Raw genomic sequence first — 144,179 nt, forward strand, 5'->3', positions numbered from 1 at the left:
ATGCCATCAAGTGCAATTTTAGCCGCTTTTACATCACTCATTTTAGCGAGCTTGGCTTTAAGGAATACTTGGATGAAATTCTCCATCCATTTGAAAGATCTTTATATTTGCGCTTGAGAATGGGCATCTTTCCAGTTGGTGTGTGGACCCAGGTTTAGTGTCCCAAAGCATCTGAAATTTTCCCTATGTGCTGCAGCACAAGAGAAACTGTGCCACACTTGTTTTTATTTTGCGAAAAAAACAAAGAGGCTTTGACTCCTACACTTAAAAGTGGCCCTTAAAATTGCTGGAGTTCATACAGTTCGCCAGGCTCTACCTTCAAGGTATTAACTGACCCAGGTGGTAGCTTCCGGAAAGACGTTAGCAGAGGCCTTAAGTTGGTGACATAGTATTTGTTGATCAACCAGGTCAGAATCCGCCAGGAGGTACAGGAGTGGGGGCAGGGCTGGCTTACCATCATTTCTGAGCTCATCCAGCTGGTTTTTTAAATCAGCTGGGTTGATTCAGTGCCATGTCCTGGCTGGAAGCCGGATTGATGCATTCATAAAATGTGATTAGATTCCAGGAAGTGCTGTATTTGGTTGTAGGCAGCCCTGTTGAGGATCTTTAAGAGGAAATGGACTGCTGTTATAGGATGATAGTTGTTGAGATTTGTTGAATGTACAATGTTAATTTTAGCAAGGGGAGGGCCCATGCTTCTTTTAGGCTGGGTGGAACAAGGTACAAGGCAAAAGAGGCATTTATGAATCTGGTGATAAATGGGACAGTGGCTTCTGTGCAGTCTTTGGTGATTGTGGCTGGGCATATGTCCCCTTTGCATCTGGATGGTTTAAGGCTTTTGATGATATTAGCAGTTTCTTTTTATGTCACTTCTCTTTAGTGGAATGCTGTGGTGTTGAGGCTAGTGGTGGTGGGCGGCAAGAGGTGATGACAAAGGCAAGTCCTCACTCCTCCTACTCTTGGATCTCTAGGCGGCCTTTGACTTGGTTGACCACACGATCCTGTGTAAACATCTCGCTGGCACAGCTCACTTCTCCCAAGAAACCACTGCTTGGATCAACTTCTTACTGGATGGTCGAGCTATGAGAATCTTTTCTGATCAAGCATCGGCCTCTCCATCACCCATTGGATGTGAAATCCCACAAGGTTCTTGTACCTCCCCCACTCTCTATAATCTATTCACTTCCCCCTCTTCAGCGACCTAGAAGATTTCGGCATAGCCTTTTCTAACTATACCGATGACACACAAATTCTTCTCCCTCTAACAGGTAACTATGAGCAAGACTTCAACACCCTCCTGGAGACATACGCACACATGCAGGCTTGGATGGCTGCCAATGGCCTATGTCTAAACGGGGGAAAAAACAGAAATACCACCGGTGGGCCCCAAAGAATCCCTAAAAAAAACTAGACGACAAATACAGCTCCTTCAGCATTGAGAACACTATTATTATAACCTCTGCTGTAGTGAAAACCCTTGGTGTATACCTGGACTCCACCGTATAAATGGATAGGCAAGTTAGCGCCATATCCTCACCAGCAGCACTTACCTCTAAAATTATAAATGCTGTTAAACCCTATCTATCACCAAAGAACAGCCTCAACATTGCCAGAGCCACAATTGGTGCAAAGTTGGATTACTGTAACATCCTACTCCTAGACACTTCTGCAAAAAACATAAACACACTGCATATTGTACAAAACAGCGCCCTCAGAGCTGCACTCAGCATCCCCAGGAGAGAGCACATCTCCCAGGCAAGAAAAGATGCCCACTGGCTCCCAATCAAAGAACGCATTACATTCAAGGTCCTCACAATCACACACAGATGCCTTGCCCCGACCTCCCCAGCCTACCTAGCTGAAAGAATACACCAGGCTCCTGCACACAGAGGAAAACAGGACCAGTACGCATACCTACTCTCAGTCCATACATTCAACAGAGCTAAAGCTGGCGGCACTAGCTTTGAAGTACTAGCCCCTAAAGCTTGGAACTCGCTTCTGCTCAGTTTAAGAATGGAAGAATCTCTCACAACGTTGAGAAAAGTACTAAAAGGATAGCTTTTTAACTGAACCATGACCTACTGCACTGCTTCTAACATTGTTCCTCTGTAACCTCGGAACACCCTCAACACTGCCATTTAATGTTGATAATTACTTCTGTAACAAATGTCATAACATGCATTTAGTGAATATTCTGTAACAGTGCCTCGATGGCTACGGGCCGATGGGTGATTTATAAATCCAAATAAATAAATAAATAAATAAATTGTGAGATGATTTGATAGACGTTTGTTTTTGGGCAATTTTCAGATGCAGGGAGGCTAGTTTACCTAGCATGGCATTTTGTGTGTTGGTACACCAAGTCTTGTCTTTAGTGAAGGTTATTGGCGGAGAGGACAGGGTTTCCAGTTTCCTGAGTATTTTGAAGATTTCTTCGTGTTGGAATTGGCATGGGAAAATCCTGGTGTTATAGGCTGCAGATTTGGCTGCAAGGATAGCCTGTTTGTATTGTTTGGAAATATTTAACTGTATTTTAAGGGCCGCCGATGGTGATTTTTTTCAAGGTGGTTTTAGCCAGGTGTTTCTTTGAGCGCAGCTCCTGGAGGTCAGGGGTAAACCAAGAGTTGATATGTGTAATGGATTTGGTCTTGCAGGTAGCTAAAGGTTCTTTCATATCAACTGCTGTGGCCAATATGTTCAAGTACATATCAGTCAGCACACTAGGGTCATTGGAGTGAAGGTACTCAGGTTGAAGCAGTGAGAGTAGGGGCATGATATTTTCTTTAGTCATCTTGTGTGAGCTCCAGGACCAAGTAGATGGCAGGGGAGATGGGGCAGGTGGGGGCTGCTTGGTTGGTGGGAAAGAAAAGGTCACAATATGATGGTCTGACCTGGGGCAAGGAGAGTTGGAGGAGATGGTGACCTGGCTATTAAGGTCTGTAATCCAGTCTAGGGTGCAGCCTTTGTTATGGGTGGGGGTTGTCACAGAATGTCTGAAGCCGAGAGGGCACAGAGTATGTTTGCCACAAAAGTGGCATTATGATCCATAGAGTCATTAAGGCCTAGGTTTAGGTCCCCTAACAGAATGGTTCTGGAGGTCAGCTTGATATTATCTCCTAGGGTGTGGAGGAGATCCTCCTCAAAGGAAGCAGGAGGGCCTGGAGCGTGTTAGATAATATGGATGTTTAGGGGAGTCCATGGGAGAGGTGGCTAGTTTGACTGAAAGCAAATTACAGTTACCCCAGATTAAAGTATTAGCTGGTCTTATTTGGAGAGAGTCTTTGTAGATGAGGGTGACACCGCCTCATTTAGAGTCAAGCCTTTCACTTCTGAGGATGGAGTACCCTTCAGGTATGGCTAGGGACACGGTTGGCCCAGATCCTGAGTATAGCCAAGATTCAGAAATGGCTAGTATGTCAAGGTCTTGTGACATGATTAGGTCATATATGTCCAAGGCATGTGCTGGACTGGACCTTGCGTTTATAAGGGCTCCTTTTAGCAGAGGTTGTGCTGGAGTCTGGGCTGCTGAGGGGATGATTTTTGACAGTGAGGAGGTCAGTGGCTGGAGCTTGGTGAATGGACTGACTGAGGGTGTCTTGACATGGGTAACCCAGTTTGGAGAATGGTTAGGAGTTGGAGTCTCTGGTAAGGTGTATTTGGGCTGATTAGAAATAAGATGGACACTGGTGGGCTTGGAGGCCACTCGGGGCAAGTGACTCTTTTGAATCCCTCTAAAAGTGGAGTCAGTGCGTTCCCTTAACTTGCAATTCCTTAGTGTGGTGCTGATAGGACGGGAGGGTGGCGGTACCCTGACAAGTCTCAATCTTAGTCTATAGATTCTATCCTCGGTGGGGGCCGGATGCATGGGTTATCACTCCCCGGAGCTGGTTTCTGGTGGTGTGGGAGGTTAAGCCCTGAGTGAGCAAGTGGTGCTGCAGGGTGTCTGTGCCATAATCCACTTTCTGTCAGAGCAGTCATGAGGCAAGATGATCGGTGGACAGGCAGTACACCATAGAGGTTTGGAGAGCAGTTCTGGCATTCTCAGAGCAGAGCGGGTTGCGGGCAGTGGGATGTGGGGGAGGGACATAGGAAAAGGGTGAGGGGGGACATGGTGTGAGCACATTGGAGTCCGTAGGGCTTGCGGTCAAGTCGGCAGCTGTGAGAGGGGGTTCCCGTCCGAAAGAATCATGCTGAGTCTTAACAAAAAGTCCAAGGGTGTTTATTACAAAACAAATTATCAGAATGGCTGGTGATCTCAAGTTCATTCTGCTTTATGCGTCCTTTAGGTTTGGTGCTAGGGTTAGCCCTTTCTCTCTCATCTTCCCTGTGCCTGGTTCCCACCTCTCAACCCCAGTTGTCCCTACCAGGTTGTTAGTAACTCAACGATTGCTAAACCCTATATGTCTTTCACTTCTCTAGCCTTCAGGCGTTTACCCTAAGACGTTGTCTGTCTGACTCCCTGTCTGACTAGCTTGCCCTCTACTATTCCCGCTTAGTAGTCTCAGGTAATGGGGAATGGTACCTTTTATTTTATTGAGCATTTGTAAGGCGCTTTGTACAACAGAATTGTGTTCCAAAGCGCCACAAGGTAAAATGGGAATGAAACAGGGGATATAATCATAGTGTCACTCTGGCTTCTTTCAGACTTTCTCGCTCCTGACCCATTGCTATACTGCTCCTTTATGCTGTTCTCCTCCCACCACGTCACTGTCCCTCCAAACTCTCACTCCACCTTATACCTCCACCCTTCGATCTTAATTCCTTTCTCGCTCCTATTCCTATTACTACTTGTAACTATACCTCGGTCCCTCCTTCACCCTCCTCCCTCTCACTCTACTCCACCGCCTCCTGTTGTGCCCTCAGCTCTATCTCTCTTACTCTGCTACTACCACCACCTCTCTACTACCACTTCCCTCCTTACGGGATATGGTGCCCTGCTCACCCCTCTATTACTGACTACGACTCTAACAGTTCTGTCCTTCTCTTACTACTCCCATCACCTTCTATCTTTACTCCCAACTACTACTAGCTCCGCCAGTGCCTCTGCTCCACTCCACTACTCCTACTCTTCTCTCTCTCACACACAAACACTTCACAGACCCCCTCTCACCAATAATTTCTGCACTGCTTTCTGCTTTCGCCTCCTTTGGTCTCTTGGACTTTCTTCTCCACTTACTGTCCTCACCCAACTAACCCACACTTTCACACACCCCTCCTTACATACCCCACCTCATCCGGGGATTGGCTACTCGTCCTGACAGATCACTTACCTGGCTCAAGGGGGTGTGGCAGGGGAGTGCTTGGGGAGGCTTCAAAAAGGGAGTGCAATCCCCACTCACTGTTCTGGAAGTATCTCTGGCAAGGAAATGGAAAGAATTTCTGAGGAACTGGAGCCCCTGTTTAATACAACCTTCTAATGGGCCTTTCAATCTTAATGTATCTGGTAAGGTGGTGGTAGCCTCATTAATAAGGCCTCCTTTTCTGAATGGCATGTAGATCCTTGGAGACTTGGCTGCAACCCTCTCTGGCGTGGCCGGTGTTAGGCTGCTGGCTCTCTGCTGCGACGCAGTGCGTATTTCTGCTGTGTGTTGGCTTCCCTCTGCTTCCCACTGCTGCCTTCCCCTGTCACTGTTTACCGTCATGATTATCCTGGGTACCGTCCGGAGAGGGGAGGATCTGTACACACTTGCGTGACCACCTGGCGATGTTTGGGGCGACTCCCCCACTTCCCTGACATGGCCTGTAAGCACCTTTGCTTAGATTGATGTTAACAGAGAAGTTTGATGGCAAACCAATTTGAAGGATGGATAGCTAGCTCCATGGCAAAATCACTGCTTAAGCTAAGGGAGCGATAGAAAGGGACCTAGGGCCCCTAGACGACAGGGACTGGGAATGTGCTAGATAGCTATAGACATTAGGCTTAGGACAATCCAGTATAAGGTGTTCCATAGAGTGTACTACACCATTTGGAGGTTGTTAAAAAAGGGGAGGAGGGAGAACGATATTTACCACAAATGTAGGCTAGAGACTGGAATATATTACCCATGTGGTTTGTACCTGCCTGAGGATAAAGGTGGATTCAGAGGAAGTGCTAGAGGTGCTTAACACCATTGTAGAGGAATAGTTGGGCACAGACCTGGCAATGTGCCTGCTGGGAAGTTGTGGGGGACACATCCTATACATCAGCAGAAAAGAACCCGTTAGGGATGGCCTTGGCTGCAACAAAAAGGAGTATCACAATGAAATGGGTGAGTACCCTTACCATGCATGTGGGAGGAGGGAATGGATAGGTGTATGGGTCTTGAAAGGTTGGTATACAAGAAAAGGAGTTCTTCCAACAAACATGGGAAGATATGGGTGAAATGGGTTGGTCAGAATGGAGGTACATGATGCCAGGTTGGGGGAGGGTTAGAGCATGGGGAATAGCTCAATGGTCTGCTATCAGATGTGTGGGGAGGAAATGATAACAGGAAAATGAGGATAGGATGGGGGATAGGGTATGTTGAGGTCATTGTGGGGAATTCTTTTTTATAATGTTTTGTGACTGATTTAGGCTTTGTATCCTGTCAAACTGAGGCATTTGCCAATGCAAGACCATTTTTTATTTGTTAAAAATCAAATAAAGTTTATTTATATAAATAAAAAGTTACCTTGAAATTACCGTGCAGATCATAAACAATTTACCATTTATTATTCCACACTTATGAAATAATACCAATAAAATAAGATCATTCTCCCAAACTCAGACTCCACCATTAAGCAATCTCAAGATCATATGTTGCACAACACAATTATGTAATTCTATTTATACTTTCAATGGAATATTTCCAAAAGTGTGGGTAATAAAATATAACTAAGCTATAGGTACTTTGCTGCTTACAGTAGCAATTATTGACCAACCTATCACATGTCAAACTGCATGCCTCAGAAAACCCTGTTCAACAGGAAAGAGAAACACAAGAATAGCCTCCCGTCTTACACTGGCCAAATGCATCAGACCCACGTGCACACCATCTATTGTGAGAAGAAATTATTGCCTCAGCATCAAAACCACAACTCCTATAACTCCTACAGGGATCTCCTCCTGGCACAGATCACAACCACTAACCAAGGTACCCCACCTTGCTAAGACCCCATCCACCCATGACACTATCAGCATAAAACCCAAAAACACATCAGGCAAACCACCTGCCAATTGCCCAACCTTGTGTCCAAAAATATTGTCCAAGGTCAAAACCTGCAAGATCATGACACCGGTCTCTCTGACACCGAAGAAAACCAATTGAAAGGAGCCCTCATCAATGCCAGATAACTCCTAGCTCATGCTCCTGACATTGTGAATACCATCTACACCAATAACCTTGATTTTTTAGCAATCACGGAAACTTAGCTTCACCCTGCAGCAGGGCCTGCCCTACCCCTTGCCATCCCAGATAGATAGACCAAAAGGAGGTGGAGTAGCCTTCATCATCAAAGACAACCTCTCCTGCAGAACTACATCTAACACTGACATTCACTCATGCAAGATAATATCGCTCAAGATCTCACCTTTTCCCAACTCCACCCTTACAATACACCTCATCTACCACCCCCCAGGACCTCTACACTCATTTGATGAGGACATTGAACAACTCTTCTCGACCAATACCAAAGTCTAATCTAAAATCATTATCTTGGGAGATTTCAATCTTGGCCTTAACGACCCAAAAGACGCCCAAGCATTATCAACTGCCAGCTTGGTAGAAGCGCAAGGCTTTAGCCAAACGAATAGCCAACCCAACACACGACAAAGGTTGCACCCTCGACTGGTTAGCAGACTGCAACTGCACTACGACTGTCACAGCCAACACCCCGTGCCTGTGGTCAGAGCACAATCTCTCTTCACCATTAACGACATCCTCCAAGGGAACAACCCACTCCAACACACCCATACAACCCTCTACAGGAACCCACACAACATCACCCAGACAACATTTTCCCACTCATCTCACCACTAACTACAATCCCTCAAGCACACCTCAACCCCATGGATATGGTAGTGGTATACAACCCCACCATCCTGGACACATCAATAAAATTGCCCCAGTAGGCATCTGCAAACCCAAACCTACCGCTCACCAACATTCCTGGTACACCCTCTCTCTCAAAGCACTACGCCTAGGAAAAAGAACAGCTGAAAATACCTGGAAAAAAAACTCCTATTGAAACAAGCAGCAATTTAACACCATGGCCACAGATTACAAACTAGCAATCCTCCAAGCAAAAGAAAAATCCTACAAAGAATTCTGCAAGCTAAATCTGGAACCAGAGAACTCTTCTTGATCCTACGGGAGCTAGAATCCCCTGCACCTCTACCTGAATACTGCAACAAAAACTCACTATGGTGTAACAACATCCAAAAGGCACTCCTTGGCAAAGTCTCCTCACCCTCACTCCAAGACAAAATCATTGACAATAAAGCTAAATTTGCTCTACCCCCTCAGACCCGTGACACACAACCCACCCCTCCTACATCTCTATCCAGATTCGAATTCACCCCTGTAGCCATCGCTGAAACCTTTAGCACCATCTTGGGCCTTAAACCATCCAAATGGCAAGGAGACATTTGCCCAGCTGTCCACATAAAAGAATCTGCCAAAGAACTAGCCCCCTTCATCACATCCCTGATCAATAATTTGTTTGCCTCGAGCGATGTACCAACTAATTTGAAAGAGGCCTGGGTCCTCCCTAAACTCAAAAAACCCACCCTAGACCCAAACATCCCTACAAACGACTGTCCAGTCACCACTGTACCATTCCTCCTTAAAATACTGGACAGAATAGCTTATGTACAGATACAGAAATTTCTGGAAACACATAACCTTCTTGGCCTCAGGCAATCAGGCTTCTGCCATGTCCGCCCAGGCCATGGCACTAAAACTGCCCTCTTGGGCTTAAAACACCAAATGGACAACATAAATCACAAAGGCAATCTGGATTCACGCCTGCTGCTGGATGTCTCAGCAGCAATTGTCTTGGTAATCATATAGTACTGTGCAGACACCTATCCTCTGACGCCCACTTCTTGGATCACTTCATAAAATGGGTTGAATCCTTTTTATCCAAATGTACTATGAGCGTTTTCTCAACCACAGCATCTGCCCCGCCCTGCCCCAATCACCTGCAGTGTCCCCAAAGGTTCCTGCATCTCCCCCACCCTCTACAATGTATTCGCCAACCCATTGTTCGACCTACTAGTCAAATTGGGATTCATCTATAAAAGAAATTTCAGTACAGAAGCATCATTTAAATCAAACATCGAAAAAACAATATACAATTATTATTTTTTAATTGTTTTGGTTTATTGGAAAAAAAACCTTTACAATTCTTTTTCGTAGAAAAGTAGAAAATTACATTAAAAAGTAAGTTTAAAATATGCAAATTTAAACAAAGAGGATACAAAGAAAAAAGTGTAAAAGAATCATTCAATAAAGCGGAAAAAATAACAAGGGAATATCTATTACAAGACAAACCTAAAAAAGGAACATTAACAACAAAAACTAAATGCATCACCACCTATGGATCAGATGCTCCAATTCTAAGGAAAATTCTTTAAAAACATTGGGATATGTTGAAATTGGATACAACACTTCTGAAATATATTGACGATAAGTCAGGGATCTGTTATAGAAAGGCACCAACCCTGCAAAACAAAATAAATCCTAACCACTTAAAATCAATAACCAAACAAGATTTTGGGAGTATGTTCAGACATCCACCAATTTATGGAACTATAGAGCTGTAAACTCTGTCCACAAATGGTTAACGGCATAAAGAAAATCAAACTGCCGAATGGAAAACAGAAAATGGTGAATCATCTAATTAACTACAACAGCAAATATGTCATCTATGCAATACAATGCATATGCAAGAAGACATATACAGGAAGCACTATCAGAGGTCTTAAGATTAGAGTATTTGAGCATTTGCTAGCGATAAGGAATCATGATCTGAAGTATCCTAAAGTACTGCATTGTATGATGGAACGCCAAGGACTAAATGTTGATGAATTGAAAATATTTCGTTTGGACAAAATTGAAGACCAGCCCAGAGGTGGAAATAAAGAACATATCCTACAACAAAGAGATTATGGATACGTGTGAAACCGGATTAAACACAACCAATGAATTTTTCAACTGGCTGTAATAACGCACCCAATATAAATGGAGAAATGTGAAGTAATCCGTAGAAAAAAAGAACGTGTAAATTTTGAAAATGATTTTTGAGAACAATGTATCATTTCAATGCTCCTGTACAAAAATCTACTTTTCATTTTTATAGAAAGCTTTTTCTTTCCTTTCCTTTCTTCTTTTTCTTCCCCTTTTCAAACTCTTTAGGGGATAAACAATACAGTAGCCCACAATTCTAGTAAATATGACAAAAACACCTTTTGTCCCAGAAAATAAGAAACTTTCACTTTAAAAATAATGTTCAAACTTATTTTAGTGTGAACAACTTCTATATAAGAAAATTTGAAATATAACCTCTCAAGAAATATTTTTTAAAAATAATGCGCGAAATTGGCAAAATGACCGACCACGCGCTCAACGAGATGACGTATCACGCATGCTAAAGGAAGCATGTGGACGTCACTCGCGCAATAAGAAAGCGAATTTAGGGCATTGCCTGCAAAAGGTAATAAAAGATCTAGAAACCAGCGTGAAATCGGAAAGCAAGATGTCCGAAAGCACGCAAAACGTAATGACGTCATTGCGCACACTAAAACGTGAGCGTGATGATGTCAAAACGCACAATTAGAAGGCATATTTAAACGCTTTAAAAGCACAAAAGACTGTGCATCAATTGAAGGTGCCATCAGAGGGACAAGCGTATCCTTCCAATGCTAGTCCTGTTCTAAGGAACAAAAAAGAGCTAAAGTAAGCGTACTAAACCTTTGGATCCTCCCTAAAAATAGTCCTCTATTTGCTAAATTCAAGTACTTTAACTAGATTCAAAATACAAGCCCAAATGTTTGTTTTTGTCTTTACCACTACGCTGAAATAATATCTAAAACTGGAATCCCTTTTGAAACTTTGAACAAATAGGGATAAATATAAGCAATTGCAAAGTCAGAAAAATAAAGACACTGGTGAGTGAGTGCCACCTAGATTTATGTTACAAATTTTGAGATGAAAAATGTAAGTGTCTCGCCTTTCCACTCTTCTGTCTATACACTACTTATGTTTTGAGTTCATGTATATAGAACTAACCATCTGGAAAGCTACAATGTTTTTCCATAATGTATGATACTTTGTTTTCTAGAAAAACTCTCCTGATAATCCCTTTTGAATGGCATAAAAAGGGTGAAACACGTGTAGAGGGACTAAAAACCTAAAAAGTCACAAACCCTGTGCAAAACTGAAAATAAAAGAACACATTTAAGCAAACTTTGAAAAGTGTGGAAACTATCATTCTGGCTCTCACAAAAGAAAATTGAAGACTGTTTTTAGATGTCGCAAGTGGAAATGTATAACTAACCATAAACTTTTAAATTCTATCTTTGGCAATCAAGATAAAGATACAACACCACACCTGACAACCAAACCCAAAAATTACAAGCTAAAAATCATAATTCGCCCAAAGAATTAAGTCCTGTTAAGATTGTCAAAATTGTGTTTTCATCTATACCAACTATGGAGATAACACCCAAAACTCCTGCCCATCACCGGCAACCATGACATAGACGCCAATGCCCTCAATGAAACCTCCATAACCATACAGGCCTGGATGGCACACATCGAGCTTTGTCTGAACGATGATAAAACCGAGATACTACTCATCGGCAATCACTCGCAGGTTAACAACCTATCCAATGACTACAAAGCCTTCACCATTGATGGCAACATGATACCACCTCCAAAGAGGTAAAAACACTAGGGGCCTCATTACAATCTTGGCGGAATGGGTTAATGGGTGCCTCTAATGGATGCAGATCCATTAAACCCATTCCGCCTGATTACGAGGTCCCCCGTAATCAGGCGGAATGGTCGTCCTTACCAGGTCGTCCTTACCAGGCGACCCCGTAAGGACGCCTGGTAAAACCAGGCGTCCTTACCGGGTCCCGTGAGAGGACCAGGGAGCTAACAACGGGCCGGTCGTAATCGGCCCGTTGTTAGCTCCCTGCACCCATTCCCATTGAGCCCTATGGGGAAGGTCCGAGACCGGGTTCCCTGAGGGAGGAATTACCGGCCCCTCCAAACTCGGAATGGCCCGGTAATTCCCCATTCAGGGAACCCAGACCCGGACCCGGTTTTGGAGGCAGCCATGCCGCCAATAGCGGCATGGCTACTGCCAAAGCTGAAAAGAGGCCCTAGTTGTATACCTCGATTCATCACTCACCCTGCCTGAGCAAGTCAATGCTATTGCATCGGCAGCGGCCTACACCTGTAAATTGATCACGGCCAGCAGACCTTTCCTGACCACGGAAAACCGTGTCACACTTGTTGGAGCGCTGATACTATAAAGGATTGACTACTGCAACCCCCTCTTTGCAGGCTCCAATTCTAAAAACATCAAAAAACTCCAGATCATTCAGAATAATGCAGTCATAGCAGCACTAAACATTCCTAAAAAAGACCCCATTTCAGCGGGCAGACACAAAATCCACTGGCCCTCAATCCGGGAGTGTATAACTTAAAAACTACTTTCCCTGACTCCATGAGTGCTTATCCAAGAATGCCCGAGATACCTCTCCAATCAATTCTCTAAAACTCAATCCGCCCAACCCACTCGAGCGGCGTACGCCTTCCAACTGGACATCCCCCGCTTCAAGTGCCAAAAAGCGGTGGGCTGCAGCTTCCCAGTGGTCGCAGCTAAACTATGTAACACTATGCCCATAACACTGACATCAGCCCCTTCCCTTTGGTCCTTCCAGAAAGAACTCAAAACATGGCTCTTCAATCAAGGGAACTCGTTCCCCCATCTCCCGACCAGCAGAATTCTTAACTAAACCGTACCTGTATTCTGTATTATATAATATGTAACCATTTGACAAATGCAACCTTGAGCTACCAGCGTTGACGTAACCTATGCACCCATGAAAAACCTTTGTAACCATGACAATTTGACTGTAACACTTGTAACCCATTAAACCATGGTAACCATTATGATTATGTAACCAGCACCTAGATGCCCCCAGGCCAAGTGTGCTTAACAAATGTCACAATAAATAAATACATTCTCCTGTGCCATGCTCTTTTTAAATAGAGACAAGTAATACTACATAAAGTCTATCTGTTGTGTGCCATAAATTCTCTGTGTCTTAGAACTTCCCACCTCATAAGTCCTTAGTTATTGTTTCAGATTCTTGAGTAGAAGGGTATAGTTTAGATGGCGGGTAAACAAAAACAATTGTATTGTTTCTTTAGTATTTTGACACTATGGGCATATTGTGTAAAATGGATTCATCCGAGATTTAGTGGCTACTGCATGTTGCGTGTGGCAATAGGTTGCAGCATCATTTCAAAACAGGCTGTGTGCAACGGAAAGTTAAATGATGTTGGTGTAAGGGCCTCATTATGAGTCCGGCGGTAACCGAGGCGGTAAAACCACCTGGTTACCGCCGGACTCGTATTACCATTCCGCCTCCGTGATTCCCGGAATTACCAGGGCATTACAACCCCGGTTTTCCGGGAATCACGAAGGCGGAATGGCGTTAATTCCCATTCCCATTGAGTCCTATGGGACTCAATGGGAATGGGGATCATGGAAACACCGGCAGCATCTCGTAATGCTGCCGGTGTTTCCTCGTCCGCTTGCAGGCGGGCAGTGTTAAACCCGCCAGGTCAAACCTGGAGGGAACATCACCTCCCACCTGCAGGAGTCGGGATCAGGTGGTCCGGAAACAACGGTGGTGGCGGGTTTACCGCCACCGTTATTTCGGACTGCCTGATTTGTAGTGAGGCCCTAATTCTCATAACCTATTGTTTCTTTGAGTAGTTACCAAGAGGGTACTATTCACACAGCTATTTCAGTCTTACTCCAGCAGTCATGATTTATTAAATGTGTTAACATATTTAGAAGAATTACTATTTAAGCAATATGACCCGAGCGGTGGGGGCATTACTGACTCAGGTAATGCCCTGGGGCCCATAGTTATAGACCCGAGTGAAGCGAGTACCATAACGAAGGCCCCGGGGCATTACCTGAGTCAGTAATGTCCCCGCCATCAAGGTCATATTGCTTTTAGTACCCCGGCCCGCATGAGCTGCGTAACCGGTGTACTAAAAGCATTTTTTCTGTCCCGAAACACTGCGATAAAAAAAAAAAAACAAGAAAATTGCCACCGGGAAAGCGAAAACTGAATCCATTTTCCCTTTCCATGGCAGCCATCGGGAGGGGAGCGCTGGGAACAGAAGTGTTTCCAGCGCGTCCGCTCCCGAAAAATAAGGAGAAGAAGGTAAGTGGGGTTGGGAGGCCGAAAAGGAGGGAAAAGAAAAAAAAAGAAAAAAGTTAAAACCTACCTGCGTCCCCTGCAGGGGACGATGGAAGCCTCCAGCCGTGTGGAGGAGTGGAGCGGGGATGGCACCGCTCCGAGTCTCCACACGGCTGGAGGCTGCCATCGTCTCCCACCGCAGACAACGGAGCAAGAAGGTAAGTGGGGTAGGGAGGAGGGAGAAAAGGGGGTGGAACCTTACCTAAGTTCCCAGCGGGGGTGAAGGCAGCCTATCGGCCGTGTGGAGGCTCGGAGCGGGGATGACCCCGCTTCGAGCCTCCTCACTGGCTGAGGGGCTGCCACGCCCCCCGCCGTGGACAAGGAGGCTAGAATCCCGGCCGAGAATCGCAGGATTCTCGGCCGGGTAACGACCCGGCAAGAGCCAATCAAAATGCGTGTTGCATTCTGCTTGACTCTCGCCGGGTACTAATATTTATTGCAACTGGCATGCCCCTATAGATAGACAACCCAATGGTCTCAAGAATACCTTTCACATGATTTACCCAATTCAAAGTATAACTTCTCTACAATGAAAGTATATCTACAGAGGCAATGTGTACTTAATTAAACAAGGGTTACTCTCTTACTTCAACTACAGATACAAATTCAGGACAGACTTAAGACTGATCAATGTATGATTCCTGTCCAATCAATTTCTAAATGGACCACTTTGTTCTCAATTCTGCAATCCTAAAGTTACCTTTTAAATCAGTTCACCTATTCCGCTTGAACCCCACTTTTCTTCCGCATAGAGGGTAGCCTGCTTAGCTTACATTTAATATAGTTATAAAGTCGGGTTAACTGCCCTGTTATCAAAGACCCCAGCAAGATATGCAACTTCTGTATTGCACCAGAATACAGAGAAGTTACTCTTTTCAAAATGATTATGCCAGCCCTTGTTACGGGCAAAACCTAATCATACATGATCATACAAGCTGTTGGGGATTTATTTCACCAACGCATACTTACTGCAGGTAATCACCTTGGTTCTAGATTGGTTAATTTCAAAACCTCTTTCAGCATATAACACAAAATATCTCACTTGCTTTTTGAAGCTACTGGGAGTTTTCAATACTAAAACAGCACAATTATGACACACAAAAAGGAGTCTGCTTCATCCACCAAATTTCTCTAGGCACCACACCCAAAAACGTTTTAAAATCGCTGAATTGCAATACAGGTTTCTGTTTATTTAATGAAAAGTATTTCTGAGCAGTAGCTTTAACCCGAAGGTGGGTAATCACATTTCATCATCATTAAAATGTATTCATACATATTTCCATTCAACTGTACAAAGATAACATTAACAACAATATATGATATGATATGGCATTTATAACGCGCCTATACACAGGTGTTTCAAGGCGTGATGAGGCAAGGGAGGGGAAACAGAGGGAAGACAGAGACAGCAATTCTACTGGGCCAGGTGACATTGAGATTGCGCAAGTGCAGGGGAGAGGGGTGCCGAAAAGTGCGGAAGGAAGAGGGGGGTGGCAGTGCAGGGCATGGGATAACAGTACAATAAATAAGACACAAAATAATATATATAAAGTGCGGCCAGCTGGTGGCAAGTGCAAGGGTAAGTGCAGACATCAGGTGTCAAGTGTTAGTAGGGGCTGTAGGGATACAGAAACAGCCCCGAGTGCATGGGATTCCAGGGGGGCAGTGCAGGTGTGCAGCTGGCGGGGAGGAGACCTGGGCCCGAGATCAGAGGGTAGCCAGGTAAACAAACCAGTGCAGTTTCAGATTCATCCAGGAGAGGAGCAGAGAAAGCAGAAGTAAAGAGGAAGGTATTGAGGTGCTTCCGGAACCGGAGATGGTTCTCCTCAAGTTTCAGGGAGGCTGTTCCAGAGGGAGGCCCAGACAGAAGAAAGTGATCTACCACTAACTCGCTGCTTGGAGAAGCGACTAACCCTGAGGGAGTAGGAGGCGGATGAGCAAAGAGCCCGAGAAGGAAGATATTTAGGAAGAGAGAGTTGAAGGCATTGAGGCCCCAGGCCCCAGAAGGCCTTGTGGACAATGTAGAGGATTTTGAATTTAATCCTCGCTGCCACTGGGAGCCAGTGCAGAGATTTCAGTCCTGGAGAGATACGATGCATGGGCTTGTGGCCAAGGACAAGTCTCGCAGTCCTGTTTTGGATGAGTTTCAGAGGGCAGAGAGTAGAGGCATGCATATTTAGAAAGAGGCTGTTGCAGTAGTCCAGCCTAGAGAGAACCAGAGCTCTGGAGAGAGTGAGCTTCTGCGGGAAGGAGAGGAAAGGAAATAATACCTCAGAGGATCTGGTAATGTGACTTCTTAGAGATGTCAGAAATGTGATGTGAGAAGGAAAGTGTGTAGTCAAAGATGACCCCAAGGTTTTTAACCTCATAGGTGGGAGCAGGAAGTGGACCAAGAGAGGACGGCCAAAGAGTGACAGGAAAGGAGGGCGCAGATGTGCCGATGAGGAGAATCTCGGTCTTACTGGCATTAAGGCAGAGATCGTTGGCAGCACACCACTCCTAGATGGTGGACAGACAGTCAGAGATTAGAGAGGGAGAAGAAGTGGCAGAAGGGAGCCTGAAAATGAGTTGAGTGTCATCCGCATAGCACTGAAAGTTGGGGCAGAGAGTGGCAATGCGGTGGGCAAGAAGTGCCAGGTATTGGTTGAACAGCCAGGGATAGAGGATAGACCCCTAGGGAACACCACAGGCAGAGATAGAGATAGAGGAGAGGAAGGACTCAAGTTGGATGTGGGAGGGTCGGTCAGAAAGGAAGGAGGTCAGCCAAGCCAGGGCCTGATCGGTGATACCTAGGTTTCCACGGAGATGGTTGAGCAGGATGGCATGGTTGACCGTGTCAAAGGCAGAAGAGAGATCAAGTAGGATGAGGACACAGAGGGTGTTGGAATCAAAGTTAGAGAGCAGGTCTTCACGGATGTTCAGGAGACCAGTTTCCATGCTTCTGGCAGCTCTGAAGCCAGATGGATGGTCATGGAGACAACCAACAGATTCAGAGTGACGATTGAGCTGGGAGATGGCCAGCTTTTCCAGGAGTTTGCCTAGGAAAGGAGTGATGGCGATAGGACGATTGTTAGCCTGGCAGAACGGTTTGGCAGAGGGTTTCTTAAGAAGATGGTCCACAAGGGAATGCTTCAGGGGGAGGGGAAGACTCCAGTGGTGAAGGAGTGGTTGCAGAAATCAGCCAAAGCAGGAGCCAGGGTGTCAGTATATGTAGAGAACTCCCCAAAACACATCATGAAACAAAAAACCATAATATAGATCATAAAACAATTGCCTTTCATTCTTCCAGCCAATCCTCCAGACGGAGTTGCAGTACTTTCATACATAATTTTCCAGCTTAATCCAACACAGACTCTGGTCCGTAGTTACCAGGGCATTCTCTATCTCCCGTTTTATGTTTGGGCACAAAATCTGCTGAGAACCAAGATCTAGGGACTTAATCAAGTTTACAAATAATGTTAAGCATGTCGACCCATGTATACCCCAGCTGGCACCCCGTCTGGGCCAGATGCATTGCCAAGTGCCTTGGATTTAATAGCAAGCTCATCCACATGCACAGTAACATTTAAGATGTCGTCCCTTTTTATTTACTATGGGAACAATTGTTGATGCGACTAAAAAGTGACCTTCAACAATCTTTTTTCCTCAAATAAATGACTAAATTAGTTAAAGCCCTATTGCCCAGGAATACAAGATGGAAGCAGGTTGTTCATTGATCATACATCTTAACTATTGGCCAAAATATTCTTGAATTATTACTTCAAGTTGCTGTTACAACAAATCTCACTTTCTCTTCGTACATAATTCCATTTTCAAAGTAGCTATATTCTTATATTAATAGCAATCACTCAGAGTGTCTTCTCTTGAGGACCCCTCTGTTTTTTTTTACCCGTTCCTAGGAAATTATTTGTACATCGCCTGCAAACTTTGTCTTACATAGTATGTCTTTCGAGGGTAAAAAAACTGGCATTCCTGCTTGGTTTAGTCACAAAAGTAGTCATGATTTTTAAAAGTCTCTTCAAAAGTATCCCACATTTTGAGTTCTCCCATGCACACATTATTGAAAGCCTTCTCCAGGATTGGTAATAATCATTAATAGATCTTAACTGCTTTTGGTTATGGGTACGACCCTGTCAAGATGGGTTATGGACTCCTCTTAGTCTTGGTTGAGAGGACTTCTATGGGGTTTCCCATAATGAGCCTGCTCCAAATGCATGGTGTGAGAGAAGTGAGGGCCTTCTTTATTTACCACTGTTGAACACCCCATACCTTCACTACCAACTTCTAGCAAGTTTCTTTCTATGTTTGCCCTAGGTCATCAAGTGCCAACAGTCCTAGCGGTGGAACCACTAGCAAGGTATCCGACCTGGTGAGAGCCAGCAAAAGTATATAGGACACAGAGCAACAGACAGGAGAGCCTAATGAAACCAAGCCGCTATGTAACCCACACCAGCACAGCACAAATGAGTGCACAGAGCACTTCAGCATTGATCACATGCTCACCAACAGAGACATTGTACTCACCTGCGAGGGGGTCATGGAATAGCTACCTCCTAAAGCCGGCATCTCCAACCCGCCGGAAAGCCCTCACACAAACTGGGACATTAATGGGCCTCATTCCAAGTGTGGCAGTCTGGAAATAAGGTTGTCGGTCGCACTGTATTAGCTCCCTTTCTGGACCAGCAAAAACTCGGAATGAGGCCCATTGAATTCAGTGGATCGCCATTGCCTGAAAGCAGTGTATGTGGTTATGAGAAAGGGGTGTGGCTTAAGAGAATTTTTGTATGTTTTCTTGCCTGTAACACTTCCCGTGGGAAAAGGAAAGACAGCAGTTGGTGCAGGCAACCAGGTGAGCGAGACAGGCGATGCAGGGGGAAGAAGGAGGATAAAAAGGGGCAGGTGTTATTCAGGTGGTTTCAAGGGAGGATAAGGAGGAGCAAGAGACCAGGCAGAGGAAGGGCAGTGTAGGGAAGTGTGAAGGAGAATTTTGTGCAAGGTGAGATATTAGCTGGTGGGAGAAAGGGATATTGGGTCTGTGTGTGCTTTCAAGATGAGCGAGAGAAACTAATAGAGAGGGAGTAGGGGGTGAATAAGAGGGTGACTGGGGAAGTGAAAGAAGGCATCTGTGGGAGTTTCGGGTGGACTGAAAGGAGTAGTAGTGTGTTGATGGGAGAGTAGTAATAGTGTGGAGAAGGGAGAGCAGTAGAGTTGTCGAGAGGGAACGTAGTAGTAGTATTATTAGTGGTAGTGTAGAGAGGTGTGGAGTAGTAGTGATGTGCTGGAGAGAGTGAGTAGCATGGAGTAACATTGATGGGTGGAGGTAGGTAGTAGAGAGAGGAACATCAGAGTGATAGAAGAGGAAATGAGACAGGGAAACATGAAAGATGTTTGGTGGAGTGGCAGGGAGGATAGTAGGAAAAAGAAATAACCAAGTGAGGGATGGTTGTCTAGAAGGCATGAACCCTCGCATTATACTTGATTGGGAACTTGGGTCAAGGACCGCCTAGATTGTTCCCAGAGGGAGTTTAGATAGAGAAGGCATTTACCTTTAAGCCATCACCACCAGATAGATAACCTATGTGAAGAATCCTTGGATGTCGTCACTTCTCCCTGAGGGAGAGCCCCTTCTCATGAGGCTAGGGACGGCAACGCAAAAACAAAGAGGTGATGCTGGAAGGTTTAGAATGAATCTTAACCACTGGCATTGCTCTGGGCAACCCTCCAGACCATCCTTCTTTGCATGCCAAGCCATTACAGAAGGGGAAAGACCATATGCAAATCAGGCTTGGCCCCACCCCAAAAGGGGGTGTCCAGCCCGAACTGCTAGGTCACATCCCTTTTGCACGAGACCACAAGCATCCCCAAACATGTTTCGCCCTTGTTGGGCCTCATCAGTGAGGAGAAGCTTGGGTCTCTAGGCCCAGCAGGCACGGGACCCACGTCTGGGCATACCCATCCCACTCGGAGTGACAAAGCAAAAACAAAGAGGTGATGGCTGGAAAGTTTAGAATGAATCTTAACCACTGGCATTGCTCTGGGCAACCCTCCAGACCATTGTTCTTCGCCTGCCAAGCCATTACAGAAGGGGAAAGACCATATGCAAATCAGTCTTGGTCCCACCCCAAAAGGGACAGTCCAGCACGAATTGCAAGGTCACATCCCTTCTGCACGAGACCACAAGCATCTCCAAACATGTTTGGGCCTTGTTGGGCCTCATCAGTGAGGAGTAGCTTGGGTCTCTAGGCCCAGCAGGCACGGGACCCACGTCTGGGCATACCCATCCCACTCGGGGTGACAATGCAAAAACAAAGAGGTGATGGCTGGAAGGTTTAGAATTAATCTTAACCACTGGCATTGCTCTGGGCAACCCTCCAGACCAACATTCTTCGCCTGCCAAGCCAGGGATGGCAACAGCATCCAACACAGAGACCTGTCGAACAAGATGGGCGGAGGCCTCAAAGTCATCCACTAGACCTTGTGGCCCCACATCTGACTTGACGTAGACAACATTTACATAGACATGAAGTAGATAACATTGGCTCCTTCGAAGTCCTCTCCTGCCACTTCCAACTCTTCCCAACGGACACAGTCACCTTCCATCTCATCTACAGACCACCCAAACTGCCTTAATCAGAGACTTTACCGACTTGGTCACCATCATGTCCCTCACGCATGCCAACTTCAACCTCCCAGGCAACAAGGCTACCAAACCAATGAAGGAACCTCTCCTCTGCCTTCCCGACATCCTCAGCCTCACACAGCACATGAAAGACTCAACACACGAGAAAGGTAACATCCTCAACCTAATCATCACTGACCTGTCTTCCCTCCACTAAAGCTCTCATCACTCGCTTGACTGGTCTGACCACCTAGCCATGCCTTTCAACATCCTGCATACCACCACTGTCAAGCACTCCCAGCAGAAACCTATCAGACAAGCTTTCAGGTCCTACAAGAACTTCCCAGTGGAAGCCATCACAGAAGACCTTGCCAACCTACACCTTACATGGACCAAACACCCCCAACCAAACTGCGACTCTCTACTGGAAGCTCTAAACGCCACCCTCTCAGCCTTCATCGACCACCACGCGCCTCTGAATAACACACCTGCAAACCAAAACCGTCAGCACCCTGGTACAATCAAGAACTCAATCTCAACAATCCAGTGTTCAGGAAACAAGAGAAAACCTAGCACCTCTCCAGCACTGCATCTGACCAGGTGGTCCTCAAGGAACTCAGTGCAACTCGCTGACAACTAATCCACACAGGCAAGGCCTCCTACTACCAGAACACCATAGCAGAAGCTAACAACAAAAGCAAAGCCCTCTGCAAAGGGGTCAAGCACTGCGTCTACCCGTTACCCAAACCTGCCATGCAACACTGCATCAAAAAATCCACCACCATCACACCTTCTTCATCAACAAAATCAGTAATATTATCCAGCACATAGATGCCAGCTCTGCATCCACAGACCCATCTCACATCTATCCTCGTGTAATCTCCACACACTGTACATCATTCAAGACACTCTCAACAGAGGACCTTGTAGAAACCCTGGCCACCCTCTAAGCTACATCATATACAACAACATCCTCCCAGCATCCATCCTCAAGACGCTCCCCACAGAAGCTCTCTTTTCCTACCTGGAGATCATCAACAGCTCCCTAACTTAAGGCACCTTCCCATCGACCATAAAGACTGGACAAATCCACCCTCTACTAAAGAAATCCACTCAGTTTCCTGACAACCAAGGTAACTAACACCCCATCACCCATCTTCCCTTCCTAGGTAAGTATATCAAAAAAGTGGTAGCCAAACAACCGCAGTAAAACATTGACACCAACAATCTGCTCCAAAAGTACCAATCCGGGTTCAGACCCAGATGCAGCACAGAGACAGCAACGATACAGGTGGTCGACGACGCTCTCAACATTCTTGACGATGGCCATCCCTGCCTACTCTGTCTACTCGACCTCTCGGATGATTTCGACAAAAGTAGAGCACCAGGTACTTACGGATACCCTACATTGGCGCAGTGGAATCAGCAACCTTCTCCTACACTGGTTCAAGTCCGACCTCGCCAACCGCCAGCAGTTTGTCCAGATGGACTCCTCTAGATTGCCAATGCTATCCATCACCTGTGGAGTCCCGCAAGGTTCCATCCTCTCCTCCGTGATCTTCAATCTATACATGGAGCCGCTATGAGCCCTCCTAGCCACACAAAACATCCACATCCACCAATACACTGACAACACAATCCTATACCTCAAGATAATTTCCATCAAGGACATCCTAGGCTCAAAACCTGCCTCCCACAGATCCAGTCTTGGATGTCCAGTGCTTATTTGAAGCTCTATCCCTCCAAGACCAAATTCCTACTCCTCACCAACAATACTGAATACCCAGATATATTGACCTGGCTATCAACCATGAAGTCTGAGGGCTTTACACCCGAGTTCACCTCCTGCGGGTTCTAAATCGACAAACACCTCTCCTTAAAGAAACACATAGCTAAGAGACTCAGATAGCTTGATATCAGCTCTAATTCCTGCAGAGAGTAAAGTCCTTCGTCCAGACATTTTTTGATCCACCAATGAAGCACTAGTCCTATCCCACCTGGATGGGGCCAATGCACTCTCAAAGGTATCCCGTCACCCTCCCTTGAGAAGTGTCCTACATGCCTCAACAACGGTCTACTCAGTTACAACTACATCACCCCGGCCCTAATCGATCTTCACTGGCTCCCACTGCATGCACAAATCACCTTCAAGTCTTGCTGCACCATCTATAAGGCAGTCGCCCTCAAATCACCCAGCTACCTCATTGTGAAACTCAGCATCTCTTGTGATCAGTGCACCACTAGAAGCCAGGACACGTGCAGACTTGAAATCTGCTGCTACAAAAAGGAAAGGACCAGAAAATAATCCTTCTCTGCCTACACTCTAAGACTATAGAACCTCCTCCCGTCAGCATCAGACTCGCCCCCACGCTCCTACAATTCAGAAAATAACTCTCAAGACCCACCTCTTGAAGGAGTCTCTCCTCCTCAACACCTAGGGCATCACATTGCCGCTCGTACCACCTGACTCGCTAGACACTGCCTACCCCTTTCCTGCCTGCCAACCGATACAGCTGTACCCCTCCTCTGTGCCTCTCTTTACCTGTATATCTGTTCTGTTGTTACCTCTGGAAAACGCTCCATTATGCATATGTCCTGTTGTATACCCCTGTAAAGTGCTCCATTATGTAGATGCATTTTTCTATACCTCTGTAAAGCACTCCGTTGCTTCTCGAAGATAGATCAGCGCTCAATAAGCACAATAATAATACTAATGATAGTAATAATCACCCCATGTACTTGGGCCATGTGGCCAAAATGATAAGGACTGGGATGAGGAATAATATAGTCAACTCAAGGGAGAAGGATAGTATAAGCACTGGGACGAGGAACAGTCTAGTCTACCTAAGGGAGGACTATAAGCCAGTTACTGAGAGGAGGCATTGCGGAAGCACAAAGAGCACTTCTGGTACCACCAGTGAACATTCTAGTGTTTCCCACATTCCTATTGGTCAAGTCACATTCAAAATAGAAGAGGGAAAACAGCAAAGGAAGTTCAGCCCTCCCTGGAGGAGCTGCAAGCAGATCAGCGGTGTGGCGAAGAGAAACAAGGTGGATCGGGTCACGAAAAGGCAAAGCATCTCTCGAGGGTAAGAAGGGGAAGACCCTTCTCCCTACTGGAAAACAGCTGACTTACCTGATGGAGCAAGAAGGACTGCATGGCCCTGTTCGGTATAGCAGCCTAGAGTGAACCCGCAGCTGCAGAGTCACCGTAGCTGGACCGAAGTCGGTGGAAGGCATGCAAGAACACCCTAGGACGAAGGGCTGAGAAAATAGCCTGGGAAAAAGACTGTGGGAAAGTAGTATGTGAAGCAGTACCTGGCAGGTTAGTGAACCAGGTCTGCCATGCTAGCAGCAGTGAATCCTACGGGTCTGGGACCCACAACCACAAGACTGGAAGCCAAGTCTACAGTGGGGAGAAGTCTACAAAGCCTGAGAAAAGGCCTGCGGAAGGGAGACACTCTCCACTGGTGTTGTGTTCCTTGAAGTAAGTCTGAGTAAATGTCAGGGGAAAGTAAAAGCGAGGAGAGTGTGAGAATAAAAACAAGGGAGGCCAGGGGAAGGGAGCCATTCCACTGGAATTGTGAAAACATTGAGAGCAAGATACTTGGAGAAGGGAGGCATTCTTGAGGAACCCAATAGCAAAGAAACAAGTGTGGGCAATAAGGAATGTTGCTATTTGAACTGGAACTTTACCTTTTCAGTTGGAACTGAGAACTTTACTGCTTTTTAGCATTACAACCTGGAACTTTGTTTTACGCCTTGGAAAGGGATTGAGACCTGTGGAGGGGAGTAATTCCCTCAGGTAAAGATCACACCTAACAATTGGAACTGTGGTCCATTGTCCAGAAGAAGGGGGCCATTCTTCCAGACGAAGAAGATCCATTGCTTGTTTAGATGTCTAAATGTAAGGGACAGAAGTGGGTTTTTGACACAGGATGGTGGACTCTTCATTTACATGGACATCCTGACCGAATATTTAGTATTTTAGTTGAGGTAGGTTTTCTCTTTATTTCTCGTATAATAAATGTTTATGGCAACAACCATGCCACTTGTGTGTGAGTCTCCTACTTCTGCACCCTTACACCCCTTAGATAGTAGGGGTAACAAATCTCTTGACAATACTGGGGCTGAGGGACACCTTGGTTAGGGAATGGATGGCACACACTAGGATATAGAGAGATGGACATCTTTGAGCAAGCCGCTTGGCTATTCTAAAAATTCAAACCCATGAAGTATCTTCAAGAGTTGGTGTGTTATTGAAGTCAGTGTCACACCACTCAAAGCACTCTGTATCCCATCTTTATTGTGTTAAGTCTACAGTTAGTGTAACATGTACATGATGTAACATTGGTTCAGCAAAAGAAGAAATCCAACATCATAGAGGTCCTCTTGGTCACTCTACCTGAGACTGTGGTATACTGTAATTATTTTGTAGGAACTATCAGGTCATTTGTGCATTTTAAGAAAACACCAGAGGAACATTGGAGCAGTTTCCGACTTTGCAGTCCAGCACAAGATGTTGACACCTGTGTTTGGAGGAGGCATGTTACATTTGCATAAGGCTACAGTAAATATATTGAAAGGTGTGCCTAGCTCTTATTCTTGAAATGTGTACTTAAGAACTGTATACGTATTTATCACGCTAAAGCTGCCCCGTGGACAGGGCCGGTGCTACCACTAGGCAAGGTTAGGCGCTTGCCCATACGTGGAAATGTTAGAGCGGCAAAATCCTGCTTTAAAACCTCCACACTAATTGTATAATACAAACTGCCTTGCCTGTTAAAGCACCGGCCCTGACTGTCTATAGGTTGGTTAAGGGTCATGAGTGTGGGCATGGGCGTGGCAGCACTCGCTCAAGCACTGGCACCTGCGCATTAGCAATGCGTAACACAAATGGAACACTGCACGTGCCACTGCCCCTAGACTGTCCTGACTCTGTCGGAGTCAAATGTGAATGAAGCAGTCGGCTGCCTGCAGAGGTAACTTCTACTTCTTTGGCCCTGGGCAGGCCCAGGGCCGTGACACATAGTCGTCAGGTGAGGTGCTCTAATAACATTCAATGTAACTCTCTTTGATAGTGGAAGGTTGCGTGTACAGCTGTGAGGTGCTGCAGACTTTACACCGTAATTTGCAATTCAGTGTGTGTGTTTACTTTCAAATACTGGCCTGCCTTGCTTGCACACCATCTGTGCTGCAATTCAAGGTTCAGCGAGCACTTCTCCAGTGTGTTTACAATTTCAGGCACTTGGCGTCTGACCTACCTTTATTGATCCCCTCCCCTGAGCCGCTTTGTTGGAGGGGGGGTAGTCTCTGAATGGGTCCTGACTGCTGCCTGTTGGGAGAGGGGCTCAAGGGCTGCATGAGCCCCTCCCTCGAGTGTTCCTGTGTTGGAAGCCTAATTGTTTGTTTTCTGCAAAGCCCTTAAGTTCATTGATATGCAGTTCCTGTAATGATAGAGATGCCTGGTTCTTGACACCCCCCGCACCCAACAGCGCTCTATCAATGACCCTCAGAAGGATGAGCATCTAAAATATACTCTGGTCTTCTTTGGGGGGAGTGCATTAACCCGGGGAGCTGCCACACCAGTTTTGCCGGTTTCTAGTTGATCATCACACACAAACAGAGATTGCCTTTGCAGATAAAGTGTCCCAACAGTGCATACACCGCAAGCGGCCTTGTGCCAGATGTGGGCAGGGCCTGCAGGCATGGCCTTTTGCTATGCATTCTGGTACTTATAGGCCCTCTGATGTGTAACATCGTGATTTCTGGCCAAACATGCGAGCTTGCAATAGATGACCTATAGGCTCGTGGCAGGGGTCCATCTGGGGCAACCTGGAATACCACACCAGTGCCCAGGAACAGAAGAAGGGCAGAGGGCCCATAGAGCAGCCCGTTTTGCTTAAGTGCACCACCTTCACGAACTCAGGGTGGACGTAATTCCGGGCGTATGTTCATAACACAGTTTGAGTTTCTGCTCTTCATAACTCAACTTGCCCTGGCATGGGACAGTCAAGTATGTATCATCGGTGCAGACGTGGTGGGATTCGTAAGGGGTTTGAAATTGTGCGGCAACACTTTCAGTGCGTTAACGTTGTAGTAGGTGACAGAAGGCTTATTTCCCCCCACCCCACTCCCACATTGTACCTCCCTCCCTCCCTTCCTTCCTTCCGGCTACCAGAAGGCTGGGTAGTTCCCGCTCTGTGCTCATCTGACATCCCTCCACAAGCAGTTCATTTATTGGAAGGAACGCAGAAGCACGTAACTACTGCTCAGCGCAACCAGTCAAATTGCATGAGAACAAATGACAATGCAAGAGATGAAAGCCCACCCAGGGTGAAGTGGACAGGCCAGAGTCATAGAGTGCCTTGTATGACCATGTACTGTCTGTCATCATATACATAGGTGCAGACACAGCCTCATGACCAGCTGCAGGTATCAGAGGGTTACTGTATGGCGCATGTCCTCACGGAATGCACTGCAGTGCTATCATGGGCTTGGGGTCCTGACCGCCATCAAATGGGCATTTATCACCACAACATGCCAGGCCTTTACATCCTATGTAAGCAACTTATTCAGTGTGTGCGGCTGGAGCATCAAATCTTGATCTGCGCAGTCAAGCTCATGGCTCGAGTCTCATGGGCGCATCTTACTGAAGGGCAGCATTTTAAAAAGCCAGTAACTTTCAAAATAACCTAATATTAGCACCTGTTGTTAAAGTGCTTAGACGTTGGTGGAGTCTGGCATGAAGACCTATATGAGAACACAATATTTTTATTAAATGCTTTGGATACTTTTGATGACACAAAGGTTAAAACGAAAATCAAAGGTACCCTCTAAAACATGCTGTGAAAACTTTTGACACCTTTTCCCACCCTATAACAACCATTTATATGAAATCCTTCATTTTTAGTCTCTCTGCTGTTGCTTTTAATCGGGATGAATCTATACCAATTCTTCTACAATTTGAAACTAGCAAAAATCAAAAGCTATCTATACCGATTGGTAGCTCAGTGAGTTAAGCGCTCACCTCGGACATCTGAGTTTAGCGTGTGGGACAGAGGTTTGAAGAATCATGAAAGGGCTGACTTAGCCCTTCATCTGCCTGAGAATGATCAGTTGAGGGGTTGTAACACCTATTTTTTCAGCGCTTAGAAAACCTGATACTATTGCAACCACTGACATTGTAGCTTCATTACAGCAAAAAACACCTCTGTTCACCTTCTAATGCTCCACGATTCAACTGGCCTGTGTTTAATAGCAGCTTGATGGCATTGGGAGAGGGGTACAGATATCTAAGTGTGGGAATACAGTAGAATTGCATATTGCAGGCCAGGAAAATAGTGACTTGTGAGAGGTCCTGGAATTCCTAAGCACTGGGATACATGTGAATACTGTTAATGTTAAAGGATATTTGTACCGCTCACTATCACCACTGGAGTGGTCCCCTGGCACTATGGCGTATCTGAAAAGGAAAGGGGGTCGGGGGGTGAGTTGGGAACGAGTGAGATATTCTATGGATGTATTACTTATTAGTGGGATACCAGCTGCTGTATGGAGATTCCATTAGAGGAACACATTGAATACTTCTCAGGAATACAGTACTTCGAGGGAGCCTGTTTAGATGTGTCAGTATGAGTACACCAGTACATTTATGCAAGTCTACATAGAATTGCATTATGAGACTTCTGCTGCTCCACAGATATTTTGTACTATGACTCCCATGATCCTCACCATTGACTATGATGGCTAGGGCTGATGGGAGTTATAGTCCAAAACATTTGGAAAGCCAAAGGATGTATCCCCCTACACTAATGGGGAGCAGACGATGGTGCAAGCAGGTGAATGGTAAGTGGTAAGAGATGTCTCAGTACGGGCAGAGCAGTGAATTGTGCAGATCAGAATAGGAAAAACAAAAGATTTGATAGCTGGAAGGTTTAGAATTAATCTTAGCCAGTGCTTAATTTGTAAGAAAATAAGTGCCAGGGGCACATTTTCTCTTGTTTGGGGAGGCGCAGTTCCCGTATACTGTTGACACCACCCACTGTTGCTCCATACAGTGCCACATGGCTGCTCCATATGGTGTGAGCATACTTGGGGTTAAAGCCCCAACTACCACTGGTTAATGAGGGTGAAATCAAAATAACATAACACATGTTTAAGTGTTTCTGTAAAACACATCTTGACATTTTGCTCTAATCGTATTGGTTTCAAGTGGAACATGTTAACCATCTAACCGCAGGAATACAGAGCAAAAATGCTTTCCTCCTGTGGTAAATTGATGGACGAATGTAGGCAGAATGTTACTGAACAGATGATTTGCTTGTCAAACACTGCAGCAATATCGTCTTGCTTAGGTTGCCACTCATGACTGGCTCTCCAGTTCGATATGTGTCTTTTCACTCACTTTGCTCCTGTGTTGGGGCCTTTAGGTTTGTGACTGTCCTGTTGTTGTCAACCCACTCTGCTGGTTATTACAATAGGGAATGTACAGCAGTTTCATGCAGGCTGAGTGAAGCAGTGTGTGGACATGGCCAGCATCAGTGTCCAGGATTGTCATCTTGCATCTCATTGTTTTTCATGAACATGGATAAAAAGTCCTTCCCAGCCAACCTAGGGCATCAGGTTTGTTTATAACAATGAGCCAGCCCAGGACGCAGAGACCATGGCCAGGGCACACTTTTGTTCGTTGATATCTTACTATGACTGACTGACAGTTAAAATAATAATGTTGCCAGAACACCACAAAATAATCACGCTGGGATTACAAATAAGTGCCATTGCTCAGAAATAAGTGGCGGGGATGAGCCCTGGCAAGCACCACCCCAGCCCCCTGAAATTAAGCACTGATCGTAATCTCTGGCATAGCTCTGGGCAAACCTCCAGATCATTGTTCTTCCCCTGCCGAGCTATTACAGAAAGGGGAAAACATATGCACATCATTCTTGGTCACACCCCAAAAAGCAGCCTGAACTTCTTGGTCGCATCCCTTCTGCATGAGACCACAAGCAAATGCAGACATGTTTTGGCCTAATTGGGCCTTATCAGTGAGGTGTAACTTGGTTCTCTTGATCCAGTAGAATCGGGACCCACTCTGGGCCTGCTCTATTGTATTTTAGCTTCCCCCAAACCTGCCGTTTTCTGCTTTGTGGGATCCTCACCATACTGAGTGACTTCTAATGCAGACATATTTATTGTAAGCTGCCGGGCACGTCAACACTTCAATGTGCAGCACATATGTATTACAGCTGAGCGCTCAGGCATCGTCCAGGAGTGGGGGGCCCCAATCTGACAGTTTGCCTAGGGTGGCACAATTCCTTCAACAGCCCTGCCTGTGGAAATCTTGTTCAAGACAAATTATTGGTGAAGGTTTTGTGGGAGCTGCTTTTGGATTGTATTGTGTAAGAAATGTAATGCCCAAATCTTCAATAGTGTTCGGAAAAAAGTTTGCAGTTACAAACATAGGCATATTGGTTAGTGAAGACCAACAGATTCATGTTCTTAGGGTGGATGTAGCATTGGTAGAGTTTCACTGTCCTTCATATTTTCGTGCAGATCATGTGTTTGGTACAGTTATCAACCAGTATTAAGGGAGATTTATGAAGGTGGGATTCCTCTCCAGAACTCCAGTCTGTCTTTTCTGCCGTACACCATTAGAATAGCCTGTCTACTGGACGCGTATGACAAATGCATCACTGCACACTACCCATTCCACACCCTGTTGCTGCACATTCAAAGCCAACAACTGCATTGTGTCAAGTGTTCACAAAAGGTAAACATTCAAGGTTTCCTGGTTAGTGTTTCTCTACATCAATTCTCAGCATAAAATTCGCTTTGTATATATTTTTGTCTATGTTTCCGTCCCGAAAAATGTTTTGACATATACCACATTCTACGTCGACATTTTGATGAATGCACAGCACATGTACAGCCTTTTTATTGTGGCCTTTTGGTAGCCATCCCAGTTGCAATCCCTTTACTTTTAAATGGCATGTCTTAGAAATGTGATTCCAAGAAGCGGAACCTTGGCATTTCAAAAACGCTTTATCCATTTCTAAAGGGGGATTTTGGATTTTCAATTGGATCCAAATTAGTCAGAGAGATTTATCTCCTGGACTACTGAAAACAATTACACTCTCACGCTGACATGCCGAATAATGGAAAATATTCCAATTACATTTCTAGAAGCGGCTCCCCAATATATGCAAAAGGATTATTCAAGTTTTCAAGAGGATTGCAATAAATGACCGGGAAGGATGTAGAAAAAGAAAGGGAAGTTCAATCGTATAAATCCTCACAGTTAAATGTATGTTTTGGCTACAGCACCAGTGCTAGAGATAAGAATGAAAGCTCTGCCCTCATAAACTGTAAACCTCTTAAATATTCCCAAATGTCATCGGATACTCTAACACGAGCCTTTAGAGGATGCGCTATCACCCCATTATTATCAGAATGTAAGCCTAATTACTGCCTGATGTTCCCAGGCATGAGGGGGAGCACGAGAAGAAACCCCTCCTGTGGACTGTCATGCTGCCTGTAAGACCAAATGACTGGCCCACATTTACACACAGATAATCTGCACATGGGTATAGGGACGTCCGCATGAGGTAATGAAAATCCTCTGGAATTAGGACCACCAGAAAGCTCAATGCAAATCAGGGACATGCGGTGCCGCAAGGCAGTACATCGACAGCAACAGCTAGGGAAAATACCTCCTAAACTGGGCACCACCTCAACTGGCTACACATGAAGGGAGGGCTATGATACAATCACGAGACATTCCCTGCAACACCACAACATGGAGGTCGCAGCCCACTTCATTGCACTGTGGCGAATTGCAGTATTGAATGTTGCTGCCCTGTTCCTGGAGCTGTAAGCAGCCACACTGGCAGCCCATCAGCCTGGCCAGCAGCCACCCATCAACCACCCCAACATGCAACATCCCAGAGGAGGATTGTGCCAAAGGTTTCATGATCCAGGTTGCTGCCCTATAGATGTGAGTGACCAGTAGGAGCGTGCCACCTTCTGGCTTCACATGGCAAACATTCACCTGGACTAGGGGTACTTGCAGGATGACTTCAAACCCAACTGAGATGTTAGAATGGCAATACCTCTGCTTCTGAAGCTGCTGATTGTCGTTGAACTTCCGGAAAGAGGATCACAAGGCAGCATAGCACTTGCACATGGCATTGCTAATGCTTGCTTTTCTAAATGTTTCCGGTTTTCTTTTGGAAAAGAGGCAGTGAAGGAAGTATAATCACTACCGGTTGGCCAAAAATTGAGTTCACAATTCAAATGTAAACCTCGGGTAGATTGTTGAGAATGCCGGCTTCAAAATTAACACTCACCGGTGCTCCCAACATGGAATAATTATCTCACACGACATTAGTAAGAAATCATTCCAGATATGATTTTTGAAGTCTATGGGCCTCATTACAAGGATGGTGGTAAGGGTTTACCGGTACCGGTATTTTAGTGGTACTGGTAAATCCTTACCGCCTTACTACGAGGTCCCTTTGCGGGTTGGGGAATTTAACGCCTGCTTTTTGCAGGCGTTAAAAACCAACCCGCAAAGGAACCAGGGAGCTAATTACGGTACCGCAATTTGTGGTACCGTAATTAGCGCCTTCCCCATTCCCATAGAGCCCTATGGGGCAAAAATGGGAATGGGGAAGGGCAATGGTGGAAGGGGGAATTACCGCCCCGCCAAACTTGGAATAGGGCAGTAATTCCCCTTTCCACCAAGGCGGTGCCGGTATTTTACCGGCATGAACCATGGCGCTAATAGCGCCATGGTTCACCGCCATCCGTGTAATGAGGCCCTATCTCTTTTATACCGTAGGGAAAAATTACTTTGATGAATTGAAATGTTAAAAAGTAGGGATCGAAGGTAGGTCACATTTAAATTGAGAAGAGCTCTTTTGTAAAACAGGTGAAAGGTGGCTCAACATTATGCTCTCATTTAGTGGGCATGTGTTTTTTTCCGACCTATGGCTGGCACCTTCCGTGCATCCTCTGAGAACTGACAAGTTATCAGGCATGTGTTCAGGTATGGATTCATATCTATGGTAAAGATATGAAAGGAAGGTTTAATATTATGCATATACATTGTTGCAGATAGTTGAATTGCCCTGACGAAAGACAAGACGTCACCAATGAATCGATATAGGTTATTTGTCAAAACCTGTAATTACTAGTAAGGAAAACATACAGAGATACAAGCATATAAAATGAATTTATTATAAAAATGATGAAGCTATCGCATATAGCCAGAAATATGATGAATTGTGTTGGGTTTTGTATTCCTATGGTACATTTGATGTATTAGATATGAAATATGTGAATTCTTGTACTGTAATGTAAATTAGTACTTGGCGAGGGGTGTGTGTCGGGCTCCCAGCCAATGAGGAGGCTGAGAACAGGGTCATTACCAGATGGCAAAATTCCCGCTTCCTGCCTCCACTGAGGAGGGGGTCGCCATCTTCACCTGCCGGGGCTGAGGTAAATTCGCCACTGTGCATCCTTTGACCCCATCCTCTTCCTCAAGCCCCATTTTCCACATATTTAGCTCCCCCAGCCTGCCCCACTTACCTGGCTCTCCCTTGCCCCTCGATGGCGTTACTGGCGCATCCCAGACACGGTAATGGCCACCATGGAAAGGGAGAAGAGACTACGCAGAGTTCCCTTCTCCTCATCCATGCCAGCTGTCTTGTTTTGTAGGGTTTTTTTTCAAATTGAGAAACAGCAAACACCCCATTTCTCAACTTGAAAAAGAAATATTAGCATTACAGTGATGAGACACTATTAGTAATAAACTCCTCTTGGTGGGTACATTAACGGGACAGGTAATACCCTGAGCTACACGGCCTGGTAATGCCCCCGCCATCTGTGTTTATTGCTTAAATGGTGTCTATTTGTTTGCACTTAAAATATGGACTTTAAGAGTTTCTGAATACAAGCCTCATAAAACATAGACTAATGTAGTACTGATTACCCTGTGAAATGTGTTGAATTATACAGATTTGATCTGAATTTTAAAAAAATGCAATTCATTTCAAAGAAAGTGTTCACTCTGACATTTGGCTGTTGTATGATTTCCAAAATCCTATTGCATCTCTTGGATGACATAATGCATGCATAATGTCTGGACAGTATTTTCCAAAGGGTGGAAAATGCTCTGAGTGCCATGAAAGTCAAATTCTGTGGCTTTGATGCAGAGGCGTTGCTGGGGGTGTGGGGGTCTTAGAGGATTATAGCCCTGGGTCTTTTGGTTGTAGACCCGCATTGAAGCTCAGGGGCTACAACCAAAAGGATATAGCTAACCACGAATCCCGCCAGACCCAACATTAGCTTAGCCCTTGATCTTTTCCAGACCTAGCAACGCCCCTGCTTTGATGGCTTTCTGAGCATGGTCCGGTTCCTGGACTGAACACATCTGGCAATAAACCACCTAACGCCAGACAGCTTGCCTTCCTGAACAGACCTGAGCACCACCGAATCCATGTGCCAATAGTTTGTCATGCAGTCCTGCTTTCCAGGGACAATCCGCGACTACAGAATCGTGTTGACAACGTGTCTGCCCTGCATCATGGAGGGAAAACAGGAATGCCTTCTCAAGCCAAAGGTGTGCATCACGATACGTATATTATAGCAGGTCAGGTTAAAATTATCACAGCTGATTCAGTGCCCAGAAATCTTGCTGAGTGGACACACAGAGGCATAACCTGCACAACATATCACTGGAGGAAATCACTTAAAACTACAAGTAGTATAGGGCTCATTCTGAGTTGGGCGGTGTGGTAAAAAGTGGTGTTCATTCTGTTACCACTTCTACTGCATCGCCAAATTACAAGAACATAAAAACTGCATTGATTCTGCCGGCGCTTATTCAGTCAAATGAAATAGCAGCAGCAGAATCACTGCCAAGATTGCCAGTGGTAATTATGCCAGTGCTAATACAGCCAGTGGAATTACTGCTGGAAAAAGCACCAGTCATTTCACCAAATTACAAGGTGAAATACTGCTGAAATACTGCCAAAAAACAGGTGGTAATTCCTCTAAAAATGAATTTTGGTTACCTCCACCGTAGAGGTGGAACTAAATGCATGCAGGTGATGGAAATAAGCCACAGATGCATCCAATTGCATCCCAAAGAGTATTTAAGACTCACATCTTCTGCCAAACCCACTTTGAAGCAACATGCAACCCCTAGCAGACATGGATCATGGGCTCCACAAATTGATGTTTTATACAAACCTGCAGAGCTATGCCTTGTGGCAGCTGCTACGAAGACTGCATCTGCCACAAAAGACGTGCCATGAGGAGATCACTCATAGCCCGGGTCAGACCCTCACCCTGGTCAATGAAGGATGACCAGATAATCACACTCCACCGGCTGATTAAGGACACCATTTCTGAGCTGCTTAGCCTCATACAGCTAGACCTCCAGACTGTGATCAGAATCAGGACAGCAAACCCACCCCTGCTGAAGCTGGTGACTGTCCTGCACTTTATATATACAAGAACATTTCAGAACACTGTTGGAACGCTACGTGGTATATTGCAGCTCATTTTTTCAAAGGTATTGGCAAGGTGCTTGACACACGAATGCAACATGCACCAAATCACATTGCTATGCCCACAACCCTAAACCAGGTGCATTCCACCAAGGGAGGGTTCTATGCTATTGCACGCTTCCCCAACATGATTGGCACAAAAGACTGCACACATGTGTCATTGGTACCACCCCAAGCACAGGATCAATGTATCAAAACATAAAGCAGTACCACTCAATGAATGTACATATAACATGCAATGTTGATCTGACAGTGAGCCACTGCTGCACCTGTTTCCCGGGTTCAACCCATGATGCCATGGTCCTGAGGAACAGCACCCTGCCAGTGTATATGGATTACAACAGGGACCATAATACGTGAATGTTGGATAAGTAGCAAGGTTGAAAATGCTTTGCAAAATGTGTCCAGGTGCATGGAAAAGAGTGAATGGGGGGGGGCACAGGAGTACTGCCATACACATGAAACAATGCAAGCCAACATGGGACAAAAAGCTCTATACTCCAGAGTGAACTGCCCATAGGAACAGTGACATGAGTGGCGGTGGTAGTAGGATGCACTGATATATGTCACTCAACCCCTAACAACAACCACATTAACAAACAGAAAAGCATACAGTTGACAAATCTGTCTATGCCCAGGTAATTCCAAATCCAAAGTAGCAGTAGACCAGTGAAATAGAAGGGCCGCATTGCACTTGTGAAAAGGAGGCAGCAGAGCAAGCCCATTCAGCATGCAGCTGAATCAACAGTACTCCTTCGCTATCAGCCATTGGGCCTCATTACACGGTAGGCGGTAAGGGTTTACCGGTACCGGTAAGGGCACCGGGACCGGTAAACCCTTGCCGCCTTATTACAAGTTCCCTTTGCGGGACCCGACCTTAACGGCTGGTTTAAAGTAGGGTGCCGCAAAGGGACCTCGGTGCTAATTATGGTACAGCAATTTGCAGTACCGTAATTAGCTCCTTCCCCATTCCCATTATGCCCTATGGGGGCAAAAATGGGAATGGGGAAGTGCCTTGGTGAATGGGGAATTACCACCCCCGCTCACCTTGGAGTAGGGCGGTAATTCCGCCATCCACCAAGGCGGACATGGTAAAATACCGGCAGCAACCATGGCGCTAATAGCGCCATGGTTACCGCCTACCGTGTAATGAGGCCCATTGTAAGGTCCAGACCCCCCTAATGTCATGCAGAGAGAGGCTTCTTGTATTCCCAAAGAAGAACCCTATGTAATTATTACACATGATGCAATGTACAATGAGGCTTGTGTACACAACACCACTTTTTCATTAATCATGACACTTCCCTATTGCAAGTGACTCAGGCTATCCACTGCTGCTATGGATGATGCCACCCATTAGAATGCCTGTGACTCCAACAGAGATGGCGCACAACAAGGAACATGCAGAGACACCGGTGGGCATTGAGCGCACACTTTGACTGCTCAAGGGAAGATTTTGGTGCTTCCACCAGAGAGGCGGGGCCCTCATGTGAATACCTGAGAAGGTGGGGAAGATGGTCATGGTCTGTGCAATGCAGCACAAAATGTGCATTTCAAAGAGTCTAAGACTTTGGCCACGCAGAATCGGACTCAGACTCTGATGATGCAGGAAATCAGACGCCACCTCGAGGTGGACGTGAGGATACAAGGGATGGATGCATCATTCATCATGAGCTATTTCAGAACTTTTTATGGTTACACCTATGGATTTACATTGCACTATAATATAACACCACTACAATTAAAAATATGTGTTACTCTACTGTACTCATTTGCTGGAGTGATGTTTATCATTGTATGTGAACAGTCCCTTGGCCTCCCAAGAACCGCATCATCAGCAGTCCCTTGCCCACCCAACATCCCCATCCCCAACAGTCCCTTGCCCATCTACCACCCACCTGCCCAACAGTCCCTTGCCCACCCACCACCCACATTCCCAAAACAATGCCTGTGTCATGGTCCCTCCTACTTCTTTTGGCTCTTGCCACGTTCATGTGTCACAGGTGGTGAGGGGGGAGTGTCTCCTCCGTGAGCGTCTCAATGGGGTGCTGGGCAGGGCTCCCTAAGTGGGCATGGCCAATATGGAACTAGCCGGGTCACCCCCAGAATGTGCTGGAGAGTCAGAGTGATTTCCCTCAGCAAGGTCTCATTGCCAGAGGGAATGGACTCAGCCAACTCCTGCACCCTTTGGCCCACTAGTGTCACTGCTGCTGTGGCATCTGCAACCCTCCTACTCTACTACTCCACAGTGGAGGCCATCCTTCTCAAGGCCCGCTGAATGGCATCACACATTGGCCTGAAAATGCCCAATTGCTTCTGAACCATGCCCTGCATGTGCTCCTGCCTCTGCTCCATTTGACTCAGTCTTTGCCAGATGACATGCAGTTTGGTCCTGGTGACTGGTGATGGTGGGTCATGGGGCATATCCCCCCCAGATACACGTGGCCTGCCATCTGCAATATCATTATCATCAGGATTGAATCACTCTCCTGATCATGATGCCACTGCAGAGTCTGTCCAGTACACATGGGCGATGATGTGGTAGTGAGAGGCGAAAGTGAGGGAAGTGGTGGAGAGTGAAGCTAATGGGGCACACTCCTTCTGATGGCATCAGTGTGGGGAGTATTTACTGGGTGTCCACTGCCACCCTTGTTGAAGAGATTTGGATTAGCACACTTGTGGTCTGAGGCAAAGAGACACATGCAACTGTGCTGGTGGTCATCATGTTTGCCTGTCATGGAGACACATATGACTGTGGTTATGGTAGTGGTGGTGATGGCCATATAATCAAAGCTGCTGGAGGGGGGTGGCACTGGTGTCACAGTGCTCGCAGTGGCAGCTAGTTTTGCTATCATGGCATCAGACACTGTGGTGGCTGATGCAGACTTTCTATATTTTTTTTATCTCTGCCAGTACTCTGTCTTCCATCCCTGGAGGTGTGGCGGGAGGACAGTGTTGAGGTTGCAGTTGTGGTGCCTCCTGTGCCTCATGTGCGGCTACCTTGCTGCTCCTCTAGGCTGCCATGGTTACCATTGATGAGATAAGTGACATGAAACTAAATCCTATTTGCAAAAGGGATTGTTTGTGCATTGCATTACAACAGTGATCGTGGGTGTTTCACATGAGACATCAGTTCTTGATAGCTTTGTACCATGCAACTGGTGAATGTGTCTTTCTTGCTTAAATGCAGTAGGTGGCGTGGCCCTAAAGAAATTGTGTAGTGGCCGCAGGAGGTGGGCATAACAGTGAGGATTGGTGCAGTGTTTGATTATGTAGGCCCTCACTAATGTGTGCAGCATCCCTAAAGCCCTTCACAAGGCTTGGTGGTGGTGGCATATGCCCCATATATGCTTTTCTGGGCCATTGCATTACATATTTGGCTATGTATCTGTGTGTGAGGGTGATGGGTAAGGCTGCATGTACATGCACCGGAGAGTTGTTGGTCCATTCAGGGTACACATGGCAACTTATATGTTACACATATGGTACTTTTTTGTCCTCTCACTGTACTTCAAGTGTTCTTGGGTGTGAGCTGCCAGGCGGCATGCTCATTGATTCGCACCATTGTGCATTTTATTGCCATCCCCATTGTCAGCAGGTTGACGAGCAGGGGGGGCCTTGTACTCTGTGTTGTGGTCTAGATGTTTCACATTGCGCTTACCAGACTTAAATTGGTGGCCAGCTCCACACTTGGCTGTTCCTACACCCTCCAGCCCTGCCAGGTGCAGGATGGTGCTGACCATCTCCTCCCAGGTGGTCAGGACCAGTGGTGCCACACTGCATTCTCCTGTGGCATCTGTATCCCTGTGATGTTGTGCATGGAGACTGCACACCCTGGCCTGCAATTCATTCCATCTTGGTGACACCATGGGCATCTGATAGCCAGGGTTATTAGATAGATGTGAGTGAGTGGATGGTGGTAGCATTGTTACCACTGGTGGGAGTAGTGGTGAAAGTAGGAAAAGGCCAAGAGTAGCCATTCCTCACAATTGCTGATTTTGAACAATGATGATGCCAGTGACATATTATGAAACCCTGCATGCCTTTCAGTGTTATGCAGATGACACCCACCTCTTTTTAAGGCTACCCTCTGCCCCCTCCTCGTTCATCCCTGACTGTCTCTTCGGCATTCAGGACTGGTGCGCCTCTTATGATCTATGCATTAATGCCAGCAAAGAGAGATCCTTCTCATTTGGACCCCTGCTCCTGCTTTTACCCTCTCATTCTGGCCAGCCGTACTTGGCCCTGTGCCTTCACCCTCTTATGAGTCAAAAAACCTTGGGGTCATCTTTTACTCCACTCTATCCTTCTCTCCACACATCACCGACATTGCCAAAAAGTCAAATTTCAAACTGCATCTCCTGAGAGGTATTCTACCTTTTCACACCTTTGCCCAGAAGCTCACTGTCTCCAGAACCCTGGTTCTCTCTAGGCTGGACTACTGCAACGGCCTCTTTCTCAATCAAATTATAATCTCCATGCGGGCTTAAACTCCACTGCGCTGACCACCTGTACCAATACTTGTTCCAGTTGTTCTCAGTTCATTTAAATGCTGGCACTTTAGGCTGCAGAAGAACAGTTAGCTTCAAGCCCAAAGAAACCTACAAAATACACTACTGTCTATTGAATTCTGACCTCTATGCCAGTACCCACTAAATAAATACAAAATCAGATTATTAAAGTCAATTTTTTGTCCAAGAAATATTATTTAATTGCAGATTAGCATATAGACATTGCCAAATTCTAATTGGCATATGGACATCGCCGACGCTCATTTCGATCTTAAATACACTGGTCTTCTTCAGGGCTTTAGCCACCATATAAAAATCATAATTTAAAGTACATACAATATAAAGTTCAAAATTAAATACAGACCAATGGCAAGCCAGCGATGTGTCACACTGTAGGGAAGCATTGGAACAGTAAATGTATAATACATGAAAAAGAAAGACAAGAAAGAATACAATTTCGCTATTAGTCCACAGCTCTTCAGATTTTTACATTTCATATCTGCATCTGGGTCAATAATGGTATATCAGACTCATTAATGGTATATCTTAGTTTAAGTATACTTATTTGCTATCATCGCGTAATGTTATATCCATGTCCACACCAATGTGTAATATCAATATGGTCTTGGATTGCCACAATTCCTTGAGACCTATTGAGACAAATTTGAAACACCTGAAAAGACAGCCTCCCTGATGATTGTTAGAGACATGAAAGCGCTTGGAGGAGAACAGCAACTTGAAATGAAGCAGGTCTCTAACACTGGGAACCAGAGTGCGCGCCTCAACCATCCTCTGTTTTTCTACAAAATTGGTTCAGAAGTCCCAGGCTTAAGAGGCAGCGGTTAGAAACAGCAGCACCGGGGTCACCATGCCCTACCTAAGAGAGACACATCATTGGTTTTCCCCCCTCCCCACACCAGGAAAAAATTGTGCTTTTGGGGGGGAGTTGGTTCCTGGTTACCTTAAACAGACTACAGCTACCACAATTCCTTGAGACCTATTGAGACAAATTTGAAACACCTGAAAAGACAGCCTCCCAGATGATTGTTAGAGACATGAAAGCGCTTGGAGGAGAACAGCAACTTGAAATGAAGCAGGATTCTAACACTGGGAACCAGATTGCGCGCCTCACCCACCCTCTGTTTTTCTACAAAATTGGTTCAGAAGTCCCAGGCTTTAGAAGCAGCGGTTAGAAGCAGCGGCACCTGGGTCACCATGCCCTACCTAGGAGAGCCACGTCATTGGTTTTCCCCCCTCCCCACACCAGGAAAAAATTGTGCTTTTGGAGGGGAGATGGTTCCTGGTTACCTTAAACAGACTATAGCTACCACAATTCCTTGAGACCTATTGAGACAAATTTGAAACACCTGAAAAGACAGCCTCCCTGATGATTCATAGAGACATGAAAGCGCTTGGAGGAGAACAGCAACTTGAAATGCAGCAGGTATCATACTGGGAACCAGAGTGCGTGCCTCACCCACTCTCTGTTTTTCTACAAAATTGATTCAGAAGTCCCAGGCTTTAGAGGCAGCGGATAGAAGCAGCGGCACCGGGGTCACCATGCCCTACCTAAGAGAGCCACATCATTGGTTTTCCCCCCTTCCCACACCAGGAAAAAATTGAGTTTTTGGAGGGGAGTTGGTTCCTGGTTACCTTAAACAGACTACAGCTACCACAATTCCTTGAGACCTATTGAGACAAATTTGAAACACCTGAAAAGACTCCCTCCCTGATGATTGTTAGAGACATGAAAACGCTTGGAGGAGAACAGCAACTTGAAATGCAGCAGGTATCTAATACTGGGAACCAGAGTGCGCGCCTCACCCACCCTCTGTTTTTCTACAAAATTGGTTCAGAAGTCCCGGGCTTTAGAGGCAGTGGTTAGAAGCAGCGGCACCGGGGTCACCATGCCCTACCTAGGAGAGCCACATCATTGGTTTTCCCCCCTCCCCACAACAGGAAAAAATTGTGCTTTTGGAGGAGAGTTGGTTCCTGGTTACCTTAAACAGACTACAGCTACCACAATTCCTTGAGACCTATTGAGACAAATTTGAAACACCTGAAAAGACAGCCTCCCTGATGATTGTTAGAGACATGAAAGCGCTTGGAGGAGAACAGCAACTTGAAATGCAGCAGGTATCTAACACTGGGAACCAGAGTGCGTGCCTCACCCACCTTCTGTTTTTCTACAAAAATGGTCTTGGATTGCACCCTGCTGGGCGAACACCCAATGTTATGCTGGACTATTAGTCATTAAGTACCATTTCAGTATCTTTCCTAGTATCTCTCCAGTTTGTTCTTACATGATTTGTTTCCTTAATCTTCCTAAATCGCGGGGTTTCAGATTTTCATTTAATCAAAAATGAAATACAATAAGCATCTGATATGGATATTTCCAGTGTAAAAATAAATTTTGAGGCATGGAGATTTTTTCAAAAGGAGTTTCAATTTCGTTATAGGGGATTTTCTTACCTAATATTTCCCAATCAATGACACAGTTGTGTGCATGCAACATTCTTCTTAATCGTTTCCCCTTTCTATCTAATCACATAACATATTGATTCCCAAAATCACCATTCTGATTGTTTCACTAAGTTACATTTTTTATCAACCAAAAAGATATCCCAATCCTTACCCTCTGGCTCAGCACCTCAGTGATGAATTCAATGTTCAATAGTTTTGGTTAAATTTCGAAGGTATTATTCTTTCTCGCCAATCCTAAAATGGAATTCCTCTAAATCAGTCCATTTAATGATTGACACTATTCATATCTACCACATTGGTCTTCACAACACAACTGAGTTTTAGGTTTAGCCTTAAAAGAAACATTTGCTAATGGCAACTTGGCCACAATATTTTCATCGTCTAACAACCCTTCCCTTACAACTTTCTACCTATTATTTCTACCTGTTTTGTTCCTTGAACTTCATTAAGCATCGTTCCATATGGCGCGAGGGCGCCCTTTTGATTTTTTCTCATTTTAAAGGCTAGGGTGTCGTTGTGCGACCGCTACCATAATTAGCATTTGTCAACAATTTCCTTAAAGGAGCTTCTAGTTCTTGCCTTAGTACCAACATTTCCAATGAATTCAAGATCACACATCTGTATTGTTATAATCTAACTAACGGCGGGACATTACCCTAATTAGCATATGTCAATAGCCTCCTTAAAGGAGCTTCCTTTCAAACCTCATACACCTACTTCCATTAGCTTTAACGCATGCATGTGTATTATTGCAAGATTTCTCCATGTTCATGTCCCACAGTTTTGACCATACTGATTATATTAGAATCTCTGGTTCCCCCAGTAGAAGGCTGCAACAAGGACTCAAACTGGTGTTCAAACATTCAGAATGCTCTCCTAGACAAAATCAAATTACTTCAGTCAAAAATTGAAGCAAAAAAATCCTTAGTCCTACCCACTTTACCTTCCAGAGAGCACTCAAACACCCTATCCAATGGTGGAGTGCCACAATTTGAATTTGAAAAGGTCACCAACTCAAAAGTCCTCCAAATTACCTCAAGCCTAGACCCCTCAATGTGCCAAGGTGACCCATGCCCGGGTCCCTCAACTCACCCTTTTCATCACAAGTCTTATCAATGCCTCGTTTAAATACAACTGCGTCCCGAATTACCTCAAAAACGCATGGGCGTTACCTCTACTAAAAAACATACGCTTGACCCAAACATACCCACCAACTACTGCCCAATAACAACTGTGCCCTTCTTGCTGAAAATACCAGACAGGTTAGAATACCTTCAAATACAAAACTATTTGGAAACCAATAACCTCCTTGGGTTACGACAGTCTGGATTCCTCCCTAGACATGGTACTGAAACAGCCCTCTTGGACTTAAAAATCCAAATGGACAAACTAAAAGACAAAAGGAAATTAGCCTTACTTACTGGTAACTCCATCAAAGTCTCCAAAGAGGTAAAAACCAATGGATTCGTAGCTCACACTATTGAAACATGTAAATGCCACTTCATCAGCAACAACTTACACTTGCAAACTCATCAATGCCTGTAGACCATTCTTGTCGTCTGCCAGCTGCATTAATCTGCAAGAGCCCTCATCCTAACTCGACTGGACTATTGCATTACCCTCTATGCCGGCACTGAGATCCACAACATCAGAAAACTCCAGGTACTGTAAAACAACACCCTAAGAGCCGCACTTAACATCCCTAGAACCACACACATATCCTCAACTAGATAGAATGTCCATTGGCTACAGGTTCAAGAACAGATCATGTTCAAAACACTCACCTTGACACATAAATGTCTTCACCTGTCGGCCCCCTCATACCTGTCTGACAAAATATCAAGGCCCCATATCGAAAGGCCCACGAGAGCAGCCTACATGCACCTCTCACCACGCCGAGATTCAAACTGCAGAAAGCTGGTGGCAGCAGCTTCCCCACAATTGCCAGTAAATAGTGGAACACCCTGTCATCAAACATCGGAACAAAGACTCCTTCTGGACTCCTTCTGGATTGTCATCAAACAACTGAAACCCAACTCTTTAACAACGCTCGGTTAACTAACCTATACTCTTATGTATTTGTATATAATGCACTGTCACAAGTCCCTAGGGCATGCCCCAATGAAACTTTGTAAATAATGTAGTACCTGTAAAACAACTGTATCAATGTGTCCATGATTTTGTACATACGTAACCATGTAAACAATTGTATCATCACATGTAAGAAAAGAACCCAGATGCCCCTGGGTTAGGTGCGCTATATAAATAACAAAATAAATAAATGATTCCTCGGTTTGCTAAATAGCAAGTTATCATACATCCAATAATATGTCACTCATTAGTGAACACCCTATATACATTCAGCCAGATATATTTGAGCAAATGCACTTAAATATTTCTAACTTGACAAACTAACTCATTAGAAGTTTGTTTGTTGAGTTTTATGTGGTGTTAGTTCAAACAGCCAAAAATATTCCCAGTCAAGTACTTATTACATACACCTTTATTATTGCATGGTGTCTCCACAGTCTTTTACCAAACCTTTGACACAACTTGTTATATTAGTGCTCAATTTGCTAAATAGCAAGTTAACATCCTTCCAGTAATATATCACTCATTAATGACATCCTATATAATGTCAGCAGTTTCTTTAATTGAATGTGCTTAATTGTTTCTATCTCTTCTGAGATTTATATGTTAGGTTATATGGGGTTAGTTCAATCAACCAAAAGTATTTTCATTCAAATATTAATTCCAGTATTGTTGGATAAATAGGCCACAAATGTAATGTTGTAAAAAATAAATGAGTCTTGTTGGTGGACATTTGAAGTTCATCAACCATGTCTTTCATCTGGGTTCTTCTCAACCTTCAGTTTCCTTACCTAGCACCAGAGGTCGAAGTGGCCGGGAGCGGTCAGGAGCGGTGCTCCTATACTTTTTATTTTTAAGTTTCACTGTTCCTATATGTTTATTTGAAAAATATACCGTTCTGGAATGGTTTAGTTTTAAAATAAAAGTGTAGGAAGAAGTTGAAGCTTGCACTTCAGTGCACCACACTGAACATTCCCTTAAATAGCAGGTGTGGTTGTTTGTGGTTTGTATTCTGTGTGGCAAGGGGTGCAGTGATGGTGTTTGTGGAGAGTGGGCACAGGACAGTAGGGAACATAGTTCCACTACTTCTTTTCATACACTTTGACCAATGGCTAGCACATACAAATGTTCAGGTTAATCACCCCTTGAAACATGTATTACTGACAGACACATTTTTCACACACTCAATTGCCAACCTACTACCTTTACAGAAATACTCCCATCTCCTGGTCCGAGTTAAGGCCTTTTTAGTACAGTTCTATATTTGCAAATCATTTGTGCTTCCATTCTCCTGATCTCTTTCTGTCTATCAACAACCCATGGGTTTCTTTTTAGTATCTTAATGCCTAGAAACCTCATTCCTACCTTATCGTCTATCTGATGGCACTCTTTTCAGTGTTCTGCTAATGGCAGTCTCACATCTTCTTATACAATGTAGTCATATGCTCTCTAATCCATATATATATATATATATATATATATATATATATATATATATATATATATATATATATATATATATATATATGAGACCACATAGACACACTATTGCATGTACTACAAATTTAGTTTTGCAATTAATACATCCTGTAATTTTCACTTGCTCATTAATATTGATTTTCAAACTACTACATTCTAATGTATGTTGACACATATTGCAAGTTCTACATTTGAAGAAAACCAACACATTTTGATGTAACCAAGTCCTGGTGTGTTGTAGTGGTTGCATAAATGATGGACTTAGTATATTTTTCAAAGTCAGTGCTTTGGTTTATATTACACTCGGTCTGTCTTCTATTTAATTTGCTAGATAAGGATCTAGCATCAATATTTTCCAATGCTTGTTAAAAATCTTGTAAAGTCTATTCCCATCTGTCAAGAACTGGGTTATCATTCTTACTTTTTCAAATGTATCTTTTTTAACCTTATCTTTTGGTCTGAGTAAATCATCACAATTCATTAGTGAACCTTTCACTCTAGCCCTTGATACAGTATCAAGTGCATAGCCCTTTTCCCTGACTCTTTTATCCAGCATCATGCATTCCTTCTCAAATTCTGGAGGCTCTTTACAGTTTCTCCTACCCCTAATGTATTCTCTGGTTGGAATATTCCTAATCACACTCAATTTATGGCAACTGGTAGCCAACAAGACAGAAATGACATACGTCAATTTTCTATACGTTTTTGACATAATCCTATTTCCTTTGATGTACAGGCTAGTGTCTAGAAATCTATAACTGTTGCATGAACATTCGAAGTAAATTGAATACCAAAATCATTTACATTTCATGAGTAAGCTCAAACTAAAAATAAAAAGATGTCACAACCAACAAATGACTTATACAAAACCACAAAGACTTGGAGCAGATAGCGAATTAACAGTCACTGACATAAACAATACACAAGTACTAAAGTCATTACATGAAAGTAATGAAGAAATAGACAGCATAGGTATCCTTAGAGAAATGGAGATTGACCCCAAACTTCTAACCAGGGGAGTTGCTAGGTCTGGAAAAGACCTGGGGCTAAGCTGATGTCAGAACTGTTGGGACTGGGGGCTAGCTAGTTTTTTGGCTGTAGCTCCTGAGATTCTACCCAGGGCTACAACCAAAAGATCAGGGGCTACAGACCCCTTAGCCCCCCCCTAGCAATGCCCTTGCATCTAACCAAACAAGTGTTAGAATAGAAGTCGGAATTCACTTTGTTTTTTGGGACAGAAAAGGCCATTGATCTGTTCCAAAAGGCAGTCACTCGAGATATACGTAGAATTATTGATCAAAAGGAGAAAACTAGAAAATGTTGTCAAAATCTCACCCAAATGGAAAGACAAGCATTAGACAAATTAAAAGATGATACCCAGATAATTAAGCAGGCCGATAAAGGTGGCAATATTATGATAATGAATAGGGAAGAATATCTAATGAAGGCCAATACACATCTGGAGTTAACGGGTTGTTATGGGAAATTGGAAACCACGTTGATTAAAGGAAGAGCCAAAGAGGCGGAAGACCTGGTGGGCAGATGGATGACTGAAATGCTTATTTTATTATCTATATTGGTTCAATATTTTGGGTAATATACTACTCTTATCACACCCCTTCTCAAATATCCCGGGTCACGATGGACCAGGAATCAGGCTGGTTGGTAAAGGTAATATTTATTTATTTAAAATTCAAATCAAACATATAGTTTTAATAGGGAGCAGCAATCACCAATGTGGTGACAATAACAGATAGGAAGGTATGTAATGCACTTAAGTTCACTCTTTTAGCAGCACAAACTATAAAACACCAGAGAAAAGAACACTTTGGGCTTGTTTGGAAAGATAGCAACTAAGCTAGGATTTCTCCCTGCAATATTCCTCAACCCACAAATAAGTAATTCTAAATTGATATAAGGAAGCAGCAGGTAATCAGGAATAAGGAATAGAAAACAGAATTTGAATTTAACTTTCTCCCCCCAAACAAGAGAGAAAAACGGATTTGAAATCTTACACTTTAAAATGACATTTCGGAAATGGCTCGATAAAACAATGAATGTGTGCAAAAATGCTTAAATGGGTACAAATCTCTATGGGAGCAACAATGGAAAGATACTAACAATCATGAGCTATAGTTTGAGCAAAGGTAAACGCTTTGAATCTGAATGGAAGGTTGAACATAATTTAAAATAAAAATCAGGCATGTAAAACTTTGCAAAATTGTGGATTCCCGCCTAAAATTAACCAAACTGTTTCAAGTGCAGTTTTTGGGTTAGGCGGTAGCTATAGGTCTTAGGTATAATCCAGAGTTGAAATGAAGTCTCTATCTATTAAATTAAGGAAGATATGGTTGAATGAGAGGCGGTTTTCGAAAAATCGGGTAGTGAAAACAGAAAAGAAACTAGTTTGGACAAGAAAATATTTACTATAGTTTTACTCTATGTTAGAGCATTCCGGCCAGAATACCAAGGAGGGAGGGACACAGTATGCTCTAGAGTTGATTCATGACTTCAACAGCAGATCCCCAGTGCCCGCCCTGGCGGAACCAGTCGGATCACTCGAAGTAGGATTGATAGTCTAAGATTTACACAAGATAAAAACGACTAAAGAGATGGCGGTTAGCAAGATAATCAAAGACAGGATTGCAATAAGGAGGGACACGTATGCTCTAGAGTTGATTCATGACTTCAACAGCAGATCCCCAGTGCCCGCCCTGGCGGAACCAGTCGGATCACTCAAAGTAGGATTGATAGTTTAAGATTTACGCAAGATAAAAATGACTAAAGAGATGGCGGTTAGCAAGATAATCAAAGACAGGATTGCAATAAGGATTATGACAATGCTACAAGTTATTAAGATAAGGATAGGGCGGTTTAGAGATTGGGATGAGACAAGGCAAGGCAAGGTATGCTATGGTTTTCTATGATTCCTATTAATACTTACAATCCACTTTAATTTAGGAAGGGTTCTGCTCATCACACGGATCAGATCTAACCAAGGACAGCTGGGAAAATCTGGCAGAACAGGATCATCTGGGCCGTTCTGGTCACCGGACTGCACTGGACTGCCTTTCTGGTTACTAGAGCCTGGAGATCAGTGGGATGGCGAGTTTGCAGGCATGCATCTAGTAGTAGCAAGCCAGGTTGGATCAAGATGCTTCACTTGAGTTTTTGTGATTTTTAGAATTTGAGGCTTAGCTGAAAAGGGGTTAGCAATGAATATCTGGAATCAGGATCAAGCAGGATGAAGAAATCAGGAACGGGACACCACACAGGAAATCAGGAAGAAAGTCAGGAATCAGTGTGTGTGTGCTGTCAGGTTTCCTTATTTATCATGCCAGATGACATCACTAAAGTATATGGCAGGGGCAGGCTTATACCCACACCCATGATGCTAGGATTGGGCAAGAGCATAGTTTCCACCTTTCTCTTCATTGATTGGATCACAGAAGAGGATGTCATGTTTATGGGATGATTTTTACAATGACTAGAAACCTCCCCTAGCTACTGGAACCAAAATCGAATTTTACCACAAATACATATTTATACAGTTATAACCTCTGAGAAAATCACATGCACAGGTTACATATCGTGTTGGTCATATTTCAATCCAAACCCTAAGTCTGTGGACCTGGTTTAGCCTTTCTGCTACATTTTGGCAATTTTAACCATGAAAGATTTGGCCTAAAATTTCCCAACTTTGTACACAGATGCGCATTTACCCCTGGGTTGAGTGTACAAAATGTTATGTTCACAATATCAATACTTTCCCCGCAATCTGTTATTCTTTACAACTTCTGTTCCTTATGCAGTAATGAGTTCTACCAAGTTTTCAAAGGAAGAGCATAAAATTAGATTTAAAACTACAAACTTTTCATATTTTTCCTCATTCTAGCTGCAAAGTTAAATGTCTTTAAAATTTTGTTACAAAATAGGCTTTTCAAAAGCAACAGGAAGTCTATTTTCACTTCATCAGTTTTTTTTCTTTTCCCCAACAGCAAGCAAATGTCAATACCTTTGAAGCAGGATGAGCGGCCTCTCTCTTGATTGAAGTTTACTGCCCCTCACACTTGAAAGGTGAGAGTCATAGCCTGCTATTGTCCCAGCCTGGAGCAAAGACAAATGTCTGATGAGACTTGGGAAGTCCCATTGTCCCGGGTATTCAAAGCCTTCATGCTAGCAATTATCCAATTTCCTGTTCCAGAGCTTATGAGGTGTCACTCTTTCTCAGGGCTAGCAACTGGCAGAGCAAGTTTATTTTTGTATATAGTTTGCCAACTCAGCCTGGGTTTTAGCTTTGATTTTCTCCTTTTAAATCTTGACTTTAAACCTATAGAATTAAAACAGTTTATAGATGTATTTTTACCCACAACAATTTCTTTTACATTTCTAAGTAATCAAGCCTTCACACAACAATGTACTTTAAACAGGCGATTTTCCCCCTTCAGTCAGGAAAAATCACATTTTACTATTTCTTTAAATTCGGTTTTCATCTCCAGCAAATATACACTTTCAGCAGTTATAGGGCCTCATCACGAGTCTGGCCGTAACCCTTAAATGCGGCGGTAGCGCTATTACCGCCGCATTTAAGGGTCCACCAGACCATGGCTTTGTCGGATTTCCCCCCAGCTCTCAGCTTGGGGGAAATCCGCGGCAAAATTGTCGATTTTCAGTGCTATTACCGCCGGCGGGTAATAGCGCAAATTTTCCCCATTGGGCCCAAAGGGGAATGAGGAATTCCCGAATGGGCCCAATGGGGAATGGGAAATAACCCTTCCGCCAAACCCGCTAATAGCGCCGGCATTACCGCCCAACTCGTGATGAGGTCCATAGTCTTTTCTTGAGTGCTGGAGTTGTTTTGCAGCATGGATACAGTTACAGGCATCTATTTAGAGTCTTTCTCTGAAGAGCTGATTCTTGATACTGTTCCAAAGAAAATAGACGCGTTTACTGTGTAAAATGAAAACAAAGCCCCTGGTTGATTTCTCAAAGATACATTTGACAGGAGCTGTCATTCAAATGAGGCCTGGTTCCTCTGAGACACAATGAATGATCCTGGGCATTGCAGGGCCTTTTTAATCACAGAGGTTAATGAGAAATTGATTAATTTAGCGTCAAGCAGCACTTTTAAGGTTGACGAAGTGTCATTTTAAAGAGGAATTTTGGGTCTACAGCAAAGTAATGCTGCTTCTTTCACTTCGCTCCATGTAAAATGTTGCACAGCACACTGGCACATTCCTGCAGAGAGTACTCTGTTTCACTCCACCTGAAATGAGAGTGGTAGGGTGGTGCAGCCATTTTCTGATTGTTATAAATACGCAGTTTAGAGACCTTGGCATGCACAGAAGTCAGCACAGCCATTTTGTGCTGTTTCTTGTACCAATGCAGCAAAGTGATGTAGTAAGGTACATCTGAGTGGGTCAAAATATCCCACAATTTACAATGGTTCAAGAATTGCTTTCTTCCCCGACTACACCAGAGAGGTTCAAAAAGCTAGACAGTCCTTTGATCAGCTTAAGAAACAACTGCAAGTCCTTAATGTCAAATACGACCTCCTATTTCCACAAGCCCGACTGGGAAGAGAGGTCCACCACCTCCACAACAACCAGTAATAAACCTCCAGGGTGAAGAAATGGGATGATTATAGGTGATAACCATCTGACAGGAGGAACGTCCCCATGGACGCAAAAAGGAAAGAGAGGAAATTGTATACAGAACGCAATACTACAAGTTAACCAAGGATAGAAAACATTCCCGCGGCCGCTAGGAAAGGGCCCCCCCACAAAATGTCTTAGGTGCACTGCACTAAGAGGGAATTTGTTTGTCTGATTGATGGTTGGTCTGGACGGCATCGGCTGTTGTTGATTGTTCAGGTGACAGATGCTTCAAGTTGGGTGGAGTATAGGGTGGGGGATGGGACATTTGGTTGTTGATATTTTTGTTAATAAGAGGGTCCGGAAGTGAACTCATACATATCCTGCAAAAGCAATTTACACCGCAAAGCAATCAGTACCGCACCTGCATGCACTGCGCGATACAATCCTCACTGTCCCAAGCCCTGCATTGTATGGCCCTGACTAACGCTGATGTTATAGCCCTGCGGTTTTTGACCTAGAATGTCAACGTGCTGGGTGGAGGGATCAAAAGACGACTTGTCACACAGTTTTTAAACAGACACACACTGGATGTGGTCTTCTTAACCGAGACACATCTGGCAGGTAGATGTGCAACTTATTCAGGCGCACCAACTATAGACTGGCAATACACGCTGGCTTTACCATGGGTTCCCGCAGCATGCTTATACTAATACACAAAAAGCTGCCCTTCACTCTCGCAAATGTGACACAAGTTACAAGTGGCAGATTTGCATATATTACAGGGACACTCTGGAGTCAGACCATTGCAATGCTGGTGGTCTATTCACCCCTGGTGCTGTTAACTGCGCTAATAAATGACATCACTTCCCATAATATCCAGGGATAAATCAGATCTTATAATAATTGGAGTGGACTTCAACAAAGTTATGGAAGTGGGGATGGGCCGCACACACCTAAGAGGGAGAAACCCTCCCACCCACACTAAGCTTGCCACGTTTACTGCTGTGCTGGGCCTGCGGGATGTGTGGCAGGACTTACATCCGAGCATGAAAGAATATTTGTATCACTCTGGGGTGCACACCTCACTGTCATGACTAGACTACTTCTTTCTCCCAGCACCAGCTATATGCAGAGCCTCCATGGCAACTCTACTTCCCTGAGGTATATCAGAGCATTCCCCTTTGCTGATCGAGCTAAGCACGACCAGACAGCGCCCCCCATACATGACACCTGAACAACTATTATCTGGGCTTCCCGGAATTGTTAGAACAAGCACACCCAGCCACAACAACATACTTTGAGCTGAACACAGGATCAGTGGATGGCACGGAAGTGCTGTGGGAGGCGTACAAACCAGTGTTGCGGGGTGAGACTATCTCTTGGACCGCTGCACATAAGAGGAAGCACCAGCGAGATTCGATTGACGCTGAACAACAGGTTACACAAGAAAAAACAAATCATCTAATCCTTGACCAGTCTGAAACACATTGCTTGCTAATGCTGGCTCATAAACGCCTACAAAATGTGGCACTAGATTGTGATAAACAGGCCCATAGAATGATGAGAGCCAGGATATAGGAGACCGGCGATAAAGCGGGCAAAATGCTGGCATGGTTGGAAAAGCGGGACAAGGGTAGTTGCCAAGTCAGGTGATCAGACCAGGGGATACAGACCCGCTGCTAACTGATCAAGAAATAGCTGTAGGCTTTGCCTCCTACTATGCAGAACTATATAAATCAGCCACGGCACCTATTAACATCTCCATACTAAATGAGGTTACTCTCCCCTCCCTCAGCGCAGATCAGCAGACCCTATTGAAAGCGAAATTACGGAAGAGGAACTGGCAATGGCCATGTCGGAGCTCCAAGCAGGGAGAACACCTGGGCCAAACGGTTTCCTGATAGAGATGTGGCATAGACTGGGAACAAACGATATTGCCCCAGACCCATTGCAAATGTTCTTTCAATCTAAAAATCAGGGCTGTCTACCCGCAGATTTTCAGAAAGCCACAATAATAGTGATTCCCAAAATGGATAAACCCCTAGACCGCTGCAGTTCATATAGACCAATCTCCCTCATTAACAGTGAGACCAAAATCTTAGCGAAGGTGCTCGCCAACCGATTACAGCAGGTTATAACATCACTGATCCACCCCGACCAATGCGGATTCATGCCACAGCGGTCTACCCGCATGAACATAAACAGACTGCATTCAGCATTAGAAAAGGCACCCACCATATAAGGTCCCCTAGCATTACTTGCAATAGATTTTGAAAAAGATTTTGATTCAGCATATGGGAGATAATATGGGAAATAATGAGCCGCATGGGATTTGGTCTTTTATACATGGGCTGGGTACAACTCCTGTATGTATCCTCCGAGGTAGAAATGAGAGTTAATGGGTGGCCCTCCAGACCTTTCAGACTGGGGAAAGGGACTAGACAGGGGTAACCCCTGTCTGCAAAGATCTTTGCATTAGCTATAGAGCCCCTGGCTGTACTGCTACGAATGTCACCATCATGGAGCGGTTTCCGCTGGGCAGACGAATGGGAAGACAAAGTCTCCCTATATGCGAATGACCTGCTAATGTATCTGAAAGACCCTCATAACTCCCGCTCCACGGTAATAAGTTTGCTAAACAGTTACAGAGCCTTCAGCGGACTATGAATAAACTGGTCTAAATCAATACTGTTCCCGGTCGGCAACTCAAGCTTTACGGTGCCAGATAACTGCCCGTACCGAGTTGTAACAGGTCAATTCAGGTACCTTGGCATACAGATCCCAAGTGAACTAAATGATTACGTGGTTAGAAACCTTTACCCGATCACGGCAAGGTTCACAGAAGATGTTCGGAACTGGGCCTCTCTTCCACTGACCTTACTGGGCAGGTCGGCGCTTTTCAAGATGATGTCCCTTCCCCGCTTCCTATACATATTACAAAACACCCTGTCGCACATTTCACCGAACGAATTAAAAAAAATGGACTGCATACTTAGAAAGTTAGTGTGGTGTGGTGGACATTCACGTATTGCATTGTGTACTCTCCAACGTTCCATATGGTAGGGGGATTGGACTTCCACGCCTACAGTCCTACTACTGGGCCAGTTAAATGGCAGTGGTCAATGATATGTTGCACAGGGACAAATCACTGCCGCACATTAGGGCAGAGAGCACAGAAGGGCAAGACAGGTCTCAGCTCGAACATCTCTACAGGGCAACAAGCCACACATCCCCCCAAACCATGGTGTCACATGTTTCACTAGTTTGAAAGCAGCACACAAGCATATAGGTTGGGATACAAAAAATCACCCCAATACAACCATTATGGGATAATGAGAACCTTCCTGAAGTGGACAAACTTCCAAGATGGCACTGTTGGGTGAAGCTTGAGATAAAGACAGTTAGTGATGTCATCACAGATGGCAAGCTGGTGCCTTTTGAATCCCTAGTGTCCCGCTTTCATCTTCCACTCACCGAACGCTACCACTATACACAAGTACAACATGCATTACAGTCTCATCTCCCAGAACTAGAGAATATGCCAGAAAGTACCCCTCTTGAAAGGAACATAGTCCAGGCAAGAGTTGATACCAAGAATACATCTATTATGAACAACGTTATAACCTCCATTGCCACCATATCAGATCATATCAGTAACAACACAGGTTTACAGGCTTGTAAAATATCAATAAGAAAGAATGGTACAAATGTTCATGTCATTGTAATCAATATTTATTGGAATCCCGCCTGTATCGATTTCCAGGCCTTTCTTGCAATTTTGACATCCCTGTTTGTTAAGATCAAACTGGAATTCTGGGCTACGCATATAATACTACACTGATTGTGTCCAGAATACAAGTAATGGGGAAGGTGGAAGATTGCAAATGATATCATCTAGGGGAAGAAGGTGGCTGGAATGTTTTGATGAGTGGATTCTCAAAATGACAAATGGGTCAGTGGAGGGGGATGTTCGACCTTCAACAACCTGGCAACAAGGTAAATCAACCTGAAAAATTGTTTATATTTTTTTGTCATTAGACCTATTTGTGTGTTGTTCCTCATTAAAAATAAAAAATGGGGGCTCACATGACCATGCACGTTTGGAGCTGGTGTTTACTGATATGACCAATGCAGCTTGGGATACCAGTCCCAAGCTATAATAGCTACCAAAGGGAAAATTAGGTTGGCCAAATTGAAAAACGAGGGGAATCAGCTAAATGCGAAATTAAGCAAAATGTTGAGATATTTAGGCAAGAATCTGAAAAATTTGTAAGAGATAACAAACATTGGTCTGGATCCCAAAAAATTCTGTGCCTCCGAAGGGATGGCAAGGAGATGTTGGGCCTAATTTGTAAAACAAAGTCAGGACATTTTTCGGCAGTGGTTAATCGGTTTGAAACACATTAAAATAATGTCCAATGCAATCTAGTCCCAGAAGCTAAGTGGATTGAATATCTCTCACCCCACTTTGAGAACCCATCTGCGGAATGTTCCGACAAGTGCTTCAATGCACCCTGGGTGATGAACTTTGATGTGAATTATATTGCAAAGTTAATAATTAAATCCTCTGCATCAAAGGCGGCAGGCACAAATGGGCTAACATATCAGCTCCTAAAAAACAATGTGGGCCTCTGTTCTAGATTATTAAATTGGCTTTTCAAGGAAATCCTGAAGAGAAATTGGTTCCCTCCATCTGGAAAATTAGCTATAGTCATCCCACTCTTCAAGGAGGGCGATCGGTTGAATCCAGCGAACTACCGTCCCATTGCCCTCCTTGATATTGAGAGTAAACTCTTTATGAAACTCCTGCTGGAAGAACGGTTGAGAGGGAACACATCCTGTCTAAACTCCTTGGGAAGGTTCTTTCACCCTCCCTTAACAGGTTAGTTCTGAGTGTCTTAAGCGAGAAAGCAAGGGGAAGGGGGAATCCCCTTTATATGGGGCTTGGATAGACCTTTTTCATAGCTTTTGACCAGGTAAATAGAGAGCGTTTGTGGAGTAAGTTATTAAGCTGGGGGATCCCGAGACACATTTTAGCAATGTTAGTTGCGCTATACAGTGAGACCACAATAAGAGTCAGACTGGATGAACAATATCATCTGTCAGAATATATTAATGTTGAAAGGGGATTAAGGCAAGGTTGTATGGGAGGCCCTCTCCTACTCAACCTGTATCTGGCAGATATGTCGATAGCTTTAGACTCATCAGCATTGGCCAGCCCAAAAATAAATAATAAAAAAATCAGCTGGCTGGACTATGCTGATGATACTGTGCTATTAGAAGAAACAGCTGTGGGATTACAGCGCTTACTGAATGATTTGGGGGACTATGCTAAGCTGAATGGTCATGCCATTAATGCAGGAACATTGTGGTATTTAGAAGGATGGGAAGAAAGATCAAATACTTACAGTGGTCATTGGATGGTCAACGAATTCCAAGAGTGGAGGAAGTAACATGTCTGGGCTACATAGTGTATGCATCACTGACTATTGCGTAAGTAGAAATGGACCTAAATGCGAAAATCATGTGTTTGATATCCCAAATGAATAAAATCTCAGTAAGATATTGGAAATTCTCAATAATTCCTGTATAACGAAAGTGGTACCAGTGATCCTTTATGGATTAGAGGTTAAATCCTCACTCTGAAATACTAATTGGCAAAAATGGGAAGGTATAATCTGGAAGAGGGTCCTTGGTCTCTCACAAGGTCTCTCAACCTCATGTTTAAGGTATGAATTGGGGTTAAAATCTTTCAGTACTTTAGCAGACTGGAAGTTAATCTTGCCTTTTCAGTTAATCAAAACATCACAAGCACATGCATTGTACGAAGATGTCAAAGGCCATCTTGAGCAATCCATTTCAACTATATTGACTCATTTGAGTTTGAGGGTAAGCGAGATTCTTTTGAAAGCAGATACAGATCTTGAAACACTGGTTGTTAACCTGTTGAAAAGCAAAAATCACTAGAATAAACGGATTGGATAAAAACTATTGTAGGAATGTGTAGCGCATCTTTGGCAAACTCACTCTCAGTATATGATTAGAAATTGGCTTTAGTTCCGAAATATCTTAAGACATTCCCCGATTGGAGGGTGAGACAACATTTTCTAAGCGTTCTCCTAAACCTAGTGCATACTGCAGAGGTTCTCTCCAAATGGGGAGGATGCTAAAATACTGTGTGCTATTTGTAAAAACCCTGGGAAGCAGGCACTAAGACGTCTACTGATGGAGTGTGACGGTACCCGGAATACAAGATTAACTCTTCTACAAAGATTTGTGGATAGTGAGGATGGTATTTTGGCAGATATGTTATGGCACAGATTGATTGCTGGACATGAGACAGAACCCACGATAAAGGTAATACAAGTTCTTAAAAAATGTAATGTTATCACATAAGATTGACTTTTCTTTTGCTTTTCCTGTTTTATTTCTCTTGTTCCGTCATTTTAATTTTGTGTCCTTTATAACATTACCTGCTTAGTTTGGATGTTAACTGCTGTGACTTGGTTAGGTTGTGGGGTAGTTTAGCTTTTTTTAATAAGTAAATTATGTTTGTGTAATGATGGTAACTGAAAGTAATGAAGATATGTTGTTTTATATGAAATTGTGTAAAAAAACAAATATGGTGAGTAAAAAAAACTAAAAAATTCTCCTGACTTCCACTCATCTATCCCCCGCTGCTCGGTCGTGTCTGCCTTGGTTACGTCACATGCCACCTGTAGTCTGGCTACTTCTGTGCCAGTCGACGCCAGTGCTATTTCTAAGTCTTTTGGATTAACATCTGCGTGCGCTTCGACATCTTTGCTCCTCTACCTCTAACTCCCTCAGGGTCAGTCGATTTTCAAAGAAATGAGCTAGGGGTAGATCTCTGTCTTCGGCTGGGGCCTCCCTCTGGAACAGCCTCCCTACCACTCTAAAACCTGAGGAGAACCATCTCTGGCTCCGGAAGCACCTCAAGACCTTTTCCTCTGCCTTTGTTCCCTCACTCCACTGCTGATCTGTTCTCTCTTGGCACAGTGCACTTGGCCACCCTCTGTCCTCCAGGCCCAGTTACCTGCTCACCCTGCCACACTCCTGCACTGCCTCCGGGCCACCCCTTGCAGTGGGGTCTGTATCTGTACCCGTAGAGCCCCCCCTTTTTTCTTCCTGCACTTATCAGACCTACCCTGTCTGCTGCCTTAAACCTAGCACTTGCCAATTGATGTCTGAACTACCTCTGTTTGTTGCCTATTTATATATTAATATTTATCTGTTTCTCCTTTGCTTCACACTTTCCACTTCTCCCTCCTTCATGCACTTTTCCCCTACCCCTCTCCCATGCACTAGCACGTTCTCAATGCAACTGGGCCTAGTAAGATTGTAGTTTTGTTCTCCCCTGTTCCCCTCCCTTGCCTTCTCGCGCTCTGAAACACTTGTGTGTACAAGCGCGATAAAAATAGAATATCAATATCAATATCTGGATGGGAGACCTATGGGGGCGATGGGGCTGTCGCTGGGGTACATACTTCGGAACTTGTTGACAAATGTTTTGGGTTTATGTATCCCACCGCGGGACGGGCTGATAAAGGATATATTTCTGTATGTCCCATTGATGCCTTCCCATCTTCGCTGGGGCCTGCGCCTTTGCTATCATTGTGCAGCCCTCCCTCCCCCACGCGCTCCTCTGTATCCTCAAACATTTCCTGAGGTTCAACATTTCCTGTCTGTTTTGTAATTGTTTTCCTTTGTACTTTGCTGTCGGAAAGATACACATGTGTTCCAGCATACTTCTGTCATAGGGGCCCTTCTCTGGCCATGAGTGGGGTATCCCTCATCCCCTAGTCTCAGTCAACCAACCACTGGTTGTGATATTTCTAGATCCTGTCACAGTACATTGGCAAGGCCTTACACCTCTACTCTAAGGGTGTTTCTCCCCTCATGGTTGCGGCTGTCGTGTGCTTACTGGTGGTACTACGCCTGTGCTAATGCGCTACACAGTGTCACATATTGTCTAAAACACATTCACTTTTCACCCCCTCCTTCTATAAAAACACCTTTTCCCCACTTCTTTCTTTCAGTCTCTAACTCGCACAAACCACACTCGACACACACTACATGCCACACAACACACCTTCTGAGCCTCCTTCCCTACACAATAAAATACACAAATAAAAGTAAAATTACAAACTAGAATAACAACCACTATTATGCCCAAGCCCTCTAATTATATGGGGCTCCAATGTATTTATTTTTTTCTTCTTTGTTAAATAATGTTTGTGGTATCACCTTCTCCCTCACTCAGTGAGGCTTACTATCGTTCTGTTTTCCATTCCTTATTATTCTCATTAAGAAATTAATATAAACAAAAAACAAAGCAAGCAGCAGGCATGCCACACTCCAAATTTCAATATATGTGTGTTCACACTGTTCACACTTCCCCATACATCTGTCTGTCCCCTACTTGTTATCTCTTGCAAGGCTCTACTTACGTGCATGCGTTCACCCAAACTCCTCTGTTCATGGGGTTCCAACAACACAGGCCATCACTTCTCCTTGGGGCCGCACCTCGCTCCAAAAGCAGACAGTATTCTGCAAAGATGGCTACTGTACAGCCACTAGGAAGTACTCATTTTTGGGGCTGCTCACTGTAGGTGGTTGCGGCCCTTCCAGAGAGGCTGCCCGTACACCTCTGAAGGTGCAGAGGCACTGGGATCACACAGGGTCACCAATTGAAGGCACGCCCCTGTACGCTAACGCAACAAAAAATACAACCCGCTTCTATGGAAATTAGCTGCACAAGTCCTTCACTTGGGTCTGTTCAGGTTTCTCTATCGAGTCTACGTTTACTACGTTTCCACCGCGGCCATGCAGGGCTGAATGTGTGTACCATAACTATAAAAATGCGTCTTTTTATATACACGCACTAAGAAAACACATCTGTAATTCATGCAATTTTGTGTTGGTGCAGGGTTTCTTACCATGACCCTCTCCCCCTGGTGCATCACACATCTATCTATGGAACTCGTCTCACTTTAAAGCGCCTATGGGTATGAGAAATGTTCATTTCCTTCCCAACACTCCTGGGCTAGCACAGTGATACTGGTCCCTGAATAGACCAGTGATGTGAAGACTGAAGGTTGCTTTTGTGTGTACTACAGGGGGCTAAATTCTGTCATGAAGACAGGTGCTCACCCCATTCCTCAGGCAGATGAGCTCATTGTCAAGTTTGGTGCTGCCGAGTACATGAGTACCTTTGACCTCAAAGCAGGTATTGGCAGGTCGGACATTATCAGTTCACTGTGATGCCCTTCGGATTGAAGAATGCCCCTGCTACTTTTCAACAGATGGTTAACCAGGTATTGTCAGGTCTGGAAAACGTCAGTGTCAACAATTTATATGACATTGTTTTCTTCAGCCACAAATGGGAGGATCACTTATCCCACCTGAAACAAGTGCTTCAGGTGCTGCACAATGCAGGGTTGACTCTCTAGGCCACAAAATGACAGACAGCGCAGGGTACAGTGACGTACCTAGACCCCCTCATCGGTGGAAGTAAGAAACAACTTCTCCAAGCAAAGGTACAGGCTGTGAAGACTTCGGACATCCCCAACACACAGACGCAGGTGAGAGCCTTTTCTAGGTCTCACTGGGTACTACCGGAGAGCCGTCAGAGGGTATAGGACCATTGCCATGCCCGGGAATGATGTAACTTCCAAGAAGATGCCGCAGAATATCATTTTGAGCCCCACCTGTAAAACCTCCTTTCAGGATTTAAAGGATCGATTGTGCAGGGCCCCAGTTCTGAAAGTACCAGACTATGGTCAGGAGTTAATTATTCAGACATACGCCTGTGATTTTGGGGTTGGAGCAGTGCTAGCGCAGCTGAACTCTGAAAGGGTAGAGCAACCTGTTGCCTGCATTAGCAGGCGGTTGACAAAAAGGGAAAGAAACTGGGCTGTCATAGAAAAAAGGAATATGTGGTCATGTGGGTCGTAAAGAAGCTGAAACTCAATATCTTTGGGTCTACTTTATGATCCAGTCAGACAACCGGCCCATGAGATGGTTAATGGGCATGCAAGGGGAGAACCCTAAGCTTCTGCATTGGGCCGTATCCATACAGGGATTAGATATGGACATTCAGCACAAGCCAGGCTCCAGCATGGAAATGCAGATGGCCTCAGCTGGTAATTTTGCCTTGATGATGAACAAGACCTTCAGTAGGGTGTAGGCTCACATGTAGAGGCTATGGGGCATATGATGAATTCGTCCAGCAGCTCCAGAGCTAGTACCCAGCCAGCACATAGCATGCCCTGCTAGGTACTGCCAGCAAGCTTCCTAGGTGGGAAGTGCGAGAGAGTCTCTGAACAAAGGACAAGGCTGCTGCATGCAAACACTCACCTCAGCTTTGGGCCATCCACCTTAAAGGACGACACAACCCCTGCGAAGAAGCTAGGAGTACTGCCACAACAATCATCAACCAGCGTCCATCTTTTAAAGAGATTTTTTGGGGCAGTTGAGCCCTCAAACTGTGACCGGCTGCACCACTGACTGTTGTCACGCTGCAGTCACTAAAGCCGTCCGAGTTGCCTCAACCAGTGTTACAGGTCCGCCAATGAGCACAAAGACAACAATTCTTGACCCAGAGACACTGTGTAGGTCAGCCTGCAGCTGTCCATCCAGCCTCGCTTGCCGAACTGCCTGCCACCTGATACTTGCAGCTGTCTCCCCTCTTGAACTGTGTTGCGGGAGCTGCAAAGCATCCTGGAACCGACTTGACACTGTCGTGCATCAAGATCATCTCAAGCACCAGGTACATTGTGCTTCTGTCCCTCTGGTCCTTCTCTGAAGGCCCATAGTGACATTTACGACCCTTGGCTCCCTTGGTGCTGATGCCAAATAACCTTGAACAGTTAAGACTGATTGCTTTACCAACTACCGTCCTGTCAGTATTCAGAGTGCATCTCTTTCCTTTGTGAAATTGTCTTTCCTCTGTGTTCCTCTACAGGGTGGGTTGCATTTTGTAGTGTGCTAGAACTGTCATAATAATAATAAAGTAGATATTTGTATACAACCTTGACTAGATAGTCCCTATTATCATTGGGTAATACATGTATTTTCCCTGTGTTGCAACTAATCCACATTCCACGACCTTGCGAAGATAAGCCTGCCCTTCCATCCACGTTACCAAAATGTGTTCCGATCCCTTCTGGTGTACTAGAGGTGTGGGGCTGATTGATGGTTTAGAAACCAATATTCGTCCCTCGACGACTTCTGCCACGGAAGTTGATTTGTCACAACTTCATAGCAGCTTTCCTCTTCACACTAGTAGTTAACTTGTGCCTTCTGGTCTACATTAGGCATCAGAAATGCCATAATAGTGGGTGTAAAATTTAGTAACATAAGTGCAGCATAAATTAAATTGCCCTATTTCGGTCGACAATCAAGAACCCAATGCAATACGGTGGTATACGCGTATATTACGGTCAAGATTCAACCTACACATTTATCCAGTCCGTTCCTTATGAGGCACAGAGTAAATTGCAGAGAAAATAAAACTGAAGACAGTGGGGGCAGGTGGTAGAGCGATGAGGAGAGGGGCTGATAAATGCCCATGCGAAGGTTGTGTCTTTGCAGTTTGACAAGGTAAAAGCACTTGCATTTGTATGTTCATGGATGACACATTTTGGTTATCAGTAGGGGTAGACATTCCTGCCAGAACCCAACACGCCTTGAGTATGAAGAGACAACAGAGCTTCTTGAAGGTTGAAATGCTGCATTTCGAAGCACACTTCATCCGACAGAACTGGAAAATGTTCAAGGATTAACAGTTTTCTCTCAGTACCTTACATTTCAGTAACAGTCACTCGACCTGCTGAGTGCGCTTGTTCTGCTTTAGGAATGGTTTTGAAACTTTCAAGGAAGTAAACATGCGTTTGTGAATCCCTCATACCGCTGTATTGAAAGCATTGCAATACATGCAAGGCTGTAACAAGATGTAGTGAGGCCCAGGGCAAAACATTTCGTGAGGCCCCCTTAGGATTTTCTGCACTGGGCCAGCGGCAGCACCTCCCCAAACAGGGCTCGAGAAATCTCCCCTTGAGTTTGTGTGGAGGAACCCAAATATGGTTCATCACTAAAACTGCCAATCAGCTACAGCAAAGTTAATTTTCTCTACTGAAGAATGGTTTATGCCAGACTAACTTTTGTATCATATGCATTAATATACATAGGATGGCATGAACGTGATGCCAGCATTAAGGAGCACCTTGCCCCTTTTTGTGCATTAAAACACACCTCATAGAAAGTGACGGATAGATGACGAACAGTGGAGGCTGGTGAATTTTCTAACTGAAGAGGCTTAAATGTTTGTGCCAATTATGCAGGATCGACAGAGCACAGTGCGAGAGCCCAAACCAAACACGGGTTGCTTGAGGGGGTTTCTCGATCCCAACAACATTTCTGAAACATTGGGTTAAAATTATGCATTTCATAGCACTTTCGTTGTAAAAGTGGGTAGAAAGCCATACAGTTTGCAGTTTGTTTTATATGGAAGCACATTGAAAAACCCAAAGTTGCAAGTCACCAACCATGCACAGGAACATTGTCCAATACATATCATGCTGCCTTTGCACACAACATAAGCTAGTATAAAAATATATTCATGCTGGTTGTTCCCATGTATGTCCATGCAGGCTGCACCAATATATGCCATTATTACCATGTACAGACTCCCAGCCAGTAAAAATGCCATGCCACAGATAGAATGTCCAGGTTGACTGAACACCATAAGTGTTATTACTGGCTAGATTGCCCTAAAATCAATGTGGGCCAATTTAGCCGAGTAGTATGTTTGCCTTAATCTTGACGCACAGTCCTGTGCATCAAGGGTAAAGCAAAACAAGCATTGGCAATGCTAACAGTTTGCGCTTTCATGTGGGCGTGGGAAAGGCACTGCAGTATTGGTATTAACTGGTCTTTGATGGTAGCTGGTGCAAACTGGTTTGAGTACCTGAGCATCTAATGGCAGTGCCTGGTAAATGCAAATGCCTAATACTTATGCACAAGCCAAAACTGTTGGATTTGCCAATGTTTGTTTTTAACAGGACTTGAGTGAAAGACACACAGGGTGCAACACCATTGAGCAGATCAGGCTCTAGCCCCCTCACGAAATGCTGGGCTTTGTTGACTCGACCTGCCTGCATTGGCAGCGCCAGCCCCTGACTAGGAATGGCTGAAGCTCTTCCCTTTGAGGCAGAAGGCCTCTTTCGGTGTGTTGCCAGTTAGATAGCACTCATTAAGGAGCAGTAGCAGAATCAAACATGCAAAGCACAAACGTCTGCCCATGCTTTATCAACAGACTTTGATAAAGCCAAAGTCTTAACTTCTGGGCTCAGCTTTTAAATGGCCCACGTCTCCAGTGATTAGGACAGCAGTATGAAAGTAAACAGCCATTGAATTAGGGGGGAAGGTACAACTACTGGCCAAAGGGAAGGTGACATAGATATTCAGCTTCCCAGCTTGGTTTAGGGAATTGGGAGGGAACTGGGAAGAGGGCTGGTTGAAGATTTGTCAGGGCATGTGGGGGCCCATTTCTTTGTGATGTTTGGGGGACTCCCCTGGCCTTGCAGATGGGGCCAGTGGAGTGCTTAAATCAATGATGAAGTCAAAATAATGCAGCAAGGTTGATAACAGCTGCAGATTTTTAGCAGGTTTCTGTGTCATAAGACTGCCAGCATGGGAGCAGCTGCTTCGGGGCCAATTTCAACTGCAAACGGTAAAAGACCCAGACTCCATCCCTCATTCGAGAGACTGTTAGTGCAATGGGTTTATTGGACCCACATTGGCCCCACTCACTATCAGCTTTCAAAACAGTAATCCACCCCCTGCCGGGCTAACCAACAAAGTCGTGGCCAGACTGAACAGGACCAAGACATTAAACAGTGCCTGGGATTCACTGTTAACCAAGGCCCTGTAATTACTAACATAAAACTTTTCAGGTTCGGCACATGCATTCAAGTGCATACATTTTTCAGTAATTGAAATTGTGATGTGGGGTTAGCACTTGCATGCCAGGGGAGTGATTGCAAGGGAAGTGGTGACGTGCGAAATCTCATTCTCACAGCAGTCCTGAGTGTAACATTTCAGAAATGAAGGAGACAGTTATTTGCTTGTTACATTGAAGCTTCAGCAGAATACTCTCATTAGAATGTGGAAAGATGGAAAGATGTTAGATGTCCCCTCACAAGCAAGTTTGCCCCTCCATCACAGCCCCTGAAGTTAGTGCCTCTCCCAACATTTGAAGTGTTAGTTCCACTGCCAGTCCCTTTTTGCCCCCCAACATTTTATCCTGTGTACACCTCTGATACCATGACCGCACCCCTTAATTAAGTGGCCTGCATTAGAGTTGGGCTTGCACACACATGCACATTCACCCAACTTACATGCACACATACATAAAACCCCAAACAGCATTGACACGAACATAAACATCAACACGCACACATGCATGCATACACATATACATACTCATTTAATGTAAATACACATATATACACATTCAATTTAAAATAAAAAACACTCACCTTACCTCGATGCACCCTTGAAAAGCCCTGTGCAGCCACCCTTCACTCGTAGACATGCTGCCTGACAGGAGAGGAGTCCTCTCCCATCAGTCAGCGTGTTCACGCTGTGCAACCTAAACACACTGACTGACAGGAGAGGAGTCCTCTCTTGTCATTCAGCGTGTTCACGCTGAGCAACCTAAACACATTGACTGACAGGAGAGGAGTCCTCTCCCGTCAGTCAGCGTGTTCACGCTGAGCAACCTAAACACACTGACTGACAGGAGAGGAGTCCTCTCTTGTCATTCAGCGTGTTCACGCTGAGCAACCTAAACACACTGACTGACAGGAGAGGAGTCCTCTCCCGTCATTCAGCGTGTTCACGCTGAGCAACCTAAACACACTGACTGACATGAGAGGAGTCCTCTCCCTTCAGTCAGCGTGTTCACGCTGTGTAACCTAAACACACTGACTGACAGGAGAGGAGTCCTCTCCCGTCATTCAGCGTGTTCACGCTGAGCAACCTAAAAACACTGACTGACATGAGAGGAGTCCTCTCCCATCAGTCAGCGTGTTCACGCTGTGCAACCTAAACACACTGACTGACAGGAGAGGAGTCCTCTCTTGTCATTCAGCGCGTTCACGCTGTGCAACCTAAACACACTGACTGACATGAGAGGAGTCCTCTCCCGTCAGTCAGCGTGTTCACGCTGAGCAACCTAAACACATTGACTGACAGGAGAGGAGTCCTCTCCCGTCAGTCAGCGTGTTCACGCTGAGCAACCTAAACACACTGACTGACAGGAGAGGAGTCCTCTCTTGTCATTCAGCATGGCCACGTTGTCAGCTGAATAACTGGAGGCAGCAGAGCTCACTTCTGAGCCCTGCTGTCTCCCATTATTTTGCTGTTTGTTGCGGAGCCAAACGGCTTTGCGACAACAGCAAAATCATTGCAGGGGCAGTGAGCAGACAGCACAGTCCCCCTTGTGAATAATGGACACAGGGGTGGACTGTGCTGCTTTCTACTCAGGAGAGGGTGCCACAAGGCCCACCACAAGCGTGAGGCCCGGGCAGTTTGCCCCTCCTGCCCCCTCACCCCATTGTGACTGCCCTGAATACAGAATGTATAGCAAAATAACTTCCATCTTACTGACTCTGCAAACAGTCTCATTCTGACGTAAATTCTGAAAAGAAAATCTGTACGGGGCAAAGACAGTGCCCTCTTGGCCCTCATGTACTATGTGCCAATGGTGTGTGGCATAACTTGAAACCTGCCTCTGTTTTGGATCGATCATGACAGGGCATTTGGATGCCATGCTGCGCTATGTCAGCTACTGTGTTCAAACAAGTATTGGCATGCCAGATGCTGGCAGGAAGCCAAGCCTCTGTCTCTCCCGCCCCACCCACAGCTGCCACCCCTGCCAACCCCCAGATGACATCCGGTTAAAGACAACTTCTCACTTCATATCTCCAATCGGTTGCAGAAGTGGCTTAGTTCTCCTCACCATAACGAAAGTTTGTAGCGTCTGAAGCCCAGAAAGCTTAACAGAATGCAGTGATGATGCGGGAGCCAGTAGGCATAAAAGGTAAGTGGTTCATTATCGTTTCAGGGCATAAGCCAGAAGATGTGGGGAGAGCTAATGTGTTGGCATCCTTCTGGAAGAATCTCCCATCCTGACGTCCTTCACTGTAGCTCCTGGAACCCTGAGGGAGCCCAAGGTTCTAACCCAGCTAACATTCCATGGCTTGCATTACCTGTGCAATGCAAGCCCACGCTGCACAGTTGGAGCCATTAACCTACTGTTTTCAAAGAGATTTCTATTAGTGTAATTGGACTCCGACCGTTGCCTTCCTGCTAGCAAGAAATCCAAGTTGTTTTTCACCCACCCTTGTTTCAGTCGAAAGAGGCAAAGGTAGCGCACATCTGATACGCACATCAGCCTTCACACCACACATGCACTACGCCACATAGGAGTGTTGTCAGCGTCATGTTTCGCCCCACTGGGGTGTTCGTGATAATTGGCCAATCACCGTGTGGACCACATCTCGTTGCGTCCGCCACAAAGAGAGATGTTTTCATGTAAAAACTGGGCAAGCAACACTTTGCAAGTGTATAATTAGAGAGCAAAGATACAGTGTCCAGAGATTCAGGAAACGTTGTTTTCCGTCATTTCAGCTGCGTGCCAAAGAAAATCAGCGTGAACAAACATTTGCATAATCCCCTCGAGCCACAGATGGCGCACTCGCTTTGCTTCTAACAGTGCAGCGCCTCCCCTAAACTAATATGGAAGCCATTCAGGCCGACTCAACACTCCCTTTAATTGTATCCCCGGGACCGCTTTTCTGCAACCTGTCCCTGCCCAAGGAAAAAATAAAAACACCCCAGAGAGGAGTTCATTACTAGAGAAGACAGGGCAAGAGTCAGTATATAAACACTGCACGTACCAAACGAAGATGCCTCATAAGATTCGTATACGTAGCTCAGAAGAACTTGTGAGACACTAGTGGGAATGTGGGAACACTTATAAGATCTTCCATGAGACATACACACATATTTATTGAATTCTTATAAAATCGTATACGTTTGAAGGAGGATCAAATAAGATAAATGAGCAATTGTCTTATGGGTAAAGTGGTGTTCGCCAAGCTAAGCATCACAGGAACTTTAGACAAAATATCCAGAGAATTCCCTTGTCTTCTCCTGCTTCCTGTTTCATGTGTCCGGATATCTGTGGTGATCATGTATGTTCATGTGGAGCCAAGAATCTAGGGAAATTGTTGTCTCAAAGCTGTATTATTCACTTGTGGTCATTCAAATGGAATCACTTGGTGTCAAAACGTATTTGAGAGATTTAATGGTGTTTCCTGGCGCTGGACCCTGTTCATTGGATTGTGTGGCTCCCCTCATCACAAAGGGTATCCCCTAGTACTTTATCTGAGTGTGTACACATCAGGGGTAGTGCTGGCAGATACGCCTGTAAAATCCCCTTGGGTAATGCTGGCCCTCCCACGTTCTCTCGTCTAACCTTTCTTGGAAGTAGATGTTTGTGTTCTCCCTGCTGAAGAGGGGGCAGGGGGGTGTTCAAGCATTTCTCTCTAGTCCCCTCGGGGGCAGCGTTGGTAGCAATAAAAACACGATTTTATGTGACTGTGGGGGGTTGTCAGTAGTGTTTGTGCATATTTTATTTATTTGGGATGGAAACAGTGCTTGTTTTGCACATATTGAAAGCTGCACGTGGCCCTCTGGTGAGCCTTTTGCAATATCTAAGTCCTTCAGGCCGCATTCATCAGCAGTGAGTCCAATAAGGAGCGTGCTAGGAGGTAGAGCTTGAAGCAGAGCGTGTGTGAGTGTGTTGCAAGGGGGGACCCGATAATGATGCGAATTTCAGGTGATCGAATAATGTAGGTCGTCTCTGGGACAGGAGGCAGAAACGCTTTTAGGAGTGAACACGGGGTCCTTGCTTAGAATCCTTGGCACTGTCCTTGTGACCCTGCTTTGAAGATTGGCGGCACCGTGCTGCAGTTAGCAGTCAAGCATGGCTCTGTAAGCTCTGCCGACTTTTTTTTACTGACCTACACTTTTTTATCCAAATGTTCCACTTTTCTACTGCAAAATACAGGCCACCCGGCCCCTGCTGTCACCCTTTTATCCCCCATCCATATACCTTACCCCCAACTTACTGGGCTTCATTACAACCATGGCGGTCCGGTAACTACGGTACCGGTAAGCATGCCGGTACCGTAGTTCCCCGACCGCCATACTACTTGCTCTGCTCGTGGGTGCCGTTTCACCCGCAAGGTTTTTCCTGGCGGTGTAACGGCACCCGCGAGCAGAGCACGTCGGATGCACCGGCACAACTCTGAAAGTGCCGGTGCATCCGACGTCCCCATCCCCATTCAGCCCCATGGGGCAGAATGGGGATAGGGACGCCCTTGATTCCGGCACCCAAAAATTGGCAATTACCGGGTCCGCCGAGCTCGGCATGACCCGGTTCTTGCCCATTCGCGGGTGCCGGAAAAAATGCTACTCCGGCGGCAGCCATGCCCTTAATAAGGGCACGGCTACCACCAGAGTTGTAATGAGGCCCACTGTCTGCATTTTGCGGGAAAAAATAGTGGTTACACATTTTGCAAAAAGCAATTCGGCAAAAGTGTAGGTCAGCAAAAATGGGTAATACCCTGTATTTGCTTCTTGCAGTTCCTCGCTCCTTGTCCATCCAGTAGCCCGATCAGCAGCCTACAATTGGCTGATGAGTTAAAAGGGGAGCACAAGAGGTTGGAATTCCCATGCCCACCCTCACCCGATCACCAGGAAGGTGATGAGCAAGAAGAGGAGAGAGCTGGCAGAGTTGAAGGTGCATCACCAATGGCATCTAACCATAGCCACAGCTCCTCAGATCTTGGACCCATCGATGGAGGAGCCTGTGCATGGCAACACACCACCAGGGGACAATCTGCCAGACCTCCCTGCCTCCACCATCTGCCTTGTTGAGTCCAGCTGTTGAAGACAACGGGTTCAAATCTTTGAATGTAAGAGTGGTGGGGGAGCATAGTGACCAGTTAAGCAGAGCATGATGATAAAACATTTACATGTTAGTGATTTCTTTACACATGGTTATTACACTTATTGATGCTTGCATTGATGTTTGGCGGCAATAATTAGTAATTGAGGATGCACATTTCCTATTAGGGGTGCACCTGGTTATCTAACAATGTACCTGAAATATGATTAATATACCAGTAATGTGAGGTATTAGCTGCTGTAAAATGACGCTACTGGGTCATGTGACACTGTACTGATCATATCATAGCAGCAAGTCCAAATGTGAGTCAGACCCTTCATATTCTAAGTATAACTGGCATGTGAGGTTCTTATCAACAGAAGATGGTAGAACCTGCATATAGGAGGCTATGCTTGGCATATTATGTCAGAACCTCAAAATATGTCTTTGTGTAGCAACTGATGATGAAAACTTCTGCGTTAGGCTAACACTGGTTTATAATGGCTGCAATGGGCCATTAAGCAGTTTTGGCACATGCAGAACTGCCTCTGCTCAATGCTGCATCTTTTGGGTGTACATGTGGTACATCAGACCACATCCAAGGAAAATATGGCATCACACTATTTAAACCATGCACAGTAATTAAAATAGTTATTTTGTCTGCTTTTTCTATTTATTTATTTGATTATGATTTGCACTATTTCCACTGCAATAACGCATTGCTTCAAAATATTCGTGGAGGGGACAGGACAAGGGAAGAGGCTGGAAGTGAATAAGGGAACGGAAACAAAATTAGGGTAGTCAATGAATGGAGCAATTTTTAGACGTTATGTGCATTGGTGAAGTGCCATAATCAGAAAACAGGTTAAGCGCCTTAATGAATGACTTGCCAGAACAGGACGGTTTTTAGAGCATTGCAGAATTTGAAGAGGTTGTTCTCCACAGGTTGATGTTAGTCATCCAATCTTGAATTTTCACCAGATGTTTATAATATGTTTGTCTACTACTAAAGTCAGGAAATACATGTATACGTTGACAAGTCAGGGCCATAATGAAGAACCTTTAGGCATCAAATAGTAGGTTAAGAAGTTCTGCAGTATAGCCCTGAACCACAAATTCCTATGACAATTTGTAGTTGATGTATGAGGATGTTATGCTCAACCATATAAAAGCAAAACAAAGAGGTGATGGCTAGAAGGTTTAGAATTCATTTTAAACCCGACATGTGTGGGGATGCTTGTGGTCTCGTGCAGAAGGGATGTGACCTAGTAGTTTGGGCAGGACCCCCCCTTTTGTGGTGGGACCAAGCCTGATTTACAGATGGTCTATCCCCTTTTGTAATGGCTTGGTAGGCAAAGAAAAATGGTCTGGAGGGTTGCCCAGATCAATGCCAGAAGTTAAGATCAATTCTAAAACTTTCAGCCAATACCTATTTTCTTTTGCTATAGTGACCCCGAGTGGGACGGGTATGGCCAGACGTGGGTCCCATGCCTGCTGGGTATATTTTCTGCTTGCAAAGATCAAGGAAGTCCTTAGTAACTTGCTGTAATTACAGGCATCATTTTCTTCATGGTGGCCTGTCAACTTCATATTGACATGGTGGTGATTTCTGCAAATGCACTGCATAAGGCAATTTTAGGCGCATACATCCCGTGGTCTCTCATGTTTACATGCTTAAAACCAAACCATGTGGTCAATGACAATTATTATTCTTTTTGTTTGTTTTTTATTTGTTTATGGTCTTACAACGACCTTTACAAAATAGTGTCATTAAAAATAAAGAAAGTGCTTTTGATTACAGTGTTCAGTTATTAATAAAATGTTCACTACATTCGTGGACATTGATTGATAATTAGTAGATAGCAAGAAAAAGAAAAGAAAAAGATGGACAAAAGAGTAGAGTAGATTATAGAGTTGTGAGCTGACAAAAGCATAGATAGTATATAATATATTTGTCAGCTATCATCTTCTTGCAGAATGCAGATTTCTCTTAATTTCCATTCAGTTCTCTTTTATGCAATGCTCCTTATCATGTAGCAGTCGGAGTCTGTCACTTTGTCCTCTTCAGCTTGCTATTGAATTGTTGTCTGAAGTCTGTGATTGGTGATCACAGATAATTCCAGTTCTTAAAAGAACCTGAACAACTGCTATTGTTATAGCTGTATTTTGCCACGTAATCAACATATTCCAAAAGTTTTCAGAGAGCAGCCATTCTTCTCTCTATGCAAATTTGGAGAAATATTTTACTCTTATGTCCCATGTGCCCTCACAATTCATCAGCAGATGGTTCAGACTTTGTTTGGCTGGATTTTCACAAATACTATAAAGTTTAATTGCATTTTGCCTTTGACCTCTTATATTCAGTATTTCCCCAGTATGGATGGTATAGAGGCGCACCCTTAGAAATTTTGTTCTACTTTTCTATTTCATCAAATAGTTTGGTAGTTGGCACCATTTCTTGTCCACTACTAAGAAGCTATTTCAAGGTTTAATTTGTCGTGACTTCTCCACAGTTCTTATCCAGTCCATTCTTTCAATTTCTTTTTTGGCTTTCAATGGGTTAGAGATCAGAACTTCAATGGTGGTGTCTGCCTCATCCATGGTTTTCATGACTTTTTGCTCCAAATGCACTAAGATCTTTGATTTGTGAGTTAATAAATGTAATTTAATGTCTTCATATAGGGATTCTTTTAGGGGCAAAACGATTAGCCTATACATGGAAAGTAACCTCCAATCTGCTAACGTCCCCAGTGATTTGAGGCCTAGTTCAAACCTGAGGCTTGAAATTGGGAGACTTGTTGGCAGACCAAGGGACCCCTTCCAGATCAAGCGTTCAACCTTTTGCCAATCCGTGTCCCACAGTGCTGGTTTGGCCTCAAGGCCATACAGGATCATAGGCACTACTTTTGCAATGTAGAATTTAAGCAAAGGTTTGATAGATAATTTGCAAAATTTGTAGTAGATCTCCTCATCTGTGGCACTAATCTGTCTATTATTTCCCTTGTCTCGTATTCCGATTTGCAAATTACTGGAGAGGCATATACTACATATCCCAAGTATAGTACCTCCTCCACTCTCGGAATGACTTGATCTTCTAGTACCCTGTGTGCAAACTTGACTTGTTTGTGAGGATGTTTGAATACTATTACCCTGGATTTCTTTGGGTTAATGATTAGGCCATTTAGTTTAGCATACTTAGTCAGACCATTCAGTAAGCGTTGCAAACCCACTGCTGTCCTGTCCACCAGGAAGATGTTGTCTGCATAGGCGAGCCAGTGAACCTTAGTTGTATTGAAACCTGGGCTTGCCAATGCCCAAAACTGCAAAAAGGGGCCCATGTCTGCCAGGTAAAGGATGAAAAAGAATGGTGCACCCAAACAACCTTGTCTTACTCCTTTCTCAACCTTAATCGGGTTAGTGAAGTGCCCAACCTCATCCAGTCGAACCCTCAAAAAAATTGTTTTTATGTAGTTCAATTAGCATAGACAATAGGGCTCTTGGTGCACCCCAGTTCCTCAATTTAGCCCAAAGGCGCTCTCTGATCACTAGGTCAAAAGCACTTCAAAAGTCGATCCAGGCTCCGTAAATATGCCCCTCTTCCACCTCTCTTGTATGCTCCTACAACAGATTAAGTGTCAGCCCATTAAGGGTTGTGAATATGCCACCTCTAAAGCCTGTTTTGAACTTTGATAATATGTTTTCCTTCTTTGCCCATCCTTCCAATTCCTTCAACAACATTTTCATAAATATCTTACTCTCTATATCAAGGAGGGCGATCGGTCGATAGCTTTCTGGTTGTGACCAGTCGCCCCACCTTGTTGAATGGGATTATTATTGCTTGTTTCCAGGAGCTTGGATAAGTGCACCTCGCCAAAATCTCTCTGTATAGCCGACATAGTAACTTTGACCAGGTTTTTTTATTGTGTTTTAAAACCTGGTAGGTTGATCCATTCGGGCCTGCAGCTTTTTATGTCAAGGCTTTCATTATTAGTTTCTCTATTGTCTCTTCATCAAAGGTTAGTTCCCATGTTCCTGCCCACTTCCCTGATCGTTATAGTGCCTTTCAAAAAAAAAAAAATGAGGTATTCTGACCATCTCTTATCTGAGACTAGGTTACACTGGATATAGTTGTTGTTTTTTTCCAGTCAATTAATTATTGACCAGAAATTTCTGCAACTGTCCTCGCAGAGTGCCGCCAGCATCCGCTCATTGTCTTGTTGATAACGCACAAGCTATCTTGAGAAGGACCAGTGCCTGTATGCCCTTGTGAGTTTTTTTCTCTTCTCGTAGGGTGTTCTGATCGAGATTGAGATTTTGTAATTGTCTAATTTTCCTTCTGTGTAATTTTTTTTGGATCCATGTTTCTTAATCGAAGGAATGAAAACGTTGAGCATTTTTCAACATCGCTCCTGCACTTGGGGGGCAGATTGACCAAATAAAATGTGTGAAATTTGCGGGATGGCAGTTTTCCTGTTGCTCTCTGACAATTAGCACTCCGAAGGGAATCTGGTAACTGTTGGGCTCCTATCAATGTATAATACATGTGGCCAAAAATTGAGCACCAATTACTAACATGCAAAAATGTCTCTAACCACACCGTGAAGTATTTCATCTGATGTAGAAATGTTCCTAGAAGCTAATGAAAATTAAAGAAGCAGAACTGAACCTCCCACCATGGACATGGGCTGTCTAGGTATGTATGGTTGCTATGTCATTGGCCAGTTCAAAGCTCAAAATTACCTAGGTACTATAGAGGTTGAAGTGTGCTTAATCTATGTGTTCTATATTCAGGCAATGAGGAAGACATACATCAGCAGAGTAACTCCATTTAACTTCTTTAATCTCTCTAACAAATCACAATTTAACTAAGTTCATGCACAGAGTATTCTGAGCTGTTATTAACGGTTTATTAAGAGGCCACTCTCAACACAGGGAGTTCCTTTCCACCCCAAGCTTAGCATCACACAAAAACGGTTAATGTCAGTTCTTTTATTCAGCCCTATCTACAATTCATCTAATACCCTCTGGGTCCCTCCCTCTGAGCAACCAATGAGCCAAGAACCAGGCTGGTGTACAGGAAATATATTTATATTTATCTAAATTAGATGTTAGGAAAATCACACTAAAATGTCAAACACCACTTTATCCGAGGCACAACACAATAAACCTCTCTCAACTTAAATAAATCACACAAGTGAGTTGAAAAGAACACAAATCAAACTCTTTACTTTCTACACATTTCACTTCAAGAAATAATTAAACTGATCAATAAACACAAACAATTATGGATGCAATGCTGTGCAATTTTGATTTTCCTGCATTCTTTAAAGGCTAGCAGTTTAGTTTTACAAATTCTTTAAATTTAGACACAGAGGCCCTCATTACGACCCTGGCGGAAAGGGGAAAACGATGGCGGAAATGCAATACCGCCATCGAATAGCGCTCGGTGCGACTATGACCCGTCACCGCAAAGTACGAAGCCATTAGCGACACCGTGGTGAACGCCAACGCTAACTGCACTAAGCACGCGCGCGCGCGCCATGCCAAACCGCAAACACCACCATGGTGCAACGGTACGCCAATTCCGACCCTAGCGGACATGTACCTAACGCCATCAGGCATGGCGGAATGGACCATTCCGCCATGGCGAGAAGTACGGCATCGCGAATCAACCGTAAACGGCCCCACTGAGTGCCTGTACACCGCTCCCTGCCCACAAAGTACAACTCCCTGTAGGTGCAATGAAGTCACAATGCAACCATTGAAATGTACAAAGCACCCATGCATGCCAACGAACAAAAGCAACACAAGAGGGGCCAATGGGAGCTGCAGGGCACAGATGGCACGAATACAGAAGCCATCCCAATGGACATGACCACAGTCCCCCACCAAGAAACGCACGCAAACACAGGCACCTGTGCCCAGCAACATTCCGAAAATCACATCATTCCACCAGTCCACCTGGCTGACCGCCATCTGTTACACAAAACCCAATCCCCCGCCCCTGAGCATGACAACATTCAAACTGTCATATAGGCAGCCCCCATCCCTGACCTCACGGGCTCAGTAGGCAAACGCGCCCAGCACAGTACCACGCAACTAAACCCCGAAGCAGGAACCCAATGCAGATCTCCTCACAATACATCGCCCCACAAATAGGCACATGCCACATCACTTGCAAAGAAAAACGCTACACGGGCCAAATCAGAATAGAAATTTAATGCACAACAAAATCACCAAGCCCATACAGCCATCAGGCCATGAACTCCACAACACATTTCACCATTGTGGGCTGCATCCGCAAGAAATGACCAGCCACTACTTGTGTGACGCCCTGTTCCATCATGGTACACAGAGCCACAATCACGTACGAAAAGGCAACATGGAAGCGCACACAACCACAGGGCCGTCCCAATGGGGAGGCACTAGTCCAGCTGAAAGGCCGAAATGTTGCTCCGAGCCACCAGTACTGCGTAAGGGCATGTGGGCCACTGGCGATCGTCCCATAAGATCGTAATGCTGCTCCACCGATTAACACGAAGCAGCAGGTGTCGGGAGTAAAATCCATCTGCAGGAGTGGCATACAGATGGCAGTGGCAAAAGGGGAGGAGATACCTGTCAACCAAAAGAAAAGAACAAGAACAGAATGGCCATCAGAACTACATTCGAACAACTCACTTCAATGAGCACACGAAATCCACAGCCATATGCATGCTAGCCCACTCCAAAGGATCATCACCACCCCAAAGCCACTTGCGACTCATAACCATCTATACCTAGGTGTAAACACCATCACGAACAAGTGTACCTGTGCATGCGTCTGCCAAAACAGAATCCATCAGATGGGAATGTTAACGTGCATGGACACAAGTGTCTGAGGGCGCGTCGAGACAGGGAGGGCTCAACAAGGCCAGATAGACGATGGTCCCACTATGGCAGCCCTGCATCACATAGCGTAGGGGAGGCGGATAGATCCCAAGAAGCCCTGTACATGGCAAACTCTGCATCAAATCACCTGCCCATGCATCCATTCATCATTCCCTCATCCCGGGATCAAAACGCCTGAATAATTACTCACATGACATTAGAAACATCCATTGAGTCTGTGCGTAATGCAGCCTGCTAAATCCACAGTGACCCAGCCCGTAAATCCAGTGTTGTGAAGTAACATGTATTTGGGAATGGCCGGCCTCATCACCCACGTAGCTATTGCGCATCCCAAACTATTCATATCAATCATTGCTCCCTCGCCATGGGCCCTGTCTCAAGGACATAGAACAATAGAACGTTATATTTGCAGTCAGACCTGTGGGCATCTCCTCGCCGCTAGCTGGAAACCGAAAGCGCCGCCCTTCGAATTCCTCATTTGCAACATCACGTCGAGAAGGCATCTGTGGCCGTTTGAGATCACTAATTATTCCATCGAGTGCGGCTGTGTGTGAAAATGGCAACTGCCTTCACCCACAAATGGGACGCCCCGCCCGTCGTTGCAACTCGGTACAGTGATGCATGAGGGCCCACCGTTACTCGAGTACTACGTTCCACTGACCCTTCACAAGTCCGTTCGCGACTGCACAGATAGTATGGGAAACAATGGGACCACAGCAGAATGAACATATCAACCAATCTTACACGGCCATCGGGTACAAATACATGAATGCAATAGCAAGATACAATTACCCGATTTGCAGCGTTGTGCGCGGGACATGCTCGGCCAAAGGGGAGAGCAGTTTGCACAGGTGGAATCAATCACCACAGGTGGAGGCCATACAGCTTGGAAACACATAAATTGCACACCCAGTCTCCTCCCACAACCACAGCGAAATGCTACCGGCAGGACTCGCGATGTTGGCCCTGGGGGACCTGATAGCACTGCAAGTGCTCCGACTCCAAGAAGAAGATGAACAACAACTACAACCAGCCGCACGGAGGAGACACAGGAGGAGGAGGAGGCCAAGGCAGGGCCAGCAAGGCCCAGCAGCACAGCCACTACCACCACGCAGGCAGCCCGCAATCCCACGCCTCCGAGCACATCCGTTCAACCTCACTGATGAGCAGATCCACACCCTCTACCGTCTGGACCGGGACACCATAGCCGCCATTGTGGACATGACACAGGCTGACCTAGTCAGCATGATAGATAGCCCAACCGCCATCCCACCCCTACTGAAGGTGGTGTCTGTACTCCACTTCCTGGCCACAGGCACCTACCAGCACACAGTCGGACAGTTGCATGGCATTTCTCAGCCACTGTTCTCACGGACACTATTCCAAGTGCTCGATGCCCTCCTGCAGCACGCAGACGACTACATCTCTCCACCACGCTCGGAGCAGGAAATAACCAACACAAAAGTGGGATTCCATGCACTTGCCGGCATACCGGGTTGCATAGGTGCCATCGACGGCACCCATGTTGAATTGGTCGTCCCACATGCCATGGAGGCCCAGTACCGCAACCGAAAACAATTTCATTCACTGAATGTACAAATGGTGTGTGACTCCAACAGGATCTTTACGCATTGTTGTGCCCGATTCCCTGGATCAACCCATGATTCCATGGTCTTGTGGAACTCTACCATACCACGCTACATGGAGCGACACGCAGGGAACAGATCCTGGCTACTCGGTGAGTCTCATTGCATGCATGATGATGTGGGGTATGTGATTTGGCAATGTACTGGCAGGAAGGGGGGGGGGTGTGCGTACGTATCAATGGCATTCCACATCCTACGTTTCTCGTCCACATACAGGTGATGCTGGATATCCACTGAAGAGATGGCTCCTCACACCAGTCCGGAACCCACGGGACCAGCATGAGGAGGACTACAACCATGCCCACTCACGTACCCGTGTAGTCATTGAGCAGGCATTCGGCCTACTGAAGGGCCGTTTCCGCTGCCTCAGCAGGTCTGGCGGGGCACTCCTGTACCGCCATGAGAAGGTTGCAAAGATGGTGATGGCATGTGTCATGCTCCACAACATGTGCGTACGTAGAAATGTGCCCATGCCCCCTGACGCAGAACTGCAAGCACCGGATGATGGTCATGATGAGGGTGGGGATGTGGCAGCACCTCAAGGAGTCTGCGAGGCACCGGAGGCCCGTGACATTCGTCAGCATCTCATTGATGTATGCTTCTAGCACTCATGCCTGGTGGCTGATACATGGACACGGGACACGTGGCACTGTGTGTGTCTGAAACATGCACAAAATGGACTGTACGCCTATGATGGCCTAGTACACGAAGATCAATGTCCACACATCTCATTGGTTGATCGTGCACTGTTTATGGCATATGTGATATCATGTTGAACACCCTATCGACCCGCCACCCAAGTGAGCCCAACACACCCCCTCCACCCTCCTACCTCCCCCCCGAACACCAGTGTTCAAAGATGCTCATTGTCAGTGGGCTGTCGCTATTGCATGCCCCCTCTGCGGGTATCAGGGGCACCCCTGCCTGTGGAGCGCCGGGTCCTCCCAGATCTACGTTGGGGGCTGCCCTGGACGGAACTTGCAACGGATGATGTGTCTGCCTGCTCACGTCCATGCATGTCCCTAAGGGTTTGCGAGAGCTCAGTGAGCACACGGCGCACTGCGGCAAGTTCGGCACATACGTCTTTGGACGTCGCATGCAGTTCCCCCCTCAGGCTCTCGGTGCTTCTCTCAATTTGTGACCTTAGCGTCTCTGTGCCTCTCTCCATTTCTGCCCTAAGTGTCTCAGTTGATGTTTCTCTGTCTGCCTTGGTGCCCCCACATTCATCGGCATGGTCCTTGAGGAGTGTGGCCAGTTGCTGCTGTTGTTCGATCAACTGGTCGAGGGACTGTTGCCTCTGCTGGGCCATGGCCATTTGCGGGGGTGTCGCAGAGGGGCTGTTGACCTCATGTTGCCTTGCCACAGGGCTTGGGGGGGATGGCCAGTCGTCGTCTTGTGGGTGCCCCTGCGTGGTATCCTCATGTTGTACGGGATGGGACAGACAGGGGGATTGGGACAGGTCATGGATGGATCTGACTTCGGCATCCCCGTTTTCTGTGTCCGAGCATGCTGCCATCAATGGGGTGTCACCTATGGTGCTGCTGCCACCAGAGGCAGTGCCTTCTGTGGCATCCATTGGGGGGACCTGTGGTGGTGGTGTTGTGGGCATGCTGGCTGCTGGGGTGCCTGTTGATGTTCCCTCCTCTGTGCTGCCACCTGATTTGTGCTGCTGCCGTGTCTTGATGCGTGCAGCTGAGGTGGAGGGTCTCTGGCCGTTGGTCTTGGCCCTCTTTGCAGGTGTGCTGGTAGGGGTGTCCTGTAGCTCGTCGTTTGGATCGGACCCTGTGGTGGAGTAAAGGAGGGCGAGGGTTATTGATGGGTCTGTGGGAATTGGAATGGCATTGTATCACATGCTTTGGGGTGGTACCTGAGGGTGATTTGGGTCGGGGCCTTGGAGGTGCTTTGATTTGTGTGTGGAGTGAGGGTGCAGTTGTTTGGCAGCCTGCAGTTAGGGTGTGCCTGCTGCACGTGTAGTGCGTGTTTTAGGGGTTTTTAATTATTTATGTATTTATTGTGGTTTTTAACGTGCGCTATCAGGACGATGTGTGTGGACGTTCTCCTGGACATGTGTTTCTGTTGCACTATGTGGACGCATGGTACTTCACATGGATGGACTGTGTGGATTGTTTTATCTGGCCCACCTACCTGAATCTTCGGATGTCTGCACTCCTTTCTCCATCCCTCCGACTCCCTCTATGCTCTCCATTCCGATGGTGGAGGCACAGATTTCTTCCCAGGGGGTCAACTTGATGGGTGATTCAGGACCTCCCCCGGTGGCTGTGGCAATGTTGCGGTTGGCAGAGAGTATGCTGCGGACGCGTATCCGCAGGTCGTCCCATCGCTTGCGGCATTGCTGTGGGGTGCGGGGTGCGGTCCCCACCGCACTTACCCGCTGTGCCACCAGAGCCCATATGGCCTTCTTGTTTGCAAGTGCCGTCCTGGTCATTTGCGTGGAGAAGACGACGGCAGCATTCTCCTGGAGGGTCTCTGTTAGCACGGTGAGTTCCTCACGGGAGAAGTGGACCTGCCGCTTGCGGTCGCACGCTTTCTTCGCTACTTTTCCCATTTTTCTTGGTTTCGCTAGGGTGGTTGAAGGGGTGGGGTGTGTCTCAGGGTAGTGTTTTTAGTGGTTGTGTGGTTTTAGTGTATTTATAGGTGTACCCCGGGATGTTTCCCGTTCCGGGCCCGTGTTTTAACTTCCGTTTCCGTATATTTCCGGCCACCGTACTTTCCGGTAGGCGCACACTGCGGTGACCGCTAAGAGGGGTGGCGGTATTGCACCTGGGGCGCCGTACGGCGGCGGTGTGGGCCGTTTTGGGGTCATTTCCGCCATCGCGGACTTTGCACTTCCGCCATGCCGTGGTGCTCGTGCCCGATGGGTCGGAATGGGCCGCACTTTGCTCCTTCGTGCAATGGCGGAAACGCTATTTACGCTGTGGCGGTCCGGTCAGTCGCTTTCCGCAAGGGTCGTAATGAGGGCCAGAGTGATTTAGCAGTTTGTTTTTTTGCCCCCCCCCCAACTTTGGTCTTTATTATGGAAGAGGGACAGAAAATTTGGAATGGTTTGGGAAATTAGGTTTCCAGATGCCTATCCACTTAAAGGCATGTGTTGGGGAAGCTGGATAGCAAACATTGGAATGATTGGAGAATTTTGGATGTCAGACCTGCCTTCACTTAAAGGCCTTTGTTGGGAAAGATGGATAGCAAACATGGGGATGATTTGAGAATTTTGGATGTCAGACCCGCCTTCACTTAAAGACCCATGTTGGGGAAGTCAGACCCATAGGATTACCCAATTAAATTACTGTCTCTAATTTGGAGTGCACACTAGGAAACACTTTGTTAATTTCAAATTTTAACAAAAATCACCATGTAGTGTTCTGCCAATGGGAAATAATTACATTAATATTTTTTAAGTTGCTAAGGGTCTACACAGTTTCCCATGCCCACACACTTTAAAGGGAAAGGATTTAAGGCCAGCAGACCCCCCACCTTTTGGTTGCAAAGCGTTCACTTCTACTTATATAGAAAACCTATTTTTAAAGTTCAGGAAAGTCAGCTGCATGTCAAAACCCTCTGGAAGGACAGGGCAGGGGTCTGGCCCCTCCACTCTCAAGGATGGTCCCAGCTCTTCACCATAGAGTCCAGTCAGCTAGTTTAGATCTCCCTAGCAATAGGAAGTTCCACCCAGACAATCTCCTATTGCGATTCCTTGCAGCTGTCAGATGGTAGTCTCCCTTCCTCCCTTCCTCATAGTGCATCCATGTTATATAACAGTGATGAAACCATTAAGTTTACAATTTTGGTGAGTACCCTCCAAGTGTTCTCGCAAATAAGATTGGACAGTAACTCTTCCCTCTCATCCCAAATCCATCCCCTCTCTAATGATTGGGGTAGGAGTATGGAGCAGACATATGGTAGACTTATTTGCAACCTCCATTTGTTCTTAGGTCAAATTCTTTAACCTTCTGTGGCAAAAGTTCATAACGTTACTAGTAAGTGCCACAATATATATATATATTTTCTAATTCAGTTAATCAGGGGGAATTTAATAAAACAACAGGTATGTTTGCACCATGTTGCACATCCGTTAGGCAATTTTGGGCCATTTTAACAAAAAACATAATCGTTAGGAACATGCAATTTATTATCCATATTCCTAATTTTACACTCCACCTGTTCGCCAACTATCAAATTTGAACATTTTCAAATCAGCCATGAACTAGTTTTAGATGGCCATTATTGTTCCCGAGACAAAGGTGGATGAATTGTATATCATCAAAAAATCGTATGGAAAATACCTAAAAAATAAAATTTAGGGGGTAATTCATAGAATTCAGCGCACAAGTGGTATATGCGGCTGGCGCACAGTGTGCGCGTGCGACAGTCTGTGCCAGCCGCGTGCGCCAAAATCCATTTCTGCGCACATTGTATTCATGGATTTTAACATCCAATACCAGCCGTGGTGCAGAGTGGTGCAGCGACCCTGCAGCAGTGCCAGTTATTCCCCCAACCCCTCCCTGTGCACCATGCACATGCACAAATCCCGTACATGGCCCCCCAACCACGAAAACGCCTGTAAAATTCCCTGCACACCCCTCCGAATACATGTACACCCCTGCGCGGGGAGAATAACATGCAATTGGGCCTCTGTAAGCGGGGTACGTGTATTACTGGGGTTCGCGGGGAGTTTCACACGTGATTAGGCCTGTGCGAGTGGGGTACATGTATTAATGGGTTTGTGGGAAGTTTCACATGCGATTAGGCCTGTGCGAGTGGGGTACGTGTATTACTGGGGTTCGCGGGGAGTTTCACACGCGATTGGGCCTGTGCAAGCGGGGTACCTGTATCACCGGGGTTCGTAGGGAGTTTCACACGCGATTGGGCCTGTGCGAGCGGGGTACGTGTATTACTGGGTTTGCAGGGAGTTTCACATGCGATTGGCCCTGTGCGAACGGGGTACGTGTATTACTGGGGTTCGCAGGGAGTTTCACACGCGATTGGCCCTGTGCGAGCGGGGTACATGGATTTTGGGGGTTCGCGGGAAGATTCACACGCGATTGGCCCAGTGTGAGCGGGGTATGTGTATTTCGGGGGGTGTGCGGGAAGTTTCACACACGAATGGGCCTGTGCGAGCAGGGTACGTGTATTACTGGGGTTCGTGGGGAGTTTCACACACAATTTCGCTCTCAGAGGGGTGTACATGTATCCAGTGGGGTACGAGGGGAGTCCCACACATGAATTGGCAGTGTGGGTCCTCCCAGGTGTGCCCTCTACCCCCTCCATTGGCCCTGCAGGCAGCCCACACCACAGGGGACTACCCAGCACCCCTGGTCATGTCGCGCACGCAGCCCATCCACCATGGGCATGCCCCCCAGCCAGCCCACATGTCACCTTGCACTGGTGATCACCAACTCATGTCCCCCAGCACCCCACCCCCCAGCAGTGAGGCTCAGGCCCGACTCATGTACCCCAGCACCCCCACCCACCCAGCAGTGAGCCTCAGGCCCTGACTCATGTCCCCCAGCACCCCAACCCACCCAACAGTGAGCCTCAGGTCCTGACTCATGTCCCCCAGCACCCCAACCCCCAGCAGTGAGGCTCAGGCCCCGACTCATGTCCCCCAGCACCCCCACCCACCCAGCAGTGATGCTCAGGCCCGACTTGTGTCCCTCAGCACCCTCACCCACCCAGCAGTGAGGCTCAGGCCCTGACTCATGTCCCCCAGCACCCCTACCCACCCAGCAGTGAGCCTCAGGCCCTGACTAATGTCCCCCTGCACTCCCACACACCCAGCATTGACGGGCACCTGCCACCGGGCCCGACTCATGTCCCCCAGCAACCCCACCCACCCAGCAGTGAGCCTCAGGCCCTGACTCATGTCCCCCAGTACCCCCGCCCCCAGCAGTGAGGCTCAGGCCCCGACTCAAGTCCTCCAGCACCCCCACCCACCCAGCAGTGAGCCTCAGGCTCTGACTTAGGTCCCCTAACACCACACCCACCCAGCATTGACGGGCACCTGCAAGCAGGCCCCGACTCATGTCCCCCAGCACCCCCACCCCCCAGCAGTGAGGCTCAGGCCCCAACTCGTGTCCCTCAGCACCCCCACCCACCCAGCAGTGAGCCTCAGGCCCTGACTCATGTCCCCCAGCACCCCCACCCACCCAGCAGTGAGCCTCAGGCCCTGACTCATGTCCCCCAGCACCCCCACCCACCCAGCATTGACGGGCACCTGCCAGCAGGCCCCGATTCATGTCCCCCAGCACCCCCACCCACCCAGCATTGACGGGCATCTGCCAGCAGGCCCCGACTCATGTCCTCCAGCACCCCCACCCACCCAGCAGTGAGCCTCAGGCCCTGACTCATGTCCCCCAGCACCCCCACCCCCCAGCAGTGAGGCTCAGGCCCCAACTCATGTCCCTCAGCACCCCCACCCACCCAGCAGTGAGCCTCAGGCCCTGACTCATGTCCCCCAGCACCCCCACCCACCCAGCAGTAAGCCTCAGGCCCTGACTCATGTCCCCCAGCACCCCCACCCACCCAGCATTGACGGGCACCTGCCAGCAGGCCCCGATTCATGTCCCCCAGCACCCCCACCCACCCAGCATTGATGGGCACCTGCCAGCAGGCCCCGACTCATGTCCTCCAGCACCCCCACCCACCCAGCAGTGAGGCTCAGGCCCCTACTCATGTCCCCCAGCACCCCCACCCACCCAGCATTGACAGGCACCTGCCAGCAGGCCCCGACTCATGTCCCCCCAACATGTCATCATGATCCACAATCATGGGCATCATGGCCTCCCAAATCCCACCGCACGCCACCCCTGTGCAAAGACCCAACCAAGTATCCCATTCACCCAACATTGAAATGCCCATTACTTGATACAACCCAAATTGCAAGAATGTACATCAACACATGTCTGTCACACACACAAAATGGGTGCTGGTGATTGTGAAAACCTACACCATGACATGCCTGAAACCAATGAGAGAATACCACACATCAAATTAATAATCCAAAATGAATTGAACACAAAAAGAATGTAATCAAATGAAAACATGAAAAAAATGTTAGTAAAAAAGATGAAATGCAGCATGTCCAAAACACAAAAAGAAAAACATGAAGTCTGAATCCAAATAAATCGAAATGAAAATGTGTCCAAAGTCTCCGGCCACCAAATCAAATCCAAAGGAAACGGAAACAGTAAAATCCATTGCTCCATGGTGAGAAAAATAATAGATAAATCCACTGTTCAACTATGTACAAAGAAGTAATCCAGGGTCCATGAGCGAAACGAATTAAATGAAACCTAGCAAAAAAAACTACCTAATAAAGAACTATATACAAAAAGGCAGGGCATAGTCCAAGCGCCCCAAATGAATGAAAAAGAAAAAGGAAACCTAAAACTACAAACTATATACAATGGCGGCGGGCTAGTCCGACGGCTCACTTCCTGATTTCCCGGGCCAGGGCATCATCGAACTCCTGCTCGATGTCCTGGCGGTGGTCCTCGTCCATGGCCCCGAGGGTTCGCAGGGACGATGCCATGTTGACCTCCAACTCCCTGCGAATTGCCTAGAGGCACTCGGCCCGCCTCAGTGCCCTCCGCATGGAGTTCTCCGCCCTGACCATTGTGAGCCACGCCTCTTCCGCCCGCCGCCGCTCCGCACCTATGGTCTGGCCCAACCGCTGCCACACAGAAGACACTTGTAATCCTGGGTCCTCCTGCCCTCTGGCCGATGCCTGCCCCTCGGATGTTGAAGGCCCGAGCCATCATGGCTCCCACCTTGTTGCTGCTGCTGCTGTGCCCTGACTCTTGCTGCCTGCACGTCCTCCTCCGGCTGGGGTGCATTTGTTGAGGTGGCCACCCCTGCTGGACGTCCGGCTCCCGACTGTGGCAGGGTGTGTCCTCCACCAGCCTGGCCACAGGGTCAGAGGCAGCTCCACAGAGTAACTAGGTGATACATGAGTGGGAAGATGGCATGGAGGATGACTGGCACATAGGGGGTTCAGGTGAGGAGGGGGTCGGAACAAGGTCCATCATACGGAGGAATTCAGCCCTGGTGACACGTCCCAGTAGGTCAATGCGGTCAACGAGGCATCCGAGATGACGTGCATTGTCTTCACGAAAACACTGCAGGTCACCTTGCATGCCCCGTTGACGCAACGCCATCCCAGACAGGAGAGGCTCAAGCCAGTCAGGGATTGCCACATCCGCAGGGAGAGGAAGGCCAGTTGTTGTGTGCTCATCCCCTCCCTGAAAACTGGTCTGATGCAGGATGATGCAGTCACAGGGTCGGGGACAGGATTACACACAGGCACCTCCGCGGTGGCCTGTGCTGCCTCCTGTCCCTGCCCCTGCACTACACCACTAGCACCAGTGGAATCCCCACCTCCAGACCCCGTGGCCTCCTCCTCCACCAAACCCACCACCAACCTGGATGACTCCATGCCATTTTACTCCATCGGACCCTGTGGGGTCTCAGCTGCCCCTTCTGCTGCCGAGGAATCCACCTCCGACCTCCGCCTCTTGGACATACCCTAGGCAGCTGCGGCCTGGGTCGCGGCACCAGACTCCTCACTCCCGACGAGATGACAACCTGGGAGGGGAGCCGGGCCTTGCGTCTCCGGCTGGGGGTGCGATCCCTTCAGCTTTGCTCCACAGCACCCTCTCCGCCCTCTTCATCAGTTGACGCTGCAGACAGGAAGAGATGGAACACAGGCATCAGGGAACTGTACAATGGACTCATACACACATGACAGTTGCACATGAGTGGCAGTGTAAAACTACAGACATGGCATCACACTCCCCAACAGACATGTAATTTCAACTCACACACATGAGCAAATCAACAGAAATCTTGCACCAGGCAGCACCATCCATACACAAACAACAACACGAGCTGCCGAAGGTGAGCCTGACGTCACATGAAACACGGGGAGTGCACAGCACATGCACAAACGCCACCAGATTTACATGCATGTGTACATCTCTACCAACTGTCGCAGTGATGAGATTGCCACCCATGTCACATCTGGCAATCAGCCTCCTACATGTCAGTGTCACATGCATCCATGTTGCATCAAATACACACACATGCACATGTACACAGTGCAGATACATGCAGCAGGAACCACCATCCATGTGTGACACCACAACCATGCCAACGTACATCCACAGAAATTCAAACATGTGTGCTCCCACACCTCCATTTGGCCAGCATGCTTAGCAACACAAACACCATCGATGTGTCTCACACATGAGAGCACTCACATGTGGCAGCCTCATGCCCCTGTACATACACATCCATACATGGCCCTAAAAAAACACATGTGCAACCTGCACACTACTGGCACACCACAACACGCACAGCGTCCAATCAGCATGCATGTACACTTACCGCTCGACTCCAGACGGGTCTGCCTCTCAAGGACCTGGACGAGGAGCACTGGGCCTATGCGTTCCAGGACCCTCATTTGGTGGTCGGACAGGTGGCCCCGGCGCCCCTCCGCATCCGCTGCCTTCAAGAGGTGCCGGGCCTTGTCAAGGGTCCTGGACCTGAAGTCCTCCCAGCGCTTCCGTTTGATGTTGCGGACTGCCACCCCCTCCACGTTGATGGCAGTCACGATGTCCATCCAGATCCTGGTCCGTCCTTCATTGTCGGCGCGCAAACTTCCAAAGAGGGCATCATACTGCCCCAAGACTTGCTCCATCAGGACACCAACTTCCCTGGCACTGAACCTGGTGGCCCTCTACCTTTCTGGCTGGGGGTTGCCAGTGGTGCCAGATGGTGTTGTGCCGACATGGCAACCCCAGAGGCAGGTGTGGGTGGGCAACTGGGTCCTGGGGCTGGACTGTAGAGCGATGGTCTCCCAGTCGGGAGTGTTCAGTTCCAGCAGGGGTGGTCACAGCAACTGCACCCCTGGCTGACGTGCAGGTACCAATTAGCAGGGCACGTGGGCAGCAGGCAGGCAGCAGCAGATGGCTGGTGGGAGCGTGCTCGGGTCCCTGGGGGGCAGTAATTCGGCCTTCTGGGCAGGAGCGTGGTCTTCCATGTGTTGTTGCGTGGCCAGCTTGATACGGAGTGATTTGGCACATGAAAAAAGCGCACGTCAGCGTGTAATTCGAGGAAAGGCCCATAGCACGTAAGCGCGTCTGTTTCCCTGGTAACGTGGGCATAGTGGTTCAGCGCGCATGTGAAAAAAACTGCACGTCCGGTGTGAATGCGTGTAATCCGAGGAAAGGGCCTACTCGCGTAAGTGATGTGACGCGCGCGGTCGTTTCCCTCAGCATGGGTTAAAGGTGAGTGGGGCCAGCAGTTCGCTGTACGTGCCTTTCGTGGAGACCGACGTGTGTTGCTACTTCGTGTTGTTTCGCGCGCCATCAGAACTTCACAGCGGATCAAGGACGTATCTCTTCTTTTGGCGGGGGTATTGGCTACGCCTGTTTTTCATAATCACGCTAGTCAGACGGTGAGTCGCGCACGCTATTTTTCTCACTGCGGTTGCCCCTGTGTATCGCACTCGTTTTCGAAGTCATAGTAGCCTGCGTGTCCCACGCGTATGCATTTTTCGTGTTACTGGGTGCCACCGCGTACTGCGGGAGGTCAATTCCGTGAACGTAGGCTGCAGGGTTGCGTGCACGGTTTTACTGCAGTTTTGGAGTGCCTGAGCGTTGCGTGACCTGTCACTACATCACCGGGGTCACATACAGCCTTGCAGGTGCAGGGGGGATGTTAACATCTTGCATCCCACCCTCTTCACCCCAATTGCCCAGGACAATTTTGGTGTACACCTCCCATTGTCACTCCTCCATCTGTGCCGGCACTACTCCATCTGTGCCATGGTTGGGAGGCCACCAAAGGTGAGGGGCACCTCAGCTGGGTGTCCTCCTTGTGGCGGGCGTGGTCAGGGATGTGGCCAGGGTGACCAGGGAGTAGGGGGACTTCAGGGTGTCCAGGGTGGCCGCAGAGGGGGAAGAGGCAGGGGTGAACCACTTGAGCACGATGTTGTGCGATGTGTCAGTGCAGTCATGCCACCACGCCCTGTGGTTGCGGGAGATGCAGCTTCTGCATCTGGCACTGGCGCCCGTGTGACCTGGCAGTCCGTTTCATCGACTGCCACGGGCCCAAGGGTAGTGGTAGCTGCAGGTGCAGCTGTGGACACCACCACCCAGACTCAGGGTCTGCCAGCGCAGGCTGCGTTGGCACTTGAAGAGTCCTTGGAAGATTTCCAACAGGCCAGGAGGGAAACCACAGGTGCATGCAGGGCTGCCCTGAACATGACACGTGTTCCTGGGGCAGTAATGTCATCTGCTGTCCCGAACAGCCGGGTGTTGGCAAGTGCAGGGGCAGATGCAGCCAACAACACCCCTGTTGTGAGTCTGCCAACCAGGACAGTCGCGGTCAGTGACCCTGCCACAGCGGATGTTGCTGCGCAGGGTCCATTAGAGGGCACCCAGCTGCCACTGACACAAGTTAGGCCTTTGGTCGTCCCTCCACCTGCCACTCCCTTGGCTCAATCCGCCGGTGCCACTGGCCATACTGATCAGGGTGGCATTTGCCAGCCAGGGTCTGCGCCACAATCCAAGGAGGAAGGTTGCACCTGCAGCACAGGCTGGGACTCCACACACAGCCACGACCTCCTGCATGTCGAGGAAGAAGCCTTTCTGCAACCAACAACTGGACTTCCTCGTGGACTACGTGCGGGACCTCAGCCGTGACATGCTAGTGGGTCCTAATTGTCAGACTACGGCTGCCCACCGTTATACCCACTGGAAGCAAGTTGCGGAACATGTGAGTGCATTCGGCCATGAGGTGCGCATGGCGCAAGAGTGCAAAAAGTGTTGGAATGACCTCAAACGCAGCGCTAAGGCTAAGCGTGCCTCAAATTAAAACTTGACTCTGGTGACTGGCAGTGGGCCTGCACCTGAGGAGGAAGACCTCACTCCGCATGAGTCACTCGTTTTGGAGTTCATACCATTTGAATCGGTCAAAGGAGTGGGACAGATGCTAGACTTTGATGCCCAGTCCAGTGAGCGTTGCTGCGTGTTTGTTGGGGACATGTGTGTTTTACTTGTGTGATGTGTTGTGCATAACTGCCACTACATGTCACATGTACATGGTTCTGATGTGCAAGTGATGCAATGCTTCCCTGATGCATGGCTGCTCTGCTGGATGATGGACATGTGGAGCGGACGGGGACTGTCCGCATCACCACTATTGAACCCTTCTCACATGCTGGTCACCGGATGCCCCACCAGTCCATGTTCCAGCTCACTGGCCCTTCTGCATGTAGCGTGGGGTTACCGTCCTCTCAGCCCAGGGACTATGTCATAGCATGACTGACGTGCATGTGTCCTCTGCCTGCATGCGGGTACTCCATGTAGGCATGCTCCCTTGTCCCTCCACCCCCCACTCTGCACCCCAATTCCACCTTTGCACTGGTCTGCTTCAATGTTGCCGTTGAGTACTTCCCTGTTCATGCATCCTGTGTACATGCTAACTTCCAGCGGCCAATCCTCCAGACATATGCTGTGTGGTACATCCTTTGTACTTGATGCAGGGTGTCTCACTTGGACTGTGCTGAGGTCAGATGCCCGCAGGGACATGAGTGCCCATTCATGTTCCATGTGTATTCCACGCATGCCCCTATGTGTCCTTGACTGGATGATCATTGTTGTACGAGTCCAGGGTGACCTACATTGCATGGCATTTCATCAGCCTTCCCATGTGCACTGTGGCTCAGTCCTGCGTCGCACACATGTTTAGGGTGTAACAGTCTGTGTGGGTCACAGGCCTCAGCCTGTTTAATGGCCAATGACTCTGTCCAACTGGTGTAGTGTCTTCTTCACACGTGGGTGTACTCCAGAGGTTTCATCATGTGTCCTGCTTACTGTCCCATCATCATTTGCTGTGTTGTCACTTGACTCTCATGATGCAGTTGATGCTAGTCAACACTGTCTGTCAATACACAGGTCTATGGTCAGCCTTTTGATACCATGCTAGGCATCCCTGCATTTGCACTTGGGGAGAGGGGTGGTTTGCTTGTAGCCATGCTACCCATTGAATGCACATTGCACGTGATGCCTGAAGTTGACCTGGCACTGCCTTCACATTTTCTGACACACTTCATGAAGTACTTGTACATGTAGATAGTGAGTAACGTACAAATTTGCTGCACTGCATCGACCCACTTCTGTGCAAACTGACACCATTCTACATGCCTAATCACAGAAGCAATGTCAAGTTGACCCAGCATGCATGGCAGGTTCTATTTTGTGTGTGACATGTCTGCTTGATATGTTTGGTGTCTGTGTGATGTCTGTGTGTGTGTGTTGTGTGTTTCAAACATGTGCAGTGACCTTTTTTCTCTCTACTTTTCAGATGATGATGCAATGGAGCCAGAGGATGGTGTTGTCATGCCAGGCACAGGGTTATCACTACAGCAACCCGGCACAAGTGGTGGTCGTGGGGTGGTAGGCCACAAAAACCCACCTGTGCTACAGTCCATCTTGTCTCTGGCTGGCAATGAGTCCAGCCCGGATGACCACTCTGACGTCCATGTCGAGTAGGATGAGCATCAGGTCCATATGTCAGGGGTGTGTGATTCTGATGTGGGCACTCCTCTGTCCGCGACACCTGCACTGAGAGGTCAGACAGTCTTGGATCCTCCGCCTGTGGTGGATCGGGACGCAGAGTCACCCTCCACACCAGTCACTGATGTCCCTGGGCGATCACGTCGATGGGGGCATGAAGTCATGCAGCTGCGGGCGGTGCCAACACAATGAGGACACCCGGTCCTTGAGTCCCGCAGGGGACAAGCCCAGCAACGCGGACGCCACGCGCAACCGCTGTATACTGAGTGGGAGCAAGACATGACTGCCAATTCTGAATGCCAGGGGGCAGCAATGGAGAACATCGCTGAGAGCATGGAGTGTGTGGCCCAATCCGTGCTCCCCCCTGCTAGGCAGGTGCTTCTCCAGCAGCAGACGGCATCGTCCACGGCCCGCTCGCTCAGGCTAGGCATGGCGGCCTCAGACAGGGCACGCCAGGCTGAGATGGTGTCTTTGCGTCAAGCAATTGCTGCTCACGCACAGGCACACATGGAGGCCCTGAGGGAGGAGTATGCTTCCCTCAGATCCACTCTGGGTGTCCTTATGATGTCCCAGAGGGAGCGGGCAGAGGAGAGGTTTGCGCAGCTTGAGCGTACTTGTCGGCTGAGGTACATGCTTGCCGGGAGGTGCAACAGTTGTCCAGCCAGGCCTTGCAGGAGGAACTCCGAGTTACACGTGTGACCTTGCAAGAGGAAGCACGCGTATCACGTGAGGTCCTGCATGCAGATCTACGTGTGATCGTCACACAGAACCAGGCTCCCCCATCCGGCAGACTTGCTGCTGACGAGGGGCAAGCTGCGGCTAGGCGTGGTCAGGCTTCTGTGCCACAACCTCCTTTCCAGGAAGAGCCAGACTCGGACGACAATCTATCTCCCACATAGGTCAGGCTGTGCAGGCGTTGAGACATTGGAGGCTTTTTTTTTCCTCAACATCATCGCATGTGGGTGTTGAGCAGCACCCTGTACCTCCCCCCTCCTGGGTGCCTCCCCCCCGGTTCGTATGTGGCCATTTTTGATTATTATTTTAGTTTAGTTAGTTAAATTTCTATTTGATAGTTAGTTTAATTAGGTAATGTATGTTTTTCATAGTTCGTGTAATTAGTTAATATAGTTTAAAATTGCTTGTCTATTGTGCTTTCATGTGATGGTGTGGTGCTTTGTGGCTTTTGAGACCATCCACTGTCTGTTCCAGCTGAGCCCTTCAAGATTGTCTTGTGTATGTAGTTGCAGCTCGGGGTCCTTGACTCACATATGCCACTCCTGCTTCCCTTATCCATGGGCTCGCAAGGATCAATTGGTGTAACAGCCTATTATACAAGGGCTTTGGACTGTCATATCTGCGGCATGTCTGCTGCTGTCTAACTTATGTTAACACCCCTAGTGGGGATGAGGGGGTTGTTATTGACCACTGTTCATCTTTCGGTAGATGGGGGGTTTCATGATTCATGTGTACATTCATTGCTATGCATTGTGTAGTATGTTTCTTATCTTTACTGTACATGTGCTTGTTGCAATTCATGCCGTAGATAGTGTGTTCCACACTTTGCCTGTGAAAGACGGACTGATGGTGTGATTTCTGATGTACGTCTCTGACATGGTCCAGTCATGAAATGCCTGAAGAGACACACACAGATGAATTTAAAGCATTAATGATGTGTTTCATGCCCTTTCTGCAGGGGGATGAGACTCCAGACCACTTTTGCCAGCAGACATGGGCCATTGGACATCTGGAAGCTGGACACATTTGGTGGTGCCGACATGCGCATATGTGCGCAAGCAGAGGCACGGGGATTGCGGTCATACATCCAAAAACAGCTGACGTGTTTCAAGGGACTCCAGGCAAGGTAAGCATCACAGGGGGGCCACAATGCAGCAAACCTTCCACCAGGCCAGTTGCACATGCATGCTTAGTAGCAGCACTGACGATGAGCTTGGACAAATATTGGTGTTGAAGCGCACAATACAGCTGAGATGTGTTGGTGGACTAATGGCTAGTTGATGGGAAAGTTGTCTGGGGCACCTGCAGGCGCAGTGGCACATACCCTCCGGTCCACCATGGTCCCTTGAGGCACTTGTATTAGCCATGTAGCGTTCCGAGACATGGAAAGAAGCAGCTCACAGGGACAGACAGCAAGAGACAGACTTGTGTGCAGTGCATTTCATTTCCATGTAGAATTTGACACATGCACTACCTACATTATTTCGGTCATGGTGGAACATGACTTGTTCTGAAGTCATACCTTGCTATATGCGTCTGGCTGCTTACCCAGGGAACATTGCATGTTGTGTGAATTGTGACACATTGGTCTTCCATTTGCCACGCACCCATCAGCGCCTGACTTACTGCATTGGCTGTGTATGACCATCACAGGGTTAATGTTACGTATGGGTACGAAGCATCCACACCAGATTGTTTGTTTGTCGAGTAGTCTGTTAGTTTGGGGCATATATGGTGGTGTGTTTGTGTGTTATGGGCACGCACAGATTAGTAACTGTGGCTCTCTTTGCAGCATTGAACTGCTCCTGTTACCGGAGCTGAGAGTGTGCAGGCAGGAGGCCAGCACTCCCCCCAGAGATAAGTTTTTCTTTGTCTTCCATTTGAGTAATTTGTTACTATGTGCATGATGATCAAGTTTGGTGTACTTGTGTATGTGTTAATGTGAGTAGTACAGTCTTGTGCATTTCCTACTTTCCTGTGTCAATCCTACTCCCCTCTCCTGCCCGCTTTCCAGTTATCCAGTATTGCATTGCCTGTCCCGACTGCATATCCCTAACCCTCCTTCCCCACCAGGGTCTCAGAGGCCTGTGTGAGTTTGACCTTGCAGGCACCAGACCACGGTGGAGGTGGTTGGTTCGTGCCACTCTTGCGCCTGTACAAGGGAGCTGTGACAGTACAAATCAGTTTGTGGTGCATCATTCGATATTATGTACCACACATGGTACACATCCTGTTGTGACATTGTTTTACTGTGCTGCCTTGGTTGTTACATCATTGTGGTAGTATTTGGGCTTTGTGATGTACTGCTACTTCAAGTCATCTACTGGAGGCTCTTCTGGTTTGTTTTGCTGCCTGCAGGCTTTTTGCTTGGCTTCTGTGTTGGCCTGATTTGAGTTCTCTTTGATGTGGTGTTTTTGCAAGTCAAGGTGGCCTCTGAGGGTGCTGGATGCTTTTTGCACACAAGGTGGGAGATGGTAACAAAGGGGAAGGGTGATCCTGTGGCCAGGTGAAATTCAAGGATGAAGGCTACATAACCCAGGTGCAGTTGTTCAGTGGGGCATGGTGATTTGTGAGGGACGGGGGGTGTTTTGTTGTTGACAGTTGCCTTGCCCTACAGTGTGATGCGCACCCTGACATTGTAATTTCGGTATCCTATGTACATGATGTATTCTGCTGATCAATGCCTGTTCATGTATTGTGTTTACCTTTCAGGTTTGAGTGAATAGTTGTGGCTTGACATGCTGGGGTGTACACATGGTGAATGTTCACATGTGATGTGTAGAGGAAACGGATGGTCACTTGATTGCACATGCATATATTGAGTGCATGTCCCTACTGACCCACACACTCGCACTATGATCCACTACATGTCCAACCATCCTTCCATGTCCACATGTACACTCTGTTTGCCTTCTGGTGGCCACTGTGTCCCTGCAGCACATGATCTATGACCAATTGTGGATCTTGTACATGCGTAATTTGCTTTTTGTTGTAGTTTGTCGCTTAGATGTGATGCTCAGGGTGTGCTTCAAACTCAATGGCTGTTCACTATGCTGTGCACTGAGCAGTGTGTTGCAGGAGGTGGACAAGGCACACAGAAGCTGCAGTGTTGATTTTGCAATGCACAATGTGCATGTAGACAGGCATTCATTGTTATGTTACAACTACAACTGTTGGAACGCATTTGGGTATGACTTCTTTTGTGTGGGAGGTTGTTGGTCAGCCATTTCATCTGATTCCATACCAGGCATCATTGTCTGATGCCACTTTACATTTTTCACATGTCAATGTGTACCTTATTGGTACTGTGTTGGAGTATAGCTATTGCTTGCCATGTCATGTTGTGGTTTCGGAGGGTGTGGGTGACATACCAGTGATAGCCATGGCCTGTTTTGCAGGTCTGTGTGATTCACACCTTGCATGTGTGCCTTTTGGTCACACAGGATTGCTTATGTTTAAGTAGCTAGGGATGCACACAATGTGGCACTTCCATGGCAACATTCTCAGGATGGTAAGGTTGTGACAGTTGACTGTCTCTTTATCATCACCTGGTATGTGCCAGGCCTGTGTGCACTCCGCAGGGGTGGGAGTTTAGGTGAAAAATGTGGCCACAAGCTGGGTCCGGGCTTCCTCGCCACGTGCCCTGTCCCCTCCCATGGGCAGTGCCTGTGCCTGTGGTTGGGGATGTGGGGGCACCACATGTCCACCGGTACGCCCTGCCGTGTTGCAACATTGTGCAGGACACATGCTGCCACAATGATCCTGCACACTACTGGGGATGCATAGAGTAGCTGCCCGCCAGAGCGGTCAAGGGAGCGGAAGAGTAACTTGAGCACTCCGAATGCGCGCTCTACTATGGCCCTGGTTGCAATATGGGCCGTGTTGTATCTTACTTTGGGTGGTGTGGTGGAATTCCGGATTGGCGTCATCATGTGGTTGCTCAGAGGGTAGGCACTGTCCCCTGGAGAGGTGATGATGGTTGTGATTATTGGGGTTTGTGTATTTGGGTGTGTGTGTGACAAGCATGCATGTGCACAGGCATTTTTATTCACCTAGGAGCCATGTGTCACCATGCTGCCCAGCTTCCAGGGCCCGGCTCAGGGCGGACATTCTGTATATGAAACTGTCATGGGTGGAGCCAGGGTAGTTTGCATAGACAGAGGTGATGATTCCCTTTGCATCGCATACCACCTGCACGTTGATGGAATGCCAGTGCTTGCGGTTTCGGTAGATGTGCTCAGTAGTCCTAGGTGGACGTAGGGCCACATGGGTGCAACATATGACACTGAGCACTTTGGGGAAGTGTGCCACCCTGTAAAAGTCCTGGACAACGGCCTGCCTTTCTGCGGGTGTTCTGGGCATGTCTATGTGCCTGCAGACTGAGGGGTGTGCTGTCATGATTGCCAAGACCTGGTGTAGGCAGCGTGACTGCGTGGCCTGTGAGACCCCCCCACTATGGCAGCAGTCTGCTGAAATGACCCAGTGGCCAGAAAATGCAGGACATTGCGCCCCTTCTCCAAGGGGCTCAATGCTTGGGAGCAGAGAGTGGGGGATGTAAGGTCATCTTCCCACTCCCTGACCAAGTCTAGGATGATACGAGGTGGAAACCTATACCTACCATATACCTGGTCGTCAGGCATCCCAAAAAGGCTTGTCTGGGGTGAAAAAATGCATGCCCTGGCTATTCTCCTCCTCCTGCGATGTCCCAAGATCAGTGCTGCGACAAATGGGGCATTCATCGTAGCTGTATATACGTGTTTGTTGTTTGCGCGCTTCCGCCTGCCTTCGTGTGGTGGACACGTTGACTCCTATGCGCGTCTTTTGCCGTGCGCGGGTTTACCGTATTCGAATCCATAAATACGGGATGTTCGCGTGCGTGTGGGCATTCCGTGTAGTTCCCTGCAGTACTTCCCCAGTCTGCCTTCTTTTTCACGTGTTGTTCCCCATTCCGCGTGTTACACCCACTGTTCCTCCCACTTTTGTGCGCTTTAACTGTTTGATGACGTGTGCGCCCACATGTGCCATGCATGAATTTGGCGCACAACCAGTGGAAAACACGCACAGCGCCTTCCTTGAATCACACGCGTGCCTGTGCGCTTGCTTTCACGCTTTCGACACCTTGCGCCTGCTTGCGCTGGGATTTTCGGCGCACGTTTGTTCCATGAATTGGCCCCCTATGACTTTATTTTGCTGAGAAAAAGGCTTAAATTATATTAGTCATTTAAAATTAATAGCAAATGTTTGGGATAGGCAAATTGGAGGCCTCCTGTCTCCAGCACCATTTGCCTCTCTGGGCCAGCCTGTGAGCACAGTTTTTTTATTAGTCTCTTTGAAGTTTGTTGTTTGGAGTTGGTTGCAGGTCATATATACCTAGGATGCACCAGCTAGAGCCATTAGCTGTGTCCCAAGTTGGGTTTTCAGAGACAGCGGGCCTCATTACGAGTTTGGAGTTAGCCATGGTGCTATTAGCGCCATGGCTGCCTCCAAAATCGTGTCCGGGTCCGGGTTCTGTGAATGAGGAATTACCGGGTCATTCCAACCTTGGAGGACCTGGTAATTCCTCATTCAAAAAACATTTCCCCATTCCCATCGAGCCTCTATAGGGCTCAATGGGAATGGGGATGGAGCTATTAGCTCCCTGGTCCCCTTGTGTGACCCGCAAAGGGCGTCTGGTCTGACCAGACATTCTGAACGGGTCCCGCAAGGGAACCTCGTGTAGGGCGGAATGGGTTTACCAGCACCGGCACCATTACCGGTGCCGGTAAACCCATTCCGCCAACCATGTAATGAGGCCCAGCAAGTCTTGCAGACACTTGGTTTTCAACATACCCTTAGCAGAACACACTTTATTGCAGTTGTAAATAGCTGGGTGGATGTAAAAGCCAGACTTGCATTGGGAGAGTACGTAGTGAAGTTGGCTCATCAACAATCCAAAAAGGTCTGCCTTTCGGCCTAAATGAAATATTCAAGTGACCCATGTTACCTTGTTGCTTGTATTTTGCATGTGAAGCATAATATACATTACATCTTGTTTGTACACACCATGTCTTTTCCCTGCCATGTTTATGTTGGCAGGGGAGCATTTTTCTCTTGTCTTGCTTTAGACTGCAAACACAAATGCAAAGCCGTTTTGTGTCATTGCTCAAAAGTCTTGTTTTTCATGTGATAGGGACCTTTGAATTTCCTCTGCCTTTGTTAATTAAAATGCTGCCTTTCCTTTGGTAATGACAGGTAGGTCTTTTTCAAATAGCCCTTCAGTTCCATTGGTTAGGGGGCCTTTGATTACACCCCACATGTCCCCAGTACTGTTCTTCCAAGATTCTTTTGTGGGGAAGAGCAGGGCAGAGGTATTTTTTGATCCAACCCCTTTTATTTTTCTTTCATAATTGTCTTTCGGTTGGAGCCCGGCCAGCTCAACTTCCTTCATTAGGAAGTTGGCACTCCAGTTTTCCCTTCTGTCTCTGGATTTTGGGGTGTAGCACAGCAACCCCTTTTTTCCTTTCCTTTCCTTCCGCAGTCCCTAGGGTCCTCTACGGACTCCCCTTTTGCCTCCAGGCTGGAAGTCATTGGAGTTAATTATCTAACAATAGCAACAAAAGAGGTTCAGTACTTTTTACACACCCTATTTCCCTGCACGATAGACATTGCATTCAAGAGAACATATTTACATTGAAATAGACATCAATTTGAAGACTTCCATTTGAAAGAGGAAAATATTGCATAAAACTATATTCAATATTTAAGAAATCAATTTATTTTCTCCAAAGAATATTAATTAAAATACTCACTTGTTATAATTTTCCATCCAATGTTTTTCACTGCTCGACTTTCATTTGGCTCCTCAATCAGTCATAAAGCATGTCTGGGATGAGAGCTTTTCAAGTGTTCTCCTTTTGGGATGCGGATTTTGTAGGCAACAGGTGATATTTTATCTACAATTTCAAAGTCACCATTTGAAGATGGAAGAAATGACCACTCTTTGGCCTGATTCCTTTGAAAATGGTACAGGTAAACCTTGTCACCTACTTCATATTTGTTCTTGGTGGTCTTCAAATCATAATAGGTCTTCATTCCTTCAGCCAAGTTTTCTAAACTGCGCTGAGCATAGGCAAAATCTTGCAGGAGGTGCTTCCTTAACATTTAAATGTAATCATGAGTACTGCACGCATTTATCAGGGTCTGCTGCAGAGGTCAGAATCAGATGTTGAGCAACACCATTATTTGTCCGGTGATGAGCTCAAATGGAAACATCTTTGTTGCAAAAGATGCTGTAGACATAATAGCCATTAAGACAAACGGTAATCAGATGTCCCAACTGGGTCCAGAGTCCTCCACAAACTTCTTTAAGATACAATTGTTTTGTTGTATCTCTCTACCCGCACATGAGCCCAAGCAGTAGGCAATGTGGAGTTTTCTTTTTACCCGTAGAACCTCCCACATCTTCGCCATCACCTCACTGGTAAAATTACTTCCTCAATTCCACTCAATCCTTTGCGGGAGGCTGGAATGAGAGAAGATGTGATTGATCTTTAGTGCAGCAGCTGTCTCCGCCTTACAATTTGGGGCTGGAAGACATTCTAGCCACTTTGTGAACAAGCATGTCATAGTCAATATGTACTTGTTTCCTCTAGAGGAGCGAATCACTGGCCCAAGGAAATCAACTTTCAAATCTGACCAAGCCAGTGCCTTTGTCCTTTTTCTAAGGGGAGCTATGTGTGCGGGTGAATTGGTTTAAAATTGAGCACACACAAGAAACCCATTTAGGTAAGTGTCGAGGTCCTGGCCCATGTGTGGCCAGTAGGCAACCTTGTGCAAGATTTCTAATATTGTGTGAAACCCCCTACGACTGGCAGCGGCCCTGTCATGAGCATGGTTCAACAACAGGCTTCAGAATGAGGTGGGTACCACCCCTTGCTCACAGCCAGATACGGCTCTCCTTACCAACAAACTGTCTTGGATCCGGAACATCTGGGAAAACTTGATCAACACCGGAGATCCTCTTTAAGGGTATAATCTGATTCTGTTATAGGAAATCTCACGGGGTCGTCAATGTGTTGATAGAATTGTTCAATGATCGGGTCCTCTTTCTGTGCGGTGATCAAATCTGAACTGGACAGTCAAGAGTTCACTATTCGCATGAGTTTGTGACCTGCTAACAGTGGCAACTTGGATTTCACCCAGCAGGGATTCAATTTCTAAATCCCCCTGCAGGGCTTTGGTTTTAGCCATCCTGTCAGCCAGGCCATTCTCAGTCTTATCTGGCCTCTCTATTTTGGAATGACCTCTTTTTTCTTCCAATAGATGGTCATCTCATTCGAGGTCACCAAATCATCATTTGAGTGGATCAGTTTGGCATGCCTTAAGGGTTTATTGTTGGCACTAAGCATACCTCAATTCTTCCAGTTGACCAGGTGCTCCACAAATCCATTCCTGACATAATCAGAGTCAATGATTATGACCATTTCAATTGAGTTGGTGTTGCACTGCAGTGAGGATGGCTTGATGAACAGCAACCAACTCTGCAACCTGACTAGTTCGGGGTCCTATTTTGGGTACTGGGGGATCATTCACCTAGGCATTCCCAATGCCAGTTACTCGTTCTTTTTCCCCATTGTTGTCAACATGATAGGAACATCCATCCACATAAACTGGCAGTATCCCCTGCAACGTGTCTTCTTCATAGACCTTCTGTGGGGAAGTTAGGTACGCCGCCAAGTTGCTATTGTCATTAGACTTTCGTTCTCTAGACAGTTTTCTTGAGCATAATCATGCATTTCCGCCAACCCTTGTGCAATGGGATGTTTCTTGTTTTGGCCATTTATGACCTCCACAGGAAAGTCTTGCATGATATGATATGATGTGGCACGTATAACGCACCTACACCCAAGTATTTCAAGGTGCGATGAGGTAAGGGAGGTGGAACAGAGGGAAGACAAAGACAAAGATCTGACTAGGCCAGGTGACACTGAAACCATGCAAGTGCAAGGGGGGGAGGTGGAGTGGGCAGTGCAATATATAGGATAAAAAGTAAATAAATAAATAAAACAATAGGTAGAAAGTGTAGCCAGCTTGTGACAAGTGCAGGGGTAAGTGCAAACATCAAGTGTCAAGAGCTGGAGGGGACTGTAGGGATACAGGTTGCCGGGAGGCAGTGCAGGGGTGCAGCTGGAGGGGTAGGGGACCTGTGCCCGAGATCAGAGGGTATCCAAGTGACCAGTGCAGTTTCAGTCAGGAGTCCAGCACCGGAGGGGAGGAGAGAAAGCAGAAGCAAAGAGGAAGGTCTTGAGGTGCTAGGTAATGAGGCCCCAGGACCCAGAAGGCCTTGTGGGCAATGCAGATGGTTTTGAACGTAATCCCTCACAGCCACTGGGAGTCAGTGCAGAGATTTCAGTCCTGAAGAGATACAATCCCTGGGCTTGAGGCCAAGGACAAGTCTTGCAGTCCTGTTCTGGATTAGCTGCAGAGGGTGGAGAGTAGAAGCAGGGAGATTTAGGATGAGACTGTTGCAGTAGTCCAGCCTAGAGAGAACCAGAGCTCTCGAGAAAGTGAGCTTCCGGGGGAAGGAGAGAAAAGGAAGAATACCTCTGAGGAAGTGCAGCCTGTAGTTTGACTTCTTAGAGACATCAGAGATGTGAGAAGAGAAGAAGAGAGTGGAGTTGAGATGAACCCAAGGTTTTTAGCCTCACAGGTGGGAGAAGGAAGAGGGCCAAGAGAAGCCAGCCAGAGAGCAACAGGAAAGGAGGGAGTAGGTGTGCTGATGAGGAGAATCTCAGTCTTACTGGCATTAAGCAGAGATCATTGGCGGCACACCACTCCTGGATAGCGGACAAACAGTCAGAGATGAGAGAAGGATAAGAGGTGGTGGAAGGGAGCCTGAAAATGAGCTGGGTGTTATCCACATAGCATTGAAAGTTGGGGCAGAGATAGGCAATATGTTGGGCAAGAAGTGCCAAGTATTGGTTGAACAGCCAGGGAGAGAGGTTAGACCCCTGGGGACAAGAAGAGATAGAGATAGAGGAGAGGAAGGACCCAAGTTGGACCTGGGATGGTCGATCGGAGAGGAAAGAGGTCAGCCAAGCCAGGGCCTGATCCAGTACTTCCCAGGTTATCATGGAGATTGTTGATCAGGATGGCATGGTTGACCATATCAAAGGCAGAAGAGAGATCAAGTAAGAAAAGGACACAGGGGGTATTGGAGTCAAGGTTGGAGAGCAGGTCTCCAAGGATGTTCAGGAGAGCAGTTTTGGTGCTTCTGCCAGCTCTGAAGCCAGACTAATGCTCATGGAGACAACCTCCCGATTCAGTGTGAAGATTAAGCTGGGAGATGGCTAGCTTTTCCAGGAGTTTGCCCAGGAAAGGAGTGATGGAGTTTGGGCGGTAGTTAGCAGGGCAGGAGGGGTCAGTTGAAGGTTTCTTAAGAAGAGGTTTCACAAAGGATTGCTTCAGGAGGGAAGGGAAGACTCCAGTGGTGAAGGAGTGGTTGTAGAAGTCATCCAAGGCAGGAATCAGGGTGTCAATGTGGTCCTTGTTGGTTTTCAAGGAACAGGGGAGAACCTGTTTTGATGTGACTTTCATAGAACGGACTTGTCTAGAAACCACATCTGGGGAGAATGGGGGCAAGGTAGAGAAGGAGGAAGGAGAGGTGACGACAGAAGGGCTTGAGGACGAGCGAGGAATAGAGGGAGGGGAAGGAGATGAAGAGAGAGAGGACAGGATGAATGAGAAATGAGAATCCAGGGCCATGCAGAGGGCCTGGGAGGGGACAGGAGAGGTAGAGACTGCAGCAGGATTGGCCAGCTCCTTGCAGATTTTAAAGAGTTTGGGTGAGTTTTTGGAGGGCTTTCTGCTTGGTGTGGACAGAGAGCAGGTATTGCCTTTGGAGCAGGCGGCAGGCCAGTTTGTCAGAAGATGTACAGGAAGCATGCCATTTCCTCTCAGCCACCTTACACTTGCTTTTAAGGTTGACCAGGTCTGAGTCATACCAGGAGTTTCATTGGATTTTAGGCTTCAAGCGAATCCTCATGACAGGGGAAAGAACATCAAGAGTATCAGATATAGCAGAGTGGGGCATAGAAAGGGCTGTGTCACGGTGTTTTTCAGCCAAAGGGGGAGGGGAGAGGGAGAAAGTGGTGGAAAAAACCTCCATTGACACACACTTCATGGGACAGATAACCGAGAAGGTAGGTGGCAGTGCTGGAGTTGGATTGGCCTGAGGGGTGAAGAGAGTGAGCTGGGAGGAACGGGGAAAGTGATCGCTCCAGGAGAGAGGAGTGGTGAGAGGGATATAAAGGGGAAGATCTATAGAGATCAGAACATCCTGTGTGTGCCTTGCAGTGTGAGTCAGGACAGAGGGAAGGATAGAGAATGAGAGACAGTTGCAGAGGTCTCGAAACAGTCCAGAGGAAGGACAAGAAGCATCCAGGTGGATGTTAAAGTCTCCAAGAAGGAGGAGTTGTGTGGTCGACACGAGTCGGGAAGAGTAGAGGTTCACCCACTCAGAGAGGAAGAAGGAGATCTGACCAGGTGGCCAATAGATGGTAGCCACAGTAAGGGAATTAATAGAAGTGAGAGAGAGCCTGCAGGTGAGGCATTCTAAAGAGGAGTAGGCCTGTGTAGGAATGACAGAGGCAGGAATCCACTCAGGGAAGATCAGTGCTACACAGCCTCTGGAACGATTGGACCTGGTCATGGAGAGGATCTTGCAGCCGTCAGGGAGGAGAGTGTCAAAGCTTGTGACAGAGCTGTCCGTGAACCATGTCTCAGTGAGACCGAGAACATCGAGGTCAAGTTCTTCAAGGAAATGGCAGATGTCAGAGCAGTGTTTGACAGCTGAGCGAGAGTTTAGAGTGGCAATATGGAGATGGTTGCCATTTTGAAATACTTCCGGGGAGGGGTACAAATCAGAGGTATGCCCTGTGGAGGTGTAGTGAGACAAGACAATAGTAGACAATTGAAAAAAACAACAAGAACTCAGACAATAGTAGAACAGTATGCTAGATGAACGCTTTGCTAAGAAGGCAAACGAAGGACAGCACTACTTTTACAATGTAGTTTAAACACAGAGACAACACCCCTAGTTCTGAGAGTCATGTATAGTGGTAGAAAGGCCTAGGCAGTGCAGCAAAATACTTTCAGTATGCAATTTAAATACTTTCAGATACATGGACAGAATCCAGGAAGTACTAACATTCCCCACGCAAGTTCTGTCACTTTGGAGATATCTAAAGGTTTGGTGAGGAGTCTCGACAATGATGTGCTCCCTCTGAATGAATGGGTGGTCATTTTTCAACACCCATACCATTGCCAGGAGTTCCTTCTCACAGTCATTTAATTTTTCCTCCACAGAGGACAAAGTCTTGCTCGTGTACGAGATGACCTTGTTGACCTTGTGCTTTTGATACAACACCGCTGTTAGCCAAGTATCTGAGAACCCCATTCCCAAGAAGAACTCCTTTTTCTTTATGGGTTAAGCCAAACAAGGAGCAGGGAAAAGGCTTCTTTTCAGGTGTTTAACTGCCTCGGCTTGTTCCAGACCCCACTCCAACTTGACTCGGCCTTTAATAAATAGATCAAGGGCCGAGTGACCTCTGCGTACATTCCAAGCTTGACATCTCCCCCTACAAGAACAATCTTGCACATTCTGAGTATGCACACTTAGCCACCACCCCCACAGCACACCTTATACTCTCATCCCATGCATAAGCTCGTCCCATCTACTTAGAATCCGCTCCAGAACCCACAACCCCAAACTCTAAAATCCCAAACCACATCAGCATCCTACCTCTGAGAAGCACCATCTCACTTCCCCTCCTAATAGTCCTACTACCCTCCCCCTCTCCTAACATTCCCCCACCACTCCTCCGTCCCCATCCAACACGATTGCCTGTGCTCTAATCAATGCACGCTCCATGTGCACCCAAAGCACTGATATTCATGTCCTCTTTTTAGAATTCAACCTGCACCTATAAACTGTAAAAGAAACCTGACTACATGATGCTGCCGGCCCCCACCTTTCCCTCGCTATACCCACTGATTATTCCATCCAACATGTCGATCACCTTAATGGCCTAAGTGGTGTAGCCTTCAAACACAAATCCACCATCACCATCCACCATCACCTCCACCTGTTCACTTACTTGCATGGTGTCTGCACGTCACTGTGCTCTGCAATTTGTGGTAAACTAGGGCTTTTTCTCCCCTCGCAGGATTCTCAAACTTAGGTGGCCTCTACTGTGTTACTGTAGTTGCTTTTGAAATGTGGTAAACTAGGGCTTTTTCTCCCTTCGCAGGATTCTCAAACTTAGGTGGCCTCTAATGTGTTACTGTAGTTGCTTTTGAAATGTGGAAACTAGGGCTTTTTGTCCCCTCGCAGGATTCTCAAACTTAGGTGGCCCCTCAACTGGGTACCTCATTCGCATTTACTGTGTTACTGTTCTGGAATGTGGTAAACTAGGACTTGCCGCTCACTTCCTGTCTGCTTGCTCTCTTCTGTCTCCCCCCCACTCCCTCCTATTCCATGGTGCTCTCTATCTCGCCTATCTGCTCTAATTGCTTCTCCATTGACTATCCTGCTCTCCTCACTAAATCTGGTAGGAAAAAGTTTAAAAAGGACATCCTGGTCTCCAACCCAGGCCTCCCTATCGCTGACATTTACACTAGTGCCTCCTCCAAGGAAACTCTCACTGACATCCTCTTTTTCGTGCCTTCGCCTGACCTATGAACCCTTTACATGGTCTCTGTTCTCTCTCCGTTCTCCTCTTCTCCCATTAATGGTGGCACCCATTGGAATGTCCTCTTGGCCTCCTTCCACTCCTCTAAGGACTTCATCTACACTTATGGGACCGTCCTGGTCCAAGGCCCTCAGGCCAACCTTCACCTCTTTGATAGACGCTTCCCACGCCTCATCAACTTCCTTTCCTCTCCTGCTGTCCCCCCTCCTCTGTCCTCGACCACCTTGCCTCCACCCTCCCTCCCTGCCCCCTCTTGTGCTCCTTCTTCACCTCCGCAGGTGTACCTCTGATCTGTATCCCTCCCCTGAAGTCCTTCAAGGTTGGCAATCTTCTCCACATTGCCACTCTAAACTCTCGCTCTGCCATCAAACATTACTCTGATATCTGTCGCCTTCTTGAGGAACTGGACCTTGATGTTCTCGGTCTCACTGAGACATGGTTCTCGGCTAGCTCTGTCACCAGCTTTGCCACACTCCTACCTTGATGGTTACAAGATCCTCTCCATGCCCAGGCCCAACCATGCTGGGGGGGGGTGTGGCCCTTATCTTCCCTGTGTGGATTCCTGCCACTGTCATTCCTACGCAGACCTACTCCTCTTTTGAATGACTTGTCTGCCGACTCTCACTCTCTCCTAGCCATTCCCTTACCGTGGCTACTATCTATCGGCCACCTGGTCAAATTTCCTCCTTCTTCTCCGAGTGGGCAGACCTCTCCTCCTCACTCCTGTCCTCAACCACGCAACTCCTCTTTCTTGGAGACTTCAACATCCACCTGTATGCCTCCAGTCCCCCCTCTGGACTCTTTCGCGACCTCTGCGACACTCTCTCACTCTCTATTCTCCCCTCTGGGCTGACTCATTCTGCACGGCACACCCTTGATGCTCTGATCTCTTCTGACCTTCCCCTCTCTGTCCCTCTCTCCACTCCTCTCTCCTGGAGTGATCACTTTCTCCTATCCTCCCACCTCACCCTCCCTACCCCACAGGCAAAGCCTCCCTCATCACTGCCACCCTCCTTCTCGGTCAACCGACCCATGAAGCGCGTGTCAGTTGAGGCTTTCGCTGCCACCTTCTGGCCCCCCCTCCTCCTTCGGCTGACTCCCACCCTGACACAGCCTTTTCCACGCTCCACTTTGCTATATCCGATACTCTTGATATCCTTGCCCCTGTCATGAAAATCCGCGTGAAGCCCAAAGCCAAATGTAACTCTTGGCATGACTCAGATTTCGTCACCCTAAAACGCAAGTGCACGGTGGCAGAGAGGAAATGGCGTGCTTCATGTTCATTCTCTGACAAACTGGCCTGCCGCCTGCTCCAAAGGCAATACCGGCTCTCCCTGCTGCAGTCTCTAACTCTCCTGTCCCCTCCCAGGCCCTCTGCACGGCACTGGCCTCTCACTTCATCTCTAAAACTCAGGACATCATGTCCTCACTCTCCTGCTATCACCTCCCTCTATTCCCTGCTCTTCCTCTGGCCCTTTTGCAGCCACCCCTCCTCCCTCCTTCTCTGCCTTTCCCCTTTTCTCTGCTGACGAGGTTTCCAGACAAGTCCGATCTATGAAAGTCTCGTCGAAACAGGTTCACCCCTGTTTCTCAAAAACTATCAAGGACCACATCGACTCCCTGGCTCCTGCCCTGGCCGACTTTTGCAACCACTCCTTCGCCTCTGGAGTCTTCCCACCCCCCCTTAAACACTCCCTTGTGCACCCTCTTCTTAAGAAACCCTCTTCCGACCCCTCCTGCCCGGATAACTATCGCCCAATCTCCATCACTCCCTTCCTGGGCAAGCTCCTTGAGAAACTGGCAATCTCCCAGCTTAATCTCCATGCTGATTCTGTTGGTAGTCTTCATGACCATCAGTCTGGCTTCAGAGCTGCCAGAAGCACGGAAACTGCTCTCCTGAACATCCGTGAGGACCTGCTCTCGAACCTTGACTCCAACACTCTGTGTGTTCTCATTCTGCTCGATCTTTCTTCTGCCTTTGATACTGTCAACCATGCCATCCTGCTCAACCGTCTCCATGATAACCTGGGTATCACTGGTCAGGCTCTGGCGTGGCTGACCTCTTTCCTCTCCAATCGACCCTCCCAGGTCCAACTGGGATCCTTCCTCTCTGACATCTTTTTCTCTACCTGTGGTGTCTCCCAGGGATCTAACCTCCCTCCCTGGCTGTTCAACCAGTATCTGGCACTCCTTGCCCACCGTGCTCTGTCCCAACTTTCAGTGCTATGCGGATGATACCCAGCTCATTTTCAGGCTACCCTCGGCCTCCTCCTCTCCTTCCCTCATCTCAGACTGTCTGTCTGCTATCCAGGTATGGTGTGCCGCCAATGACCTCTGCCTTAATGCCAGTAAGACTGAGATTCTACTCATCTGCACACCCACTCCCTCCTTCCCTGCAGCTCTCTGGCCGGCCTCTCCTGGCCCTCTTCCTGCTCCTACCTGCAAGGCAAAAAACCTCAGGGTCACCATCGACTCCACACTCTCCTTCTTTCCTCACATATCCGATGTCTCTAAGAAGTCACACTGCCAGCTGCACCTCCTCAGAGGTATTCTTCCTTTCCTCTCCTTCCCCCAGAAGCTCACTGTCTACCGAGCCCTGGTTCTCTCGAAGCTGGACTACTGTAACAGCCTCTATCTAAATCTGCCTGCCTCTACACTCCGCCCTCTACAACTTATCCAGAACAGGACTGCAAGACTTGTCCTTGGCCTCAAGCCCAGGGACCGTATCTCTCCAGGACTGAAATCTCTACACTTGCTCCCAGTGACTGCGAGGATTAAGTTCAAAACCCTCTGCATTGTCCACAAGGCCTTCTGGGGCCAGGGGCCTAAATACCTTCAACTCTCTCTTCCTAAATATCTTCCTTCTCGAGCTCTTCGCTCATCCGCCTGTAACTCCCTCAGGGTCAGCCGCTTCTCTAAGCAACGAGTTGGGGGTAGATCTCTCTCCGAGGCAGGGGCCTCCCTCTGGAACAGCCTTCCTGCCTCCCTGAAACTTGAGGAGAACCATCTCCGGTTCCGGAAGCACCTCAAAACCATCCTCTTTGCTTCTGCTTTCTCTCCCCCTCCTCCCTGCTAATTCCTGACTGAAACTGCACTGAATCTGCAACTGGGCCACTCTCACTGATCTCAGTCCCTGGCCCAGCCACTCTCCACTTGCACCGCCTCCCTGGCAATCCTTGCACTGTGGGACTGTCTCTGTATCCCTACAGCCCCCTTCCCAGCACTTGTCTGCACTTCACTTGCACTTGCCACCAGCTGGCCTTTTTATTATTATTCTACTTACCCTGTACTGCACTTTTCCCCCCTCCCTTTCCCCTTGCACTTTTCCCTTCCCTCTACCCACGCACTTGCACGATCTGAATGACACCTGGCCTAGCAGGATCGTTTGTCTGTCCTCCCTTTGTTCCCCCCTCCCTGCCTCGTCGCGCCTTGAAACACTTTTGTATAGGCGCATTACAAATGCCATATCATATCATATCATATCATATGAGAGGTTCACATCTGCAGCAACTACCCGGCTATGAAATCATCCTGGCCAAACTTCTAACCTCCCCCAAAACCACCAAACCTACTGCTCCTCTATCGCCAACCTTCCCACTCTGGCAATCCTTAGACTGACATTCCCCTCCTCATCGCTACACTCCTTAAGCCAAATGCATTCTGCTAGGAGGTTTCAACCTGGGCCACAATGACCCCTCTGACTATAAGGCTTCCGCTCTCGTATACACCCTTGAAGAGATGAACTTCACCCAACTAGTTAACTCTCCAACCCACGAAAAAGGTAGAATACTAGACTGGATTCTCCCATGTAACACCTCCCTCCAAGTATCCTCCTCACTTCCCCTCCCATGGTCTGATCATTTATTGATCCCTTTTGCCCTCACCTCAACCTCAAACAGCACCCCTTTCTCCAGGGAACCCAGTCACTTTACCACCAGGCACACCCGCAAGCTCACAGTGGAGCTGGTGACCCCATCCATCCTAGCCTCTCTTAAATCAGCCCCAACCTACTTTCGCCCAGGGTCAATGTAGCAGTATTGAATTGTGAGCGCTCACAATTCAATACTGCTACATTGACACTTCAGATAATCCTGCAACAGCGAAGCATTAGAGTTGGTTTGCATACCCATTTGGGTTTCCAGCAGGTTATTTAACCTCTCTGGCTTTCATTGTGATTTGAAAAGAATGTCTGCATTTACAAAACCTCGAATGAAGAGCATGTTTATGCTCGAAACACGTGTCAAGCTGAACCATCTTCAAAATAAATCATATGCAACTGAAGCATATTTGAATTCAAACAATTGGCGCTGTGTTACTGGACTATTCTCTTAGTAGAATTCAAACTTCTCACCATCACCTACAGCTGCCAGCACAATACTGCCCCCCTTACCTCACCAACCACATCACTAGGAAATACAACATGCGTAATCTCTGTTCTTCTACCATGTCAGCCTTGAACATACCTAGGTTTTCTAGAAAGAGAGCTGGGGGCTCCTGCTTCACCACCATCGCTCCCACCCTGTGGAATGCCCTCCCTCAGCAGATCCAAGATGAACCTTCCTATGCCCTCTTCCCCAAGAAAGTAAAAACAGCATTGTTGAACAAATCTCTCTAATATTCTGGCCAGACCTCCCTACTCTTAACCCGACTCACTATCTTGATGTAACGTAACTACCCTCTCTGTATGACTCACATCCTAGGATGTATTGCAACCACCGTTTTCTGTATGACTCATGCTCTTGTTGTAATGAAACCTTACTGTTCCCATGGAATACTAATTGTGTACCTTTAGTGCTGTGATACCTCCGGGTTTGGGCACTACCAACAAATACAATAAAATAAAATAAAATATATCAGCAACCCGTCACCATCCACAACACAGATGCTGTTGATCACTAATGTCTGCTCAGCTATCACTGAAGCAGTATAAATTGCCAACCTCATCACTACACACAACCTAGATGCCATCTTCATCACTGACACCTCTCTGACACCCAACTCCACCCATATCCTAGACGTTCTTATCCCCGATGGCTAGAGCATCCAACACAGAGACCAGCCAAACAAGATAGGCGGAGGCCTTGCAATCATCCAAAAGACCTTGTGATTCTGCATCAGACTTGTTGTTGGCAACATTGTCCCCATTGAAGTCCTCTCCTGCCACTTCCCACTCTCACCTTCCATCTCATCTATGGACCACCCTATCCCAACACAGATTTCATCTGAGACTTCACCGACCTGGTCACCACCTTGTCTCTCACGCACACCAACAACATCTTCATAAGCAACTTCTACCTCCCAAGCAACTAGGCCAACACACTGATGAATGAAGCTCTCCTCGGCCTTCTCAACACTCTCAGCCTGCCAACACACACAAAAGACCCAACACACGAGAAAGGTAACATCCTCAACCTAATCATTACCACACTGCCTTCCCTCCACTACAGCTTTTCTCTCCTGCTTGACTCGTCTGACCACCTGGCCGTGCCTTTCAACATCCTGTACACCATCCCAGTCAAGCACTCCCAGCAGAAACCCAGCAGACAAAAATACAGGTCCTTCAAGAACTTCCTGGTGGAAGCCCTCATGGAAGACCTCCCCAACCTCCACCTCAAATGGATCCTACACTCCCAACAAAACTGCAACTATCTACTGGAAGCATTCAATACCACCCTCTCAGCCTACATAGACTGACAGGTGCCTCTAAAACAACGAACCTGCAAACTGAAACGGACAGCACCCCGGTACATACAAGAACTGAAACTCAGCAGAAGGTTCATCAGGAAACAAGAGAAAAACCTGGGGCCACTCCAGGACTGCATTCAACCTGGTTCTCCTCAAGGAACTTTGAGCAATCCACCGACAACTAAACAACAAAGCTAAGGCCTCTTACTTTCAGAACACACTAGAAGAAACCAACAACAAAAGCAGAGCCCTCTTCAAAGTGGTCAAGCACTGCATCACACCTGCTACCCGACCCTGCCATACCACACTCCATTGAAAAGTCCACTGCCATCAACACCTTCATTGACAAAATCAGCAAGATTCATCAGCACATAGCCACCAGCTCTGCAACCACAGACCCCCTTCATGTGCCTCCTCATGAAATCACTACACCCTGGACAATATTCAAGACACTCTCTACCGAGGACCTGGTAGAACCCCTGGCTGCCCTCAAAGCCACATCATATACAGACAACATCCTCCCAGCATCCATCCTCAAGACCCTCCTCCCAGAAGTGTTCCTGCCATACCTGGAGACCATCAACAGCTCCCTATCTCAAGGTACCTTCCCATTGACCCTAAAGACAGGACAAATCATCCCTCTACTAAAGAAACCCACTCTGGATCCAGACAATCTAGGTAACTGGTGCCCCATCACCCATCCTCCATTTCTAGTTAAGATCATCAAGAATGCGGTAGGGCGAAACAAAGGGGGTGATGGCTGGAAGGATTAGAATTAATCTTAACCTTTGGCATTGCTCTTACAAAAGGAGAAAGACCATATGCAAATCAGGAAAATCAGGCTTGGTCCCACCGCCAAAGGGGCAGTCAAGCTCGAATTGCTTGGTCACATCCCTTCTTCACGAGACCAAAAACATTCCCAAACATGTTTCAGCCTTGTTGGGCTTGAAAAGTGAGGATTAGCGTGGGTATCTAGGCCCAGCAGGCATGGGACCCACGTCTGGGGATACCCATCCAACTCCGGGTGACTAAAGCAAAACAAAAGAGGTGATGGATGGAAGGTTTAAAATTAATCGTAAGCTCTGGCATTGTTCTGGGCAACCCTCCAGACCATCGTTCTTTGCCTGCCAAGCCATTATACAAGGGGAAAGACTATATGCAAATAAAGCTTGGTCGCACCCCCAAAGGGGCAGTCAAGCCCGAATTGCTTGTTACATCCTTTCTGCACGAGACCACAAGCATGCCCAAACATGTTTCAGCCTTGTTGGGCCTCATCAGTGAGGAGTAGCTTGGGTCTCTGGGCCCAGCAGGCACGGGCGTCATGCCTGGGCCTACCCGTCCAAATTGGGGTGACTAACACAAAACAAAAGAGGTGATGGCTGGAAGGTTTAGAATTCATCTTACCCTCTTGCGGTAGCCACGCAACTGCAGCAACACATTGACACCAACAATCTTCTCCAAACCTATCAGTTTCGGTTCAGTCCCAGATGCAACAGCGAGAGGGAAATCATAGAGGTGGTCGATGATGCCCTCAACATTCTTGACAATAGGTTCTACTCGACCTCTCGGCGGCTTTTGACACAGTAGACCACCACGTGCTCACAGACAGTCTACATCGACTCACAGGCATCAGAGGCCTTGTCCTACCTCGTCAACCACCAGCAGTTTCTTCATATGGACTCCTCTAGATCGCCAATGTTTCCCATCCCCTGTGGTGTCCCACAGGGTTCCATCCTATCCCCAGTGATCTTCAATCTATACATGGAGTCACTGGCAGCACTCCTTGCCACACACAACATTCACATTCACCAATACGCCAATGACACACAGCTTTACCTCAAGATTGACTCCATCAAGGACATCCACAGGCTCAAAACCTGCCTCTCGCTGATCTAGTCTTGGATGTCCAGTGCATACTTGAAGGTCAAGTCCTCCAAGAATGAACAACAACCCTGAACACCCAGACATACCGACCTGGCTATCAATCATGAACCCTGAGGGCTGCACACCTGAGCTCACCTCCTGCACCAAGTCCCTCAGATTCCACATTGACAAATACCTCTCCTTCAAGACACACATAGCTAAGAAAATGCAGACAGTTTGGTATCAGCTCTCCCTCCTGTGGAAAGTAAAAGCCTTTCTCCCTCCAGACAGCTTTAGATCCACCATTTAAGCACTCGTCCTATGCCACCTGGACGACGGTAATGCCCTCGTGGAAGGTGCCCTGTCGGTCTCCCTTTTGCCCCTGAGAAGTGTCCTACATGTGGCCACATGCCTCATCAAGGGTCTACGCATATATGACCACATCGCTCCAGCCCCCATCGACCTTCATTGGCTCCGATTGCACGTGCAAATCACCTTCAAGTCTTGCTGCATCATCTATAAGGCAGTCACCTTCAAGTCATCCAGCTTTGTTGAGGAGAAACTCAGCATCTACGGCGAACAGTGCTCCACCAGAAGTAAGGACAAATGCATACATGAAATCCGCCCACATCAAAATGGAAAGGACCAGTCTCTGCCCACTTCCCAAAACTATGGAACCATCTTCTCACCAGCATCAGACTCGCCCCCAATTCAGAAAAGAACTCAAGACCCACCTCTTCAAGGAGTCTCTCCACCTCAACACCTCAACACCTAGCTATCACGTCTCACCCTGTGCCACCCGACTTCCTAGACACCATCTGCCACTTTTGTCTCCACCAATCTGGACAACTGTTCCCCTCCTCTGTGCTCCTCTGTACCCTACTCCCTGCTTTATATCTGTATTGTTGAATATCTCTGTAAAGCGCTCTATTGCTTCTTGAAGATAGGTCCATGCTCAATAAATACCCTCATAATAATAATAATAATAATAATAATAATAATAATAATAATAATAATAATAATAATAATAATAATAATAATAATAATAAAAGTCATGGTGATGAAGTTCGAAATGTATGTCTCAAAGTGTCATTAGGTTCCCAGCCTGGATTATCTTCTTCATTACTCTTATTTTTTTGCTGTCACTTTTCAATACCGTCTTCAACTTGCCAACCTCCGGCATGTACGCATTGCCCCGATTGGTGCAGAGTGCCTGATCCTGTCCACCCACCACATGATCTTTTTATAACTTGTTGATGTAATAACGTATCCACTGCTCCTTTCTTAATTCTGACACCTCCATTGAAGTTCCAAGCCATACACTTGAAGTCGTGCCCCTGAATCCCATTAATTCACCCTGCCATGACCAGAGGAAATAATAGGTAATGTGTGTCTTGCACTTTATGGCTTTTTGTGATTAACATCTAACAACTTTGCAAGAATCCACCCACCCCCATTTCTGTTACCCAAATGGTAACATTGGTTAAACTAAATATACTTTGTAGACATTCTGAATGATTAACAATTAATTGGGTACTCCTCTTTTATTTGATAACGGGGGGTCGGATCTGTGCTCTGGGGAGAGTTAAACGATAAGACCAAAAGGAAAGACAGACCGACTATCCCTCTCTAGATATCCCTTTAGTGGGAACCAGGCAGGATGATCAGAATCTACTGGGTCATTTGGTAGATTAATCACCTATATTTCACTTTGACACACTTCTATTTCAACAAAACTTTGGTAACAATTCTCTTTCTTTTTCTTTTTTTTAAAACCATGTAAAAAATATATACTTGATATTCGACTCACACCACTTTCATACAACAATGGGGTAATTGGATCTTGATTTTGCTATTCTTTTGTAACACAATTATCATTTGGTTATGTCAGAAAAAGAGATAGGGAAAAGAACATTTTTGGATCCCTAACTGGTCGACATGTTTCGGCCCTTCTTGTGTGTACTACACCCTCTTAAGTGTTGTCACTCAATTCACTTATTAGGCCAGCTTCAGGACACAGCAGTACAATCAGGAAACTCAATTTCATTCCCCCGTGGTAGATCTTCTGATCTGTTGTCCACTCTATAATATTTGGGACATCTGAGAACTTTTTCCACCCTTTACTGTGCTTGAAATTAGGTCTTTGCCATCACGTGTTTGTAATGTTGCAGCTGTTTATGAGCATACCAAAATATCACTGCTTCTGTTGCACACCATGTGCAGATGGATGTTCAGAAACAACACAGCGGCCTCTTTGTCTTTTTGTTATTTTTCCAAATATTCCAGAAAAGGCTCTATTTCTTTGTTTGTAGTTATAAACCCTTCTTTCATGCGCACAACATCCCTTGGTTAGACATTCTGAATGAGCAAGCATTCTATGACAATTGTCCCTAGATTAAACCTGACTTTGGTCCACATCTTCAAAATTACACTGCTTATCTACAAGGTGTCAGCACAGATATCAGTCCCTTTGCCAACTGTGTTAGGCTTCCTTCTATGGGTCCCCTTACAACTCGTTGATATAGCACTGTCAGTGAGAAGTGGCAATATAGTGTCCTATTTTCTTTCTGCAATGGTGTGCATTGTATATTTATTTATTTCGTTATTTATTTATTTGTATTGCATTGTTAACCTTCAGGCATCTGGACACCCAAAAACACAAATGACATAACATAAACAACGGGACAAGAGCAGGGGCATTACCATCGGGACTTAGGAGCTAAGAAAGTGAAAGACAGAGAGAAGATCCGAGAAGTCCATCTAGCAGGCAGCCTATGAAAAGAGTCTAGTTTTCAAGACTATGTGAAAACTCTTCAAGTTTAGGTCCAATCGTAGAATACTTGGCAGTGAGTTCCAGACCTGAGCTGCCAGTATCGGAAAATTGCTTCCTCTTCCCTTAATCCTTTTAAACTTGGTAGTGAATATCAAAACGAGGCTCGCTGAATAGAGGACTCGAGTAGGTTCATACAGTGATATACGTGCTCTCAGGTAAACCGGTGCCTTCCCATAAAAACATTTGTGAACTAACAGAGCTGTCTTGAACTGGATCCAAGCAGAGATAGGAAGCAATGGTAGTGATTGCCTTGCTGTTGAAATATGCTCCTGTCTAGGAATGCCTTTAATAATGTGCACAGCGTGATTCTGGAGAATCTGTAGTTGTTTCATACATTTTTTACTAGCCCGCACCAGTAGGGTATTACAGTAATCCAGGCATGAGAGGATGGTAGCATGAGCAATTGATACACAGTTAACTTCAGAAATGAAGGACTTGATATTTCTCAGATGTTTTAGATAATAATGGTAGTCCTTGGTGACATAGTTGTTTTGACTTTCACCGCTAAGTGAGGCATGAAAGAAGACCCCCAAAGTCTTTATTTTGTCCACTAGAGGGATGAGGCAATCCTTAATTCTGAATCATGAATGTTCTAACCCAAGGTTAGATTTTATCACAGAGCTGCCCATAAGCATGAGTTTGGTTTTTGAACCATTCAGACAGAATTTCTTTGTCGTCCATTGTTCAATGATCTCATAGATGGAATTCAGGTTCATTGTGTCAGTGTTATATCCCCACGGATTTAGGTATATATGTTCTGCTCTTACCCAATCCTGTTTTCATGGATCTCCACACTTGTCACATTTGCCACTGTCATTTTATGAATCCACTCCCAGACCTACTTTGGACTGGAAAGAACTAGAAGTTGTCATTTGTAAACACTTTGAGAGTTGCTGGGAGAATAAGCCTATATTTCGCATTATGAACACATTCTCTTCATGGTTCCAAAAGATTGAAAAGCCATATGATGTTTTTTTACATAGTTCAGAAAGATTTGAAATCCTAGAGCCCTTTAAAGTAATCACATCCCTCTTCTGTCTGACCACAGAACCATGAAATTCAATGGCGTAAAAGCCTTGCATAAAATCTCTCATTTGAGTTTTCCAGCTTGGGAGTGGGAAGGATGGGATACTCCCACTCTGCTCTTTCATTGTAGAGGAAGTGCAAAGGTCCCATCATGCCCATCACTTTTTGAGCTATCTATGACATTCTGTGCCCTCCGCGACGCACACAACCAGAATACTGTTCCTCTTGGAGACACCCTTTGCATATTCAGGGCCTGCAGGAGCTTGATTCAAGTTACAAAGTCCTGAAGTTGAGATTTAATCAGGCTCTCATCGTGTATTCGTTCTTGGACACTCAGCTTTCTACTGAGCCGACTTGCATTGCGAGGTTTAGCTAATCATGTTAGAGTATACCGATGCCCAAACCTTTTTCCTAGCCCCATTCTGCCTAGTGCAGTGCTGATGGCCCCTCTGACATGTCTCCCAGCTGCCCCTGATGATTCTGGTTTGTCATTTTGTTCTGCACCACTCATGTCTTCTCAGGAGATGTTCTCTTGGTTTCCGTTGTTGAATGTGTGTCCTGCAACGATTGGCAGAATTAGGATTGTCTTACTTAATAGGATTTTGATTTCTGGTCAACATGGCGGTTCACAAGTAGGATATATGAAGGATATTTTGGTAGCTTTCAGCAGAACAAGCAGAATCATACCCCCTCTGTTCAGCTGTTCCTTCTCACCCCTTTCTGCCCTCATTAACATATTGACATAGGGGCAGGGAGCAGACTCGAGTTTTCATTTTTGTATACATTGGCAGACGAGTCTGTCGGAATTATACATTGTTTAGTCCCCACTTCTTCAGCGCACCCTTACCCCACCCCCACACATATATTCTTTTAAACAATTCGATATTTTTTCTTTGTTTTCGGGTTTGTTAAAATGTCAATCTTTGTTTTCAATTCGATGACATCACTGCATACCGTTCATCTCTGTTCGTACTTGAAATATACTCTTCCTGGCATTACAATGATCGAACAAGAAGAGCCACTAGCTACTGTGTGTCTCCCCAGTTTTAGAAAGCAACACAAACATGCATTATACGAGCATGCTACGGTGGCCATTACTCATGCTGGCAAAAATAATCACACTGTTTACCTCCTGCCAAAATTCCCATCCAACTTAAGCTCCTCAACATTCTTTCAGCTAATCTGTGAGACCAACTCTATCCACCTGAATAGGAAACCTCTTTTCTTTTTTCGCTTTCACGGATGGGGTTCCAGTGGTCATCACAATCCATGGTCATAGCTGTGTGCTGGGCGGATGTTCTGGTGAGTGTGAGCCTATCATAAGAAGAGCTGCGTTTACAGACCCTTGTAAATGCATCTAGGATAACCTGGTGGGTCTGAAACCTTAAAATGAAGTTTTCAAACTGTTCATACAAGGTGAGATAATGTACATGTGTCATAGAAGGTGGGTGCTGCCAAAATATGAAAACTGAGCCAAGCTTCTCCCAACAACGAAATGATGGCTGCTATGAGTCATCCATAGTCCTAACAATCAAATGACAGACATTTAGCAGTGCATCACACCCAAATTGGGTTACTGGCTGCATGGTGATAAAGACTTGTGTTAGAAGGAGTTGAATTCAAACGTGTACCAAAGCTTGGATCATTTGTCATTTGCATGTAATCTCAGTCTAATTTCAAAAAAGAGGCTGGTCACTTCAGTTCAAGTCCGTTTTTTGAACAACCACAGAGATTTACTAAAAACATGTTACATTTTAAAATGGTATATTAAAATCCACCAACATGTTTGTTGTTATCAAAAAACATAACACATGTCACAGTCAACACAACTCCACATCTTGAGGTCCCGGTTCGTCCAGAAGAGGCGCCACGGGCGTATTTAACTCCTTGCAGTCCAGATAGCCCAGAACCTTTAATAAACCAGCTATAACAAACCACTCGGCAAGCCATTGGGTACTGCCAGAGAATGCAGGTGCCTAGATTATTTTCACTCAGGAGGGGTCTTAGCCAGAGATGCCTGAGGTAGGCATAATGATTGCATACAAATAAAACATGTGCCACTGTTTCCAGCCCCACGCCACTTGAGCAAAGACAATCTCTAGGCTCCAACCTACTCCATGTCCCCATTACTTCTATCAATGGTGCAGAATTTAAGGTGCAGTGACCACATTCCCAGGAGCCTTAGTCCATCAAAACATAAAAGTGATGATATTTGTGAGGTGTTTAGACTATTTTATAAAGAGTTATATAAGGAGCAGTTACATCATAATGAATCAGATTTGCAGTGCTTTTATAGTAAAATTAACCTTTCAGGGCTACAGGGTGGCAAAAAGTTGATTCTTGAATCTAGTATAGATGTAGCTGAGGTTACTAACGCTATATTGCAATTAAAAGATGGTAAGTAACCGGGACCGGATGGGATTGTTTCAGAATTTTATAAAAAGTTTGTTGAACAACTATCGCCAATTTTGTGTGTTCTCTTTAATGATTTTCTAGATTCCGGAACTATATGTGAATCAATGACTGATGCTGTGATTGTTGTCCTTCCAAAGCCTGATAAAGATCACAAAAATGCAGTAATTACAGACCAATTTCATTGCTGAATGTGGACTTTAAGATCTTTACAAAAATATGGGCGAATAGGCTTATGGTAAATATGGGCGATTTAGTGGATGAATCTCAGGTGGGTTTCATTCCGGGAAGATATGGATATGATAACATCAGGACTGTTTTGAATGTCATTGGGATTCATCATAATAAAAAATCAAAGGGGGTCATTGGGTTTTTTGATGCAGAGAAAGCAGTCGATAGGGTTAATTGGAGGTTTTTGGAATACACCTTATTGAAAATGGGCTTTGGACCAACCTTTATGCAAATGATAAAATGTATTCATTATGAGGTTAAAGCGAGGGTGTCTGTGAATGGATTAATGTCAGAGACTTTTTCATTATCCAAGGGCACGCGACAAGGCTGTCCTCTGTCACCTTTTTTGTTTGACTTGGCACTTGAACCGCTGGCTGCTTATATTAGGCAATGTGGAGAAATCAAAGGTTTATATGTTGGAGGAGTAGAAGTTAAAGTTTTGTCTTATGCGGATGACATGGTGGTCCTATTATCTAACCCAGAACAATGAGGTATAGTTCTGAAGCAGATGTTTGAGGAAGTGGGTGAGCATTTGGGTCATAACATCAACTGGGACAAGACTGAGATTTTCCCACTGTCTAAAGAATTTAGTAAAGACATTCTGGAGGTATGGAAGTGCAAGTGGTCCCCTGAATAGGTTAAATATCTCGGTATTTGCATCATTGGTGATTTGAAGAAGATTATGCAATATAATATTGATAAACTGATGGATAAAACTGTGTATCCTATAGGAAGATGGAAAGGCTTCATTTATCATTGTGGGCAAAGATAAATGCGATAAAGATGATTTTGTTGCCAAAAATCTTATATATAATACAGTCGATTCCATTTTTAATTTCCAAAAAGCAAGTTTTGCAAATTGAGAAAATGTTTCAATGTTTCCTGTGGGGGTTGGGAAAAAGTCAGCGGATACCGAGATATATGTTGATGCAGAGTGTGGAAGAAGGTGGTTTTGGTTATCCCGATTTGAATAAGTACTGTAAGGCGTTTCTTCTCAAGAAGGGAACTTATTATTATGCAAATGATGATTTCAAAGGTGCTATCTGGCTGCTCATGGAGAGGGAGGTCGCCCGGCCGTATCGTTTTAATAATCTTTATACTATGGGTAATATGTTTGCCAATAGATTAAAGTTAAAGTCTGTGGTGGCAACCAGGCGGACCATGCAGTTATGGTTTGAAGAGAATGGTCAATCATATGGCTTTAGTGAGGATGCTTCTCTCTGGCATAATGAAGTGTTGAAATCTAACAACAGATGTCTGATATGGCAGAGTTGGGTGCGGAAGGGAGTTTTGATGCTGGGTGATCTATCAGAAGGAGATCGTCTTTTGACGTTTGAAGAAATACAGGGGGGGGGTTGGGTTGCACCAAAGGGAAAGACGGAAGTATGAAGAACTGTGTTCCCTGATTAATCTCAGGAAAAACATGAATGGTAATTCCTTTGACACTAAACCCGCATTGTGTCAACTACTGGACAGGAATATTCAGTGCGTACATTTATGAACTTTATGCAATTAGATAAAAAGCATCTTGTGGCATGGGATAAATTGAGAACGGCATTGTCGGATGACCTAAACATGAACTTCACGGATATAGAATGGAGGGGTATACTTAGGTGGAGTGCCAATGTCTGTGCTGATTTGAACTTGCATCTGATCAGACAGAAAGTAGTGGGTAGAGTGTACTGGACACCAGTTAGAATGTATAAACTGTGACTACAAACAGATAATTTATGTTGGGGGTATGGAACTGAAAGTGGTACCCTTCTACTTCTTCTCTGGAATTGTTCTAGAGTTCAAGATTTTTGGAATGATGTGGGTGATAGGATTAATTTGATTTTAGATGTAGTTTTACAGATCTCGGGTGGGAATATTATTCTACTTCTACATCGCGATAGATGTAGCCGGTCTTTAAAATATAGCTATTGGATAGATAAGGCTTTATTAATAGCAATAAGGCTAATCCTTTGGGTTTGGAAAACTAGGAAGAAGCCAAATGTTGACGATTGGTTAGTAGAATTGCGTACTCTATCAAATTTTGAGAAGCTTTCGTTTAAGGCAAAAGAAAAGGATGAGGTTTATAATTTATTTTGGGGACCGTTCAATACCTTATATGATTGATTTTGTGGGTTGTGGTTAAATATAGGGAGTGGGTACATTCAATAAAATTATAATAGATGAAAATATAAATCTTTTTTTTTTTTCTTTTATTCTTTCCTTCTTTTGGGGTTTTGGTCCGGTGTTTGTGTGATGTTGGTGTTTGTGTGTGTGTCTTATATTGGATGTTTTTTAATTATTGTATTTTGCTCTTTTATTGTCGACATTAATTTAAAAAAATTCTTAGTATGTCTGGGGGGTTACTTGAATGGGATGTTTGAATATTGATATGCAATTTAGTTAATTGATTTGAATTGTTTATTTGATTGTTCATTTCTGTATTGTTCTACTGTGTAATTTATTGGTTGACGTACTAATAAAAAGATGTTTAAAAAAATAAAAAAAATAAAAAGACAGGGCTCTGAGGCCTCACGTCATTTCTGCTCATAGTAAAGCCTGACATCTGCCTGAACCATGTCACTTTGTACTAAAGTGACCATGTCCCTGCAAATTAATTTGAAATATGTTGAGATCAGACTGTAAGAAAGAGTTGGGTGAGTCTCAATAATAGTTGAGCTGTAGACTACCCGAAAAACTCTTTACATGGGCCAGCAACAACAAGAACAATGCACCTTTCAAAGTCATTCATTCCTGGGGGGTGAACTTTATAAACCATATCTTCCTGTGTAGCACACACTTTGGTCCACAGTAGGGTTGGCCTTAAAGCTGCCTCTTACCCATTTGCTTCTTTCCCAATTCCTCCAAAATCATAATGTTTGAAAAGGAGGTGAAGTCTCAATAATGCCTTATGAAAAGAGTTCTCTGCAATCTACAGATTCCTTTTATTAGTATACCCCCCAAATCTCACTAGCAACCTGGGCACTTGGCAAGGCCAATACTGCACCTGCTTTATTATAGATACTAAACAGGGACAAGGGCAAATTACCTGGCATAACCAGATGAATGCACTTGACATTGCACAAGCCTGTATCAGCCACCGCTTATCCGATTGAATAATACAGAATCAATCCCTCTTTCAGCCGTCCCTTGTGGGGAAAGCAAGATAATGTTCTTTACATTCCGGGCTCAGGGGCCTAGATTCCTGCAGGGCGAGAATGTGATCATTTAATCAAAACCAAACCAGAAAATTGATAGGAATTGAGGACGGATTATGTTAGTGTGTTCATGGAAGGCTGGGTCACTGGAATACATGAGATACATTGGGTCTCATGACAACAGTGGCGGTAAGGCACCCGGCACCGTTGTTGCCATGCCACCACATTACGAGTTATGCTTGCGGGCGCCGCTCTGCATGCCTGGTCAGACCAGGCGTGCAGAGTGGCACCCGCAAGCAGAACAGGATGATAGCAACAGTTCCGTTATGAACGGTACCGCTGCTACCATCCTCCACATTCCCATTTAGCCCTATGGGGGCTCAATGGGAATGGGGGATGTACCGCTCCGGGTCCTGCGAAAGGGAAATTACTGGGTCCACAGAGGTCGGAATGGCCCAGTAATTCCCCTTTCACGGGACCCAGAGCCGGACCCGAGTTTGGGGGTAGCCATGCCCTTATAAAGGGCATGGCTACCTCCAAACTTGTAATGAAGCCCATTGTACCTCATGTATCTTTTCCAGGCTGGTAAGATAACTCAGCGGGTTGAGCGCTCGCTGCTGCGATCTGAGCGTGATCTGCAGGTCGCAGGTTCGAATCCCGGCAAGGCCAACTCAGTCTTTCATTCTTCCGAGGTCGATAAATGAGTACCAGTTTCGGTTGGGTGATATTGTATGTAAATATGTGCTCTGTAAAGCGCTTTGGATAAAGGCGCTATATAAATAACACATCATTATAATAGGGATTCATAATAATAATAATTCACATTTATATAGCGCTACAAACCCTCAGGCATCTGAGCACTGCTTATTATTAATGCCCACGGTGTGTGGCGCTCATTTATCGACCTGGCAAGGATGAAAGGCTGAGTTTGGCCATGCGGGGAATCGAACCTGCTCCGGCAGGCTCTGCACGGATGTCAAAGCAAGCGCTCTAGATCACTTCAGTCCATTTAAAAGAAAAAGAAACTGAAGAATATTTAGAAATTAGCATTTCTGAAACAACAAATTCGATAGATGGTCGCTGATCCCACTATAATTACCATTACCTCGTGCGGAAATCTGAGTAAATGGGCCTCATTACAACCCTGGCGTTGGACCATGGTGCTATTGGCACCATGGTCCATCCGGATTCCGCCATGGTGGATGGCGGATTTACCGCCCCATTCCAAGGTTGGCGGGGCGGTAAATCCCCATTCACCATTGCCCCTTCCCCATTCCCATTTTTGCCCCATAGGGCTCAATGGGGATGGGGAAGGCGCTAATTATGGCACCGTAAATTACGGTGCCGTAATTAGCACCAAGGTCGCTTAGCGCCTTGGACTTTAACGCCTGCAAAAAGCAGGCGTTAAAGTGGGAATCTGGCGTTAAGGGTTTAACGGCGCTGCAGCCTTTTACGTCTCATGTTTTGTTAACCATAAAATATGTTATTGAATCAATTGATGTGGTGTAGAAATGGATATGGCACAGTAACAGATTACACTGCTGTTGTACCATGCACAAGTGCGTTTACTAGACGTTTGTGCATTAAATGTAAATGAAGTGGGATTTTGAGCCGCCAAGAACTCACATTTTCACCCTATAATGGGTGCCCCCATGCACGTTTATTCCCTTAAAATGAAGGGACACATCTGTTCACCTATCCACTTATGGCAGACATATTTTTAATATAGTGAGGGATGGGGGTGGGGGTAACATCTTTATTTATTTTCTTGTTTTGTGCGCGACCCATTTGCAATGAAACCGCTTCAAAGCGTGGACAACGATTCTAAAAACAAGGAGAAAACTGTAGAGCAGTGTTGGTGCACATACAAGGATGAGGTGTTGAGATCCAATGTATAATATATGACTAAACAGATGGCACGCAGTTCAAGACAGAAACACAATGTACACGTACGTACAGTTGAATTGTAAGCTATGTTCAAGGTTCAGAAACATGAAGTTGGACCTGAGGGTTAGAGGAGAAAGGATATAGATACATGTTTTGAAGGAAGGTAAACATGTGTAGAAACCCAATGCAGATGTGTGACTTATAAGTATGCAGTATTTGGCGTATACATGATGCCCCTAAATTGTGTACAAGATGAAAACCTCATGACGTATAATCATATGGTTGGCAAAAAACAGGTGGTTTTTGGCAGTACCACCTATACTACGCAATGAAAGTCAAGGTGGGTTTTTGATTTAGAGCAATGTTCCCCAGACTGTTCACTGAATTGAGAATAATTGTCCTTTACTTTAGGAGTACTGCGGCACTGAACGTGCCTTATAACCTACCTACATCAGTCATGGCATATGCGATCTGAATGTGATCGATATCCTCATTGCAACTTTCTGGAAACCAGACAGGGAAAGTCTAGTTTAGAGCATAATAATTCTGCTGCAATTCGATTATATGATCTATACTGTCCTCTGCTATTATACATGTAGATCCACAAACGGAGCTCAAGGACAATCTGGCGCTATCGCTTGGTGGTTTGTGACATCAGAATGTGATTTGTTTATGTGAGGTTTGGTGATGGTGGTGGTGAAAGTATCTGTCATTAAAGACAGAAGACAGACAGGGTGAAGTGCACATTGAGAAAAGCAGCAAGACTGAAATCAGCAGACGTTAATGGCTGTGACCAAGCAGTATGCAAGGGATATCCAACATGCAGCTGCGTCCAACAGCAGGTATGTTGCACATTTCTCAGACAGTTCATTAGGGTTACAGCATAAGCTCTTGGGTGGTACACAGCCCTTTCCAAATTAATCACTCAGTTTCCTTCCATTTTTCACAAGATAGCACTTAGCAGAATCACTCTGTTGACATGCTATAATTCCTACCTTGGAAGGCTCCCAGCAGCATGACACTGAAATATTACTAAGGAAGTAATGGACGACCCAGGCGTCTCCTGTACTTTACATCTGCAGAATGAAACTAAATTAATCAGGGCTATAATTGTGCTCAGTTATGATACTTAGCTTCACACTAAATGGATATGGGTGATCGTAGTGGAAGGTGTGTGGTCAGCTGGTTTAACCATTCTCTTTGGCACTGCAATTAAGAAGCAGAAAATAACATCATGAGGCCTTAACATTTAACTAACTATAGATCATCCTCATTTTAAAACATTACTTAGTGAATCTCTACTCAATCTCTAAAGAGCTTGGCGGGGGTAGAATGCAATGATAACCTCTGACCCCGCAGTTCTCTCCATCCACACCCCCAATTCACATACAGGATATACAAGAAAGATGATGGACCAGCTACAGCCGTAAAGGATTCAGTCAGACTGTCCTTGCATACCAATTGGGCACATTACTGTGTTGATAATCCCTGCTTCTGTGTCTCAAAGAGTGCTGTAGCAGATATTTATGCGGCAACAATTAATACAGGGAGTTTGTTCCCCCTATGAAAAGCGCCACACCAATATCTACATACATCTTTGGGTTCGTCACTAATACTGTTTTTGACTCAATTAACACCAATCTTATCCCTCGCCCCCTTGCAGTAGGCAAGCCAAGACTCAGGCCAGTGTGCAGAAAGAATGTACATTTTCTATTTAGTGGACAAAATCAATATCACACAAGAATGATCAATATGCATGCCAAATCACTCTGTGGCCCAAGTGCTTCTCTTTCCTGACATTTCACTTTTCCCACAATTGAAAACCCAAGTTGGGTTAGGATCACAAAGGATCACATACGCTCTAACACAACAACATGTACAGTTTTTCTTCTTGGTTTCTTTTTCCCCCTGGTTACATATAAAGAGGAACACAGGTCTGTAGAATACTTCATATACGTGGGTCACTCACAAAAATACTCTTAATGTAAAGAATTATGCAGCACCCTGAAATCTGACAGGACAATTTTACTTTCTATTCCCCCTGTCAACCTGTAAAAAGAAAATATATTTCCAATGAACACTTCAGAAACGTAGTTACTCGTTATCCCTAATGTTTGGATAGTGAATGCAGTAGCCTAGAACCTGACAGTACAATTGTGCTTTACAATCTACTTTGTATGGGCTCTAAGTTAAATAAAATCTCCCACTCTTCTATGGGGCAAAATCAATTTACATCCACAGTGCTCTGTATTTTGGATTTCCGTGTTCGCTTTCTTTTTCTAGCAACATTCTAACGTAACAAATGTTGTATTGAACTATTCTTCTATGCATATGATTAACACCTTTCAAACTAGAGTTCATTTTCCACTATGCATAGAGAGTGTGCTTTTAAATCAGCTATGTTCTGTTCGTTTAATCATAAAGTCACTTCTCTGCACTAGACAAATCCAGAAATTCAATTGGTATTTGGCACCCTGTCTTTTTAAATGCAATGTGCACGGAGTGTTCAACAGTTTGAAATGTAGTTTTTTCATATACCTCTTGCAGTAAAGGACATGCTTAGGTTTGCAACAGGGATATAGGTGATCCAATGTTACTTTATAGGACTATACTGTTATTTACACTGAGAGAGGTTGATGATTGTGAACTTCTCCAAGATCACCCTGTGTCATTTGGCTATGTGGGAATTAAATTAAATTATAAATAAAACCCAATTGCTAGGGATCTACTTCTATCTGCCCACCCAATCAATAAGCGGAAGGTATTAATTCAAACAAATCCCCGCAATACTTGGTTCTGTTGGACAAGTTTACTACTTATAATTTCTCTGGGTTGTGTGCTCAGGAAGAGTCATCAGGACTCCTGGATCATCTCATGTGAAGAATAGGGGCTTGGTAAGATGACCTCTCCCGGTTCATTCATGGGGGCCTCCAGAATAAATCCCTCTATTTGCCTCTCCAAGTTCCCTCCAGAATGTAGTCTTTCTCCTGGTCTCATTCACCTCCTACTGTCTTCCTTCCAATGATTGTATAGAGCTCTAGTCAGCTGGCACAGCTCGGACCATTTCAGACCAATTTTGGTCAGAGATCCCCTTTCCCATTGTGTGTCTACTCTTAAACCTCTAATCACACCCCCAAAATCACTTAATTATGAGGTGCCAGCTTATTTGATCATGATTCGGATTTGACATTTATTGTCCTCCCCCTTAAACAAGGCCTCAATTCTTCCCACTGATTGGTCCTGAGGTCTCTATGCACCAATCGACAACATGACACTTTTTTCCAATTTACAAATAATAGTCACAAACTATATTTTTGAATTGGTCTGCTCGTGCCGGATATAATTCATTGTGTCCCATGTCGGCACGTGTGAATGACAGATTTCTGTGTTTTTTTTTAGAGAAAATCAATGTCACGATCACAAGAATTTACAGACTGGTATTGGATTCCATAAGCTACCATGTTCAAATATCTCCCATCCTTAATTTACTCAGGGAAGATGTAATCACATTTTAGCATATTCCTATGGTTCCCAAGGTCAACTTTTGAGTGACGTTGTATCATCAGATGGAGCTTTTCATATGCTCTTCAGGCACATTTGAATCATTTGTGTACGCGTCACGGTCCTCAAGCTAATGGGCAACATATGATTTTCTATATAACCTATGGCAGATTCATTAATTACATGTATACTTTGAGTCAAATAAATAAACTAATTTATTTTTCTCCATACTTAGATGTAGGTCTGGGCCATCAGCTTCTTTCAAAATGAAAGGCTAAGCAATGGGAATCCTTATTTACTTTGAACAGAGGGGCACAGCTCCACCCCCAGTCTCATGTAACATTCTCCTGTAACATGTCGATTTTCATTGTGCTCAGGGTTAGACCATAAACTGAATTTGAATTATGACTATTTTTCAGAGTTCACATCCATTAGCTCGGTCGTTGTTGACTGAATGGCCACCTGTTCATCACAATAAAACTTTTATCATGCACCAGCTCTGTCCCTTTCCTGTCTCTGCAGCAGCTTCAAAACATGTCCAGATGTCTGATAAGAGTATGGCAAAGGTCACTGCTTGGCCTTTTGGCTTGGGGGAAAGCTCTGCTGAAACTCAACTTTTACAGTCATCTCTAATGAACAAAAATGAGTACTTTGAAATCTGGTGCATTGTCGTGACAAATGAGGTCTGCTTTAAAAACTTGCATCATGTCATCAATGTCTTGTATCAAACAAGATGCATTTTGCACCTGCCCCATACCAGCAAGGTTCACCTTTAACTCATAATATATATATTTGAATTGCTCAGGCAATGAAGTTTCCTCTGAACATGTTGATTTCCATGCTGCAGAATGCCCACATTTCTCCATGGCATCTCTCTGTTAGCAAAGCTGCCCTTTGGGCATCAGTCACATGTATTGAAAAGTGGGCCTCTGTTTTTGAGCTTTGTCATTCAAATGCAAGGCCCAGAGAGTTCTGAATGAAATATCACATGCTGAACTGAAGATTCTGGCCTTTTAGTCAGCTAGCCACAGTTCCCTTTTCATTTGCCTGCATTGTTTGACCTCAGCTAGACGCAGTTTGCTTTTCCTGGAGCTGAAAATACCCCATAGTGCCCCATTTACCTGCTTGGGGCTGGATCGCCCCACACCCTTGGTGTTCTTTGGCTGCTGCACAAATCCTGAAGATAAACAGCCCCCAATCCTGCCTGGATGTGGGTTGGGCCTTCCATATTCATGGTTTAGTGATGACTAATGTAGTTTTCTGCTGGTGCTTCTTCTGCAAATTGTAGCGGATGCCTGGCTGTGCTATAGCAACTGTCTTAGGGGATACATGCTGGGAGCAGCATCTTAAGGACTTTGGGGATGGATGCACAAGCAACGTCTCACAGACTCTCGGGATAGCTGCGGATTCAACATCTTAGGGACTTTGCAGAAACTAAGAGAAAATATTCCTTTAGTTTAAAATGAGGCGAAGTTATCAGACAGTTAATTTTCAAAACATATAGATATATTGAAGAACCAACATTAACTGCACTTTAGGGGCTGAACCAGTGTGAGAATGTTAGCACCCTGGAAATTGTACCTTAGGTGCCTCTATCAGTATGACAAAGTCCTGTGTTATAAACCAACTTAAGTGAATGAAACATTGATGTATGTCATTATATGACCATATATATTGTAAGGTAAAGGCCACTTTTAACAAGGGCTATTTCCCAATAGGGTGCTTTGTCCGAACTCCAGGCTGTCCAAAAATATAGCATTTACATATCACAGAAGGTTTTCTGCCATTTAAATCTACATTGCCTGGCTTATCTAGCGAGATATGCATAATTGTACACACATTGGAGGCCTAAGTAAGGAAGTGAACCCATCATGAGAGGTTACTAACTGATCTGACCGATCTGAAAGCACATACCCTGATCACAGCTGAGGTACTTGCTATTCTTCTTTTGTGCTCAGTTCTGGTCATGTATGTCACTTTTACTTAACAATGTTTTAGATGTATACAGAGCAGGCGTCCAGGGGCTACAAGTAAGGGTTGCGGGTAGCAGGGGAGCCAGAATGGATAGTGGGAACATGAGAGTGAGGCAGGCCAGAGGGAGATAATTAAGGTTCAGAGGAGTGATGAGTGATTGGCATTATGTTCTTTTAGGAGAAGGTTCTTTTGGTCCTTCCTGAACTATAGGAGGGAGGAGGTCAGTATTGCCGTTTATGAAAAATAATTGTTTTAGCCCATAACTAACACTAGTTGGGGCTGTGTTAACCATACATTCTCCTCTCACCAGGGTTAATTAGTAATAAGGGAATTTACCTTAAAAAAACAGCAAAGTCAAATGACTTCTGTGGTTTTATTAAAAGCCTCAAAACCCTTTTACAAGAACCAGAGTCCTTAAGGCCAAAGAAAGATGTTCATTCAGAAAATCTGGCAATCCTTGCATATCCAGGTTATAGAGGCTGTTATCGTTGATGATGCCCTTGTAACGACGAACATTGGTCAAGAACCTGCCTCCTCAATTGATCAGGAACTCTTGGATCTTTTGGTATACAAGGATGGTGACATGGATTATGAGCCTGAGGCTCACCTATCTCAAGAGGTACGACTAGAGGAGCTTGAAATCCAGCCCAAACCAAATAAGATTAAATACATTGTTGCACCCAATTAATCGTTACAGATGGCTCCATCAAATCTTTTTTTGACCTTGGAGGAGAGACCTAAAGTGGTCCGGGCGAGATTCATTCATGGGGACCTGGCACCCCCCAACCCTCACCCCTTTAAGGGCAATTGTACGCCTAGGCTGGGCTTATTTACAAATAGATTGGGGCAAAAAGAGGAACTTTGTCTGGGGAAGATCGAGAAGGAAGATTTAATTACAAGTCTTATGCCGAGATGAGGATGCAAAGTCCCTCATCCAGGCCTCAGCTCGCCACGCAACCATCAAAAAGGGAATTCCTACTGCAACAATATAACAACCAGAATAGCCCTAAAGGGCCAACTCGAATTGTTCTGAGAGGCAGCAATAAACTACTGATAAAACTATATGGATAGACTTTTGTCCGTAAATGATGGATTATGAATGAACCATACAAACATTTTAAGACTCCTTCATCATATCCTGGCCCTATATACAATTGATTCTGTAGATATTGCTGCTGTGGAATTTCCAATCCCTCAAAAATATGACTATGTCTGTTGACATTCAAAATCAAAAATAGTCTCAAATTTGCAAGTAGAGGCGGCAGAACAACTGTGGCCCTTGGGTTTTGATATTAGCTAACACCTGAGGGATAATATGTTTCCTGCGGGGGGAGGAGGTTCCATGCAAATGGCCCCCACCAACACCATTAGAGATTGTAATATGAGACCCCAAAGACCTATGGAGGGAAGGACACCCTGGGAAGGAGAATGTCCACCACCAACACCATGAGAGATTGTAATATGAGACCCCAAAGACCTATGGAGGGAGGGGGACCCGGGGTATCAATCGGCCACCATCAAGAAGAGATGGCTTCGGGGGAGAAAATTCTGATTAAAGTAATTCTTGATTTACAACCTTAGGCTAAGAGGGTGATAGTAGTGCACCCATCTGGTACCAGCAGCCGTCCATAAGAAGATAGCTGGGGTTGGGAAGCGGGGGACCCAGAAATTGTTAATGCCAATAGGCCGACGACAGTGTGCAAATGGTATTGGAGTCATGGAACACGAGCGGTTGTAGCCATTTGTTTAACAACACTGCCGGCAGTTTAAGTGATTTTGATATCTTGTGCCTCCAAGAGACTTGGTTATTGTAGGGCCCAACGGCTGGGGTCTTTTATATGTTTCTGGAAGTGGTACCGCCGAGTTCTGGCCTTCTAACGGTAATCAAAAAGGACCTGGGTTTAAAAATCATAATGTCTATTAATCACAACCCAAATATGCAAACCACGCTAATGGAATGGGGAGGTATACAGATGGGATTTCCCTCCCATCTGGTTGTTATCAATATCTACTGGAATCCATTGGCATAGGAAGACGTTTGTTTTGTGAATTTGATCATGAAAGTGATTGGTGATTTTCTTGGACGAAGGGAGAACGGAATGAAAATAGATAGCAATCTAACTGTGGGCCAGAAGAAGAAATCTAGGGCTAAAACGTGGATGAAGGAAAAAGAGGAGCGTAACTTTTATATGCTGAATGGTCACACCCAAGGGGATATCCTTGGCACCCCAACAATGAGGCAAGGGACTCAGAGCTCCACCTTAAATTACGTTTTCGCATCCCCGTCACCATTTCACGGGTTAAAAAACTAAAGGCGATTCCCATGACCCACAGTAATCGTGACTTGGCCCAATAGACACTAGAGAGACCTTTGTGTAAATCCAGGAGTGAATGGAACGTTAATGTGCAAGTGGAGCCAGGTATAAAATCGCTTTTGTCTAAATCGTGTAAATTTGGTCGCTCTGAACATCAACATTATTGCAGACTTGGCTAGTAAAAACAAAAGTTATTATTATGTGTCGCTCTTGAGTGACTACTGGGAAATCAAAAGAGTGGGAGAAAGACCTCAATTCAAACCAAAACATCAGTCTGACTAAGAAGTCACAACCAAAAAACGTGAATTAAGAAGAGACATCAGAAGACTGTGCCTTACCGGGTAGTTGCACAAAGCGATACAATTAAAAAAAGAAAACAGGAATATAACAACTGGTTCTTGTCGCACAATGTCATTATCTCACATTTAGATGCTGAATCAATGCTTAGAACACTATCTGCTAAGGATTCAAGAAGCTTTTGGCTGTTGCTAAATGAAACAGGGAGATCACAGAGGGCCCTCCGGTCCAACTCAGTCAATGAGCAGGACTGGGTAAATTTCTTTGGTGCACTGTATGAGAAACAGACAATTATGATGATTGGGATCCCACGTACACCGAAAAAAGAGACTAGACTATGGCCTTCTCAAAGGAAGAGATTTGAGAGCAAATCAAGAAGATTAGTATCTCCAGGGCCCCAGGCCTGGATGGGTTGTCATACTTCATGCTTAAAACAGCCCGAGATGAATGGACCGAATTCTATATGTCCCTTTTTATGGAAATTCTGTCTCGCAGTGAATCTCCAGCCTCCTGGAAGCAAGCGGTGGTCGTCCTGATTTTTAAGGAGGGTAGTAGAACTGACCCAAAAATCTATCGTCCAATTGTCCTCCTGGATGGATAGGGGAAGGTTTTTGCTTCTCTTCTCTTGAAAAGGTTAAAGAAATGGATAGTGAAATAGGGTCATTAGGACCGTAGGCAAACAGGTTTTGTGAACGAAATAGGATGATGTTTGCATTGATTATTGCTTAACATCTTAAAAATCAGAACGCTAAGGGAGGGGATGAAAATCTACATCGCTCTTTTTGACTTTGCTCAAGCCTTCAACACCATCGACAGGGACTTGTTGTGGTAAAAAATGGAGGCATGAAAATGTCCAAGAGATATTCTGGCTCCCATTATGTCCTTATATACCTCTACCTCGATGCAGGTAAGGTTGACTAGAAAAGGGCTTTACTCAGAAAAAAATCCCAACTTCAAGAGGGATAATGCAAGGTTGCCCACTTGCCCCAGACGCTTTTAACCTATTTATTGCTGATCTTAAAGAGGCCTTAGGGGAGGTTGCCTCTTTCCCACCCAGGCTAAATGGTGACCCAATAGGATGGCAGCTTTATGCAGATGATTTGATCATCTTAGACCAGACGCAGATTGGGCTACAACGTACATTGAATGCTCTTCAAAAATACATCCAATCCAATGGTTTAAAGATCAATGTAGCCAAATCTGCTATTCTGGTCCTTCAAAATCTAAAAAAGGAACAATGCACAAAGGTTCACTTGGCGATTGGAGAATAAACCAATAGCTTTACTAGACAACACCAGGTTCCTGGGAATTGAGATCAACTCAAGTGTTACTGACAACAAGAGAATACTGAGTTGAAATCAAAAACCAGGAACCTGGCAACAAAGGGTTCAGAGATCCAAAGAAAATATGGGAAATGTTCCATGTTACTAGATATCAAATTTTATATCCAAAAGGTAGCACCCATCCTGACCTACGGAGGGGATGCGTCGCTAAGTCTTTGATGGGAAATTTGGTGAAAATTGGAAGGGCAATTTTGGAGGAAGATCCACAGACTCCTGCTATGTATCTCCACAGCTCTGATAAGGCATGAATTTAGGTTGGTATCTTTATATGCCGCGGTAAACTGGAAAGCTCTCCTCTATCGAAAAAATTACTATTAGAGAACCCACCTCCACAATTCAAAGTCGAAGGAAGAACTGTTGATATCCAGTCCTGAAGCGGTGAACAAGAACATTTGACTCAGGTATTGGATTTCGACAGTCAACATAAAGTCCCAATCTCGTTTAATCTGCCTTGCTAAAGATGAACAGCTCGTTTGGGTAGATTTGTGCTCGTATTCCCAGCTAGGAATGCGGAGGAATGGTGGTCGATGCTAGGCCAGGGACTTGATTCTAAATTGATTCTCGCACTGACAAAGTTACTAGAGGGAATTTGTATTTTAAACAGCCCAGTTTGGCTCAAGATACTGGTTGTGCATGAGAGGAAGAGGTGTTGCCCCTTTGACATATTCAGTTTTAGTGGGTTCTGATGTTCTCTTTTATTGAATTATTGAATTGTTCTTTTTTTCTTCTTTAAAAATGTTTTTAGGCTTCTAGGGAGAAACGTTTGTCTATGTCTGAAATTAATTTAACTTGGTATTTCATTTGTATGTTGTATTTTATTCTTGTACTAATTGTGTGGTAGAGGTTTGAAATATACCAAAAACGTAAAACATTTGGTATTATTCTGCCCAGCCATAAGAGACATAAGGACTACCATCCTGGGCAGGATAATTAATGAATATGTATCAAGATCAGCTGACAACTGGTGGATTGCATTCACCCAAGGAGAATGACTAACCGTGACTCTTGCCTTGGTTAGGTTGTTGAAAGTGAACTTTGGAAGGATGGAAGAGAGTAAGACTAAATGCAGGGTGCCGATAATTTGATGACAATTGTAGATGGTGGCTCACTTGTTTGCCATCAAGGCTAGAGATGGAAGAAATGTGCTTGATTTGGAACCTGCATTTAATTTGTTTTAACTGGATTTGTGTACATTGAATAGGTATACGGTTGTTCTTGGTGTAAAACCAAACATCTTAATAAAAAAATTAAAACAATACAAAAAAGTAAGATTGGAACTTGGTCTCATCTTCTTGGAAGCTAGTGTATTGCTGAAGCGAGAGCTACTCAATTTTAAGACACTGACTTTCCTAAGATGCCCTTTGTAGTCTTCTTTTGAATCTGAAATCATATCTCATGAGCATTATGTTTATGTTGAATCTGTCACAAGATGTTTTCTGATGATTGATTGGCTCCCTGACTGGGATGTGGATTTTTATGATCCCTTTAACAAAGCCTGATTGCCATTTGTCCCGATGACCAGAGGATGCACCCCAGGCTGTCAGGTCTTTTAGAATCAGCGCTTCAAATATTTTGCCCGCCACATCAGGAGCGCAATAGGCCTGTCATTTCTAGGGTCTGATCTGTCTCATTTGTTGTAAATGGGGACTACCACAGAGGTTTACCAGGATTCCAGGGCCCATCTTGACTTCTTAACGTGTGCGAAAAGATCGTAAAGGAACATAGCATTTGTCATCCCATACGGGCCAGGCGCCCGTGAGTTACTCGCTTTCCTGTCCATTCTAAGATGTCATCGTAGCTTGTGGTGAAACTCCATGGTGTGTTGTCTAAGGGCACCACTTGAATCTGGTCCTCTTCGTTACACTCGTAGAGCGAGGAAGAATTGTCTACCTATGCACTTGCTGCCACTCCATCAATAATTAAGGCATCTTGCAGGGTGTACATTGCATTGCTTATCTTCCATATCTCTGCAATGTTTTTGATAAGATTTTATTCAACATGGCCTCTGAGTCTTGTTGGAGCCTCCGCCCTGTATGCAAAAACCTAGATCCGATGTTGCTGCTTGAGTTTTCTCACTTGCAGCAGGCTTTCAACTGTGCCGCCTTTTTTAAGGCAGCATAATTCGGAGTTAAGGATCTTTTTCCTTGTGGCCAGTTTCATTTCATATTTGTGGTGAAAGCTGATGATGGTCTTGTTGTTAAAAATGTTGACCTCCAAAAAGTCTTTCGGCATTATGATGGTGTAATCAGTAGGAAGCTCCTTGGCACCCCCGCTTGCCAGCTCTGTTTGAGATCTTATTTTTGTAATCAGATAGTCAATTTGTTCTGGGTATGTGATCAGCCTGGTTTTTCTGGGAGTGACTCCCAGCACACCGGGGTGAATATTTTGCTGCTAATTACTCAGCAGGGAACAATCTTGATATCACTATAAGGACACATTGAGGCAAGCCCAAAACTCTCCTCCAAAAGCAACCCTTGATGACTCATAACCAAGTGAGGTCATGAAAAGTCAGGAACTCAAGGCCATAGAGAATTGCGGGACAGAAACGCTGTTTCTACAGCCGGATAGTGTCCCCAAAACTAAACCCTCCCATCGGTTGTGCAAATTTGCTAATTAATCACGTTAATTGAGCCACCTTTCGTTTCCATGAAGCGATACAATCAATATATCCCTGTTGAAGGTTGATTTCAATGCCCAGGTATTTAAACAGCAAGTGGATTCAATAGCTCTAAAAGAAACACAACTTTAAGCCTGGGAATAGTCCCCTGAGAAAATAGTACAATCTGCATTGTACTCCTATTCACGAATAGGTGGGTTTCCTGAGCATACTTCCACAGTTCCTAGCTGACCTTGCAAGGCCAGAAAAAGTATAATTGAAGATCCCCAAGTCATCTGCATAAGAAATGCAAACAACATGTGAGGAGTCGACAATAGGGGCACAATTAGAAATCCTTCTCAAGCAAGATGGCAAATCGGCTAGATACAAAATTAAAAAGCAGGGGGGTGCAAAATGCACCCCTGTCTCACCCCCATACTAGTAGGGCTAGATTTCGTTAAGGCCTCACCGCTGTCAAGCCTGACCTGCACGCTTGTTCCCATGTGGAGCAACCTAAAAAATGCAAAATATACCCTGGACAACATTATGTCTTGGGTTTGTCACAGAGTCTGTCTCTACAAACAGAATCAAATGTGGCTTGGAGGTCCACAAAAAGAGCATATAGCACAGGTACGTTTTTGGACCTAGCTGTTTCCATCAACATGTCCCTCAGTCTCAAATTATGCGTAGTAGATTAAACAGCACTGAAACCGGTTTGTAAGTTATCAAGTGGATTCTGACCACTGGTAAAGTTCATCTAATATAAACATATTGATATTTTATTTCTATCGTGCTCGTACACAAGTGTTTCAGAGCGTGACAAGGCAACAGAGGAGAACGGGGGAGAACAAAACATCGATCTTACAAGGCCCAGTGACATTGAGCATGTGCAAGTGCATGGGAGGGGGGGAAAGTGTATGGAAGGGGGGAAGAAGTGGAAAGTGTGAAGCAAAGGAGAATCAGATAAATAATAATTAATAAATAAATAATATAGGCAACAAACAGTTTAGTTTAGTTTATTAGTTTAGTTTATTATTTATAGTGCGCCAAACCCTGGGGCATCAGGGCGCACAGGACAAGAATATGCTCAGCTTAGTTACAAGTACATAATAAGTAGTAACAGTACAAGGGTATCATACAATGTACAGTATATAGTCGGCATATATATACACGGCCGGAACTAGGTCCAGAGCCAACACAGTTTTACAGGTGTGGATATACTATCGGGAGTATACAATAATATATACAGTAGTAATATACATACAATATATAGTATACAATAGTATATACAGTAGTAATATACAGGTATCATTCCAGTGACATTCCAGTGCAAAAGGAAGTTGACTTAGAAAGTCTGGATTAGGGGTGCCAGTGGAGCTACAGTTAGTTTACCAGTGGAAACAGTCAGGACAGGGAAGTTAGTTAGGCGTCATTTACTCTCAGCCAATTGATCAAGTTCTGCCTGAATTTCGCAAAGGGCTGGGGTTCTCTGATGCCAAGGGGTAGTGAGTTCCACAGCTGTGCTGCCTTGACTGGGAAGCTCTGTCCTCCTATAGTCGCGAGTTTAAACCGCGGGACTTGTAGGCAGTTAGCATTTGCTGTTCTTGTGGGTCTGGTCGAGGTTCTAGGGTGTAGCCTATCCTTGAGGTATGGTGGTGCTTTGTTGTTGAGGCACTTGTGGGTGAGGGAGGCAATTTTGAGTTGAATTTTATCCTGTGTGGATAGCCATTTATGTTCTCTTCTTACCGAGGATATATGCTCCTTTCTGCTAATCTTGAGAGCTGCTCTCAGGGCATTATTCTGGAGGACCTGGATTTTATGAATAGTCTGTTTATTAGCCCCAATGTATAGTCCATTGCAATACTCCAGTTTGGAAAGTATGAGGGCTCTGGCAAGCGTGATGCAGCTGTCTGTAGAAAGGAATTGTTTGCTCGCTCTGATGAGTTTGCATGTGTATGCGGTAGCTGAGGCTAGGGAATTAACTTGTTTAGCAAAGTTCAAGGTGGTATCTAGGTAAAAGCCTAGGGTCTTCACTTCCTTCGCTACTTTTATGTTGTTCCCATCGATGATGAAATTGGCATAGTCCGGGCTGAGTTTGGTTATGTATGTCGGGGTGCCTAGGATAATGAGTTCAGTTTTGTCATCGTTCAGGCATAGGCCGTGTGTGGCCATCCATGCCTGAACGATGCTGTAGATTTTATTCACTAAGGCCAGATCCCTGACATAGTCACCTGAAAGCGGGAGGAGGATCTGGGTATCGTCTGCGTAATTAGTGTAGGCAATACCCAGATGATCCATTTCGTCAAAGAGTGGCTTTGTGAATACATTGTAGAGGGTGGGTGACACACAGGATCCCTGAGGTATCCCACATGTTATGGGGATCGGGTCTGCTGAGGCTGAGGGAGAGAAGACTCTCATAGTTCTGTTATTCAGGAAGGACTTGATCCATATTATGGCGTCTTTGGAGAAGTGGGCTGCAGAGTGTAGGTGGCTACATAATACTGTATGGTCGACTAAATCAAAGGCCGCTGAGAGGTCTAGCAGTAGGAGAAGGGCTGCTTGGCCATTGTCTCTACATTGATCTATTTGGGCCTTGAGATCGATAGGGCTGTCTCAGTCCCATGCTGTGGGCGGAATCCGGATTGTCGTGTTCCAAGTAAAAGGTTGGATTCAAGGAAGTTTTGTATTTGCATGTATGCCACTTTGTCTAAGATTTTTAGAAGAAAGGGCACGGTCGTGATAGGCCTGAAATTGGTAGGAATGGCCGGGTCAAGGGTTTGCTTCTTTAGGAGTGGCAGTACCCAGGACTCCTTTAGGTTATTCGGTACAGTGCCTGTGGTAAAGGATGAGTTGATGAGTTTGGTTATGAATGGCGATAATTCTCTCGCAGCATCCTTGATTAATTGGGCAGGGCATTGTTCACCTTTACAGTTGGATGGTTTAAGTCCCAAGATAACTTTTTCTACCTCAATGGTCGATACCTTAGCGAAGCGGAAACGTGATTCTTGTTTAGGTTTTAGCGGTGGAGCTATAGTCTGTGGGATATGAGGTGTAAGAGAAGCTTTTTTGAGGGCAATTTTAGTTTGTAGATTGGCTACTTTGTTGGTGAGGGCAGACTGTATGCTGGAGCACCAATTTTTATCCTTGGTGCAGTATTCTTGGGGGGCAATGGGAGTTTCCAGTTCTTTAAGGATGCTAAACAATTCTCTGACACTATATTTAGATTGTGATATTCTGGTGTTGTACGTTTCCTGTTTGGCTAGTAAGATGTCTTTCTTATATTGGGAAGATGCCTTAGCTAGGTTGAGTTTGTTTTCGGCTGAGGGAGAGAGTCTCCAGGTGGTTTCGAGATTTCTTTTGTTTAGCCTGAGCTCTTTTAGGTGAGGAGTGAACCATGAGTTGAGATGTTTCTTCGGTTTGCTATTACGTAGCTTGAGCGGAGCTATGTGGTCAAGGGCTGTGTTGATAGTTTCATTAAATTGTTTAACTAGCACATTTGGATCTGTGTTCGCTGGGAGCGAGTTCAGATGTGGTAGTATGATGGGCAGCAATTTTTCCGCCGTCATAAGTTTTTTGTTCCTTGTGGGCATGGGAGGGGCAAGTGGGGACTGAGCCGTGGCCGAGTTCGTAGCTACTGTGAATAGTAATAGATGGTGGTCAGTCCAGATCTGGGGTACAGTCTCTGTGATGGTTACTCCACAATTATGTTCCGCTATCCAGTCTAGGATGCGGCCTTTGTCATGAGTGGGAAGGTTAACTTTCTGGGAGAAACCCAGTTCTTGTAGGATCAGAGCTATAGCTGTGGACTGGATATCCTTAGTGTCATTATAGCCTAGGTTGAAGTCCCCTAGCACTATTGTTTGGGAGGTGCTTTTTAGGTTGTTGGATATGGTTGTAGATAGATCCTCATCGAAGGTTCCAGTAGGACCTGGAGGTCTATAGATAAGGATGAGGTTCAGTGTTTGGGAGTTAGTGGTGGCAATTTTGACCGCAAGGCATTCGCAAGATTTCGAAATAGGGGTTGTGGTAATTCTCATGTCGAGACTAAGCTTGGCTATGATGGCTAGGCCCCCACCTCGAGAGGTGTGTCTGTCTGCTCGTAAGATGGTATAATTGTCTGGAACTGCTAATGATAGGGCAGGGCCTGCTGCATCATGAAGCCACGATTCTGAGATAGCCAGGAAATCGAGGTTGTCTGCGAGAATGATGTCTGAAATCTCTGTTGCATGTGCTACTAGTGACCTAGCGTTAATGAGCGCACCTTTGAGATGGTGTTTGTGACTTTCAGGTTTGGGGTTCGTGGTACTGAGACTAGCAGTGGTGATAGATTTGGAACAGTTTTGTGTGAGTTTTTTGGGATTGCTATCTTTCCTGGTATATTCTATAATTGACTTCGACAGTAGGTGTTTTTTTTTGTGGAGATTGAGTTGTTCAATTTTCTTGGCTGATAGTTCGTGCAATTTAGGTAGGCGTGCGCGAAGTTTAAGGTTTCTGTCTGTGGTACTACAAGGCCTTTGTAAGATAGTATCTTCCTGATATTGGTTCATTATAGGTCCTATGATTTGTTGTGGTATCGGCATGGTGTGGTATGGGAGGTGGGTGGGGAGTGGCCTGGTGCTGTGGGACAGTATGCTAACTTTAGTGGCTAGGCTAAGTGATAATGCTACTAATATAATGGAGGAGGTGATGAGGCGGGGTATCTTAGCTATCCTACGGTTGGCAGCAATGGTTTGTTTCACTAGATTTAGGGAGTACATGCTAACTGGTTGAACGTGAGCGGCCTGGATGCGACAAACAAGCCAGGTGCTGTTTGGAATTCAGGTACATGTAAGAATGCTTAGTGCCGTCAAGCTAGGAGCGTCTGACTGGCTAGGTACAAAATTGAGATATTTCAGTGTATTTTAAAGATGGCTAGGTATGGGCGGGCTAACTGAGGCTAACAGGCATTGACAAGTTTTAAGGTGGCAGGATGTAGATATACTAGGTGGCATTTCACAGTATACAGCAGTCTGAATGCCTCTAGAATCAAATATGCAGGATACAACGCAGCTAGATTCAAATATCAGGCACATCAGGGAATGCAGTGCACAATATAGCACAGCTGGATTCAAATATCAAGCACATCAGGGAATGCAGTGCACAATACAGCGCAGCTAGATTCAAATATCAGGCATATTAGTTAAAGCAAAGAGCAGTATACACCAGGCTGAGGGGTGTGCAAAGTTAGGTAGTTAATGCAAATAGGCAAGGCAGTGTAAAGTTCAGCCAAGTTGAGTGTACCACAGTGAACTGCTAAGGCATGGCGGATCATAAACAAGACAGAACAACTTAGGATAAGGTGCAACATAAATCAGATATAGTCTTTTTAGCGACCATAAGGCACAGTATGTAGCTAAGGGGGGCGCGTTGGTTTCTGGCAGGATGCTGCCGTGAAATGGCACTTTCATGCAGATTGCAGCAGAAATCGGGGGTCAGGGTTAAAAAGAGGAAGCAAAGTTGGCGCGTAGTTTCGGCTGGAATGCGCAGACTTAAATATGAACTAGCAAGCCCAGGGGGCCTACCTTGATATGTGCGGGAAGCTCCTGCTTCACTCTGCGA

The sequence above is a fragment of the Ambystoma mexicanum genome, chromosome 5q (assembly GCF_040938575.1).
Source record: "Ambystoma mexicanum isolate Mex_15411 chromosome 5q, UKY_AmexF1_1, whole genome shotgun sequence".
NCBI classification, from domain to species: Eukaryota; Metazoa; Chordata; class Amphibia; order Caudata; family Ambystomatidae; genus Ambystoma; species Ambystoma mexicanum.